The 125,600-nt window shown below is 31.6% G+C and overlaps 2 protein-coding genes and 1 long non-coding RNA gene across 8 annotated transcripts; 1 reads left to right on the forward strand and 2 right to left on the reverse strand.

Moving 5' to 3' along the window:
- Positions 1–19,841: 19,841 nt before the first annotated feature.
- On the reverse strand, positions 19,842–26,613 carry LOC143059649 (uncharacterized). The gene is made up of 2 exons (XM_076233172.1): positions 26,525–26,613; positions 19,842–20,792 (listed from the first exon to the last, which is right to left on the reverse strand). The coding sequence occupies exon 2, from the start codon at positions 20,790–20,792 to the stop codon at positions 19,860–19,862; it is 933 nt and encodes a 310-aa protein (XP_076089287.1). The 5' UTR covers positions 26,525–26,613; the 3' UTR covers positions 19,842–19,859.
- An 8-nt stretch (positions 26,614–26,621) lies between these two features.
- LOC143059650 (glycerol-3-phosphate dehydrogenase, mitochondrial-like) lies at positions 26,622–91,655 on the forward strand. 6 transcript variants are annotated; one of them, XM_076233176.1, is made up of 18 exons: positions 26,622–26,683; positions 46,786–46,935; positions 47,598–47,766; positions 48,599–48,723; positions 50,058–50,155; positions 51,780–51,943; positions 53,437–53,598; positions 63,761–63,905; positions 65,798–65,883; positions 66,814–66,921; positions 72,218–72,352; positions 73,422–73,600; positions 76,091–76,222; positions 77,914–78,072; positions 79,212–79,397; positions 81,117–81,215; positions 83,131–83,228; positions 88,715–91,655. In XM_076233176.1, exons 2-18 carry the CDS (start codon positions 46,816–46,818, stop codon positions 88,716–88,718), a joined length of 2,169 nt encoding a protein of 722 aa, XP_076089291.1. In that variant the 5' UTR covers positions 26,622–26,683; positions 46,786–46,815; the 3' UTR covers positions 88,719–91,655. The 6 variants fall into 6 exon arrangements, with proteins under 6 accessions (XP_076089291.1, XP_076089290.1, XP_076089289.1 ...); XM_076233175.1 differs by lacking the exon at positions 83,131–83,228 and adding an exon at positions 81,827–81,927 and having other exon boundaries at positions 88,715–88,828; XM_076233174.1 differs by lacking the exon at positions 83,131–83,228 and having other exon boundaries at positions 26,622–26,722.
- On the reverse strand, positions 59,984–61,632 carry LOC143058821 (uncharacterized). Its single transcript, XR_012973246.1, has 2 exons — positions 61,141–61,632; positions 59,984–60,830 (listed from the first exon to the last, which is right to left on the reverse strand). It is a non-coding gene; the product is annotated as an uncharacterized LOC143058821 (long non-coding RNA).
- Positions 91,656–125,600: the final 33,945 nt, after the last annotated feature.

Raw genomic sequence — 125,600 nt, forward strand, 5'->3', positions numbered from 1 at the left:
CTGTAGACCTTAAAGAACAAACAGGTGATTTTATCCTTGATTAGAACAAACAGGCCTTTTCATTGGTGATTTTATCCTTGATTAGAACAACAGGCCTTTTCATTGGTGATTTTATCCTGGCTTGATTAGAACAAACAGGCCTTTTCATTGGTGATTTTATCCTTGATTAGAACAAACAGGCCTTTTCATTGGTGATTTTATCCTTGATTAGAACAAACAGGCCTTTTCATTGCTAATTGTCTCCTTGATATCAAATTCAGTCTGAGTTTTTTTTTTGTTAAACAACTGCATGTCTCATTGCCGTTAACAACTTCACATCCTATAAATGAGGGAATGGATGTCCTTCATTTCTGTATTCTTTCATTTTTTCGCTCATTATTTTTAATCTTTAAAAATAATGGTTATTTGTAATTGCTTGATAACTCTTTTCTAATTTTTTTTTCTTTCTGTAAACGGTATATTTTTACCCAATTCTTTAATTATTGCAGTTATTCTTTATATTTAAGCACCCCATTATTCTCTATTCTTTATGTTTTGCCCATTATTCTGTATTCTGTAAACCCCATCCATACCCTTATAAATACGTGTATCTTTATTTATAGGTCACATGTAAAAATAGAAATATATTATCTAACAGAATTTTTATTTGCCAAATATGTTGATGTTGATACTGTATCAATTAAGCTCTTCCTGGAAACAATTGACCAGTTTGCCATTACAGTAGACAACTGCCATACACCCGCCACAATAGTTGTTGCTATATGAAAAATAAAATCACATTTATAGATTAATCTTTAATATATACTGAAGTCAGAAATGATAAGTATGGTCATAATGATAATAACCATATATATAAATGAGTAACATACTAAATATTAAAGCGTTATACCATTATTAAATTTGTTCTTTTTTATGTGTATTGTAGATTTTGTATCTCACTACTTGGAGCCTTTCAATTTGAATAGAATTACAAAACAAAATATCATATTGAGTACTTGGTAAAGGAACCGCCTCAGTAGTCTCGTAGTAGTCCGCTAGCCTCGAGCAGGACATATCAAAGACTTGCTACTTGCACCTTCTAATCCAAGCACATGGCATTTAGGAGTAGTCTCGAAATCAAAATGTGTCCGGATAGGGTGTCGTGTCTTTCTTTGAACTGCAACCCTTTGTACCAATACGTTAAAAACTCCGGATCAGCGTGTCAGTCCAGTATAAATGCAGGGTCTGTATTCATAATACCTTATCATGTTCTCGTTCTGAATATACATGTGATTTTCGCCTTGACGTTTAACAGCCAGCAATTTAATCCATCCTTCATCAGGGTTGTCTTTAATATCCTTGGCCGGTTGTTGTTTTATTTTAAGAATTACAATTTTATTATGGAACTCTTTTTTAATTGATTAGAAATAAATGGCTTTTACACGTTTGAGTATTATAAAACATTGGTGTAGAAATTACTCACTAAATATATGGTTACTTTTCATTTATTTTTAAATATACATTGTATCTGTAGTAAGGGTAAGCTGTCAAATTGACAGCAGATTGGGTTTTCTGTATTATGAAAGGCGCTTTCAGGCTTTTTTTACCTGTCACATTCTATGCTTATTTTCCAATCTTACAAAATAACATAAATAAAGGCAACAGTAGTATACCGCTGTTCAAACTCATAAATCCATGGGGAAAAACTAAATCGGGGTAACAAACTAAAACTGAGGGAAACGCATTAAATATAAGAGGAGAACAACGACACAACACTACAATGTAATAACCCTTGAACAGCATAACTGAAAACAACACTACAAGGTACACAACACTGCAATGTAATAAGTCTTGAACAGCATAACTGACTGAAAATCGTCAATATAAATCTTGACCAACATTTTGTTAAGAGCATCTAGAGCATTGGCTGAACAGTTCATAAGTAATTGCACGAAAACGACTTAAAGTGCAAATTTCTAATAGGTCATAACTCCTAAACGGCAAAAACAACTATTGCATATATCAAACTTGACCACCATTTTGTCATCAATAACAGAATATTAAACTTTTAAGTGCAAGGTTTTAATGCTCCATAAGTAATGATGGTAATTGTACAGAAGCGGCATAAAATGCCATTTTTCAATTGATGTAGAACCATCATTCATGGACTGCAAAAGGGAAAACTTTAAATATCGAACTTGACATCAATTCTTCATCAGTAACATCATAGTAATTTAAAAAAAAAATGGTTTATAAGTTACTGCACAGAAACAACTTAAAGTGTCATTTTCCAATTGATCAAGGACCATTACTACTAAACGGTAAAAGTCAAAATGATTACTATTAAAATTTACCTCCATTTTGACATCAGTCACAACATATTATAATTTGAAAACTATTGGATGAAGAGTTCATAAGTTATTGGACGGAAACGAGATAAAGTTCCATTTTCCAATATATCAAGGACCATTACTCATGAAAATAAAAGTGAAAACCATTCATATCGCACTTGACCTTCATTTTGTCATGAATATCAGTATGTTAAAATTTGCAAATCATTGGTTTAACGGTTCATTCGTTATTGCATTGAAACCCTCCGTACTTCGCCAATTTGATAACTCGATTTTTCCTTCGGAAAACCCAGTTAATTATCAGATATCTCAATCCGGGTTGCAACTGAAATTTACGTGATATACTTACCAACAAAAAGGACTATCGAACCTTTCCGGATCACATGTTTGAACCCCATCACATGGTATGGTAGTGCAATTATTATGAAAGTGTGTCTGGCATCCCGTTCGAAAATCTGGACATTTATCTGGATAAAAACTAAATTATGTTTAAAACGAAAATAATAAAGTATAATGTAAATACACGAGTCGAATCAGAATACCATTTTCTGAAAAGTGCAGATTTCATTTTATGTCAACAAATTTGAATGATGTCGTTTCTTAAACATGGTTTACAAACAAAACAATAATTTTCTTGTTAAAGTGATTACTTCATTAGAAGCCTGTTGTATTTTCACTATTGATTACTTACTAGAAGACAAACTTCCACTTTATGAACACTTTTTTATTTCCTTCCACTGTGATTATATTACAAGCATTAGCCTTTCAAAAAGGGCTAGTCGACTCTTAGCTGATGAAAATGGAAAGTGCTCTCGCATTGTAGATTAATTCATTTACTAGAATAGCCACGTGCATCAATCAACAAATTTTACCACACACGTGAGGTCATACGTTATGAAGTTATCGTTCAATGTTGTTGTTTAAGAAACTCCAGAAAATTCGACTATTTATAGATAAAAGTTACCTGTGTACCAATATCATAAATATGCATGATAAATGACCAAGCAAAATATAATTGCTACAATAGAGAGGACAAATCCGATACTTTACGGGATTGAAGGACATTTACTAGGTTTGGATTGTCCTAACCAATCAATAAACTTTGATTATTCACGTCTCGTAATATCTTCCAATCAGGTAGCAAGAAAAATTCACGCACTGATTGTCCATCGTTCAATTCTAATATCGACTCCTAGGAGTCGATAATAAAATTCTTTCTGAACTTTTGCACTGACATGATTAAAAACCATGAGATATTTGAAGAATTATTTTTTATGATTTCATATCATAAAATTATGAATTATGTTCTAAAGTTAAGGTTTAAACTCCCTCTGCAAAGTTGACTATTGACCATTTCGATTACTTTTTTTATTCAGTTTTTTTTTTTTCATGCTTTCAAACGTTTCCGATTGTTCTCTCTTAACTTTTGGTCATCGTGCGTATTTAATGAATTATTCCAAGAAACACGTGGTATGAGCACGTGCACCAAGTTCTCTGATTATACCCGATAATTGAACAGTTTGAATAGCAGTAGATCTAATACGTTGCAGTACCGTCGGTGTGAGGGTATTGCTCAATATGCAGAATAAAACATCTTACGTTTTATTGGGATAAAGAACACACACGTCTACAAATGTGTAAACAAAACGTATGTATTGGGGACGGGGTGTTCAAAATAGTTCTGAAAAAAGAAAGGAGTGCTGAATTATAACAGATTTTGACATACTTACAACCAGGGTCTTTTTCTAGTTTACATTCTTCTGAAAATATATATATATTAAAAAATAAAATCACAAGCGGGAAAAATTCAAAACGGAAAGTCCGGATCCCTAATACAATACATCAAACAAATGGACAACAACCGTCATATTCCTTACTATATTCAAAAGACAAACATAAACATAGTTATGATTCCGGGGCACCGAACTTGATATTTTGATTACAAACAGAAATGAAAAAAAATTATGAGAAAACCCACGACTGTAATAGTGAGACGGGAAATATCTTATCTGACATTTATCATGTGCAAAAATCTAAGGTCCAATAAGATAAAATATAAAAGTAGTCTTGCTCGTCGGACTTACTGGTTGATACTTTGCAGACTTACGAGGCCTTCTATGGGGATGTCCAAGTCATCACATAATCATAAATGTTTTGCCAATGTAATTACATCATCATGTACAGTTTGTTAAACAAGATAATCAGATAATCAAAATTACAATCCTAGACTACCAAATAATCATGAAATATTTGGTCTTGTATTCAGATAATCACTATAAATATTGCCAAGTAATTACACAATCAAAATCCCATAAGGAGGCTCACTTACCTATGTCTGCAACGGCACAGGCAATAACACACAAGGCGATAAATACTCTATAAAGAGATCGGGCATCCATACTTTGGTCTTTCTACTGTACAAATATAATACAAATCTCCAACATTTGCTGACTAAGTATAGTTATATGTTTACAGATGTGTATGCGTGGGGAACAGGTTTTATTCATAATCATTATGATGATAGCGAAAAGTATAAATCAATTATAACGTATTTTTATTAATATGTATAATATGCTTTATTTGTTTGTTTTCTCTACATTGTTATTTTTTTTAGTTTCTTACTTTACTGATACAAATGGTATTTTATTAATTTTATTATTATTACTAGGATCCTTATTTTGTACTTTGAATAACCTTCATAAAGCACCGACCATTTAACTTCGAAGTGCATGTTGTTTTATCTTTTTTGTTGTTGAATAAAATGTTTGAATTAAAATGTCTTGAAGTAAAAAAAACGGAAAACTAGAAGAAAAAAAAAATCGGTTTGTTTTCAATGAAAAATTGAAATAGATAAAATATAGAACATCGATTATGTGCCTTTTTGTCAAAGTTCGTAAAAATATGTTGTCGCGATATTACTGGACATTATAAGAAAGAGAGGAAGAAACCATACAAATTTAAGACAAAGATACTACACGCAGATGTGAGATGGATTTATGGATGTTAATGTCCGATGTCAAATTCAATGGATGTTCTACCCGTTTTTTGTATTAGACCGACACGCTGAGCCGGATTTGTACCGTTCTTGAATACAAACCGTGGTATCTGGTCTTACTGCTTAAAGCTGTGTGCTAAGTAGAAAGATGAAGAGATGTGGAATGTACGTACGTTAATGAGACAGAAAGTGAACGACTCGAATACTTTGGCCTATCTACTCTACAAATATAATACAAATCTCCTAACTTTGCTGACTAAGTATAGTTATATGTTTACAGATGTGCAGGCGTGGGGAACAGTTGTTGTTCATGGTGATGATAGCGAAAATTATAAATCAATTATACCGTATTTTTATTAATATGTATAATACGTTTTATTTGTTTGTTTTCTATTTATAATATATAGTTATCTTTGTGAATTTCTTTTGGGTGTTTATTAATCTGAACAAATACTAGGATCCTCAATTGTATTTAAATTTTTTTGTATAACCTTCATAAAACACCAACCATACAATTTTGAACTGCATATTTACAGAGCCCCTCAAGTGTCAAAGATGGAATTGAAATGATTTGTGTACTCGGCTTAACTTTGAAACTTAAAACTTGAGTGCACAACTTTGAAACTTGTGCGCATAACTTTTAATCTTGTGTACACAACGTTTAATCTTGTGTACACAACTTTAATCTTGTGTACACAACTTTAATCTTGTGTACACAACTTAAATCTTGAGCGCACAACTTTTGTACACTTTTGCGCACATTTTATGTAAACTTGTGCGCACAATATTTTATCTTGTGCACACAAATTCAAATCTTACATGGTTCAATTACACCTGAGTTATAATTATATTTGAAGAAGCAATTTTTGGTTAGGTATATCTAAATATCATGGATACTTGTTTAGTACAATACCAGTCTCCTGTGAGAATGGAGCTGTGGTATGTGCTTTAGAAAACTTTGCAAAAGTCGAATTGTTGGTTTTTGTTTAATTGCATGAATAAAATGTTTCGTCATATTTTAATTTAAATTTCTTTAAAAAATTCGAAGAGTAAAAAAAATAAAAGTTTGTTTTATAAAACCAGTTATCCACTTGATGTGTTTTGAATTTGCAATTGATGACGGACTCTCCGTTTTGAATTTTCCTCGAAGTTCAGCATTTTGGGATTTTACTTTTTTAATTAAATTTTAGAAAAAAATTAAATTTACAACATAGAATAAGTGTCAATTTTCAAAGTTTCAAATATGTTGTTGCGATATCACAGTACAGTATAAGGACCGAAAGCAAACGCAATATGCAATAAACAAATTCTAGAGACTTCACGCAGATGCAGAATGGATTTATGGACATTCATGTCCGATGTCAGAATCAATGCATTCTCCTCCCTGATAGTATTAGACCGACGAGCTCAGTCTGATTTTTACCTTTGTTGACTCGGAGGCGTGGTATTTGCTCTTAACTCCTTAATGTTTTGTGCTTCGTCGAACGATGTGGAATATACGAACGTTATGAGACGGCAAGTGGACAACTCATATACCCAAAAGACAATTTAAAGCTCATGTTAAACATATGTAATCGGGTGTAGTACGTAAATAGAAACTGGTGGATTAACTCTGGTTTTATAGCTAGCGAACCCTCTTAGTTATATGACAGTAGCATCAAATTCCATTGTATTTACAACGATTTGTGAACAAAAAGGTCATAATGTTTTGTCATTGACATTGTTTTTAATTATGTTACTTTGTTTAAATGTATATAGGTTCGAATCCCGGCGAGGGAAGAACCAAAAATTTGCGAAAGCAAATTTACAGATCTAACATTGTTGGATTGATGTTTAGACGAGTTGTATATACATTATGTACACAGCCATGTATCACCATCATTGATGGCGATCCGATGGATACATCTGTTGTAGGGTTGTCACTGACTCAGACGTACTTATAAATATAATTATTTTCTGTGACTGTATCTTACATTCATTTGTAGGATCCTTTACTATAGATAATTTAGCTGATCTGTAACAATAACATCTTCATGCCTTATATATCATGTACTGCAGTACGCCGCTAGATTAAAACTGACGTGGAAAGGTAACACACGGCCAGCGAAAGCCCTTTTTTGAGAGCCCAGGTGGTCGTGTGGTCTAGCGGGACGGCTGCAGTGCAGGCGATTTGGTGTCACGATATCACAGTAGCATGGGTTCGAATCCCGGCGAGGGAAGAACCAAATATTTGCGAAAGCAAGTTTACAGATCTAACATTGTTGGGTTGATGTTTAGACGAGTTTCCGGGATTCGAACCCATGCTACTGTGATATCGTGACACCAAATCGCCTGCACTGCAGCCGTCCCGCTAGACCACACGACCACCTGGGCTCTCAAAAAAGAGCTTTCGCTGGCCGTGTGTTACCTTTCCACGTCAGTTTTAATATAGGTCATAATGTTTTGTCATTGACATTGTTTAATATATATAATGTTCTTGTTTATATGTACTTTAAATCATTCTTATCATAAGTACTTTGCTTTATTTTGTAATTCGTTTGATTGTATAGCTCATTTTTTTGACACCATGATTTGTTAATTTAGATATCTTGTATTCAATATCTTGCATTCATGCAACCGGTGACATATTGCTATTTCAGGTGATTGAACTTTTTGCTGATATATTCAGATGATTATCGATGATGGTGTTTTTATATTGAAACAGCTGCAGTTAAAAGCTTTAACTATTGAAACATGTTCAAGACCTAACTTAATTCGGTTTACAGAATACACAATAAATGGCAAAATATACAGAAAATGGGCCAAACGGATAAAGAATAGAACATTAGTCTACAGTAAAAAATAGGGATAAGGAATTGTGCTAAAAGAATAAAGAATAGAAAACTATGTCAAACGGATAAAGAATAGAGAGGTGCTAAAATATAAAAATGTATAAAGAGTAGATTGATTGACTGCAGTAGTATTCGCTATTTCGCGGAGATCAGTTTTATTGGTGGTATAAAGCCAGAGTGTCCGGGGAGAACCATCGATATTCTATTTTTCTTTCGGTTTTTTTTTGGTATGTGTGTTTGGTTTTCTTCTTTTTATTGAGGAGGTAAATATCGAGCTCTATAAAAACGATTTAAAGATCTTAAAAAGTTACTTTTATCATTTAGAATGACTGAGTGTTCTAAATGTTTCATTTTCGTTCGATTGCTGTCTTTTATGTGCATCATATAATTTCTTTTTACTAACTGATTAATGTTTATCGAAATACATGAAACTTAGCTGAATGCCTTCAATGTATCTACTACGATAGTGTTTTACAACATGTATTATGTTATGCCATTTTCCATCTTCGCTAGACAAGAATTAAGATTCGTTCTTCTCTTTTTGTAATCCTAAGCTCGCTAAGATGCTCTTTCCGATGTACATATAGGTGATAGGTTTGACTCCACAAAACATAATGATCTGCTTTGAGACCGGAAATAAGAATATGTAATTCTGATAAAATATCCATTGTGTCTACCTTGAGGGAGAAGTTCGTTTTATTGTTTCAGGAATACATAATGTCATGTACATTTATGTAAAAACACAAGTGTCGACATATTTTCAATCACCTCATTAATCTATTAAAAGGAGCATGCATTAGTTATGTTTTTTTTTTACATGTATTGAAGTTTGTACTTTTTTTTGCATTTTATTGAATCTTTTAATATGTCTTCTTCTTTCACTGGAAACAATTAACAGGTCTGTTGTTACAGTAGATGACTGCCATACACCCACCACAATAATTATTGCTGTGGAAAAAATAAATCGTCTATTTATTAATTCATTTATTTATTCCTGTATAAGAAAACAGTGAAATCAATACATATTTTGTATTAAACAGATTTTTATGACCTTAGTCCTTTTGCTGTAGAATATGCATGTCTTTTATTATATGATCAAACACTACTTATCGCCATATTTTCACTATTCGTGACATGATCAAACACTACTTATCGCCATATTTACACTTTTCGTGACATGATCAAACATTACTTATCGCCATATTTCACACTACTGATCGCCATATTTTCACTTTTCGTGACATGATCAAACACTACTTATCGCCATATTTCCACTTTTCGTGACATGACCAAACACTACTTATCGCCATATTTCCACTTTTCGTGACATGATCAAACACTACTTATCGCCATATGTCCACTTATCGTGACATTATAAAACACTATTATCGCCATATTTCTACTTGACATAATGTCATGATATTATCGAATACTACTTATCGCCGTATATCAACTCGTATTTTAACTTGTAATGACATTGTCGAGTATATCGTGATATTGGGAATATAAGAGGATTTACATATGACGTGTTTGAATCGTTCGTTTCATTTTTCTTCATTTCGCCATGTCTATCGAACTCCCGGTATTTAAAGGACATAGCAGAGTTCCTACCGGATTTAAAGAATATGAAAATTGAAATTGTGCTTGTAGAATGTCTTCTACACTTAAGTTTGTTCAATGGTTTATTAAATACTAGATTAAGTATGCTTACCAACAAAACGGCCCGTCGAATTTTTCAGGGTTACAGTTTAAAACTTCATCACATGGTATAGTGATACAATTTTCATGAGTAAAAAAACTTCTATTACAATTAATCTGAAAATCCGGACATTGAACTGAAATAAAGAAATAACAAACAAGACATGTTGATGCTATTTACATTACATCCCAAAAAAAAATCAAAAAATGACGGGACGTTGGACTCAATTTTAATAGAGTGTTTATTTTCCCCAAATGTCTGTGGTTCTCTCCAGACACTGATCGCCATGACATAGCCAATAGGTTTATAAACACTAATCAATCATTCGATTTTTTGTTATTAGATTTTGTTGTAAGAACTGATAGTATGAGTCGAACCCGTTCCAAACAATTTTTTCTTAGTTTCTATATATATGCCCGCTATCCCAAGCCAGGATCATATATAAAGTTAAAGAGTATCGTTGGTTGCTGTTTCATAATTGTTTTAGTGGAGTGCTGTTTAAGAATAAAACAGTTCGTTGTTGTTTTCAATTGAATAGTTTCATATTTTATTTTTATCCTCATTGGGTATGTACAGTATGGGTTTGGCTCAGCTAAAGGCCGTACGGTGACCAAAAGTGATTTTTTTCTCCATTCTCCATTCTCTGTTCTCTGTTCTCTGTTACTCATTGAATGCATATGATCATGTGTATGTTTATTTTATGTTATACTGTGTATTTTGTTTCTGAAACAGTTTGTTTACACAACTTCTATGAAATTCTTATTCAAAGATCGCATATGTAGCTGTATTCTTCGATTATCCTAATTCATTTTGACAAAATCCGTTTTTATTTCACAAGGAACTTTTCTTCTATCTATTTGGAATTTGGTTTCTTTACATCAATAAACTGAGCTTTTGATGATGTTTCTAGATTTTCTGTTATGCCTTAGAAAAAAAATGTCCACGATCCATTTATGATACGCTTACTTGAAAAATAGCGATTTAGTGTCAAAGACAGTGCTATCTTAGGGAAGTTTGTGTAGTTAACACAACTATCGGTCTCTTGCGAACCTAAGGGGACGACCATTTGATATTCGGGGGAGGGGCAGCAGGATCAAGAGGGGACTTGATATCATTGATTTGACTATGTCAACTAAGATTATATAACACATTTTAATTATAACGTGATGTAGCTCCTAACTGGGATACATTTTAAAGTGGTTAAGTTGTAAAAATTAGCTAAAAGTCTTAAATAAAAAAACTCATGATCAAGTTTAAAACAAAATTACTAAATTACAAAAGGAATGCAACACTAAGAGAATACAGCAGGACAATCAATGAACAAAAGACAAACCCTGAAACAGATAACGACAGACAATACCACAAATAACACTGAAAACTAAAAATAAATAAGAAACTTGTACCCCGAAGAAACCGCGGCTACGTCCAAGAATAGGACTTGTTTCTTGCAAGACACTCACCGTGAAAACAATTTGATATGAAGACAAGCTATTAGTTTTGAAATTTCCTAAATTAGGCAACTTAATTAATTGCCTCAATGTAGTCAGTTACGGCTCTGTAATACAAGTGAGGTATGTGTTCCTGAGACAATATACCCCAAGTTAAATGAAACCCATTATCAAACATTTCAATATATTTAAATAAGATTTATTCTTTTATAATTAAAAGACTTGGAAAGTGTTTCCTGAATTTTTTTTAAAAGATGACTTTTATGAAAAATCTTGTGCAATCTCATACTTTTGAGTAGCATTTTTAAAATGGATTAAAAGACCTGCCGAGCTATTTATTTTAAATACATTGCAAGTCAGATTATTTATTTTCAAATAAACACAGAACAAACCATTTACTTTTGTGATTATCAAAGCGCTGAGTTATATATTTTCAAAATCTACCTGCCCCCCCTCCCCCTTTCCAGAGTATCAAATGGTCGTCCCCTAAGAAATCATCTGTCGGTTAAACGTACTTAATAATTACTGTATGCAACTGAATAGTAATACTCACAATCTTTCTGTTTCTCTGGAATGCATTCTTCTACAAATATGACATTCATATCATATTAAATTTGAATCCGAGATGAATACCGAAATCTCAATATGATAAATGTATTTAATAGACTGGTGATATGACCATCATAGTAAGGATTGTCCTAAGAGAGATTTGTTTTACATCATAAGACATGTCTCAGACACGTAATAAGACCATCCTAAATATAGTCACAAGACACATGTTAGGACATATCATAAAAAATTATGATATTTTCATAATATTGACATGGTCCCAGGCTTATTAACTCGTACTCATCAGTGATGCTCGAACCAAAAAAATATAAATGCAAAATAAATATAAAAAATTAAAAGCATGGAGAGCCGAAAATTTCGAATGGTTTTACTAATAAATACAGCTAAGTATAACAAAGAAGATTTGGTATGATTGCCAATGAGACAACTCTCCACAAAAGACCAAAATGACACAGAAACTAACTGACAATTTAAACGATTCAAATGAGAAAACTTACGGCCTTATTTATATAAACAAGAGGCTCTCAAGAGCCTGTATCGCTCACCTGACTCTACTTCGATTTTTGAAATCATATAAAAAAAATTCGCTACAAAGTAACAAAACTTGGCCAGCATCTCATTAGGAAAGGAACATTTATGCTATGTTTGGTTTCATCCAATTCAGTGGTTCTCTAGAAGAAGATTTGTGTATGCATTTCCCATATGGTCCTATTTTAAACTAAGTCACCATCTTGGATGTTGGATCGGCTACAAAGTAACAACACTTAGTCATCACCTCATAAGGAACATTCATGCTATGTTTGGTTTCATTCCATTCCGTGGTTCTCTACAAGAAGGCATTTGTATGTATTTCCCATAGGGTCCTATATGTTAAACTAAGTCCCCCACTGGCGCTCATCTTGAATGATGGATTGGCTACAAAGTAACAATACTTGGTAAGCACCTCATAGGGCATTCATGCCATGTTTGGTTTCATTCGTTTCAGTAGCTCTCTAAAAGAAGTAATTTGTATGCATTTCCCATAGGGTACTATGTTAAACTAAGTCCCCCGGTGGTAGCCATGTTGGATGATGGATCGGCTACAAAGTAACAACACTTGGTCAGCACCTCATAAGGAACATTCTTGCCATGCTTGGTTTCATTCCATTCAGTGGTTCTCTAGAAGAAGTTCAAAATGTAAAAAGTTAATGCCGACGACGACGGACGACAGACGCCAAGTGATGAGAAAGCTCGTTTGGCATTTCGGGCCAAGTTGAGCTAACAATGAACGAAAGACAACTATGTAACACATAAACTATTAAAAGTCAATCACTGAATTACAGGCTTCTGATGGTATTCTTTTCCTTGGGAAGAAAATCCTTATTACTCAACACATTTCAAGTTTTCAAACAGTTAGTTAATAAATATGACAATTTTGGCCAACCCAGAGGTGCTTTCCACTGGGCTGGTGATACTATCAGTGAGGAAACCTTAACCGAGCAATGGCATTTATCCAGTGGTTTGAAAAATATATCATGAAAGATACCAGGCTTATAATAGAGAAGTGTTTTGTTTGCCATTTATACATCATTCCTATATATATTTTCGTAAGTTTTTTTGTTTGATCTAATTCACTTAAGGATGTCTGCTGCTCAAAATCAAAATAACAAGAATCATTCAAACTATGCATTAATTGATAGGGCTGATATGTTAGTTAAAAAAAAATAATATAAAAAAAAAAATTTCGTGTCCAGTTTTTTTGCGGCAGCAACATCTTTAAGTCCACAATTACATGCATTGGAAAATCAGCAGTTTTTTCAGGAAGGGGTGGCCTTGTTTGAAATACAAAAAACATTTAATGTTACTACATAAATCAATTTTTATTCCAATGAGTTTAAAAATGTAGGAATTTTTTTTATAATACTGATAGTGATCTATTCTATTTTTGGCAATAAATAATGTAAATAAAAAGTACGGGAAAACATTGTTGAAAACATATTTTTGATTTTTTTAATAATAAGAAATAACAAGAAAATCTTATTTCTTTACAAAATTGATGCTCCATAGAGTCTTTTTCGTAAGTTTTTTTGTTTGATCTAATTCACATAACTGTTTAAAACTGTCATGATTTATCACACATTCTGCATCTAAACTTACCTATGCTGTTAACGACATGGAAAATGTATAACGTTACAGCTAATTTTCCAAACATGTTCAGGTTTGAAGACAACATTTTTGAGTGAATAAATAACTTGTCCATTTATTAACACCAGTCAAGTAGTTGATTAAAGCTGATTCAACAGATATTTGTATCCAGATGGCACTGGAAACATTCGTGTTTCATGGTGTCAAATTAACATATGTGAAGACATGATCTATTGATGTATAAACATCAAATGCAATGACTTGTTTTGTGACTCTTTGATCATGAGATATCTTACAAAATCTTTTAAAATTTAGTCGTTTGCAAGATATCTGACATGAGTAATGCATATCTTAATGCATAGATATGCATCTGTAGTAATACGGTTGCTTTAGTACTTCATTTCTACTTTTTGAGTTAATAAACCGTAAATTGTCTTCCCTTTAAGGGGATGCAGTTGAAGTTCGCCGAATGGAGCGAGGCGAAAAATTTTGTGGACCTTTTTATGCAGAAAATGCAATGTACTTCCCCAGAATTCACCTCTTGTTAAATTTATGTAATATTTCAATAAATAAGTGCCCGGAATATATTGGAAATATTTATTATCCAAAGTTAGATAACGTGTGTGGTGAAAGTAGATCTTTTTTTATCCTTTGTCCTGCTTTATGACTCTTCAAACGCTATTATTACTAAGTTTTAGGGAACCAATATGCGTACTTAAAATGAAATGCCCCCTGAAGTTGAATTTTTTTTTTTTTTATGGTTTATCAGGTTTTTTAACTGTCCAAAGGGAGCTATTTTACTTCATTTCAGACACACAATTTTCAAACCTTAAAACGCAAATGCATACTTAACAAAACTTTAATTATCAAATTCAAATTATTATAGCGTAACACAGTTTGTTTACACTGAAAGTTTTATTCAGTTAGGCTTTGTCAAATGCTAAAAGGGATTTTTCTGTGCCTGGTCGAATCCCATCTCTTTAGCACTTATATGCATTCAATATTGCAACATTATGACTTCTACATGTATGTAGAAGAGGGACGAAAGATACCAAAGGGACAGTCAAACTCATAAATCTAAAACAAACTGACAACGCCATGGCTAAAAATGAAAAAGACAAACAAACAACAGCACACACGACACAACATAGAAAACTAAAGAATAAACAACACGAACCCCACCACAAAACTAGGGGTGATCTCAGGTGCTCCGGAAGGGTAAGCAGTTCCTGCTCCACATGCGGCACCCGTCGTGTTGCTTACTAGTATGTGATAACAAATCCGGTAAAAAGTCTAATTCGGTAGGTCACATTCAGGAAAGGGAAGGGGATTGTAGTTACGACGTAAGGAACATATCCGATATCATTTGTGATACGGTTATTCCATAACGGTCAACCAACTCGTGATGGCGTCCGTAAAAGATGTATGTGTTGCATAGAGAGACGTACTACACAATCTGCTTTCCGTCATTTTTCACCTGTTCCATGTTTTAATAGCATGACATTGCGTTAATTTCAAGTGAATGCTTGCTCTATCGAATATTTTTACCCAACCTCCTTTATAGGCGGAAGAGTAACAACCAGTACTATTATATATATAATTAAAATAAAGCATGATTTTAACCATTTGTTTGGGGTTTTTTTCAGTGTTTTTTTCTTCATTTTTTCTCTTTTTTTTCTCGGTTTGCAATAGGAGAGGAGGCAACTGCCTACATGCCTCTATGTAATTTACGGCTCTGATAAAAGTTAAATTTCTTTTAAATTCAAATAGTACAAGGTATCTTTCCCAAAACTACATCTGGCATGTGATTTAACTTAAATATGACCATCTGTGAAAATTAATTATTGTATGCGTCTATTACCGAATTTTGAAAAATCTTCAAGAAAAAAGTATGACCCCCCTAATAAAAATTAAAATAAAATCCCCTCCCAAAAAAACAAAATAGAAATTTGAAAAAGTAATAATAAAAATATCAACTCCCTAAACAAATTTGAAAAATAAATCCCCCAACTTTTTTACCCCTAAATATTTTTTCACAATTTTTGAAGATTATTTTCTTGTAAGAAAAATGTACAATTTCAGAGATTTCCATCAACTTGAACACAAACCACTGTCTGTTAACTAGAAAAATGCTTGTTTTTGACCCTTTTGTGTCCCCAATCACTAAGCATTTTGGACAATTACCCTCCAAACTCAATCCAAGTTTTTCCTTTGTGAAATGAAACCTTTGGGTATTATTTCAGATAACCATACACTAACATACGAGTTATCGTCTGGAAACTACAAAATTGCTTGTTTTTGGCCCCTAATTACTACTGTTGGTACAATAAACCTCAGAATCAATCATCACTTTTCTTTTGCGGTACATTTGTATTGAACCTTCAGGTAACATTTCATAGAGATCCATTCAATTATTAGCTGCATCAGATAGAAATCAACATTACTCAATTGTACATACAATGTATACATGTATATATACGTACATGATGTAAAAAGCCCAAGATTGATTTTTGAAAACCCAAGAGCTAAATTTTTAAACAGTAAAAGACTTCCATTGAGAATTTTTTTTAATTCAAAGAGATTACAGATGTGTTTATATTCATTTGAAAAAGGTCGATTTCTATCTGGCACTGCTCATATTAAAAATAATCATTAGTGTTTAACAGGAATTAATTGAGGATATGATAAATTATTCATCTTTATATTGGGGTGGGAGGTGTCTGTTGTACATATCCTTTGTATTTGAGCTTTACTTTCATTGCCATCTATATCATGCACATGACCTATTTTTCAAGACCCCACCGCAAAAAAAAAATGCGTTCTTATAATGCTATCAATCATGCCAATGACATCAAAAGACACATTTTGTTTCCGGACAAGAACTTTAGTTTTATACATACAAATCATATTTTGGATGATAATGATGTATTAGTGTTTTTTAAAATGTCCAGTGGCTAAGGCAGCAACCATTTGATTTTCGGGGGGGGGGGGGGGGCTATGTTTTTTTTTGGAAAAAAAAGTTTTTTTCCAGTTTTTGGAGAAAAAAATAATTTGTTTTTGATTCTGAGAAAAAAAAATTGTTTGTTTCACCTTCAGCTGCCACTATATGTAATGCTGCAATTGAAAGAAAAAAAATTGTTTTCAACTTGTCGTGAAAAAAATAGATTGTTTTTCGCCGTAGGCGGAAAAAAAATTTGTCCAGAAAAAAAAAACCCTAGACCCCCGCCCCCCCCCCCAGAAAATAAAATGGTTGCTGCCTAATATCTATTACATTTGTACTATTCATATATGACATGATTATGAACCCTGCTTTGTTCTAGGAAGATATATTCAGAAGAGATATAGTTACGATACTGTTGTCAGGTCATAACTAAGGATTGCATATTTTGGTAATAATATTGATCACTGTTAGGGTCTTTGCATCAAAAATAAACACATTTATTCTTAAACCAGTTGTTGGCATGATACGGGTTATGTTCTTCTCATATATTTTATGATGGTATAATACTAAACCCCTTATGGGAGTGATTGTGTTTGATTTATATATAATGAAGACATAATCTTTCAATCAGTTTAATTAAAGTCTGGAGCTGGCATGTCAGTAACTGCTAGTAGTCCTTTGTTAATTTATTTATCATTGTCGTTTTTCAGTTTATTTTGTTACCCTTTCTGACATCATACTCTTCACTTCTTTTAAACTGGGTTTTACTATGTGTATTGCTGTGTATCACTTTATTCTATATTGGCTAGTCTCAGGTTTAAGAGGTGGTGTAGATCTCACAAAAGTTTACAGTATTTGTTGTTTGTTTATGTAGTTCATACATGTTTCTTGTTTTTCGTTTTTATATAGATTAGACCATTGGTTTGACCGTTTAAATGGTTTTACACTAATTTTTAGGGCCCTTTATAGCTTGCTGTTCGGTGTGAGCCAAGGCTCCGTGTTGAAGGGCGTACCTTGAGCATGCTGAGCTATAATTGTTTACTTTTATAAATTGTTACTTGGATGGAGAGTTGTCTAATTAGCACTCATACCACATCCTTCCTATATCTATATCTATTAACCCCACCACATTTTGTGCCTGTCCCAAGTCAGGAGCCTCGATCTGGCCTTTGTTTGTCTTGTACATGCATATATATGTTGTATGTTGTTTTTTTTAAAATTTAAGTTCATTTATGTTTTGAAGTTTAGTATGACATCAGGTGCGTAGCTACGTTTACGTCATAACGCCCGGGCGTACACTTGAATTTTGGTAAAAAAAATATTTTAATATCAATAAATTAAAAATATCTGATTTTAAAGCACATCAGTCTTGTAAATCTTTTTTCAATTGCATGCAATTGCGAATAAAAGTGACGAAATTTAATTTTCATCAAATGGAACCCTATTATATATTTCTTCATTTTCTGGCAGTCAGTCTGAATCTACTGGGAATTCTTCTTACCTTTCTTTTGTTTAAAGCAATGTATAATCATCTGAGATTCGATATTTGCTTTGAATTTAAGCTGAGCATGTGGCAATTATGACGCGTAGAAAAGAAATAGTGAATCTATATTTTGTCAGCGGCATCAACATTAAGGTTCAATATGTGGTTAATTTGTTTTTAATATCAGCAATTTTGTCAAACCTTCATGAAATTTTACGAAAGTTGGCAGAAGTTGTTTTATTCTCAAAAGAGTACCCAGAGCATAATGATGAGTTATTATTCTTAATTTCCGCGTATTTAGCTAAAAAGGAATTTATTTTTGCAGTTACCAAGTAGATATACAGTCTGTGGTTAAAGTTTGTCAATTTTATGAAACATTGGCAAAAGCTTTTTTGCGATTTATGTCTAAAGCAACATTTTGAGAGTATTTTTTATTCATTTTTCATTTGACAAACGGACTTATATTTTAGCAATTAACAGAACCCTTTTCGAATTTTCATAATGCACCTAAACATCTATGCAAATTAATCCTTTCATATCCATTAACGAAATTTGCATAACAAGGGGTTTTGGTCAAGTTATTGCGTTACCACACGGTTCCTTTTAAACATATGTCAAAGTTAGTGGTTTGAATATTTTCTCTTAACACCAATGACCAATATATTCCAGATCAACACAATGAATACATTAAACATAAAAGATTGAAAAAATAGTCTCTAAAGTATGTTCAACTCGCTACATGTATTGATAAGTTTTTAATGACAGAAATGGGCCTCCCCTCCTCGAACCGGCCGTGTTATCATCTTGACCAACTGAGGCCCCCCTCTGGATGTCTGGGCACGGGATTTCTCTCTATGTTAATGACCCATTGGTGGCCTTTGACTGTCATCATTGTCAGGTTGTTGTCTCTTTGACATATTACCCATTTCCATCCTCAGTTGAAAGTTGAGCGAGATTTTCGATGTGCTAACTCTCAATGTAATGTCATAAGAAGATATGCCACTGGCCTTCTTCTTTTCACAATCTTTTAGATTTTATTTTTAATGTGCCAGAAAATATAAATGATTGTTAAAAGTGACTGGTCTGGAATGTAAAAATGTAAGTTACAAGGATAATAGAAAAACACCATGGCCAGCTGCCTAACCATGCTAACCTCCAAAAAACAGTGTAATTCCATTGGAATTTCTACACACATATTTTTCATGATAAATGTTGTCAGAACAATTTCGGTCCTTATATAGTTGACTTTGCAGTTAGGGCTGTGCTAAATTGTTAAAGGCTGTACAGTGGCCTTTAGCTGTTACTTTCTGTGTCAGTTCATCTCTTGTGGAGAGTTGTCCTATTGGGAATCATACCAAATCTTCTTTTTATAAACATAAGTACCAGTAATCTGAATTAGAAGATATAGAAGAAGAATCAATTATGACCATTACAATATTTAATCAATATTAACAACATCAGAAAGACAGATAAATCTCTCCAGTTTAGGAGGAAGATGTAGCTGTGTTACACTTGTCCTGACAGGAATATTTGGATTGGCATTAAGTAATGTTGTCCTGATCACAACTCGGGCCATGTTTTGTAAACGTTTCGGTGTACGTGTCTCAATCTGGATAAACTGTAGAAAGCTTTTTTCTCCCTCTGTTACTTCTTCAGGACGATTTGCGATTTTATGTTTCATACTAGACACCCAGTGACGATATTCAAATTCAAATCCCGCACAGATAAGTTTCTGAACAAAACGACGACTTTCATCGCCAAAGTCTAGGATCATATAACAGAGAGAACTCTCTATTTTATACGGAACACAATTAGATGTCAAGATACACTCCGCTAGACTTGTATCCCCTTTAGCAAGTAAAACATATGTCAACATTTTCATCTCAATCCCATGAGAGTTTGGTCTCATCACATTAACATCGGCACCATGCTTACATAACAATTTAGCGATTTCTATATTATTATTTTCTATGGATGTCCACAATGGTGTGAATCCATACTGATTTTTAGCATTCATGTCTGCATCTTTATTGATTAACATCTCACATATGTTTTTATAACCATGTGACGCAGCCAGATATAACGGAGAACATAGCCACTTATCACAAACATTTACGTCTGCTCTTTGTGATATAAGTTCTTTAACTACTCGTTCGTAACCTTTACGACTTGCCTCACACAGTGGGTAACTTCCCTTGTGTTTATAATTTGGATCGGCATTAAATATGCGTAATAATCTCCTCTGTTCTTCTAGTATTAACGCCTCCTGATCAGGTTCAGAGTGATGATTTAATAAACCTTCCCCAGAACAGATATAGAAAAGTCTTTTACTGTAAGCTGTCGGAGACAGAATCCCTATGTTGTTATCCATCTGTTAAAATAAAAACAAAATATATCAAATTCAAATTTAGAATCGGGGATAATTCATTTTGTAATTACATGATTAATATACTTGATAATCAGTTTAATACTGTGGTAATACAAGATGTACCATTGTTTTAATTGACCTAGCAAAAAGGGCAAGTGAAAGCTATTGCCATCACCTGAATTGCTGTCCAGTGTCCATATTGCCCCCTGTTGTGAATTGACACCACCCCCCTTTTTTTTGCTTTTGTGCAATTCCCCCCTTTTTTTTAAACCCCCCTTATTCCTAAATTATTGGGACCAATACACCCAATCAATCCCAATCTTCCTGTTGTGATCATTAATGTTGTTTTCAAATTTCATAGATTTCTATTCACTTATACTAAAGTTATTGTCCTGAAATCAAATATGATTGGACGACGCTGATGCCAACGACCATATGACATGTCATATCAAAAAACAACTGCAATTTTTTTTTTTTAGGTCTTATAAAAAGGAATTAAGGATGTACTTAGGTGAGGTTTTGGAATTAGTGTCAATGTTCGGAATGCTTGGTGTTTTTCCGTACCATGCTAGGTAAAATATTTTGCCCCATCACACATATTTATTTTTTAACATGAGACTTAATAGCTTATAAAAGGTCATTTGACAAAATTTAAACATATTCTTAATTTTCTTTCTTTTGATTTGAGACCCAAATGATACCAATGCAAATTTAAGGTAAAAGTCCAAGTCAGCCTTTTCCCGCCATATTTTATAAATCAAATATCTTGAAAAGAAGCTCAATCATTTGTCAATGACCTATCATTATTTTTAGCTTATTTTTATCCTTAACTTATACTCTTCCAGCTTTAAGTATCAATTTTGATTTTTTTTTTCCTCAATCAGCATGATCAGTAATGAAATACAAATAGTGAAACATTAATTCCTTTTTAGTAGCCAATAAGGTTCAATTTTGTCAAAATAAGCAAAAAAATATTGCTTATGACTTATTCACTTGCAAGTGAATAATTCGACCTCATAGGATCCGTATTCATGTGAACTTTAATTTAACCTCTTAACCTCTTAGCTTGAGATGGGTAACACGTGAATTGTATGTGTAAAGTTATTTAATAGACAACTTTCGAGTTCGATGCATTTCCGTCAAAAACTCTGGTTTTAGTGAACGTCATTTGTGCGTTTAGGGGCGTCGTCACTTCCATTCCAATGTTGAGCGAGTGGTTGGAAAACTATAATTCTATATTGTACGAATTATTCAGCAAATTGAATTCTCAAAATTGACAATCAGCATTGATGTCATTAGGAAATTGTCATTAAGTATTTACAGAACAACCATTATTTCTAGTTTATCCTGCACAATGACGATCACTAAGACGCTTGATGAACGTAAATAGTGCAGGGATACAGGCGACCCCCTCTATCTGGTAAATGACGTCATAAAGGCGCGTATAATTGGCGAGTTTTTTCCGGTGACGGATGAACTCGAAAGTGGTCTATTGAAGAGAATGTCAACATTGAAAGTGAAACAAATGTAAGGGAGCTACCATTTGATTTTTATGGGGGGGCTAGGATGAAATTTGAAAAAATAGGCAGGACAGGAGATTTGAGTTAAAAAAAAAGGCAGGATGAGCATCTTGGCAAAAAAAAAAGGCAGGATGACAATTTGGTAAAAAAGGTCAGGATAAACTAGTAAAATAAAAAGGCAGGACAGACATCACAACCAAGAAAAAAAGCAGGACAAAATTGTTCATCCTAGCCCCCATAAAATCAAATGGTAGCTCCCTAAATTATTTGATTGACTGATTCGATCCACACATAAACATTCTAATACAGGTTAAAACGATGATAAACATTTATTTTTTATCTGTAATATGAAATAAAATAGACTTAGAATAATTCAACTGCACGTGGTTGCTTAATCTAATTATATCTATATTTATGTTTACGGTACATCGTTTATTATGTATATGGTCATCGGATGACTTTAGAGATCAACCTGATAAATAATTAGATGGCATCTGGACTCAAATACACACGAAACAAAGCTACCTATTTTCAAGCATGTGCCTTGTTTATTGTTTTACCATTTTATTTAGACTATTAATAGTTTGGATAAATGTTTTACATTGTTATAAATCAAATATGAGAATTTGATTAGAATCGGTAAACATGAATTTGACAGCTAGTGCCCCTTTAAGCAGAAGATTTAAGCATGATAATATCCACTAACAGTAATAATATTAATCAAATACATTATATCTGATATTGCAATAATTTTTAAAAATCTGGTGTCAGTAACATCTTGAAATTATTTGTTGTACTTTAAAACTATACACTGTAAACAGATTTACAAGTAGTTAGAGGTTTTGTTGACTCAGCAATGTTTCATTTCAAAAACTAACTGATCTGAATCAAGACACAAGATTATTTGTAGTACAAATTTTGTACAGTTGTATGTATGTGAAAGTAGAAAGAAACATTCTGATATGAATCTTTTGTTTAAGACTTAATCTTTTTACAAAAAAAACCTAAATAAGTTTAAAGAATATTTTGTCAGCGAGGGGTCCTGCTTGTATAAGTAATCGTTATTTACTTGAAGAAGTAAATAATAATCTATGTAAGTTAGTTATAATGTTTGAAAAATCTTCCCTTTATTTTCTCAAAATTTTACTACAAGTATAAGTAATTTATTTTACAATCTCACAAAAATGTTCAAGTTTTGAGATGTAAAAACACATGAAACATGCCTTTTAACATGTTTAACAATTTTTCTAAAGTTAGCTTATAACTTTTTATTAGAGTTCAATGTTTCAATTCATTAATTCAACAAAGAAACGTTAACTTAACTGATTCAGTGATTGCGCAAAGATTTTAAGTATTTGTGCAAGGTATAATTATAATAAAAATAAGATAACAAAAAACTGCAAAATTTCCTTAAAACTACCAATTAAATGGCATCTACCCAAGAATGGGTTGTTCAATTCTTCTGAAAACTTCAGGGCTGATAGATCTTGACCAGTTGACCAATGTTACACTTTGTCAGATTTGCTCTTAAAGCTAGGGTTTTTGAAACATAAGAATGGTACTTTTAGAACTAAATTTTTTAAAATTTCACCCGGTTGCGAAATTCCGTAATATGACGTTTTCTCAGTTGCCAGCCCCAATAAAACTTTTTATTTAGTAAATCTGATTGATTTTTTTACGAGATGGTGTATAACACGCCTACTTTTGTTTTGGGATCATCCGTAGCAATCCTACCCAAGTATGGCAATTGTAATTCTTTCGTCTGACCGACACCAATTTAAAAACAAACATCTCACAGTTAAAGGTACACAATGTATCTTCCCACTCTCAAGATCTAAATGTTTCTAGGAGTTAACTGATCTTATTTCATTTCATACTTTAAGTCAAGAGAGAGTCTGAATGATATCAATAGAATGGGAATATCTGAGTTCTTAAAATAGAAACTCCTGACACATTAGACCATTAGACAGACCTCAAATAACACTTATTTGAGGGTTTGTATATATCACATAATCTTTTACGCAATTACAATAAAGATAAGCATTACTATTTAAAGAAAAGCTGACAGTTTTTTTGTAAATATGTTTTATAATAAATCAATCACTGCGGACTAAGTGTTTCCAATATGGCGACGATATACAAAAAAAAATCACATTGACCTGCTTCTGACGCATGCTACGAATGATCCCGACAACAATGGTAGTCGTGTCATACACCATTGTGAATAAATCAATTTAGATTTACGGCATAAGTTTAAGTAGGTTTGGCAACCAAGAAATCAAAATAAAACGTAATTTCGCGACCGGGTGACATTTTTCAAAATTTTTAGTTAAGTACTGTGTGTATTTATTTTAAGGTTCATCATAACAAATGGACAAACATGGCCGTATTTTCACCTCTTAATCTACTCAGTGTACAGACTTACCTGTGAAGTTTGGAAAGTTTTAAGGCCTGGCATCCCTAGATATATATATAAAAGTTAAATGCATTTTGTGCTTCAAAAAGATATATATTAAAATCGTTATTGAATTTTGATGTGCATTTTTATTCCTTTCTACAAAAGATGTAAAAATAAACAAACACCTGAATTACTTTGATACTGTCCTCTCAGATAAACTCTTCTACTCACCTATAAATGTGTAGATATCTATACACCTTATTGCTATTTAGTCCAATAGGGGAAAAACAGTCATTTATACAACTTCTTGTTTGGGTCATGCCGCCAAAAATAGAGGTCATCAGTAGACAGCTGAGGGAGGAAAAACTTAGAAAGCGATCATCAAGAAACTTTAATAGAGTATGATCCACTTTTTTCGAAATTAAAATTGAAGTAAAAAAATATTTTGTTTGGAGTATTTACAGTAGTTTAAACAGGTCTCATTAAAATGTATCATGCATGGTGAATTGTTTAAACAGGGTACCAGATAGCTTCAACTGGATGTAAAAGTTGTGTAATTTTAGAACTTATTCGAAATGGAATGAATAGCGATTAGGTGTATTATCCATGCCAATCAAGGACAATCAATACAAGACAAACCAGTTCTTACCTGAGAGGGAGCATTTCAGAGTTATATCCCAACTTCGTTTATTTTTACACCTTCTACAGCCGTACAGGAACGAAACAAAATGCCCAATAAAATTCAAAAAAGATTTCATTTTTCTGATATATATATACTTTTAACTTTTATATATATCTAGCATTCTAGTGGATGCTAGGCCTTAAAACTTTCCAAACTGCAAAGGTAAGTCTGCACTCAGAGTAACTTTTAAGGTTCATGTGGACCCTATGGCTAAAATGGCCGTATTTTCACCTCAAAATTTACTCTGAGTACAGACAAACCTGTGCATCTGTAAAAATTTTCAGGCATAGCATGCCCTAGATAAATAAATTTCCAATATGTTTTGTGTTTTAGAAAAATAAAAACTTACCAGGATTTTGCAGTGCACTTTTTTTCATTCCTCCAGAAGGTGCCAAAATAAACTAAGTTGGGAAACAGGTTTGAGAACTTCCCCACAGGTAATTATTGAAGTGAGCTGTTTTGTTTGACATGGACATGAGATGGACAATAGATACCTGACAATAATTGGTTATTTAAACTGTGTACCTGAGTGGACCATATCAAGGTAAACTCAACTGTTTGTTAATTTTATCATCTTCTGCAGGGACGAAAAAAAGTGTACGGTAAAATTCAGTTAAGTTATGAATTTTCTAAATCATATAATGCATTTGAATTCTATTTATCTAGGGCATGCTATGCCTTAAAACTTCTCAAAATGCACAGGTTTGCCTGTACTCAGATAAAATTTTGAGGTGAAAATACGGCCATTTTAGCCATAGGGTCCACATGAACCTTAATAAAGGTATGCAGGGGAAAAAAATTCTAATCTTAGACAAGTGACTAGATGGTGAAGACTGCTCGTGTGCAAAAACTGGAAACAGAGTTTGTTGGGACACATGGATATTTATGACATGTGATAAAATGAGATAGCAAGTCCAAATGCAGCGGAATGAATTACATTTCAACAGAGGGGACGATTTTATAGTGGGGCGAGTTGTCTTGCTTCCGGAAATTAACCAATTATACTAATTTCTAGCCTTCTTTTTAATTTAGTGTGTAACTGTACCCTTTTGTTAGTTAAGTGTAGGTCTATTTTGGGTAAGAACTATAAAGTTAAAGAAGTTCAATACAAATTGAAGAATATCATACAACATACAATACAAAAGCAAACTGGAATTCTCACAACGCAGGTTTTTTGCACATTCTTGTTTTGTTCCGTCAAACGATTCCGGATTTTACACACAGTACCGGAAGTTATTCCAAGTCAAGGTCATGCAGAATGCAGCAGCCGACTAAATCCTTATAAGAGTTTGAGGTGTATTATGTCCTTCTAAAAAGTTTTTTTTAAACAAGGGTTAGTTTATTGTGTATGGTGTCGTTGAAAATATAGTTTAATTGAATAAATTCCGGTGTAAGATGAAGTGGCTGATGACAGATGTCGTGTCTGTCTGTCTTGTCCTGTTGTCTGTTGTCACTGACAGTGTCAGTGTTGAGGGCTGTCTGTATAGACATCAAATCGGGTTTTTTTTTGCTAAAAATGTTTAAACTATATAAAGCCATCAACGGTATCAGGTCCGTTCGCGCCCAATACACTTTCGCACCCTACAAGTTTGCACCTCACATGTCAAACCCTAAGTCCGTTCACACCCTTCTTCCCTTCATGTTTGCGCCCAATTTTTATCAAAACATGATATCGAATGGAAGCAGGACAAATCAACCCACTGGCAAAACGCCCCACTTTTTGAAAAGGATTAAATCCCGTTAATTTTTCACTGGTCAACTCGCCCCATTTATTGAAAGTAAAAAAGCAAAAGTAAAATCTACTTCAATATATAATTTAAAGGTGTTCCAACTAGCCCCACTTAAATGAAAACTAATTTACACAGAATACAATTTTTTTTTTTAAAGTTAAATAATGTTTAACATTCTAAAAATATAATTGCAAATACATTTTCGTATCATCATTGGAGAGTCTTAGTCTTTAGTATGCGTCATCTTGACACTGATTTTCTCATATGTACTTTGGTCACTTGCGCGTTTGAATACATTAATCACGTTTGTATTTTCTCTTTGTACTTTCACTTTAATTTAGGTAGGCGCTGTTGATACTGATTTATAAAAACAAATGATCAAATCTTCTAGTATCGTCTATAAACTCGGAAACTGCATATTGTATGTCTGCACTGGCTTCTGTGTTAAGTAATTCTTCTAGATCTAGATTAAGTGTTCCTGTTTTGAAATATATTGACTGGCGGAGTTTTTCTCTATCCAAACTGTAATTGTCACAAGATAATAAAAAATGTTCTACAGATTCTATTTCTCCACAAGTACATTTGTTGTCTTCTACATGTCTGTTAATGAAATGTTGATACCCCTTTAGTTTGGAGTATCCTGATCTGAGACTGTTTAATATATTGAAGTGTTTTTTTGATGGGAAGTCGAGTTTGATTCTTTTTGATGCATCTGGGTGATGATTAAAAAATCTTCTCCCAACCTCACTAGATTCCCATTGTGTCTTCCATTTTTTAATGACTGATGTTCTCGCCGCTTGTTTGATGTCTTGTTTTGTCGTGATTGAAGACATTTCCTCCCTATTATCTGCTTCTTTTGCTGCTGCTTTTGCTAGACGGTCAGCCTGTTCATTTCCCTCTATATCAGAGTGCCCCGGTGTCCAAATGATGTTGATACTAAAACCCTTTTGTTCCAATTTTATTTTCCTGTTTTTGATTTCTTGTATGGTTTTGTGATAGTTTTCTGATTTCCAATTTAAGGTTATAATGCCTATGGCGGATTGGCTGTCAGAGTATATGTTAAGTTGTTTAACATTGCGTCAATTATAATTGTCTATTTTTTCCAGCACAAGTTTAATGGCTACTAGCTCTGCTAGTAGTATTGATCCTCTGTTTGATACAGGGTACTGTATTGTTTCCTCCTCTTCATTATTGTATATAATGGCTCCTGCACCACAAGGCCCAGGATTTCCCATGCATGAGCCATCTGTGAATGCCACTGTTGTATTTGGAGGAAGTTCTTCTAATTGTTGTTTTATGAGTCTTTGTCCTTCAATGGCTTGTTCACTGGTTCTTGTTTTGGAACTTCCCAATGTGGTCCAGTACTCCGGTGCCCTTCTAATTGCACACATGCCACGACATTCATATTGCTGTTCAATATTATTTACTTCAATTGATGTTTCCTTCTTCATATCATCTGCCTGTAGTATCATTTTTCCAATTGGAGAGATGTAAGTTTCCGGATTAGATTCTGTTTTCCAGTTTTCTAGCTTTTTCTTAATTGGGACTGTTGTAAAAGATGATGTAATTTTTGCCAATTCTCTAATTGCTATTTCTTCTCTTCTTAGTTCTAAAGGTAAGACTCCACCAATTATCTGAAGAACTTCAAGGCTGGAAGTTGAAGGCATATTAAGGCATAAGGCAAGGCCATGTCTTTGAACCTCATCCAACTTGTGTAGGTTTGTTGAATTTCCAATCTGCCAAACACAGCTTGCATATGTGATGGTTGAACAAACAAGACTTTGGAGAATAACTTTATACTTGTAATCTATGTAGTTGTATAACAATTGAAAAGAAACCTGTTAATTGTTCAAGTAACAGCAATTTTATGTTATAGCACTGCACTAAGGTTTTCATAGGTATTGAAGCGGGGCAGGGACTTCAACGGGATTGCATCTTTTTTCCTAAGTGGGGCGAACTGGTAAACAAGAGTAGGGCGATTTTTTAGAAAGTGGGGCGATTAGGTGTGGGGCGAATTGCCAGTGGGGCGATTTGTCAGGGATTCATTACGAATTATTCAACACATAAAAAAACGTTGCCAGAAACCTAATTCCTTTTGAAACAATGAAAAAGAAATATGTATAGATAGCTATACACTAACCAAAACATGATTAAGATTTTATTGCTGACACATAAAAAAACCTTTTCAGATCTCACTTTTTTAGAAACAATGACAATTTTTTTTTAATATATATATATATATATATATATATATATATATATATATATATATATATATATATATTATGTACATGTATATGGACCATAATTTGCTATTGGGCTCGTTTCCTATAACGATAGAAAAGTGATAAAAATGTGTATTACTGTAAGAAAAGTTGTAACTACATCTAAAGATTCCTTTACTTTTATCAACATACAAGTGTATGCTACTCTTCCCTAGAAAAAAAATTGAAATTAACAAATTTCAAAGATTATACGACCGTATTTTTGTGGCGTTTCTCGCGTTACTTTTCGCTTCCTAAGAATGCTAAGTGCATAACGCTGACTGATTTATAGATAATCGTCACCGGCAAATTCGTAACTTTTGCTTTCAAATAATAAAGAACATCGACTAATAAGAATAGTCAGAAGAAAATGCTGAGAACTATAAGTATTTCTGTAGCAGGTGTAAGAACAGTAGCGTTACTTTGGTTTCCGATTTCGTAACGCAAATTTTAGATGATGTAATCTGCTTTGTTGTAATAGAATTCTTTATAACAATATGCAAATATGAACTCTCGCGAGATGTTCAAACAGGTAAATCAGAGAGGATTTACATTCTAGTTTTGTTCTTCGTAATAATTAAGTTAAAAAATGACGTTATCGTTATGCGTTACATTTCACACGAAACAGAAGTCCAGTTATTTCCTTTTTTTTTATTAAAATTGTTTTTGTCGTTAAGTTCTAATCATTTCCGGTCATACTTGAAACATGTGACTAACATGTGATCACACCCTTACGGCCGGATATACGAAATACTAGGTCTAAACATTGTTTTTGTTTCCAACGGGATGTTAGCAAACATAATCTGTAGACTTGTTTCGTCTTGTTTAAAAAAGGAAAATACAATTTTCAAAGAGATTGCGCCGGGGGTCTATTATTTTTCCTATGTGCATAATGTTACATACGATCTTGTGTGAAAATAAATGCCAAATGACTTGACAAAATCAATTTCAGATTTGACAGACGTTATAACACACTTCGTTTCAGGATAACGATGTAAAGGGCCCTTGGAAAATTCAATCGAAATTACGTCTCTTATCATTGTGCCGATGGTCGTTGGATTGATTTTGCTTCAGTAGTAAATATTACTGGATATTTTAGGTGAATAAAGATAATTTAATAAAAAATACATGTTAATATACCATTACACTTGGAATGTACAAAGCTGGTATCTTTGTCACAATTTTTAATTAATTTTTTAGCTCACTTGGCCTAAAAGGCCATGTGAGCTTTTCTCATCACTTGGTGTCCGTCGTCGTCGACGTCGTCGTCTGTCGTCGTTAACAATTTTTCAAACATCTTCTCCTCTGAAACTACTGAATGGATTTGAATGAAACTTAACATGATTGTTCCTTAGTATATCCTGCACAAAATGTGCGCTTCGATTTTTGATCCGTCAAAAAACATGGCCGCCGTTACTTAAAATAGAACATAGGGGTCAAATGCAGTTTTTGGCTTATATCTCAAAAACGAAAGCATTTAGAGCAAATCTGACATGGGGTAAAAATGTTCATTAGGTCAAGATCTATCAGCCCTGAAATTTTTAGATGAATCAAACAAACCATTGTTGGGTTGCTGCCACTTAATTGGTAATTTTAAGGAAATTTTGCAGTTTTTGGTCATTATCTTGAATATTATTATAGATAAAGATAAACTGTAAACAGCAAAGTAAGATCTACAAATAAGTTAATATGACCAAAATTGTCAATTGACCCCTTAAGGGGTTATTGTCCTTTAATGACAATTTTTCACAATTTGTTCATCATATTTGCTAACTTTAAAAAATCTTCTCCTCTGAAACTACTGAATGGATTTGGTTAAAACTTAGCATGGTTGTTCCTTAGATTATCCTGCACAAAGTGTGTGCTTTGATTTTTGATCCGTCAAAAAACATGGCCGCCGTTACTTAAAATAGAACATAGGGGTCAAATGCAGTTTTTGGCTTATATCTCAAAAACGAAAGCATTAAGAGCAAATCTGACATGGAGTAAAAATGTTCATTAGGTCAATATCTATCAGCCCTGAAATTTTCAGATGAATCAAACATCCAATTGTTGGGTTGCTGCCACTTAATTGGTAATTTTAAGGAAATTTTGCAGTTTTTGGTCATTATCTTGAATATTATTATAGATAAAGATAAACTGTAAACAGCAAAAAAGATCAGCAAAGTAAGATCTACAAATAAGTTAATATGACCAAAATTGTCAATTGACCCCTTAAGGGGTTATTGTCCTTTAATGACAATTTTTCACAATTTGTTCATCATATTTGCTAACTTTAAAAAATCTTCTCCTCTGAAACTACTGAATGGATTTGGTTAAAACTTAGCATGGTTGTTCCTTAGATTATCCTGCACAAAGTGTGTGCTTTGATTTTTGATCCGTCAAAAAACATGGCCGCTGTTACTTAAAATAGAACATAGGGGTCAAATGCAGTTTTTGGCTTATATCTCAAAAACGAAAGCATTAAGAGCAAATCTGACATGGAGTAAAAATGTTCATTAGGTCAATATCTATCAGCCCTGAAATTTTCAGATGAATCAAACATCCAATTGTTGGGTTGCTGCCACTTAATTGGTAATTTTAAGGAAATTTTGCAGTTTTTGGTCATTATCTTGAATATTATTATAGATAAAGATAAACTGTAAACAGCAAATATGATCAGCAAAGTAAGATCTACAAATAAGTCAATTTGACCAAAATTGTCAATTGACCTCTTTAGGAGTTATTGCCCTTTAAAGACTTTTTTCACAATTTGTTCATCATGTTGACTTACTTTAAAAAATCTTCTCTTATGAAACTGCTGTATCAATTTCAGCCAAACTTAGGCTAAATGAGTTTCAGAGTTTCAGAGTATCTTGTATAAATTTTATATTTCATTTCCTTGTATGTCAAGAAACATAGCTCCTATGGCTAAAATAGAACATAGGAGATAATGATTTTTTTTTGCTTTTGAAGAAAATAGGACGATTCAAAGAACATTTAAATAAATTGAAAAGCCAAAATAATCATTGATAAGAGATTAAACCAAAAAAATTCAGGTGAGCGATTCAGGCTCTTGAGAGCCTCTTGTTTTATTCATGTTCTGCAAACACTTTTCAGAAACGCAATAAACTTGTCAAAGGAGAAGTTAACTTTTACCATGCATGACTTGAAAGGAAGTACTTTATTGATTTTAGCCCACTAAAGTAGGTTAAAATGTGGAAACCATGTAGATCATGTAGAAGGTGTACAGGTCACAAATATCACATGGTGCCTATTTTAAAGATTTTAATTCCAAGATAAAAGTTTTTTTCTTTACTGGATTTAAAGAATTTTACATTGCCAATGATTTGGAATAAATTGTATATAACTGGAATTTCAAAACCAAATATAAATACATTTTTTTGGCTAAAACATCAAGATACAACGATTATGGTATCCTGTATCAATGAAGAAAATAGGGAAATTTCTGAATAAATTGTACTAATTGTTTTCAAAAATCACATATTTAGGAGGTTTATAATACTGTTACATTTAAGATGGATTTTAAGAAAAAGTATACTGTTCAGATTATTTTAAGCAGATTTTGCAATAAAATAAAACTAAAAAAATGCTTTCGGTTTCTTATGGTTTCCTGTCGCGTTTAAAAAAACCTTTAATTTAACATTGAAAATAGATTTTAAATATTAACATGAAGCAAGTAACACTAGTAATGGTGTTCATTTATGTCTTTTGAAATATATTGTGCAAAATAAAGAAAATAAAGATTGGTTTCCTGTTTGGTTTCCTGTCACGTAAACGGTAACTCAAAATGTATTAATTTTTTCTTGAAAAACTCAATTGTTCCATTAATACTATTCTAACACCAACACAACCCACAGAATAAAAGTTAAAGTTTTAGAACTTATAAAAAAGGATACAAAAAGAAACCAAAGGCCGAATACCAAATTATGGTCCATATCCCAAGGTGACACTTGTGACATGACTAATACCACGTGTCTGCAATCACCCATTTCGACATGGAAAAATGCAATCACAAAACAATTCGAAATCTATGTTTTGTATTAAGAAATTTCAAAGCTTGAAACGATTATTATTTTTTTTTAAAAAGATCGTTTATTTGTGCAACTCTCCAAAAATTACTTTCTTTCTCTTCCGGTAATACGAGAGCGAGAATTTTGGTTTACAGCTAAAATAAGTTTAATACTTCTTTAAAAAGTTATTATAATTGGCTTAAGTTTATGTTTAATCCATTTAATGTATTAAAGCGTCTTATTCATTCACAATCTCTTGTCAAACAATGTTTATTCTCGAACTCATTTTCGTAAATTTTTCTACGGCCGCCATTGCACATTTTTGTGTGAACTACGGATAGGAACCGGACGAGATATGACAAAAATCCGCATTTTCACGATAATGACAACAGATGGACAGTAGACAGAAAAAAATATACCTAGAGAGAAAACTACGCATTAACAGACTATTTGTTAGATAACTTTGTTAAAAATACATATCATTTTAATGTAAAGATAAGAAACTACTGGGACTAATTCATTGAGTGCCATGAAACAATGAATTTCATAAACATGATAAAAAAAAGTTTTTAAATTGATTTTTTTTTTGCTACTTTTGCTACTTTATCTTTACTTAATATAATATAAAAAATAATTAATTTTGTGTACTAGATATTTAGTTTTGTATATATACAGGTTGCACTATAAGTATAATGAACCATTCATTCATTTGACTTATTGTTGGGTAACTGAAACCACATATTTTATTTTTGTTTGGAACAAAAGGAAAAAAATAATTCTGTAACTATAAATGAATAAAGAAAACATAAACTGAAACAACTGTTTTTGTGGTTATAGTTTAATTGTATTCTCAGTTATGAATTGCATGAACAATATAAACTAAAACTGTTTAACATATAAAGGAAATAGAGTATCAACGCGACGCGTTAAATGACATTAAAAAAATACAGTTATTTTTGTTTACGCAAAATGTGATGCTATCCAAAATTTCTGGGGAGAACACTGTAATGAGGACTACAAAAATGTATTTGGTATATTTTATATTCAAATGTATTTTGTTAACAAATTTCATCAAATTAATATCTTAAAAATTTATTCTATTTTTTAATGACTTTTTTTCTGTTAAGTTAACAAATAGAACTTTTGGTTGTAAAAAACATTATTCTAAAACCATTTGACTGAATTGTTTCTTAATTTTTTTTTTAACTCAACAGTAGCAGATTCAAATAAGGGAAAAGGGGGGGGGGGGGGGGGGGGGGCTAAGATGAAGAAACCTAGTTTGATTGGATATTTTTTCTGTAAACTGACTTTAACAGGTCAAATCGTGTTCTGACTTGAAAAAGTCAGTCCCATCTAAACTTATTTCAACTTTTAAGTCTAGTTTTTTCATATTGATTTAAAAATGTATGGAAAAGCCAGATAAAAGACAGAGGAAATAAGGTCCCCATACAGCGCAATAATGAGGACTATAAAAAAGTTTATTTTGCATATTGATTATTCAATATTTAAATGTATTTTGTTTTAAACTGGTCAAATTATGTTCCGACTTGAAGTTATTTGGCCGGTTCAATCGTCATCAGTCAAAAAAAAAATAGATGTATATTTTACTTATACGACTATTCTATACGTCGTAACTTTATTATTATCTAGAGGTTTATTTACGTTTGAGAGTTCCGGTTTGTATTTCTATCGGAACACATGGCTGTTATCCATCGAAAGAGACTTATTAGAAAAATCCCGAGAGATATCGAGTATATATGAAAGTCATGCAATGTCAAGGTCGTTAAAAACTTTCATTTGTTGAACTGTTGACGATGAAACGTTCCATCACAGATTTTTCCCCGCTAAGCGACACAAAGGTGTGGATTCTTATGATTAAACAATTTATAACGTTTGCATGCATTATTTTTCAATTTGTTCTGTTGTGTTTTATTAATAGTCGCGAATGAATCGATGACATAATTGTCAATTTGGTTCAAATGCACTACGCTGGATCGAAGATTCGACAGCTAGTCAATATTCCCCGATCGGGAGACATCCTCCAGATCTAGAGATGTCTCTAAATTGGGAGACATGGAATACATTATTTGTCTCCTGATTTGATATGACCCAACAGGCCTGAATACTTCAAGCAAATACGGAATATTTACAAATCAAATTTGCTGTCAGACAGAATTAAAAATATAATTCAATTTTGAAAAATTAAGTCACACTTAACAAGAATACATGAAATCATGACACTAAGACTTAGTAGTTATAAAACATCAATTGAGGGGCATTAAATATAGATGTAAAATTAAAACCCTAATTTTGAAATAAAGCAAAACTATAAATGTTACTTCTTGTGATCATTAAAGACCTGACTTGACCTATAAAAATTACCAGGTGGTAAGCAATAAAACCTATATGGGGATGGGAGGAGCTTGTTGTTATCAACATCCTATTTATAAATACACATCATCTGTTTACAATAATAACACATGGCTGTATCTGAATGATAAATTTTATGTATCTTTGTAACAGAAATGTACACATGTAAGTATAATTAAAATTGCAATGAGTGATAAAAATTAATTAGTATGAATAATTTACAGTAAATGTCTAAATTATAATTACAGAAATAGAAAAACAAAAATTTACAGAAAATAGTACACAGTATTAAATTTCTTGTACTGTGCTTATTTCTAGTTAATTAAAAAAAACAAATGTCTTGAAAACTGCAGAATTTTATTTGAAATATCACATTTAAAACACTTTTTTTGTTCTACTGTCTACGATTTCTTTTTGAATAAATACTTTTCATAAATCTTGACCAAATATTGTCTCTAAATTTATATGTAGCTCTTTTGTAGTTTTTCTTCCCTTTTTTACTCCTTGGCATCCTGTGATTTTGATAATTTGACACTGAAGTAAAGTCTCTATCAACATTTTCATTCCAGTGAAGTACACTAAGGTTGGCTCGGGCATTGTATTGGCTATCACCGAACACAATTCTTTTGTTTTGATAAATATTTGTTACATTGTTAAAACTCTCAACATAAAATGTATCCCTTCCAAGAACATAATCCTTTGCATATTTGTATAGTGTTGAATTAAGTATTACACTTAAAAGAAGTTTTTCAGCAACTGGCGAGGTTATTAAAATTCGTGACAGTTCATATTTGTCATCAACCTTACACCTGGCACTCTCATGGCAGTCAGTGTGAATATTCTTATAGTGATCGAGGATATTTAATAAACTCTTCTTCAGTTTCTTTTCATCTTGGTTGCAGTTCTGAACAGCCCAATGCATGTGGGTAGCCACAGGTTCAAGCTTGTCTGATAATTGGAATGACCATGTTTTCCCCTCAGAAGATTTAGATCCAGTTGACACCTTCTTTAAAGCGGATTTTACAGACTTAACACAATGCCATACATCGTTCTGATTGATTGCTTCTGTATTTTCCCTTACATATTTGTTTATTGACAAATTCCTGTCATGGCAATGAACATTCACTGTTACATCGTTTTCATGTAAATAGTTGAAGATCTTCTCTGTCCCAAGTCTTTCATGTCGTTGAGATACAGGGTCCATTGTTTTCGTTACAAATTGTTCACAACTGATAACTTTATGTGTTTTTTCTCCAATGCAAACAACACTTGTATCTTTTGCATTCTTTCGCCAGCCGTGTCTTGCATCTGACATAATGTCTATCTTGCTATCAAGTTCTTCATAAGATGCTATCTCTTGTAAAAGTGCTATGTCAGTTGAATATTTATACTCCTCTTGTATGTGCTGACTGTGAACGTTGAAAAAGGATGCACGATTTTCATCACTTATAACCCCTATTCCTGATCCTTGTGCAAATCTCTTGTAGACTGCAGGCAATATTCCACTACATGTAATCCCATGATTTACTCTACTGTTCACTAAGTAATCCTTTGTGGGTAAATAAGGAGAGGAGGACCAAGAAAATACATGAGGTGTCTCTTTATCGTTACATTTTAGGCTTGTTTTGCAAACATGTCCTTTTTTCAACATTTTTGTAGGTTTAAGTTTTTCTTTACAACATCTTGCATGCCAATCAACAACCGATATAAGCCTTTTAAATGAATCTTCTGCAGTCAGAAAAATATGTTGGTTTGTGTCTCCTTTCTTTGATCTGATGAATGTGGATGGACAGGGTTTCTCTTGAAACTCTTCTGACTGGGTGTTACTGGTATCATTCTCTTCATTCCATTTTTGCAATAAAGCTTCAATAACCTGCAGGTTTCCCATAGGTTTGTTTGTTTTTTTTGTCAATTCTTGTCTAATTGAAGCAAATTTTCCAAAAATTTCATCCTTCTTTTCTTCAGTACCTGACACTTCAATCCGAAAACACGGAGTTCTTTTTCTAGCTTTTTTCTCACTTTCTGACATTTTCAACAAAGATCGTTTATAAAAATTACTATTAGAAATACTATAAGAAAGGCTGAGGAGGTAATGTTGTCTGACATATGGATCAATCTATTTAATTTAAGAAGGGGTATATAAGTACTCAAGTCAAATTTATTAATATATATGTACTATATTTTGTTAATAATTTTTGACAAATTTAGGAGATAAAAATGAATGAGATTTAAAAATAAAATTTATGATAAAGAATTTTACTATTTTTGTTTTGAACATTAATCTTTATTGTTCTTAAAAATTTCTCACACCCCTTTACTAATGTATCAGTTACAGTTTTAGTACTTGCAGATATGTCCATTCCCGCCAAATTAATGACACACAAACACAACATGTGTAAAATATCACTGTCATAGGGCATTTTTGAGGCCTTATTTGGGATAAAGAAAATAAAAAAAATGAAGATTCCTTTATCAAAAATATATCTGATATTTTTTTTTAATTGTGAACTATTATTTTACCCAAAAGAATGTTTATCAACATTTCCAAGTACTTTTATTAAATCTGTTCAAATCGAAATCCTCATTGTGCCTTGGGTTGCAGATTACACATCCTAGATTTTGGAAGTTCATTTCCATTTTATAAAACATGGAGGGAAACAATGAATGTAGTAATGTCACTTCTGTGTTAGCACTTGAAGTTACACAAGAGCAGAGAGATGCAATATATTACTTTTTTGCTCATAATGATTGGGATTTTAAAGAGGCTAATTATGACCAGAATAATGTGAACAATTCTGAAAGCAATGACCATTCAGAAAATTATCATATTGAACAGGACCAAGAGTCACCTGAATGTAGTTATTGTTTATGTCGCCCGTGTATAACAGATGAACGAAATAGACAAATGTGGTGGGAAAATGAAAATTGTGCACCTCATGAAAGAAATTCTTTCTTAAGAAAAGATGAATTCAAACGTTTTTGGACAAACCTTTTTCATAGAGGGGTGTGGAACGACCCAAGATATTTAAGGAGAAAGAGAGATGCACTTAAAAGGGACAGACCAAGGAGAAAATATACGTATCACAGGAGAGATTTAATACCAAAATGTGTCCTTGAACTGGTTAGGAAATGGTTCCCAAATCCATCATGTCAAGAATATATGGGTCACAAATGGGATTAGTGTTTTGATTATTACATTCTTCCCTATTCTAGTATACATTGGAGTTTCTACCAAATCTAAATGATTTTCATTAAAAGTAAATTACTCTATTTCATATTAATAAAATTAACGGCTTGACTAGTTATTATGAACAAATGGAATTTTTAAAAGTCATTACTGTGAAATGGAATAAAGTTTAGATTAAAGCTGAACACATGCAAAGGTAAAAAATTTTCACTTATCAGCATGTGCATGTGGTATTTATGTAAACAAAAACAGAAAACAGCTGATGCAAGCTCCGCCTTATCTGTCAGTCTGGGAAATTCAAATTTTGAAAATTTGACCACTTGAGTTTTTGAACAGTCAATATTTCTTATATTTATGAATTTTTTTCAACAAAAGTTTGTCAAAATGCAGATAATATATGTTCCTGCTTGGTTGCCCATTCCTAAAGGAAACAAAAAATTATTAGTTGAGATATCTGAAAAAATGGTCCTTACACTTGAAAACTGCAAAGAAAACCCAAGAAGCCATAATATTTCTCATTGGATTCTATTTATACCCCCAGTCCGGTCTTTAACATTCGGCTTCATACTTTTTTAAAATATTTTTTATCCTTTTTTATGGTAATTTTCATTATGAATTCTTGCCAATAGGGCCAATACTACATGTATCTTTGGAACCATTTCAATGCACTCAAAAACAATGTGTGATAGGAAGAGATGAAAAGTGTGACTTAATTTCAGATCCAATTTTGTTTGTTATAGTTATGCATCATCATGGATGACTTGAAAAAGTTTTTTGTTTCAACAGCATGTTTAGTTTGGGATTTGACCTTAAATATATTGCAAAATTATTTCAAAACAAAAGCTTAAAAAAGACATGATTATATAGAATAAAGTGTGCATCCTATCTATAATTAAAATTTCTAATAAATAAAATTGCTGTATCCAATACAGAATTTGAACAGTATGCTCAATTTTGTCAACGTTTAAATTATAGCAGTATTCAAACTCTTAAAATTGTGCAGACAAAATTTTTTAGAAAAAAAGTTCTTCTGGTAGTATGTCAATTTGACAAGCATAAAATATTGTCTTAAAATTCACCAGATGCCAGGATTTTGAATCTAGATTTCAAAATTTTTTCGGGGGGGCAAGCCCCCCCGGACCCCCCTTCTTTCCGGTGACCGCCTACTTATTCATTTTGGCCTGTTAGGCCAAAATGAATGGAAAACCCTGGACTTCAAAGAGTCAGTCAAAAACTTCACTTTAACTTATTATTAGAACTGTTAAGTCTGGCATTGTGATAAATATATGCATTTAAGAACGTATGGGAAAATCAGATAAAAGACCCCCAATAATAAAGCCACAATAATGAGAACTAATATTTTATATAATTCAAATATATTTTGATTACAAATTTCATCAAATCATCTTTAAATTTTATTATATTTCTGTATTTTCATGACCTTTCTTTTCTGTTAAGTTAACACATGGAACTTTAGGTTGTAAAATATATTATTTTAACCATTTGACTGAATTGTTTCTAATAAACTTATCAATTAATTAACTCAACATTGGCAGATTCAGATAAAAGGGAAAAGGGGGGGGGGGGCTTAGAAGAAGAAGACCTAGTTTTGATTGGATTTAATTTTCTCTGTAAACTGACTTTAACAGGTCAAATCATGTTCTGACTTCAAAGAGTCAGTCAAAACTAAACTTATGTCAACTTTTAAGTCACAATATTGAGGACTATAAAAAAAATGTATTTGGTATATTTTATATTCAAATGTATTTTTTAACAAATTTCATCAAATTTATATCTTAAAAATTTATTTTATTTCTGTATTTTCATGACTTTTTTGTCTGTAAAGTTAACATATATGGACCATAATTTGCTATTGGGCTCCGTTTCCTATAACTATAGAAAAGTGATAAAATTTGAATTACTGTAAGAAAAGTTGTAACTACATCTAAAGATGCCATTATTTTTATTAACATACAAGTGTATGCTACTCTTCCCTAGAAAAAAAATTGAAATATACGAATTTCAAAGATTCTACAACCGTATTTTTGTGTCGTTTCTCGCGTTACTTTTTGCTTCCGAAGAGCATAACGCTGACTGATTTATAGATAATCGTCACCGGCAAATTCGTAACTTTTGCTTTCAAATAACAAAGAACATCGACCAATAAGAATAGTTAGAAGAAAATGCCGAGAACTATAAGTATTTATGTAGCAGATGTAAGAACAGTGGCGTGATTTTTGTGTCCGATTTTAGATGATGTAATCTGCTTTGTTGTAATAGAATTCTTAAAAACAATATGCAAATATGAACTCTTGCGAGATGATCAAACAGGTAAATCAGAGATGATTTACATTCTTGTTTTGATCTTCGTAATAATTAAGTAAGAAAATGACGTTATCGTTATGCGTTACATTTCACACGAAACAGAAGTCCAGTTATTTATTAAAATTGTTTTTGTCCTTAAGTTCTAATCATTTCCGGTCATACGTGAAACATGTGACTAACATGTGATCACGCCTTTACAGCCGGACATACGATATACTAGTTCTAAACATTGTTTTTGTTTCCAACAGGATGTTAGCAAACATAATCTGTAGACTTGTTTCGACTTGTTTAAAAAAGGAAAATACAATTTTCAAAGAGATTGCGCCAGGGGTCTATTATTATTCCTATGTGCATAATGTTACATACGATCTTGTGCGAAAATAAATGCCCAATGACTTGACAAAATCGATTTCAAATTTGACCGAAGTTTAAACACACTACGTTTCCCAATAACGATGTAAAGGGTCCTTGGAAAATTCAATCCAAATTACGTCTCTTATCATGGTGCCGATGTTCGTTGGATTGATTTTGCTTCAGCAGTAAATATTACTGGATATTTTTAGGTGAATAAAGATAATTAAATGAAAAATGCATGTTAATATACCGTTACACTAGGAATGTACAAAGTTGGTAACTTTGTCACAATTTTTAATTATTTTTTTTTATTCATGTTCTGCAAACACTTTTCAGAAACGCAATAAACTTGTCAAAGGAAAAGTAAACTTTTACCAGGCATGACTTGAAAGGAAGTACTTTATTGATTTTAGCCCACTAAAGTAGGTTAAAATGTGGAAACCATGTAGATGGTGTACAGGTCACAAATATCACATGGTGCCTATTTTAAAGATTTTAATTCCAAGTTAAAAGTTTTTTTCTTTACTGGATTTAAAGAATTTTACATTGCCAATGATTTGGAATAAATTTTATATAACTGGAATTTCAAAACCAAATATAAATATATTTTTTTGGCCAAAACATCAAGATACAACGATTATGGTATCCTGTATCAATGAAGAAAATATGGAAAATTCTGAATAAATTGTACTAATTGTTTTCAAAACAAGCACATATTTAGGAGTTTTATAATACTGTTACATTTAAGATGGATTTTAAGAAAAAGTATACTGTTCAGATTATTTTAAGCAGATTTTGCAATAAAATAAAACTAAAAAAATGCTTTCGGTTTCTTATAATTATGGTTTCCAGACTATGTCACGTTTAAAAAAAACTTTAATATAACATTGAAAATAGATTTTAAATATTAACATGAAGCAAGTAACACTAGTAATGGTGTTTATTTATGCCTTTTGAATTATATTGTGCAAAATAAAGAAAATAAAGATTGGTTTCCTGTTTGGTTTCCTGTCACGTAAAAGGTGAATCAAAATGTATTAATTTTTTCTCGAAAAACTCAATTGTTCCATTCATACTATTCTAACACCAACACAACCCACAAAATAAAAATTAAAATTTTAGAACTTATAAAAAAGGATACAAAAAGAAACCAAAGGCCGAATACCAAATTATGGTCCATATAGAACTTTTGGTTGTAAAAAACATTATTCTAAAAACCATTTGACTGAATTGTTTCTTAAAAAAAATTAATCATCTCAACAGTAGCAGATTCAGATAAGGAGAAAAAGGGGGGACTAAGATGAAGAAACCTAGTTTGATCGGATTTTTTTTCTGTAAACTGACTTAAACAGGTCAAATCATGTTCTGTTAAAAAAATGTTGAGGAGAAAATTCTTAGAAAATCAGACTAAGTTTGGTGAATTTGTTGTCCTTCAAGAAGTGGTACATATAAATACATAATATTTTCACTACAACTATCTATTGGGTGTTTTTTAAATAGATTTTTTAGCAACATTTATAGCTTTGTAATTTATGTTCAATTGTACACTTGTTATTCTTAATATAGATTTTTTTGGGGAAAAAAAATGGTGTCAGGGTTTCTTATGGTACTAGCATGACAATTGCAAGAGCATTCATATTCTAAAATACTCTAAACATTAAAAACAAGTCATTATCTTCAGATCATTCGGAGTCTTTCTGGCCTTATTAAATTAAAGTCAGAACATTCAGACTTTCATAAGTCAGAACATTCAGATTTTTATAAGTCAGAACATACTGACTTCCAATGTTCTTCTCACTTCTGTAGAAACAAAGACTATCTATATTTCAAATAAAAGGTTAATGCTTTATCATTTGTTTATGTGGCTAAGCATCTGGGGTAAGAATTATAGATGTGTAACTTCATAGGAAAACATATATGCCATATAATTAGGGATTGACCCTGTATGTCATTCAAATCTTCTTGAAATGACGAACAGGAATATTATATGGTTTAGGGGTGGTGATCCAGACCATTTCAAAAAGGGGGATGGGGATGACCCCCATGGACTTTCCCTTTATTTCATTTGATTCCTTGTATTGTCCCATATATTTAATAATATATAGGCTTAAGGGGTGGGGATCATAACTGTTTACAAGTTTTCAAACATGAGGGGGTGGGGTGACCCCAAGGGACTTTATCTTTATTTCATTTGATTTGTCTTGTTGTCCCTTACAGGCCTCTACAATAACTTTTTTTTCAACTTGTCCTGTAGGACAAGTACATACCAAAATTTACTTGTCCGAATGAAATTGTTACTTGTCCAAAAAATTTCTATTAAATATTTTTGTGAAAAAATTACGGGTATGGTATTTACATTTGTATTAAAAGGAACAGAATAAGGTAGCAAAATGAGGTACTGATTTGTCTTGGTCCCGAAATGTCTCCTGCCTTGTCAAACTGTCTATCAATCATGTCTACTAATTATGTCTCCTACGGTGCCAAACTGTCTATTAAACTTGGAGCTGAATCTGTCGAGGTGACGAACTTACTGTCCTGTAAAGTTACCTTATCTACAAAGCGCATCATTGATTTGGATTAGTAAGACTGGTTTCCGAGAATAGTATACCTTTTACCTGTGAAAAAAGTACTTGACAAAGAACCAGTTAAAAATATCGATTGCAAGTAAACATGTCGAAGAAAAAGGTTTTGCACTTGAATAAACAGAATACAGAAACATGTCAAATTAATATTTGTTTTCTTGTTTTTTGTTTATAATTACTTTGTTCATCAAAATTGGATTAAAGTTATTTTCTGCAGAATAATTGCACTTGTCCCAACGGACAAGCTTGATACAGCTATTACTTGTCCGACCTTTTTTCCCTCTGGTACCGGGCAATCGGACAAGCGTTATTGTCGAGGCCTGCCTTACACTAATATATATGGTTCAGGGGTGGGGATCTTGACCATTTACATGTTTTCACATTTTCACACAGTAGGGGTGAAACCCCCTACCTTCCCCCCCACCCCCCCAATAATCCCCCCCTCCCCCCCAGAGACTAGCCCGGTATATTTCATTCAAATCAATTTGACATTATAAAAAGGAATATATATGGTTTACAGGTGGGGATCTCGACCATTTTCAAGATATAAGATCATTCTCAAATGACAAGGGGTGGGGCGACCCATAGAGACTAGCCTGGTATATTTCATTATACTTTACAGAGAGAACAAATTGAGTTTAGGGGGCAGGGATCTCGACTGTTCAACATTGTCAAATGACAGGGGTAGGGTACGTGATCCCTGGAGACTTACCCTACATTTCATTTGATTTGTTTTTAATATCATATTCCATGTTCATAATTGAAAAACCCGTTTTGTGAATCTCTTTATAATGTTCTCAAGTTAAAATGATTTTTAAAATATAAATAAAAAAATATTTCGGTTCTTTAGTTAAACCCTCCCTTCCCTTTTCCTTTATTAAAATTATTCCGATTTCATTTCATTTTCATTAATATCAATATTCAAAAGATCGTTTTTCTCATTGGGAGAAACGAAAAAACAAATATATTTATAAGCCGCAAACTCGGAAAGGTTAAAAAGTCAATTCATGATTGAGTTTAAAAATAGAAAAATCACGTGATGATGTTCAGCCCGAAGCAATAATTTTACTTTTAAAATTGCACCGACTCAGTGGTTATTAATGTTAATACTATTTAAGACAACACGAGTTGTCTCCCGAAAATAACAGTTCATTATCATAACAACATTTTCTGACCTGAACAAGTCAGAATTGTCAGACACCAGGTCATCTCAAAGGCCACGCGTCCGTATTTACAGGTCACGCGCCTTCATGAAACAGCAACAAAATCACTTGCAAAGACCTTCTTCACATGCAAAAAAATATTAAAAAGGCCATGAAAATACGGAGGTAATATGTATTACCTTCTGAAAATGACCACATTGACCTAGATTTTCACTAAAAAAACGTAAATAATCACTATATTTTCATTAACTTTTCGTTTGAGAAACTCCCAAAACAACGACTCTCAAACACATGATCTCTCCCAAAAAACCACGTGATCGTATGTGTCTTAGATCGGCGGCAAATTCAAAATATCTTCTGGTTTGACGGACTCGATGGAAAACTACGCAAAACAAAAATTGACCCGTACAGGTCAGAATTTCAAAACATTTTCTGACTTGAAGAAGTCATTTTATTCTGACTTGTTTATGTCAGAGCTCTGACTGATTAAATTATGATAAAAGGTGTTATTTACTGCAGATGAAATAAGTAAATATATATACTGTGACGAAAAAAGTTTAGTTTGCCGTTACGCAACATTAAACTAAAATGTGTATTCTTGTGGTTGTGTTGTGTTGTTGGGTGTATAAGTTTTACTGGTACATGGAAGACAAATGCCAAGTATATTCTTTAACAGGGTTTCCCTAAAAGTCTACTGGTAAATAATGTGATTAAAGGAATCCTGTTCACATTTATAGATAAATGGATCCTGGTGTAGTCTGAACAAAGTCTTGCAAGTTGAGATAATCACAAAGTCGATTAAAAGTTCAATACTGTATTATTCAAAATCCAAATTACATATAACAGTAATTTAAGTTTACAACATCTAAACTGCAGGCTCAACAATACGATGACATAATCCTAAATCTCCTACCGTTACACTCATCTGATACACAAAATCGTATCTCCATGTGTATAGTATATCCTCTCACTACCAATTTCTCTCTTTTATACTACTCTAGTAGCCTGATTACAATATATAGTTAAATAACTACATGTATGTATGATCAAAGAAATATTGTACAGGAGCTATATTACAGGATCCTGGAGCTAAGGTCAACGGAAGCTGAGGTCAACCAAGGCACTATAAACATAGCAATGGGCACCTGCTGATTAACTTGACATTAAACAAGTACAATCGATCAAAGGCAATAAAAATGAATTACTTTATAACAGTTAATAAGAATAAGTAATCTGATTACAATGATAATAAAAAACCCTATATAATAAACGAAATTTGTTACAATACTTAATATTGAACATACTCGTATGTATGACATATCATGATTACAAGAATGAAATACAAATAACATGAACATATTAAGATGAACATCATGAGGTTTTCTAACATTATTAATTATTTTTTCAGGTCAAAACAGTAGAGGTTAAATTGGGTACAATGAGGAACTTCCACACCATTCTGAAATCCTTTCAGAGGGTCTCAAAGAAAGGATTAGTGATTGGTGGAGGTGTTTGTGTGATTGCCTATGTCTACCCTAAACTTAAACGACAAAATCAGGTATACATAAAAATATATTATAAGTAAGCAAATTTTTTGTAATTCTAATAAGGGCTATTCCAGAAAAAAATGCAGGGGGGGTTGGAAGGCACATTGTATTAATAATACATGGGTGATGGGTATCAGAGCAATTTTTCACACTATAATGCACTATAATTCTCAATTACAATTGTCTGGGTGGCGGGTGCTGACAAAAACTGCCTTCCAACCCCCCTTTACATTTTTTTCTGGAATAGCCCTAAGACAACTTAGATTTGACCGTTTTACTGTTCAAATATGCTGTTTGAAAAGTGATTCCAATTATTTATATTTGAAGGAGACAGCAGTCTCACACCATTCAAGAAACTCAATTCAAATCGACTTAACAGAATAAAAGAAATTTATATGAAGTGGTTTGAGTCTAAATTATTATGAGATTGATAGATTGTTTGGTTGCTTAATATCCAGCATTAGTCCAGTGGCAATTGTTATGAGACAACTGTCCGCCAGAAAGTTTTTTTTAAACAATGGTATTTTAATTATTAAAGTATTTGTTTATAACTGAAACAGTTTTATTGTAAAAAATAATACAAAAACATCTATAATAGGACTAAGAATTAAAAAACAACAAAGAAAAACCCAGGTTGATACGCTTAAAAATTGCAACTGAACATAATTTACAGGTTGCAGTGGTTTCTGCAGCCACCATGGATGCTGACAAAAAATACGCTTGGTCACCACTGCCAACACGAGAGGATATGCTGAAGTCTCTAGAAACAGAAGAGTATGATGTACTTGTGATAGGGGGAGGGGCTACAGGGACAGGTGTGGCTTTAGATGCTACAAGTCGAGGTAATTGATTAAAATATATCCAATAGATACACATATATATATTAAACATTTATCTTACTTTATGTACTTTATCCTTACCTACTAAACAATTCTAGAAATATGATTGGTTAAAAACAACTGTGTGGAGACTATGTATATTTCATATGGGGTGAGTAGGCATGGTTTATTTCAATACACATTAGTAGTGGTGGTATATCCTTTGTAAAAACAACAAGGTGTTGAGGAAAAGTCTGAAAAGTTTCATCAGATGATAAACAATAGAAATAATAATAAAAAAAACATTATAAAGTTAGCAAACTGTAGTCTGTTATTGTTGGTATTTTTTTTGTAAAGACAAACGGTAGGTTCTTAATATTGTAACACTATAAGTGTTGAAGATTTGATAACTTTGTTAATAGGCCACTAGTCTTAAAACAACATGCATGTTTAGATAGTCAGTAATGAATTTTTTTTTATACAGTGTGCAAGTGACCTAACACTTCGCTCTCACACCATATAGAATTTACTGACCCCATATATATTGTATATCATAATATTGTATTAGGTCACTAGCACACTATGTAACTAATGATTTCCACTTTTATACTCACCCCTCAGTAATGATAGGGATATTGAACAAAGCTCATATAAAAAAGAAGATGTGGTGTTATTGCCAATGAGACAATCCTTTACAAGAGACCAAATGACACACAATTTAACAACTATAGCTCACCGTACGGTCATGTCCATCTTTCACACTTTCAGTTTCTGAATGAATAGAGTTCCCATTGATCAAATCTTCTTGAAATTTGAATTTCAAATGAACATATTTTTATTTTTGAAAATCTTTCAGGTTTGAAAACAGCAATGGTAGAAAAATATGACTTTTCAAGTGGAACTAGTAGTAGAAGTACCAAATTAATACATGGTGGAGTACGATATTTACAGAAAGCTGTATTTAATTTAGATTTAGAACAGGTATATGATAGCTTCTGCATATGCAAATAGTTTTTAAGTGTTGATATTTTCTATAAAACAAGAAAAACACCGACAACATATCAGATTGGTTGGGAAAAATATATATTCATATATACAACAGTACATTCCATACATCAGTTAAAATTCAAGGAAATATAGTTGTGTTCATAAGGTCATTCAATTATCCTGTTAAAAAAAATATGTTTGACCTGCTGAAAGCAAGACAATTATATTCTTATATTAATCATGTTAATTGCAGAAGAGGATTGAATTTGCTGACCACAACTTAGTAATTCTGTTTAGATGAGTAAAACAATAGACAACTTTCGAGTTCGATGCATTTCCGTCAAAAACTCTGGTTTTAGTGAACGTCATTTGTGCGTTTAGGGGTGTCGTCACTTCCATTCCAATGTTGAGCGAGTGGTTGGAAAACTATAATTCTATATTGTACGAATTATACGACAAATTGAATTCTCAAAATTGACAATCAGCATTGATGTCATTAGGGAATTGTCATTAAGTACCTACAGAACAATCATTATTTCTAGTTTATTCTGCACAATGACGATCACCAAGACGCTTGATGAACGTAAATAGTGCAGGGATACAGGTGACCCCCTCTATCTGGTAATTGACGTCATAAAGGCGCGTATAATTGACGAGTTTTTTCCGGTGACGGATGAACTCGAAAGTGGTCTATTAAGTGCACTCATTTTTACAAGTCTTATATAATTATTGTCAGAAGTGTAAATCTGACATGTCAACTACTTGATGAAAAAAATCTGGTAGCCTTCTCTAAACTAAACAGAGAAAGCAAATTAGATAGAGATGGATTCATGTTTAACTTGATTGATTTTTTAAACTGTATGTTGAAGGAAGTTCTTAAAGAGGGAGCCAACCTGACCACATAGAAGTTATATTTATATCTTTATTTTGTAGTACAGAATGGTTAAAGAAGCTCTGACAGAGAGATGTTATCTGACCACATAGAAGTTATATTTATATCTTTATTTTGTAGTACAGAATGGTTAAAGAGGCTCTGACAGAGAGATGTTATCTGACCACATAGAAGTTATATTTATATCTTTATTTTGTAGTACAGAATGGTTAAAGAGGCTCTGACAGAGAGATGTTATCTGACCACATAGAAGTTATATTTATATCTTTATTTTGTAGTACAGAATGGTTAAAGAAGCTCTGACAGAGAGATGTTATCTGACCACATAGAAGTTATATTTATATCTTTATTTTGTAGTACAGAATGGTTAAAGAAGCTCTGACAGAGAGATGTTATCTGACCACATAGAAGTTATATTTATATCTTTATTTTGTAGTACAGAATGGTTAAAGAAGCTCTGACAGAGAGAGCCAATCTTATAGAGATTGCTCCACATCTAGCTTATCCTTTTCCAATTATGTTACCTATATATAAGTAAGTGCTTCAGCATATAACTTAACTCAATGTGATTTAAGGTGGTCCCTAACACTTCAGGGAGATAACTCTGTAAAATTAGCTTAACGTTTTAATCACATTCTATTGTTATTAAGGAAATATTAAGATTCTCAATGATTAAAATTAGTGTTTATCAAACTTTATTAAATGAAATTTTTTTGTGAAAAAGATTGGTTCAATTTTTTGGAAATTTTTATTTTTTCCAAAGGGTCAAAGTAAATATTTTGTCAATATTTTATGAAACTTATAAGAGTCAAATTAATTAAAGGAAGTTTGCTACTCAGTCTCAAAATAACAAGCTTTTCATAACACTAGTATATGTTGAGAGGGGATTAATAAAGGAGCCAAAAGAGCCAAAATAAAATATAGGCCAATGTGCTTCTTTTTCAGATATTTATATATAAGCTGTTAAAATTTTGGTGGGAAAATGTTCTCTCTTGATTTTTCATAGATTTACCATTGACAAGTTTATGTTCTCAAAAACTATTAAAAAAGAACAACTATTTTAAAAGACTTTTACAGATGACTTATAGTGACACATGTTAAAGATTTATAAAAAGAAAAATGGGGGTCAATGGGCAAAAGTTTTTAAGGCATTCAAATGTATAAAACCAGAGTATTCCTAAAATCTGACAAAAATTTAAAAACATGACAAGCGAAAAAAAAGGTCGCAGTGATATATGATGTAAACAAATAATACATTATTTTGTAAAACTAATTTGATTTATCTCCCCTTGTAAAGAAAAAATAAAAATATTAAAATAAAATAAAGATAACTTGAATCTCTTCATTTGAAAAAATAATCACAGGCAAAATTAGTTTCAAAGATGAATAACCAAGGACTTTTTGGATTAACAATCTAATGTCTTTCATTTCATGATTTGGAAATGAAAATTCTGGTGTTACCAATGGATTAGAAGGTCTGTTATCTAAAATTGAAAGGTTTGGGACACCTGACCTATCTTTATTTCAACCTCTTTAAGATATAAATTAAATTTCTGCAATAGAAAACTTGACAGATCATTTGGGTAATTTGTTTTTGATGGAGAAAACTTCCATGCAATCTTTAATCTATGGGAAAGCAGAAATTCCGTGAAAAACAACAATGAATACATTTTAAAATCACCAACGGATCAAACACATGAAAACAAATTTGTATCATAATTATGACATGGTTCAGTGAAAGATGAAATAGTTAAAAAGTAAATAATAATCCAGCTATAAATGAACAGTGTGTCAAACCATTAACTTTAAAGATAATGAAAATTAACAAATTATTATACAATAGTTGAACAATGAACAAACATGCAAGTTTTGTTATTAGCAAGTTCTGGAAATGGCTCTGGCGAACTAAATTATAATCCTGGTACCTTTGATAACTATTGTAAGAATATGGTGTAATGTTTAAGGATTTTGATAAGATTGTTGATATTGTCTTCATAAAACTACTAGTAGAAGTGACGTCATGAACCATTATGAATTTACTAAACCCTACAAATCCATAGGGCGTCACCAAGTGACAGGGTTTAACCAATAACTATGTAATAATTTACCAGCTGTGCGATGAAATATTGATATAACATACTTTTAATTTCTGTTTTAGGTACTGGCAAATTCCTTATTTTTGGGCTGGTATAAAGATGTATGATTTTGTAGCCGGGAAACAAAAACTTAAATCAAGTTACTACCTCTCAAAGAAAAAGGCATTAGAAAAATTCCCTATGTTAAAGAAAGAGGCACTTAAAGGAGCATTAGTTTATTACGATGGTTTGTACTATGTTGATAAAAATTTGTTATCTGTGCTTTGAATGAGAGAGTTGGTAGCTTCTTTCTGTTGCTAACTAAAAATTGATTTATTAAATATTAAATCTATCGACAAAAGATAGAATGACTCAGAAATTGACAACTATAGCTATAGGTCACAGTATGGCCTTCAAAAATGAGTATAACTGATACAGCATAGTCAGCAATAAAAGACAAATGAGAAAAAAGTAATGGCCTGATTTTATGAACAAAATAATGAACGAAAAAAACATATGATATACAACAAAAAACAACAACCACTGAATTTAGACATGCACATACAAAATAGGGCAGGGTTAAATTAATTTGAAAGCACAACAACCTGAAACTGGACTGTAAAAATACAACATAAGAACAAACTATAAATATCATCTGCATGTTATTTTCAAATCCTTTCCAATGGAACATTTATATAAAATTATTTCCTGTCATTTTAAGTACTATAATATGATTAGGAACATATGTGATGTAAATCAATCATCCAAAGTATTGGTGAAGAATAAAACTTTTGTCACTCGATTTATAGATATAGGAAGATGTGGTGTGAGTGCCAATGAGACAACTCTCCATACAAATAACAATTTAAAAAGTAAACCATTATAGGTTAAAGTACGGCCTTCAACACGGAGCCTTAGCTCACACCGAACAACAAGCTATAAAGGGCCCCAAAATTACTAGTGTAAAACCATTCAAACGGGAAAACCAACGGTCTAATCTATATAAACAAAACGAGAAACGAGAAACACGTATATATTACATAAACAAACGACAACTACTGTACATCAGATTCCTGACTTAGGACAGGTGCAAACATTTGCAGCGGGATTAAACGTTTTAATGGATCCAAACCTTCTCCCTTTTTCTGAAACAATAGCATAACATCACAACAAAGAAAAACATACGATAAAATATCAATTGGCAGACTTAACTCAATCAAAAAACGTATGATTAAACAATGAACGAATAAATTTGATCTGCGATATCTGAATACAAATACACAGTTAATTAAATATTAGAGACAAACATTCATGACCAAAAAGCTAACAAACAAATTCAAAAACAGGACATGACTGAGAAATATTTAACCAATCAATGTTCACTTTAGAAAAAAACCGGTTTTTTTATAATCTTGAAGTTTATACAAATGTTGTAAGAATAACATGTATTATGTATTCTGGATCAGCCATTGATTGGACCAATACATCTTTTAACTATTCATGCTATTATAGCCAATGAATGAAAAACTGTCTTTATATTAGCAGAAATACTCAACAGTACTGCACATGATAGGATTGTTATCATTTCTTTAGTGATCATGATACAAAGTTTTGCATACATAAAATTAGCTCAATATCTGCAGTTTTTCAAATGTCAGCTAAATATGAATATATATATGTCATGTTACTGTAATACAATTGTCGTTGGTGAAGCATCTTATTTCTGCTCTATCTTTTTAGGACAACATGACGATGCTAGAATGAACATAGCTATAGCTATATCTACTGCCAGGATGGGAGGATCTGTGGCTAATTATATTGAGGTTCTAGAATTACATAAGTCAAAAGATGAAAATGGAAAGGAAGTAGTGTCAGGGGCTAGGGTGAAAGACAGAATTACAGGTAGGTAATTATACCCCACGCAACGAAGTTGCGGGGGGTATAATGTTTTTGACCCGTCCGTCCGTCAGTCCGTCCGTCCGTCAGTCTGTCCGTCAGTCCGTCCGTCCGTCAGTCCGTCCGTCCGTCAGTCCGTCAGTCCTGTTTCTTGTCATCGCTACTCCTCTCAAACCACACAACAGAATTTCACGAAACCTTTTCAGATAATAAGGACATACTATGTAGTTGTGCATATCGACGGGAAATTGCGATTCAATTTTTTTTCTAGGAGTTGCGCCCCTTTGAACTTATTTACTTTAATGTATTACTGCAACAGTTTGTCATCGCAACTCCTCTCAAACCACACAACAGAATTTCACGAAACCTTTTCAGATAATAAGGACATACTATGTAGTTGTGCATATCGACGGGAAATTGCGATTCAATTTTTTTTTGTAGGAGTAACGCCCCTTTGAACTTATTATACCCCACGCAACGGGTTGCGGAGGGTATAATGTTTTTGACCCGTCCGTCCGTCCGTCCGTCCGTCCGTCCGTCCGTCAGTCCGTCCGTCCGTCAGTCCGTCAGTCCTGTTTCTTGTCATCGCAACTCCTCTCAAACCACACAACAGAATTTCACGAAACCTTTTCAGATAATAAGGACATACTATGTAGTTGTGCATATCGACGGGAAATTGCGATTCAATTTTTTTTCTAGGAGTTACGCCCCTTTGAACTTATTTACTTTAATGTACTACTGCAACAGTTTGTCATCGCAACTCCTCTCAAACCACACAACAGAATTTCACGAAACCTTTTCAGATAATAAGGACATACTATGTAGTTGTGCATATCGACGGGAAATTGCGATTCAATTTTTATTCTAGGAGTTACGCCCCTTTGAACTTATTTACTTTAATGTACTACTGCAACAGTTTGTCATCGCAACTCGTCTCAAACCACACAACAGAATTTTACGAAACCTTTTCAGATAATAAGGACATACTGTGTAGTTGTGCATATCGACGGGAAATTGCGATTTAATTTTTTTTCTAGGAGTTACGGCCCTTTGAACTTATTTACTTTAATGTACTACTGCAACAGTTTGTCATCGCAACTCCTCTCAAACCACACAACAGAATTTCATGAAACCTTTTCAGATGATAAGGACATACTATGTAGTTGTGCATATCGACGGGAAATTGCGATTCAATTTTTTTTCTAGGAGTTACGCCCCTTTGAACTTATTTACTTTAATGTACTACTGCAACAGTTTGTCATCGCAACTCCTCTCAAACCACACAACAGAATTTCACGAAACCTTTTCAGATAATAAGGACATACTATGTAGTTGTACATATCGACGGGAAATTGCGATTCAATTTTTTTTCTAGGAGTTACGCCCCTTTGAAATTATTTACTTTAATGTATTACTGCAACAGTTTGTCATCGCAACTCCTCTCAAACCACACAACAGAATTTCACGAAACCTTTTCAGATAATAAGGACATACTATGTAGTTGTGCATATCGACGGGAAATTGCGATTCAATTTTTTTTCTAGGAGTTACGCCCCTTTGAACTTATTTACTTTAATGTACTACTGCAACAGTTTGTCATCCCAACTCCTCTCAAACCACACAACAGAATTTCATGAAACTTTGTAGATAATAAGGACATAGTATGTAGATGTGCATATCAACAGGAAATTACGGTTCAATTTTTTTTCTAGGAGCTATGCCCCTTTGAACTTATTTGCTTCAATGTACTTCTGCAACAGTTTGTCATCTCAACTCATCTGAAAACACACAACAGAATTTTGTAGATAATAAGGACATACTATGTATATTGGCAGAAAATTATTATTCAATATTTTTTCTTATACAATTTTTTTTTCTTATACTTATTTAATTTCTCCAATGACAATGTGGGGACGTGGGGTATGTGAGCGTGCTCACTAAGGTTCTTTAATTTACTTTAATGTACTACTGCAACAGTTTGTCATCGCAACTTCTCTCAAACCACACAACAGAATTTCATGAAACTTTGAAGATAATAAGGACATACTATGTAGATGTGCATATCAACGGGAAATTGCGGTTCAATTTTTTTTCTAGGAGTTATGCCCCTTTGAACTTATTTGCTTCAATGTACTTCTGCAACAGTTTGTCATCTCAACTCCTCTGAAAATACACAACAGAATTTCATGAAATTTTGTAGATAATAGGACATACTATGTATATTGACAGGAAATTATTATTCAATATTTTTTCTGATACAATTTTTTTTTCTTATACTTATTTAATTTCTCCAATGACAATGTGGGGACGTGGGGTATGTGAGCGTGCTCACTAAGGTTCTTTAATTCATTATAGGAAGTAGTGTCATGGGTGAGAGTGAGACAGCATCACAGGTAGGTATTATTTAGGAAGTAGTGTCAGGGGTGAGAGTGAAAGAGAATCACATAAAGGTACTATTCAGGAAGTAGTGTCAGGGGTGAGAGTGAGAGACAGACTCACAGGTAGGTATTATTTAGGAGGTAGTGTCAGGGGTGAGAGTGAGAGACAGAATCACAGGTAGGTATTATTTAGGAAGTAGTGTCAGGGGTGAGAGTGAGAGACAGAATCAAAGTTAGGTATTATTTAGGAGGCAGTGTCAGGGATGAGAGTTAGAGACAGAATCACAGGTTAATATTACCAAGGAGTAAGTGTCAGGGGCTAGAGTAAATAAAAACAGTTTTCCTGCATACAAATCATGATCAAATGCAAAATGATTACAGCTGCCTTAGTTAATACTGATTCATTGCATTAAAATCTTCTAAATAAATCCTTCTCTGTCTTCTCTCAGAAAATTTGTATTGGTTGTATCCTCAGATAAATCAGATTTACATGTCTCATCACCTTGTACTTGAAAAATTGATTTATGCACTCTCAAAGTTTTATGTTTTGATTTGTTGCTGTTTCATTGACTTATGCCTCACATTTCCATTCAAAGGACAGAGCACGATAAACATGAAAAGGCCTGTTTTTGGCCCCCCTATTTTCTCATTTTTGTCGAGCCTGCAACTTTTGTTGCAGAAAGCTCGACATAGGGATAGTGATCCGGCGGCAGCTACGGCGGCGGCGGCTTTAGCTAACTTCTTAAAAGGTTTATATTTTAGAAGGTGAAAGACCTGGATGCTTCAAACTTTGTATATAGATGCCTCATGTTACAAAGTTTCCGTCAGTCACATGTCCAATGTCCTTGACCTCATTTTCATGGTTCAGTGACCACTTGAAAAAAAAGTTCAGAATTTTTGTAATGTTGAATTCTCTCTTATTATAAGTAATAGGATAACTATATTTGGTATTTGTGTACCTTGCAAGGTCCTCATGCCCGTCAGACAGTTTTCACTTGACCTCGACCTCATTTCATGGATCAGTGAACAAGGTTAAGTTTTGGTGGTCAAGTCCATATCTCAGATACTATAAGCAACAGGGCTAGTATATTTGGTGTATGGAAGGACTGGAAGGGGTACATGTCCAACTGGCAGGTGTCATCTGACCTTGACCTCATTTGCATGGTTCAGTGGTTATAGTTAAGTTCTTGTGTTTTGGTCTGTTTTTCTCATACTTTATTCAATAGGTCTACTATATTTGTTGTATGGAATGATTGTAAGGTGTACATGTCTAGCGGGCAGATGTCATCTGACCTTGACCTCATTTTCATGGTTCAGTGGTCAAAGTTAAGTTTTAAAGTTTTGGTCTTTTTATCTAATATTATATGCCAAAGGTCAACTATATTTGGTGTATGGAAATATATTATGATCTATATGTCAGTCCCGCAGGTTTTATTTGACCATGACCTCAATTGCACGGTTCATTGCACAGTGTTAAGTTTTTGTGTTTCGGTCTATTTTTCTTAAGTAATAGGTCAACTTTATTTGTTGTATGGAAGCTTTGTTAGCTGTACATTTCTGCCTGGCATGGTTCATCTGACCTTGACCTCATTTTCATGGTTCATTGGTCTTTGTTTAGCTATCTTGGTTAATGTTAAGTTTATGTGACCGTTGTAATAAAGCTTTATACATAGGACTATCAACATAATATCAATAATTAGTAAAGAAGGCGAGACATTTCAGTGTGTGCACTCTTGTTTAAAATTTGTTTTCGAAACCTACTTATCACGTTAAAATATTCCCTTAGGTTTGAAGTTTGTTTGGATGAACTTCAAAACCATTACCTTCAGAAAATGGGTGAGGTGAGGAGGGTTAAAGGGCATTAAAAACACCAAAAGAAGGAAAAATTACGAGTTTTGGCAATTGTTTCTTAAAATTTAATAGGCTGCACCTACGTGACCCAGAAAAAATTATGGCGATTTAGACAGCAAATACTGCTCCCATGACATTGGAATAAAAAAATTCCTGCATCACCTTGGTGCAGGCCCTAAAAAATTAAAAAATTGTTGTATTGAACACCTGCAAATTGAATAATAATTACAATATTTGAATAATATCAAAAAGTTTAACCCCCTCCCCTCACCCATTTGTTAAAATTAATGGTTTTGAAGTTCATCCAAACAAACTTCAAACCTCAGAGAATATTTTAACATAATAAGTAGCTTTCCAAAGCATTTGAAAAATTAAAAAATAGGGGCCAAAAACAGGCCGTATCGTACCTTGTCCTTTATATTTGTTGGAGGTTTTGGCTTTGACTGTACATGTTACCCTGCATTTCCATTCATATTCATATTTATTGGATTTTTCGATAGGTTGCTGTCTCAATAACTTACCCCAAATAAATACCCCAATTGATATTCCTAGTCATGTTTGTTTTGTGTTTTGGTAGATTGCTGTCTCATCATGCTCATTGACTAATACCATGCATTTCTATTCATAGTCATATTTATGAATTTTTTGATAGGTTGCTGTCTGATTGACTTATACCCAAATTTTTATTCATAGTCATATTTATTTTGGTACGTTACATCTCAAAAAATATTTGAGAATTCCTTCTATATATAGTGAGACAACTCCTCTACTTTGTTTTGATTAATTTTAAAGGACCTCTCTTTGATATTTGTTTTATTTATTCTTCTCTATACATGTAATTTTGACAGATTAAATATATACAAATTAGTATCTAAAAAATATATGTATCATGCTTACTAAACATTTTATTGTCATTTACAGTTAATTTAAAATCACATCAGTTTATTAATGTAGTAATCATAACAGATGACTTCTGATCCCTTTTGATTACAAATTCTCAAAATTAAAAACAATACAAAATAACATCTAAATTGGCACTTCATTTTGAGATGACACTAAATTACCTAGATGAATATTATTCATATCAACAATGTTAAATAATTTTTTAGCATAGTCTGTATCACCCATTAACTGGTGAGCTGTGGCAGTCATAATAATTGTACTGATAGCAGGAAAACTGAAATGAATACTTCGGTTTGTCATTGTCGATATAAGTTTTAGTAAGTATTGTCTACATGATGGAACGTCCTGTAGATGATAGTAACATAAGAAACTGAGGAAATATGCATATGGTAAAGGATGATAAACAAAAAGTTGATCTGCCAAACTTAGTGGTAATTCTTGTGGAATTAGGGTCTCAAAGTCAAATTTAAGAACTTCAATCGTTAATGCCTTTATTACTGTATACAGTTTTTCTTTTTTCATCAGATTGAGCGCATGTTTTTGGATGAATGTGAATTCGGATGTGGTTGATCCAGTAAAAATTTTCTCATCTGTGTATTTCTGCATTGCATAATTTAAAACACTTAATGAGGCAAAATATTTTTTATGAACATAGAGGAAAGAAGCTAATGTTAGCCATCCGGAAACTGCATCTGAATTTACACCTATCAATAAATGGCTAAGATCATATTTGTACTTGCAGTATCGCTGTTTGTTTTCAGAGCTATATAGATATTTTGAAGCATCTGGAACAAAGCAACATGCTTTTGATAAATATAAAGCAAATAAACCTTTAGATACACCCGTTTTGGATCGATGTAGAAAATTATACAGTAAATGTATTTTCTCAAGAAATGAAATATTGACACTTGTTTGTATTTCTTTTCTGAAATTTACTCTAGTTAAATAATCAGTGATTTTATAGGATTGTCTTTTATAATCTTGCAGGGTTTCAGAAGACACAAAACAAAAGATTCCTTGCTCATATAAACTTTTCAGTACAGTCCTCAATTTTTCTTTGTTCAGAACATTAAATCGTGAAAAGAAAAAGTTATTTTCAGGAATAAAATAATGTGACAAGATTGAATATCTTACACAGTACATTAATCTTTGAAGGCATGCCATAAAACAAGGTATTATATTATCTGGTCGCCATACATTTGGATTAGTTTCTTCTGAAATCCAAAACATCAATGTTTTTAAGAAATAAGAACATAATAAATCTTTCAAATCTTCATGTTTTTCTACTATTTCCTTCAGTAAGATTTTTAACAGAGCATAACATAAAAATTGTGTATGACTAAATGAAAAGATAAGAAACTTTTCTGCTACAGAAAAAGAAATTCGCCATTCCAGATTTTCATTTCTGGATCCTTTGCTTCCAATTGGAACAAATAACACTCCACACGATATAATATTGGAGATGATTTCAGGTGCAGGCCATGTAGAACGTGGTCTTCTAATCCATGGCTGAACTTGAACTATCCATTGGTCACATTGAAGGCACATTGCTAAATCTAACTGGTTAGTTATTTCTGATATACATGGCCCATGAAGTTTAAAAAACATTTTTAATAATTTTCGAACTGATTTTTTTGCCTCGTTACCACATTTATCAGAATAGCTAGTTAAAAAAAAATGTTTATACTGATCACTTGAAAGCATACATCCAAGATGATTTGTTTGGCAAATGTCTTTTGATTGTTCACTCATTAAATTAGAATTAAGAAGACGCAGTTGTGTAAAACATGGAGGGGTCTCCTCAGTATTCATAATTAAAGGAATTATTTGATTATCAAATACAACTTCTGTTTCTGATTCATACACTTTAATCGTAGGAATGATAATCATTATATCCAGATCACTGCTTTTCAAAGAAAGCCCTTCACCTTTACTTCCACTAGTAATTGTTTTAAATTTATTAGAGTTTCCCATGTCCAATATAGTGCTAGCTAACCTCCTAGTCTTGACAACTTCTTCAGATCCGATATTTTGGCAAAGATATTTGTAATAATTCAATGATTCACATCTCTCTGTTGACATTCCCACCGTTTTCTGCCTGTAAGTCTACAAAATAAATTACCACCAAGTTACTTTAAGATGACAACAACTTCTTTATCTTACAATGCCAGAAAAAAAATTAGCAGTAGTTACTATTTTCTTTGTAAGTTTACTAATTAGGCAAGTGACAAAAGAGTTCCTCCATTAGCATTGTCATATATTCTCGTTTCCATAATGAAAGATGGCATGAAATATTTTAATGTAAAATATCTAAGGAAAGGTAAAACTTCTGTGTCATTTTGTCTTTTTTTTTTTTAAATTCATCTCATTGGCACTCATACCACATTTTCTTATTTATAAGAATTAAAATTCTTACCTTTAAGTATTTCTTTTCCATTTTCTTATTTATTATTGTCTTCTTCAGTTTTTGTTTTCAATTTTGAATAATGTCTTTGAACTTTAGACAACTACTCTGTGAATTTGATGTGATACATGTATATATTGTGTCAATGGTTTGGAAGTAATTGACTGAATGATATATTGTATACGTGACTTTATATAGTTTGTATTTTCTGTAGGGTCAGCAGGGTCAGGAAGAGGTTAAGTGCCATCTACTTTTAAACAATTGAAAATTACAATAAATGGAAACTTTGAAACTGAAACCAAAAATATCTGAAGGATATCAAGTAAAATATCACCACTTGATAAGGAAGTAAAAATTGTTTTGTTTATTTTCTCTATTTTAATACTTTTGGATGACTGTCTCCATTTCTCCGAAATTGCATTGCTTTTTGATGATGTAGATACTAATCTTACTTTGAAATCTTAATTATCTTTTTTTTTTATGATAATTTTACACTCATGTAGATATGAGTTAATGATTTTATATGGAAATATTCACTAATCATACCTTGAAATCTTCATTATTAATTTTTTTTTTAGATAATTTTGCAATAAGTAAAATGTATGTGGGCTAAGTTTGAATCAGATTCAAGTTTAATCAGCTTCAGAGTTTTTGTGTTAAGAATAAAGTAAAGAGTAAATCTAATATATAGGATATTTTACTATATAATATATGATCCAGTACAACTGTTTGTTTTAAAACAAATATTTAACTCTACAAAAGATCAATTGTAAGGGAGCAACACTTTTACTTCATGGGAAGGGTTATGTTGTTATGCCTCATTTTGGGCATTATGTTTTCTGATCTGTGCGTCGGTTTGTTTGTTCATCCTTCCGTCCGCCCTTCTGTCCTGCTTCAGGTTAAAGTTTTCAGGTTAAAGTTTTTGGTCAAGGTAGTTTTTGATGAAGTTGAAGTCCAATCAACTTGAAACTTAGTACACATGTTCCCTGTGATATAATGTTGCTAATTTTAATGCCAAAGTAGAGATTTTCTCCCATTTTCTTGGTTAACTTAATTGAACATAGAAAATGATAGTGCGGATGGGGCATTCATGTACTGGGGACACATTCTTGTTTTTTCTTAGTCAGAAATTTATTTAGTTTTTTGACGTGTGAAGTATGTGTATAACTGTGATATGATGCCTCAAATGGTATCTTCAGTACACAAACATGCACATTTTTAGATTTATAACTGACAATATTTTGTATGGCAAACATTGTTTTTTTCAATAAAAAAATAAATTATATTCCTTAATTAAGTCATTTCAAATTGGTATTTATAAGTAAAAAAAAATCAAAGTGGTACCTTAAACTACTATGAAGTACGTGTTAATTGTACTTTATCGCTATTTTGTGCATTTTTCTTTTGAACTTTTTTTGTGATAATTTTCATATCATGCTTCTCGCTTGAGATGGAAAAATTATCGCTAGAAACTAAGGAGGCCACGTGGCGTTGCTAACGAAATTGACATGAAATTGACAACGTCGTCATAGTTAAAATAGCGATAAACAGGTTATCATTGGTCATCTCAACTCGATTGCTTTTCTCACTTTCGCTGTACCAGCTCAAGCGAGAAAATCAATCTCGTTGAGATGATCAACGATAATCTATAAATACGTACAATGTATTGTGTCAATTCATATTTTAAAAATAATGACAATCACATATATATAGGTTCAAGATTGATGCTATCATTATCCAAGATATAATTTGTATGATGAGAAAATGTTACATGACAATCTATCCATTGGCATGTACTTTTATATAATTCGTTTCCTTTGAAATTGGGTTTAACTAGTATAACTAGTTCTGTTACTGGTTCTGCAACAGTATGTACTATTTATAAAGTTTGATGTTAGGTGCATAAATTAAGGCACAAGGAAAGTTTTGGTGGTTTCAACGGGTGGCGTTTAATGATAATATATAAAGTTTGGCATTTAAATGTATTAGTATCGAAGGTGCTCACAGTTACGTTGAATAGGTGAGTTGGTCATGTTAGTATCTATACAGTTGCTGCTATGTTTATAACATGTATTTATATGTTGTTTGAATCGAAGAAATCTGTACAATAAAGTAGAATAAAATATTGTATAGCAAGAGAATATGATATGTTTTTGCGAGCACCTAATCCTATTTCTATGTTTGTCTTGTTAATAGCCTATTGAATTTGAGATTAAATACTTTTAATTCGGCTGAGCAGTGCAAGGGAGAATTTAAGTCTTGATATATATAGACAAAATATAACTTTGGATCCTTTGAATAATACAAATTTTACTTATATCAATGCCATCTATGAAATATTTTCTATATTGGGACTAAAAGACACATTTTCATATTGAAATATGTTCTTCTCTGGACACGTACATTATTTCTTAGACAGGGATGAAATATAATCAGAAATTTTTTGTCCTTGTGGATACTATTTCATAAGACATTAATTTGCTTTTCATTTGTTTGAGCTTTTGATTTTGTAATTTCATAAAGGACTTTCTGTTTTGAATTTTCCTTAGTATTTTGGTATTTTTTTTATTTTGCTTTTTGCTTTAGATATTTATCCTTTACTTAATACACACATATATTTTATACTTTATAGATAAAGAGTTCAACATTAAAGCCAAATGTATAATCAATGCAACAGGACCCTACACAGACCACATACGACTGATGGGGAACAAAGATGACCAGAAAATCTGTCAACCAAGTCAAGGTGTCCATATAGTACTGCCAGATTATTATAGGTAAGGCTATTAGGAAATTCAGGTGATAGTAAAGCAGTTGTCATACTAAGAGACGTATATTTAGGCCAGATACCCTCATTTAGGCCAGAGACCTTCATTTAGGCCACAAACCTTTATTAGGCCACAGACCTATATTTAGCCCACAGACCTTTATTGAGGCCAGAGACCTTTATTTAGACCAGAGACCTTTATTTAGGATAGAGACCTTTATTCAGGTCTAAGCCCTAATTTAGGCCAGATACCTTTATTTAGGCCAGAGACCTTTATTTAGGCCAGAGACCTTTATTTAAGCCGCATACCTTTATTCAGGCCACAGACCCTTATTTAGGCCAGATTATGTAACCTTTATTTAGGCCAGAGACCTTTATTTATGTCAGAGACCTTTATTTATGCCAGAGACCTTTATTAAGGCAAGATACCTTTATTTATGCCAGAGACCTTTATTTAGGCCAGAGACCTTTATTAAGGCCAGAGACCTTTATTTAGGCCAGATACCTTTATTTAGGCCAGAGTCCTTTATTAAGACCAGAGAACTTTTTTTAAGGCCAGATACCTTTAATAAAGCAAGAGACTTTTAATAAGGCCAGAGACCTTTATTCAGGCCACAGACCCTTATTTAGGCCAGATACCTATATTAGGCCAGAGACCTTTATTAAGGCCAGAGATCTTTATTAAGGCCAGAGACCTTTATGAAGACCAGAGATCTTTATTTAGGCCAGAGACCATGTTGCCAGGCCATTCATTAGGAGGCGGTACCTGGTACTTTTACCATCCTATGCTATTGACAATTACCGCCTAAATGTAGGAATTTTTATATAAGATATTCATGGAATAAATTGAAAAGTACCACCTAGAAACGTGGAAAGTACCAGTCAACATGAAAGATAATGAAACCCCTGTGTTGCTGTTGCATTTTTCTCAGTATTTGCATGTCCCAATTTCTTAGTATTTAGCACAAACTTATTGGGTATATGTCATACTTTTATGATTGGTTTTCTACTACATCAATTTTCTTTTTCCTGTTTGCTTTAACGTTTATTTTTAGATTGTCATGCCCATATATATATATATGAAATTTACATCATTTTTAGTTTTCATAGAAATTACAAATCATAACTTTTTTTGTATATATACTAGCAAGTATATATTTGTATATACATGTATATACTAGCAAGTATATATAAGTAGTGAGTAATAAGATTAACTCACATTGCATCTATAAATTAAATCAATTTGTCAAACAATCTCACAAAAAACAACTTTTAAGGAAGAAAATTGACTTTGAGGGTTACTATATGGCATATATACGGTATGCTGTATAGAAATAAAAAGTTATGGTATCAGTGGCAATGAGACAACTAGTCACCAGAGATCAAATGATGTAGAAGCTAGCAACAATAGGTCTCTTTATAGCCTTCAACAATGTGCAAAACACATACCCCATAGCAAGCTATACAAGACCAATGCATGACAAATGTAAAACAAATAAACGAAAAAAATTGCAACATGATTTAGGTACAAAATAATTAACAAAAAACAAACACAGCACACTTCAACAAACACCAAACCTGTAATAGACACTGACCCAGACAGGCGCATATAGCAAAATTTCTAATTTACAAGATACTGTGGATTTATTTATTTTCCTTGGTACTATTTTTTTATGAATTAAGGAAAACTTGTATATTGATTGAAATTTAATTTAGTGGTTTTGGCAAAGTATTCATTCAAAATTTGTAAACCCCTGTACCCACATATAATGAAAACTAGTATTCCAACGAATATTTAATCCATAGCAGATTAACTCAGCTTTTGAATAAAAGATAAATAGATAAAATTGTTTTGGTTTTCAATGATAAAGTGCATGAAGTGGTGATATTTATTTGTTTCAGTCCAGAAGATATGGGTTTACTGGATCCTGATACCAGTGATGGACGAGTGATATTTTTTCTCCCTTGGCAAAAAGTGACGTTAGCAGGTTTGAATGATAACCAAAATAGTCATTAACTCCTCTTCTTGCTTATGAAAACATGAGGAGAAGTGGTATGATTGCTCTTTAGAAAAACTACCCGCCAGAGTGACAACATTATGTGGCCACAAAAAAAATGTTGCAGATTCTTACAAACAGAATGAAGAAAATTGTTTGAAATAGTTAAAAAATGATATTCATTCCGCCGAGATTATTCAAAACAACAAAACATATGAATGAAAATACAATTTTTTTACAATTCACTAAAATTGGCTCTGATTGAAAAACAGTATGCTCTGGCCACACCTTTTTAATTAGTCATTGCTGAAATTAAGATAAAGAAATAAAGAGCCAAATCTAAGACATCAAAGTCTTAACACATTTTACTGAAATAATTATCTAACATTACAGTTCATACTCTCCTGAGCATTTTTCATGCAATAACTTTCTCTGTATCTCTTATAATAAAAAAGATACAACAGTCTGGAAAGGAATGTACTGTTCTAATCAATGAACACAAAAAAATGCAGCAGCAGCAGCCATTTTTCTATTTTTTTGTGTAGCGTTGAAAGGGTTAAATAAGATAATGTCATTTTGGAGGATTAAATTGATAATGTATAATTATAGTTTAAAGATTAAGGTGGAACCCATACCTAAACTAAAATTAATTTGGCTCTTTTAATTTTCATAAATTTCTGACTTTTACCCTTTGACAAAAATAAAACAGTTTTTAAAAACTTGAACCACACACTTTATCTGAAAAAATTCATTAGATATATATTTAGCAGTATGACAAACACCAATTTTGATCATTGAGAAGCTTAACATTTCCTAAACAATACTCAATAGAACTTGATTAAACTTTTAGGTGATTTTGACAGAGTTATCTAACTGTAATGTTATTGTACCACCTTAAATGCCCTTCATTTATTTTTACAGGAACGACTGATGTTGCTTGTGAAGTGACAGACAAACCTTCTCCATCAGAAAATGAGATCCAGTTTATATTATCAGAAGTTAGAAATTATTTACATCAGGATGTGGATGGTAGGTTATATAGAAAGAGAAAATATCTTTGTGCATTTCCACTATCACACCCCTATCAACTTGGGATGCTAGTATACTGATCCTAAGAGCTCTGCTCTGCTCTGGAAAAGCCATGTTATATACATTTTATTATTGACCATGATGAATACATATTAAGATTGACAAAGCTTTTACTACTTATATCAAATACATGACAACAAACAGGGGTACTATAAATACCAAATATAATTTCGGCAGCATAAAATTAACAATTATAACTCTTTGCAGTCTCTCGCTATAGAAATAACTCATATAATGTGTTGAGCATACCAGCTGTAAATTAAAGGCTTGTCTGATGAGATATAATTCAGAGTTTCAGTAGCACACATTTGATCAGACATTTTAATTGAAGCCTGCCCAAAAATGTGCCAATGAAATTCTTTATTGTATGAAAAATAGCTGGTGATCTAGCCCAACAAATGCAAAATTCTTACTTTTGTGAAACAATTGAATTTAAGACATTTGAAAATCAGAATAAACAAATGTCACAAAGAAACTAGATATAGCTAGTTAGTATAAATATATTCAAGCACAAACCAGAACTTCAAATACTATAAACAACTAGATTTATAATTGAAAAATCAGACCAATCAAAATACATAATTTCAGTTTTGAATTGATGCTTGTTGTTTTTAGGGGCATTAAGTGTTACCCTTGTCTGTCTATAGGTCCAAAAATAAGTTGTTGTTATCTGAAAAAAGTTTGGCGCAACCAAATATTATGAAACTTAGACACAAACACTTATTATCGCAAAACTTGGATCAATTGCCAATTTGGTGGTGTCACTTTTACTTGTTCTTGAGTTATGTCCCTTTATAACAAAAATTGCAAACAGGGGCAATAACTGTTTCCTATGGACACATTCTCCATTTTCGTTTTCACCAAACATATCCTTAGTTGATTTATTAACAAACTGATTCAACACAGTATGGTGCAGACTATTTATATAAAGACTGCACACAAAATGTGTCAAGACATTTTGTTCTCTGCTTTCTTCATACTCTATAGTCGTCTGGTTATTTGTTTGTACAACCTACATGATAGACGTTTGAACAGCTTTTCAACTTCTGGTCTTTAGATGTTTCTCGTACATCATTGTTTTCATTATTGAAAGAAAAATATGAAAATATAACTACCAAATTTGAAAATTAAAACAGATCCCTTCTGAAAATAGTTGTACTTGAAACAACAGAGAAACAACTGATGTAAAGAAATAGAGTTAATGTCTGAATTGTCTTAATCTATAATATGCTATGAACTGTGGGTGAAACACTAGCCAGACAGCAATCTAACTGCAAACGTTAAGCAAAAATAGACATCGTCTGGCATTGTACAACCTTCAACATTCATTAAGCAATCCTCTAGAAAAAGAAGGCAAAGTTGTCTGGTAAAATTATAAATGAAATCTTGGCAACACCGAATTCCTTTAAAAAACATAAAATATTCCATGAAAATCACTGATGCTATAGATGATTTAACAAACTGAAATGGTTAAGCATGAATTAGCACAGACACTTCATTTCAAGCCTGTGCATAATGTGTGCCAATCCACCTCAGTTGTGGCCCTTCATTCTGAATTTATGAAATATCTGCTACTGGAAGTTAGTCAAACAATAAATCATCCTGAATATGTCGAAAATATTTACCAGTAAAACAAGTAAATCAAACAATTACCTTGCCAGGTCATCTTGAATATGTAGACAATATCTTTTAGGCTGATGTGCTGCAGATACTGTTTTACAGCAAAAATGGTATAAACGAATAATTACCTTTTAAAGTTTACGATGATTGATAAATAAATTATAATTTACTAAAAGCTACCTGTCCAATGATGGAATTGAAATAAATATGGTCAAACACAAAATAGCATTGGCAATTTCATTAAGCCCATGCATATATTGTGCCAAACCATATCTATCCATTCTGGGATAGCTCTCTGGCCTGATAAATAAGTTGTCAAAGGAGTAGTAGTTGTTTTTCTTAAAATATAGCTGATAGTTGAAGGATTGGTCACCATTTCACTAACACATATTCGCTCAGACATTGGAAATAAAGCCTGCACAAAGATGTGCCAATCAAATGCTGGCTTAGTTTTCATTTTAAGATTCACCCTGAGTCAAAGAATATAACATACTATGTTATACTAAAAAATAGAAGTCAATTGTACAGATATTTGTCAATTGGTCTTTATTATTTTAAGCTAAATCTCAAAACTTTAATTTATCTTTTACCAATAGTTTAAATGCGTTGTAGCGATATATTAATTTTAAAAGTTATTTATACTTTATTTTTAAAATTGATAAAAAGAAAAAGATATTTAATAAAAAGAAAAAGATATTTAATAAAAAGAAAAAGATATTTAATAAAAAGAAAAATGATTTTTAACCGGAGTGAATTCAAAAGAAAATAAATAAAATAATGACTTGATATTAAAATTAAGTGAAATTTAATGATAAAATTAATTACATTTATAATTTTTACACTAAAATTTTAAATATATTTTTTGATTGAATATGAAAAAAAGTATTTAAACTAGATAAAGAAAGAAAAAAGTAATTTTAAAAAGAATGAAATGAATAAAAATGACTATTAAAATTAATTTTACAATAAAATTTGAAATTAAACAATAATTTAAATAAGATATGCTACCTTGATGTGATTTCCTTTCGAATTCTTTGTATTGGAGCTGATGAACATTACAAGCCCATATGATGTATATATACCAAGTATAAGTTATGTTTGTCACTGATCAGTGTGTCAGGATCACTCATACATATTATCATAACTCTTTAATTACTGGAGTATTATCCTTGTCAGTCAAGTTTTCTTGAGACAAACTATCACAAACATGTAATTAATTTGTATACATTGTTGATTATATTTTAATGGAAGGATAATTAAAGTTTTAATTTCTGTAGGTTGTTTATTGTTTATAACAAAATTGGTTATTGAAAGTGTTTATTTTGGATGTCATAAAATGTTCATGATCAATCTGTTTGATAATATAGAAATCAATTTTTAAATGTTTTTTTTTAACTTCATGTAAATTATCATATTGTACAATTTTATATAATTATGTTATTGATGCTTTTTATATAGCATTTTCTTTTATGCTGTTAAACTTATTGTAATCCAATTTAATATTTTAACTTTCAAAATTTTAATTCAGGGTATTATTGAAAAATGTTTTAAAAAAGGAGATTATTTAGATAGTCAGCTTTTTGAATAAGTAATGACATGTATGAAGCTAATTTACTTCTGTGTTTTGTTATTAAATGTCCAGCTAATTTCATTTCAAAGAAAATGTATGAATTGAGACTCCAAATTCAAATTTTGTTTTAAATTTGTCCAATTATTCGATAATTTAGACTTGGATTTGTGTACTTCACAAACACAGCCACATTTGTTTCTGATATTTTTGTACTGCAAATACTGCTAGGAAAGAGATAACAGTGTTAAATTGTACACACTGTTGGTATAAGTTAACCCTGTTACAAGCTTTTCAATTCAATCCCAACATTTTATTGTTTAAATCAATTATATTTAAATCAAGGTATTGGATCAGGGATCAGTATATGTAAATCCTTGAGAATACAAGATGAATAGAATTATAATTGGTTTTCACACACAACACCAATTTAAACATCGTTTTTTGTCACAGTGAGTCAAGGGAAGCAATCCTCACTAATCTATCATTATATATTACTTCATGAAGAGTTTTATTTTTATTGAACCCTTAGCTGACAGTGTTCTCAATAACATAATAGAGGGTGGTAATGGGTGTACCTTCGTGAGGAATCTATAATACTAAAATTACGAGGTCCAATTTGTCAGCCGTCATCGGGTAAAAACGACAAATCAAAGAATTCAACTCTATATATAACTTATATAGGACAATGGTATAGATTAAAAATTACACCACTCCAGACCCTTTTGTTTTCCACATAATTAATAATGCCAATAATTAACAAGTTCCGGGTCGAATCCGATACCGATACCAATAGTATATTCACCTGTTAGCTATTACCTTATCTGTACATTCCGCATTTGACAGGCGCACCACCAAACGGTGTATTTAGGATTTTGCTATATACACGGGTCATAATCAAAGGGCTGACACTACTAAATTAAATCATTGTCAAATTGTTCCCTATTGTAGTTTTATTCAGCAATCAGCAAGACTTTCTAAGATAACTAATATAGGACAGTGCTGTTGATTAAAAAATACTCCATTCCTGGATAGCCAGGACCTTTTGTTTTCCAAATAATAAATATTACCAATAATTGATAAGTTCCAGGTCGACGGGTTCAAACAGAAAGATTTGAAAGCAGAGAAAACTGTGTATCTTATAATCGACATGACTTTAATATCAGATATATATTTAATATATCAGATGACAATACCAATTACTAAAATAAGGCTTAAGCATAGTTATATAATTCAATTCAGTCACGGACCCGCGATATCATGGGTGTGTACTTGTAACAGTAAAAATTCTTGCCAAAAGATGTTAACAGTAATTTTTGTTGCATGATGATAAAATATACACTTTCTTTCAGACGATAAAACAATTGAATGATTCTGACGAATTTTGTTAAATTTTTCCAAAAAAAACAATAACAATAATTATTTGAGACCTCTGGCGAATCATGATAAGGATAATTTGACAAATCATGTTGAAATTTTAAATCAATTTTTTTCTAATGGTAGCTGAAAATGTCCCTTTGACGTTAAAGGGCATTACTACCCTCATAATACAATGTTATCTAAAACTAAAGTGTAGCATTTTAAAGAGGAATGTAGAATAACTGTACCAAGATATAAAAAAAACCTCTGATATCAATAATTCTCTTAAAAGACTTATAAGCATATGAATCTCTACTTAATGCAGCAAACCTCTTTATTTTGATTTTTTTTTTAAAATAGAAGAAATTTTACTTTTGGAATTTACTTCCAATTGTCAGCAAAAGTTTTTATGAGTCTTTCTAGTGGTACATTCTTTTGGGCAAAAAAGAAGTTCCTATGTATATTGTTCAGTTACACAAGTACCTGTAATAAAGTTTTGTAGACCTGGAAATGTTTTATTCATGATTTATTTTCCCTTATTTATATAAGTGTTCATAAAATGACAAGATGTGCACATTTGTTTTTGATGCATAAATTTAACACCAGCACAAGTTTTTGCACTGAAAATGCGTAAAATAACAATCCTTGAAAATATAAAAGTTTGAAATATTGATATACTTTTTTTTCCAGTAAGAAGAGGTGATGTGCTGTCAGCTTGGTGCGGAATCAGACCTCTAGTGATGGACCCCAACAAGTCAGATACTCAATCTATAGCTCGCAATCATATCATAGAAATCTCAGATAATAACTTAATAACTATAGCAGGTAACCTTTAGTATGTGATGGGCCCTAACCAAACAGGCACCTAATCTATAGCTCGCAATCATATCAAAAAAATCTCAGATTATAATTTAATAACTATAGCAGGTAACCTTTACTATGTGATGGGCCCTAACCAAACAGGCACCCAATCTATAGCTCGCAATCATATAGAAATCTCAGATAATAATTTAATAACTATAGCAGGTAACCTTTAGTATGTGATGGGCCCTAACCAAACAGGCACCCAATCTATAGCTCGCAATCATATCATAGAAATCTCAGATAATAATTTAATAACTATAGCAGGTAAGCTTGGACCAAAGCAAATCCAATTCCTTTTGAATAGCTTGCAATTATATTATAGAACTCTCAGAACTGATAAATTGTAATGGGCCTACACAGATATCTGAGATGATATAATAAAAAAGAAGATGTGGTATGATTGTCAATGAGACAACTATCCACAAAAGACCAAAATGACAGACATTTTAAAACAACTATAGGTCACCGTACAGCCTTCAACAATGAGCAAAGCCCATACAGCATAGTCAGCTATAAAAGGCCCTGATAAGACAATGTAAAACAATTCAAACGAGAAAACTAACGGCCTTATTTATGTAAAAAAAAATGAATGAGACAACTATCCACCGGGGACCAAATGATGTTGCATAGCCGTCTCACATCAACATTTCTTGTAGGATATTTAAACGAAAAAAAACATGTACATAGGAAGAGAACATTATAACTGAACGCTGTTCATTTTTTTTTTTTTTCACACTAATTTTTAAAAATTGAGGAAAATTGTATTTGCAAAGATGCATTTTTTGTGGTTTTAAGAAATTCTGCATTCAAGTTGATGGGAAAATTGTAATTTGATAAAATCTTAAAGTAATGGTCAAAGTTACACGCAAAACCCTAAAAATTAGTACACCACAAAAATGATTAATTCTGAAAAATTTACTGAACCAAGATTGAGAGACTGCAAGAACTTTTAACTTCCTTTTAAGGTCCAAATGTGCATGAAAATTTGATGTTGTATTGGTCCTTGATTTTATATTGTTTTATTTGATAGGTGGTAAATGGACAACCTACAGACATATGGCTGAAGAAACAGTTGACAAAGCAATAGATGTTTGCAATCTAAAGACCACCTCAGGATGTCGGACTAAAGGTCTAATGTTAGATGGTGCTCATGGATGGTCCCCGACATTGTTCATCAGATTGGTGCAAGATTTTGGTCTGGAAAATGAGGTAATGGTGTCACCACACAATATTTTTGTTCATCCATCTGCTCTTTATTTGATTAACTGTAAAAATTAGGAAATGTGGTATGATTGTCAATGAGACCACATTTACAGGTATACCATACAGCTTTCAAAAATGATCAAATACAACTCTATAGTTAGCTCAATATTAAAAAGACAAACAACAACAAAAGGTGGAACAATTGAAAGAATCTGTTGTTCTTCTACAAGGCATGCAGTTGTGCACATGCTGTTAGTTTCTGTTGCCAAACATTGACTTTGTCATTTCTATTTATATTATTTGGAGATGACAGACAACACAGATCTTTTTTGATAGACTATATTTTTTAAACATATTCAGTAGTATTAAACTATAACAAAATGAATAGTGTTTTCTATTAGGAAATTCAAATTTGTACTTCAGTGTGGTTTATATGAATAAATGTTATCAATGCACGTTCGTGGTGCCAATCACTCTGTCTGTACTTTAAGTCAAGATTGTCTAAGCTAGTTTTTGTTGAGGCATTGACTTTAGTCGAAAAAGCGAGACTAAGCGATCCTACATTCCGTCATCGGCGGCGGCAGCGGTGTCCACAAATATTCACTCTGTGGTTAAAGTTTTTGAAGTTTTAATAACTTTCTTAAGTCATACTGGATTTCTACTAAACTTGGACAGAAGCTTGTTTGTGATCATAAGATAGTATTCAGAAGTAAATTTTGTAAAAATAAAATTCCATTTTTTCCATATTTTGCTTATAAATGGACTTAGTTTTTCTGCAGGAAAACATTACATTCACTCTGTGGTTAAAGTTTTTGAAATTTTAATAACTTTCTTAAACTATCCTTGGTTTGTACCAAACTTAGACAGAAGCTTGTTTATGATCATAAGATAGTATCCAGAAGTAAACTTTTTAAAACGATAAATCCATTTTTTCCGTATTTTACTTTAAATGGACTTAGATTTTTTGCCAGGAAACAACACATTCACTCTGTGGTTAAATTTTTTTTAAATTTTGATAACTTTCTTATACTATTTTTAATTTGTGTCAAACTTGGACAGAAGCTTGTTTATGATCAAAAGCTAGTATCTAGAAGGAAATTTTGTTAATATTTTGTACCTGTGTATCTGTATTTTACTTATGAATGGACTTAGCTTTTCTTCCAGTTAACATTTCATCCAGTCTGCAGTTAACGTTTTTAAAACATTTATTAGATTAATAAACTATCCTGGATTTTTACCAAACTTGGACAGAAGCTTCTTACAATCAAAAGATAATATCAAGCGGAATACTTTTATTGATTTTTTCCCTCATTTTTGTTGAGCCATCAATTTACAGCAAAAGTAGGCAAGACACTGGGTTCCGCGGAACCTTTACGAATTTTTTAACTATTTATTACCATTTTTCCAAAATGATTTGTATTTAAACAAGGTGAACCAACACCTGAAGTGGTAATACATGTACATGTAATAGTGCTTTGGGTATTGTGGGTGGATACTGAAAAGGTAATCACAGTTGTCTTTCACTTGATAAGTTAAAGTAAAATAAAATGATAATAAAGACAACAGCACCCATCAATTACCGCATGGTAAGAGTTTATTCTGGTTGACATGTTTCACCAACAAGCATGGCCTCTTCAGGACAATATTAAATGTGAAGTCGAACAGCGTAGTACAAATTTTGCGGTTCTGCGTTTTCGATGAAAATAATGTTACAATAAAGGTTGTTATGTCGACGTTATAGATATAAATAGAAAGTGAAAGTGAAAAAAGAATCTAGTTAAGTTAAAAGTGAAAGTTAGTCAATAACGTTATTATATGGTTAGCTGCTATATATACATATTCTCACACATCTATGTAGTTGTTCTCATGGAGGTTTCTAGTGGTATTATTGTTGAAATAATGAAATAGATCATAATGCCATACCATTTCAACTGGCTTCACTCCCAAAGAGGTACTGTTTCCAATTGGGATGGTAATAGGGTGATATGTATGATCGCTGCAAATTTTTGGAATTGTTAAACTTGGTAGCTACGTATACTTTGCTAATAAAGTGTCCGTGGATCAAGCTTTTCTTCTTTGTGATTCCTGTGGTTCATTTTGTTTCTAGTTTCTTCCTTTATTCTCTAAGTATGTTAATAAAGTGTCTGTTGATCAAGCTTTTCTAAGTAAAATGACTGGTATTCATAATCATGTTGACTTCGTGTACTTATATATGATTTGTGTAAAAAAGTACTGGTGGCACATCATTGACAAAAATGCCTAACACATATAGTGCTTGGAGTTGTAACATCATTTTTATTAAAGGGGAATACATTCTTGATTTATTGCTGGTGTCAAAATTATGAAAATTTGCATTCAACAAACATGAATTTCTTTGTATGAATCAATCTGTGCACCTCACACAAAAATGTGAAAGTGTCAGGTTTTTAGTGGAACTGCTAATAAAAACTTAACCAACATATGTACATATCATTTTGAAATTCCATTTTTTTTTAGGTAGCAAAGCATTTAGCCAGCACATATGGAGATAAAGCTTTCAAAGTTGCAAAGTTAGCTACGCTGACGGGTAAACGATGGCCAGTGTCTGGTAAAAGACTACACGAAGAATTCCCTTATTTAGAGGCTGAAGTAAGAATAAGAATAAGAATTTGCTACATTAAAATGTAGAAATTTAAAAAAAAAAAATGGTTTGATTGACTTTTATTGGTGCATGGGAATCATTCTCATCTCCCATTGTACAGTGGATTTCAGAAATTTTATAAGTTTTTAGCAAATGGTTCCAGATACATTCTGCACAGCATGTAGGAGTTTACTCTTCCAATATTTTATTATATTGATACTCATTGAAGCAAATAAATACCGACTGTTTACATATAGCAAGAGTCATTTATAATGTTTATTCTCTTATGGTTGGGGCCTGTTATCTAACTCCCACGTGAATAGATATTTTTCGTATCACACCGTACGGAGTGTGATATGAAAAAGTGATATCAAAATTACATTAATTTGATGATCCCTAGACGATTTTGGTAAATTTTACTTTAAAAAATTATAAAAATCTGTCATAAGTAAACAAGTATGCGTTGCAAAGAAAAATGGCCGTAGCAACACAACTCGCAACAAATAGGCCACACACATACAACTTTTTGCCATAAGAGAAATAGGTTTAACAACTTGTGAGAATTAGATATCGCTTGATATCAACTCTCGTTATTTAATTTCAATAGTAATAAACTCGCCATAGGCCCGTTTATTATTATTGAAATTAAATAACTCGAGTTAATATCAATCGATATCTAATTCTCACTCGTTATGTAACCTATAATTATTAAGTCAAATTCAGAGCTATTACTTCTTCAGGTCAGGTATCAATATTGTTGTCTTGATAGTTTAATATCAGTATATTTCAGGTTAGATATGCAGTTAGGGAGTATGCATGTAGGGCTGTAGATATTTTAGCCAGAAGAACCAGATTAGCTTTCTGTAATGTACATGTGTTAGTAAATTTCAGGTCAGATATGCAGTTAGGGAGTATGCATGTAGGACAGTAGATATTTTAGCCAGAAGAACCAGATTAGCTTTCTGTAATGTACATGTGTTAGTATATTTTAGGTCAGATATTCGGTTAAGGAGTATGCATGTAGAGCTGTAGATATTTTAGCCAGAAGAACCAGATTAGCTTTCTGTAATATACATGTGTAAGAAAATTTCAGGTCAGATATGCAGTTAGGGAGTATGCATGTAGGGCAGTAGATATTTTAGCCAGAAGAACCAGATTAGCTTTCTGTAATCTACATGTGTTAGTATATTTTAGGTCAGATACATAGTGAGAGAGAATGCATGTAGAGCTGTAGATATTTTAGCCAGAAGAACCAGATTAGCTTTCTGTAATCTACATGTGTTAGTATATTTTAGGTCAGATACGTAGTGAGAGAGAATGCATTTAGAGCTGTAGATATTTTAGCCAGAAGAACCAGATTAGCTTTCTGTAATGTACATGTGTTAGTATTTTTCAGGTTAGATATGCAGTTAGGGAGTATGCATGTAGGGCAGTAGATATTTTAGCCAGAAGAACCAGATTAGCTTTCTGTAATGTACTTGTGTAAGAAAATTTCAGGTCAGATATGCAGTTAGGGAGTATGCATGTAGGGCAGTAGATATTTTAGCCAGAAGAACCAGATTAGCTTTCTGTAATCTACATGTGTTAGTATATTTTAGGTCAGATACGTAGTGAGAGAGAATGCATGTAGAGCTGTAGATATTTTAGCCAGAAGAACCAGATTAGCTTTCTGTAATCTACATGTGTTAGTATTTTTCAGGTTAGATATGCAGTTAGGGAGTATGCATGTAGGGCAGTAGATATTTTAGCCAGAAGAACCAGATTAGCTTTCTGTAATGTACATGCTGCAGAAGAGGCCCTCCCAAGAATCATTGAGATAATGACAGAGGAATTAAAATGGAGTAAATCTAGACAACAGGTAAGGGGGCTGTTCTATTGAAATGAGAGTTTTGGAATAGAATTCCTTTCTTAATGCCCCACAACTAATTATATAACATACTTTGAGAAACTCTGCATAATTCAAATGAAAAACTGTAAACCAACTTATTTTTGTGTTTATACCTTTCTAGTCCATTTCGCGGCGATTTAATTTTGTGATTTTCTAATTTACTTGAGTTAGATAAATAAAGAAAGATCCAAGTTTTACATTTCCACAAAGATTTAAATTTCCGTTATTTTTCTACTCAGGAAAGTTATAAATCGCTCGCGAAAATAAGTTGGTTTACAGTACTAGAAAATTGACCTACAACAAATTTTACATCCTGTCTTCTTCATTTAGTTTTATGAAAAAGCCATAAGGGAATGAATGGTAAGGAATCAAAAACATTATTCAGAAACTGTTTTGCATCTCAAGAGCTTACATACTTGGTAGGAATGTTTGTTTCACATTGTCTTTACCATATTAAATTGTCAGTTTGAATTGATCAAATTTTTACTAAAGTTATGGGACTTTGACCGTTTCTTTTAGTATTTTAACAATCTCATCTTATGAATGCAATTTCTTTTGTCCAGTTTTACTGAAAAACTCTTATACTTGGTAGGATATAAATATATAGTTCATTATATGAAGTGTCAGCCATTTTGAATAACCTATTAAGGGAGTTGTGCAAATTTATGCAACATCTCTGAAACTATTTTAAAAAAAATAATACATGTACATGAGAAGAAATAAATTCAACTAATTAGCCATAATTTAAATTCATATTATATTTCAAGTTACCATACTTATTTGGTTAATTTCATAAGTTATGATTTAGAATAGAAAAATTGCTTTCTATTTCACATTTGTCACATACATGTACAAATCATAAAACACAACAAAGGAGATGGGTGAAATACCAGAGGAATTTTCACTCATAGATAACAAATAAAACCTGACAATGCCATGGTCACAAAAGAAAAAGATGAACAGATAAACAATAGCATACAAAACACATCATAGAAAAAAAAGACTAAGCAACACGAACCCTCCATTACAAAAAATCTAAAGATCTTTCGAAGTTACTGACATCATGTTTTCAGTGTGTTGTGTATATTTTATATTCTTAATGTTTCCAGGCAGAAATGGAGCATGCCAAACAATTTTTGAGGCGAGAAATGGGTTTAGATTTAGGTGCTGGTACCTCAAGTGTTCCTATCAACTTTACTAAGGATGAAATCAATATGTATGTAAAGAGATTTAAATCACTGGACTATGAAAACAAAGGTTTTATTACTGTTAATGATCTCAGGAGATATTTTAAGGTAAGGAGAAATTTAGAAAAGTACTTTTAAGGTGGTACCGAATACTACAGGGAGATAACTCTGAAAAATCTGCTAAACATTTAAATCATGTAAGCTTCTCAATTGCAATGATGAAAAGTCAAATTAAATCCAATGAAATTTTTCAGAGTAAGTGATAGGTCAAAGTATATGTTTTGTCTATATTTTAGGAAAATTAAACTAGTCAAATTAATTTTTGTCAAGGTGTTTGGTACCACCTTTACAGTAATGTGGATACACGTTATTAAACGAGGGAAAATGATTTATGTGGGTATTGATAAAAGTGTTTAACAAAGAACACATTTTATAAGGTGTTATGTGAAGATGAAGACATTATCTAAAAAACTAAAACCGAATATCTTTGAAAAAACAATTGTTTGTCAATATCCTTCAACTTTCCTGGTTTGATATTTACATCCAGATAAGTATTTCAATTTAGCATAAACTTTTAATTAAACAGAAAACATTGAGACTATAAAATAATCTGAAAATAATGCACTGTAATCTAGAGTGGTCATTATAGGATTAAACACATTTTTTCTAGAGGTTATTGATGTGTAAACCGGGGCGATTAACTCACAAACTGAATAAAAGTCTGAAGGACTTTTATGTTGAGTTTGTGAGTAAGAGCCCCGGTTTACACATCAATAACCTCTAGAAAAAATGTGTTTAATCCTTATAATTCTTCAGCCAAACATTTGTGATATCTAATAAACATTTTTTTTTATGATGGCTACTATATATATTACCATCAAAAGCACAATGGCAAGTCGTAACTAAGGAGTACACCGCCATCTTGACTTTCTAAAAACCATAAATGTCAGATAACTACAACGGAATCTTAAATAGAATAGCACCTACCTCAAAAACTTCATTTTAATTAAATGTTATTCCAATTTGAAGCGTACACATAACGAAATAATCTTTCCCTCGAAAATTTCTTTTCGTATGACGTCGTGTTTTGCCATGACGTAAATTCGCCAAATCCTTCATGAAATTTCGCAGAATTTTATTAAATTTTATTTTTATACATTTTGGAAGCTTAGTGAATTAAATTTATTTCTTTTTTTTTGTTATATATGCACTAGAATAGTCACAACTGTTATGCAATTGTTTTTAAATCTCAAATTGCTGAAAATCCTGGGATCACTGCAAGCTTGTGTATCGCGCATGAATAGATTACAAAAGTAATTTCTGAAACATGGTTTATCGAAGTGTAAACTTGGAGAAAAATTCTAATTGACCAATCCAATTCAAGTATTTATAGATATGCAAATCATATAAGAATTATAATACATTATAATGTATAATTTATTTAGAGTTATTTCCCTTATATCATAGACCTTAACATTAAGGCAAATTGTAAAGCAAAGACTAAACTATTTTTTGCATAATAAATGGTATACAAATAAAGACTCCTAATAATTATAATCTCTCTCTATTTTTTGCAAAAAGCAATTTCTGTTGAGGCCTCAGTTAATTTTTTATCCTTTTTCACAATTCGTCAGTAATTTGTGTTGAATATCACATTATTGGTTGAGAAATGATAAACTTGTAGATAGATATAGAACTTATTTATACTTGCAAGGAACCAGGAAAAGAATGGGGAAAAACGGTAAAAATTTGATTGTCTTCCTGCTTCTAAAGCTGATACACATATATTTTATATTTTCTTACTATGTAATGTATATTTGATTTCAGAAAATTGGTGAGCGTGTGACAGAAGATCAGCTGCATGATATCCTTAATGAAGTAGATCTCAACAAAAATGCTCAAGTAGATATAGGAGAATTTCTCCAGGTTAGTATTTACCTGTACCACATGTGTACAGTGACAATTGTGTAATGTGTGTACAGTGTTGACTACTTTTATTTGTGTACAGTATTTTTTTAGTGTGTGTCAGTGTGAAACATAGTGCTCAGATTTTAAGAGCATATACCATTACATACATTTCATATTTTTTTACCATCAGGGCCACCCTTAATTTCTGTGTGTGATGTGCTTACCAATGTCTGTTTGTAGGGCTTCGTAGGTAGGGATTTGTTTTTTTTTTTTTTTTAATTTGGGGGGGGGGGGGGGGGGGAGGCAACATAAGTTGCATTTTTGATACAAGAAAACTACATTTGAGCACAAATAAAAAAAATAAAAAAAATAGGTGGGTAGGGGGATAACATCAAATAATTTTAATTTTGTTTTTGTCCTGTAGTATTATATCTATTAACTTTACATGACAGGTCTTAACTACTTGGTCTAAGGATTGGTGGTATTGTGACTGTCTTTATCTGTCTATCATATGACTTTGTTTTCATACTCCAGTGGTCACACTCCCAAAAACTTTGAAATGATTTTGGCTTAGACATAACTGAATGAAGTTTGATTTCTGAATTCATTCTGATTTAATCTCTCTGCAGCTTATGCAACTTGTGATTGCATTGGAATCTCACTGTGAGGGTCTAGACCATGCATTAAAGCCATTTGTTTACAGGATAAGATCCCTGCATTCTGACCAATAGTAAGGAGTTGTTGTTGTGTCACTCACATCCACAGAATTTATTGTTTGCACTGATTGATACCTCACAAAAGATCTCACACATTCCTCTTGGCTATATATAGCTTGAACAAAAATTGTGTGGGTATAATTGTACCATGCTTTTAATAATATATAAGGTTATGTTGTGAATATATCAATGATTCTATAGATATCTATAACTCTATTTATTTTTTTTATCCAAGCTTTTAGCTTTTTAGGACTACTGTTGTATGATAAAAAAAAAAGTAAAAAAAAATTATAAAGGTATTCTTATCATAAACATATGAAAGCATTTGTTTTTCTTTATTTATCGTAACACACACACTTTTGTAGATTTGAACCACAAATGTTAAGCTCAATGAACAACATATTTTCCAACATGTTGTTTGTAGACTTAGGCAATACCAGGAATTGAAAATCCATGACAAATTCATGTTTCTTTAATCCATAAAAATTGGCACCCTTCAAAAGTTAAACTAATCCACAGTATGTGCGTAATTAGTATCATCAGTTCATGATTGAAGTGAATAGATACATGTTTTATTTGCAGTTTTGGTATTTTGTTGTTGTGTGGTCACTTAAGCAGTGTTATATAATTGTGTGCCCTAATTCACCATTTAAGAATCTAAAGGACCATGGGTTATCTAATTGTTAAAGGACCATGGGTTATCTAATTGTTTGTGTTGAAAACAACCACTATTCGTTGATGTTATTTCACTTATTTTGGACATCGTAAGCCAATGACAGCCATTCGGTGCAAACTACGCTTTTGAAAATATTACCCATAATTCAATAGATTCTGAAATGGCAAATCGATGACATTTTTTCACACACTGTGGATTCATTTTTTAATAGTACTAATTATAATATAACTTAAATGGATTGACGGAAAATTGTATTTTTATTTACTTTTTTTTCAAGGTTTTTATAGCCTATATTATCATTATATTATAGAAAATTTATAATTTGGTGACAAATTTGATTTGTAGTTCACTTGTACCCATGCATTGAAATCAATGGAAATAAGTAGAATTGAGAGTACCCCACAAATAGAAATGAATCTACAGTAACTTATGCTTCTTTTTTTTCTCCTACAGCTGTTGACTACACTGGAATCTCTTTATTTACCTACAGCTGTTGATTGCACTGAAATCTTACAAAAAAATGTTTTTTATTTACCTACAGCTGTTGAGTTCTCTGAAATCTCACAAGAATAATCCTGTTTATGGCATTAAATCGTCTGTGTACAAGATGAAATCACTACTCAGTGATTCCGACCATGAGTAAGGCATTGGTTTGGCTTTTCCAAGTCTATAACTGTGAAGTCATTCGCTTATTTTTATAGCTGTAGTCAAAACCTGGTCATGCAGTCTGTTTTACATTGTTTGTGTGCTATAATGGTTTCTTAAAATGCTGCAATATTGTCATTTTTTAAGCTGACATAATTTTGTGCATTTTTAAGCATGTTTTTGAATGATTAAAAAATAATATATTTTTATATATATGTTCTTCATATCATCTATTTAAAGGCAATTAGAACCTGAAAGCAGTTTGTTTAAGAAACAACAATCGATCTTGTTAAGACACAAATGTAAGAGTATAGGAAAGATAAGACTCAGAATATAAGTTCATTTGGACTGAAGGATATATTTTTTTTATTCTATATTATTTATCAAAGGAACAGCTCTTAACTTATAATGTAAAACAGCATGCAGGCTGTGCACAGTTAGCATTATATAGTGAGAAATAAGTTATAAAATATTAGTTAAGACTTGATAAATTACACAAAGGGTAATTTTGTTTAAAATGGACATTTTAAAATATTCCCTTTCACAGTATTTCATATTTGATGAAATATTGTTTCAAAATTTTTTATTCATTTCAATCGCTTTTTAAAAAGTTAAATGCAGTAGAAATTCTCACTTTAAAGGCATTAATTGAGTGGGTGTTTTTCTTTTATTGTATAGTATACATATATTTTATGCTTCATGACACAATATTCAAGGTGTTAACCTGTTGCTTTTAGATCTGCCTTTAAAATTTTTGAAATTTTAAAAAATAATTTTTGAAATATATGCTTACATGCTTAAAACAATGTTATTTGCAAAAATATACCTGTTTGTTTAGAATGGTTAAATGATTATTGAATGATATTGTCAGTATTTTGCCTCCATTTGGATTTTTGGCTTACCTACATAAATTTGTGCAAAAATATGAATCGTACATGTACAGCTTACTAGCAAAACAAATTATAATTGCAGATTAAAAAAAATTTGCATTTTTTTTTATGAATGATAAAGATATGGAATGAATTCACAGTTGGGCTGTTAACATGTTCTTTATTGAATTGTTGTTGATAAACCAAGTTTTGTCCTGCAAGTCTTTACTGTTGAGTTGATTAATGATGTTTATTTCATATCGGTTGAGAATAAGATTCTCTTATTGGATAAAAAGGGGTCACATGACATTCATTATTCTTCAGTAATAAATTCCATCGGTCATTAACAGATAAAAAACGGACCAGAAAACTTTTACATGATAATGATCGATGGGGCGTGGTTTCCGTCTGATAATGACCGTTGGGGCATGGTTTCCGTCTGGTAATGACCGTTGGGGTGTAATTTCTCTGTTAATGACCGGTGGGGCATGGTTTCTCTGTTTAGAGAGATGTATCTTTTATAAAACATGTTCCTGTTTTTAATATTGTATTTAAGTTGTTGAATTGTTTATTATATGTTTTCGTTAATTATAAAATTAAAGATAACTTGATTAAGTATTTATATACTGAAAAATTGCACTAAAATGAATGGCAGTATTAATACGACTGGTCTTCACTCTTTGCCATAGAAATCATGCAACTACTGGAGTTGCTTTAGGCATTTTGAATTTATGAGAATTTTCCAAAACATGGTTTCTCAATGAAATAAACATAATAGTTCTTGAAAAAATAGTCATTATCATGATACATGAACTGCCCGTAGGACAGTGGTATTGACTGCGACAGCAATAACGACCTCGCCTTCGGCTCAGTCATTATCACTATATTAGTCAATACCACTGTCCTGTGGGCAGTCCATATATCACGATAATGACCAGTTTTTCAAGAACTATTATATTAAATATACTAACTTTCATTATAAATTAGTTTGTAAGTTTTCTTAATTGAATTGTTTCAAGTTACTCAGTTTTGGGCCCTTTATAGCAGACTATAGTGTTTTTGACATTGTTAAAGGCGGTACAGTTGCTTATAATTGCTTACATCCACTTCAACTGTTGGAAAGTTGTCTCATTCATTGTCATTAGTGGTCATACAACATCTCATTTTTTTTCAACTTTATGATATTAATGAATTATTGTTTTAATGGAAAAACCAGAGAAGAGCAAGTAAATTTGATATTTAAATTCGATTTTGATCAAAAGTTAACACAGGAAAACTGTTAATAATTTGTCAAAAGATAGAAATGAATAAATTACCTAAGAATCTGGAAAAAATACTTCCTCTAATGAAGGACTGAAATAATTAAGCCATGATCAATTCAGCATATACAGGCTGTTCCATTTATTAAAAAACAACAATTTACCTTGGAAAGGCAATTTTTAATGTATACAGGTGTCTTAAATTACTTCGTTTGATGTATATTTTAATGGAACAGCCAAAACTGGTTTTACTGTTTTCCTTATTTGCAATATTCTGTTCTTTGTAATTCATTATTTCTTTTATGTTTTTGTTTTAATTCAGGTTGAGCGATGTTGATCAATTTTATTTTTTATCATAACAGATAAATTATTAACTGTAAATGTGACCTTGTTTCAGGGTTCTAACATAGGTTGGCAGGCTTGAGAGTTCTTTTACAGGATGTGCTTACAATTACAGTTCTAGCAAGGGTTCAAAATATTTTGCTTTCTTTTAATCCACTACAACTCTTTGTATGTTAATTATCCTCCATAAAAGTCTTGGAATCATTTTCAGAAAATATCATACTTCAAATAAAATCAAGCTGAATGTTTGAAAGATCTGTCAAGTTCTGAATGTAAACTTATTAAAGACCTTATGGGCTATTCCATTAAAATGTATGTGGGAGGTTAGAAATGGAAGTTAAATTATTGGATGTGGGTCATGGGTCTTTTTTCAGAATGCATCAATTACCATTTTGCGAAATTATCTAAAAAATATGGTTCTCGGTTGTCCCTTCTACTTTCCCACATAACATTGTAATGGTATAGCCCTCACACATTCAGAATACCTTAGACTCACAACTTCTGAACCCTTGTTATACACTCTTGAAGCATTAATTGAAAATTGGCAAGATTTTATGCCAAGTTTTGAATGTTTTAGTTGATGTATTGTGCAAATGTTTGTGAGGAACTCGAGAAATTGTCTAAGGAAGAGGGAGGATTATCACGTCATCGTGAACTTTCGTTTACGGTATTGAACGCACCTTCGTGTGATTACTTCTTTTGAACAATCCATCAAACTATTACAGCTTATAAATTAAGTATAATGTGAGTCATATGGGATAGGAATTGATTGGGTTTTTTTTTAACTTCTTTGGAAATCAACATTATTCATTGGGTAGCAATGTTTGTGTATTTTGTGGTTATAGATAACTACCGTGAATACAAATGATTATCGAAATATTTACTTGTATGACGAATTTTCTCAAAACCACAAAATAAAATATCCATAAAAATACAATGTTTCCTTAATACATGAAAAAAACTCACATCAATAAAAATACATGAATTCACAGTGTTTAAATATTTTAAATTCATTTTGTCTTGAGCTATATAAGGTTTTGCTAAAAACCAATGTAATTTTTTTCGTGGCATAGAAAAACTATTAATTCTAAAATTTAAAAGTTTTGTAAACAGTAAAGAATTATTGGCATTTAGACTTGGTTTGGTTCATGAAAATAAAATGTTTGATAGCTATTTCAAATTGGTACATAATCTTTAATGGGGTGAATTCAAATAGTAAATAGATCATTTCCTATATGGCTCATCTTTATACATAATAAAGTATATAATGATATTTTAGTATTTTTATGCATAATAAATTTAGAATGTATTACAACTATAAATGAATTGCATTTGAATATTTATGATTTGAATTTCAGTTTAACCAGTGTGTACCTTTGTTTTGTTATATATTACATTAGAATGTCTTTAAACATGATACTGATTGATCCTTTTCCTATTTATGTTTTTTTCTTCTTTTTTTTTTTATGTTTTTGTTCAAATGTTTTAAATCATGTAAATTAAGAAATTCTAGAAACGATATACAAATATGCAAGATAAATTATTGCTATTTAATAAAAGGCTACATACAGATTATTCTATCAAAATAAAAGTGCATACTAGTCTGGTATTTATATCATCAAGATTTTGACATCAATATAAACATCACAAATAATCCTGAATTTACAGTACATAATTATTTTTTTGGTGGCTCAAGCTAAAGTTACATAAATTAATTATTGAACTAAGCTGCTATGCATACTTTTACAGTAAAGATCCTAGTTGTATACAATGATGCTTAGGGTATTGTCCAATTAATTTTAATCAATTTAATTATCGTTAAATATCATCTATATTTCATTCAGACATAAATTTTCAAAGATATTGAGTATACTTTTATCAGAAATGTTGTTAAGATAAAGCTTTTTGTTTATTTTTATGCCCCATCAATGATTGTATAGGGGCATTGTGTTTTTTGGTCCGTATGTTTGTCTGTCTATCTGTTTTTTTGTCTGTCCTTCTTCAGGTTTAAAATTTTGGTCAAGGTAGTTTTTAATGAAGTTGAAGTCCAACCAACTTGAAACCTAGTAGACATGTTTCTTATGATATGATCTTTTTAATTTTAATACCATATTAGAGTTTTGACCCAGATTTCATGGTTCACTGAACATAGCAAATGATAGTTCGAGTGGGGCATCCTTGTACTTAGGACACATTCTTGTTTCATATAAGGTACAGCAGAGAGCCGTTTCTATGAAGATAGATTAATATTTAAATGGAAATGAATTGTATTCACAGGAACATAATATACTTGTCTATTTTATAACTATATTACTTTCAAAAAGAATATAAAGACCGCATTCATGAATTTATTTGTGTATATACATGTATATTTATAGTATAATTGCAGTCAAGCTTTATATTGCAAGCTCTTACAATTGCAATACATATTCCTTGAGGCATAATATTCACAAAATTGACACATATTTTATTCCAAAAACACAAGCTAATTTATGTTATGATCTTTTATAATTTTTTATTATTGATTAAGAATAAGAAGAATAATTCATTACTTCTCTGGTAAAATATAAATTGCACTAGTGAGCTTTTGCTTTGTAGTATTCCATTTACAATAGTATAGTGCAATATTTAGAATTTATAGTTACTTGGTTTTTTTTTAGTATTTTTTTTTATTTTTTAATTGCCTGATTTAAATTTGTAGAAAGGAGAAATCATTTCAAAAGTTCCAATTGACTTTTTTTTTTTAATTATTGACAGAAAAGTATGCTGGCTATTTCATGTATTTGGTCTGCTACATTTTTTTTTTAAAACATGATGATTTTATAGTTTTGATAGGTACACATTATCATGCTATCAAGCAATGATAAATTATTATGTTTTTACAATCTTTTTTTTTTATATCTTATCTGTTTTATCTATGAAATACTCTTTACATTTTCAGAATGATGGTAAAATTTTCACATAATCATAGCATTTGTATTCACATATTACTATATTTTGTATTTTACAGTTAATGAGTGCTTTGAAAAGTGGTAACGTCTCTAATTCAAGATTTGCTAAGGCTGTTTTGAAGAGTTCCGAGTTGGACCGTATTCCTGTAGAGAGAAGTGGGGGAGGAGTGTAGCCAACATAATAATTTAAAGATCTGTCCTTGACCTTGTAGTTGTATTATTGTCATCTTATTTATTATACTTCATCAGTTTTATGTCTCACAGGAAAAGTACACAATAATCTATAGATATGCTAAAAAAGACCTTCTGTTTGATAACCCCGGGAAATAAATAAAAGTTATTTAGTCTAATGTAAAAAAAATTCATTTGGGTTATAAATATATGTATATCAATGAAAAGATTAGTTGGGAAGGTCAAAGATAATTAATTTAATAAGGCGACAAGCCAGAAAGAAATGTGTAATGTTTTATATCAAACTCTTTATTCACTACTGAACTCTGCATCAAATGCATGAAATTTAGTACCCTTTAAATTATAATAAATCTACAATGTTGTTTGTTCTTATTGCTTCTGAAATATTTGTACTGTATATGTATTTTAAAACTCTTGTGTTCTTATTGTTACAAATGTTGATGTAGGTATATTTGTTATGCTTAAATAGATACACTGGAATACAAATGCAGTTTAAAATCCATTGAATAAGCATCATCAGAAAATGCAACTATGTATGCATGCTCATTCCTTGTTTGAAATGAAGAACTTGTAAAACAAAACCACTGATTGGTAGACGAAACCAATAAAAAGATAGCAGAAATAATTCCTGAACTTTTTAAGATTTGAGTATCACTGATGACTCTTTTATAAACTCAAACACACGTCTGGAGTACAAAATTATACACATTTGAGCATCACCAATGACTCTTTTGTACGTTAAACACTGATATAGAGTTCACAATGATAAGCCTAATATTATTGGTGAATTTTGGTTAAAAAAAAAAAAAAGAATGAACTGGAAGTAGAATATTATTTTTTATCAGTTTTATCTTTTGTTTATTGTTGTATGTGTTAATGTTTTATTTGTATGTGAATAAACAAGGTGTAATGCATAAAATGTATACTTATATATATATACTGCAGAGTATATTTCATGTCTTTTTTTTCTTTCTTATGGCCATTTAATAAGGGTCTTTCCAATTTGACATTTTTTGTCTATTTTTGCTTCGATCTGTCTAAATTTAACTAATAAGTGTAAGCCTTATTTTTGTTTATATATAGGTCAAAATAGATATTCTATCAATTTGTGTGAATGTATTTCCTATTTAGAATCTTTGCTGTTTGAAATTACTCCAAAAACACACATTAATCTACTAATAAATTGTTGGCCCTGAGTTAGGTTATTCTTTAAAATGTTTGATTATTCAGGATTCAAATTATTATTATATTTGAAAACTATATCTAATGTTTGATGCATTAAGACTATTTGGTGCTTGAAATATACAAGATAAACTTTTAACTAGCATTGATATAGATAATGGTAATGAAATTTCTTTTGTGTAATTTATGATTCAGACAACTGTCAATTCAATAAAATGAATCGGATGAAAATTTAAACATTCATCAATTCAAACTTTTTGCAAGGATTTCAGTGAAACAAATTCTCAAAAACACAAAGAATTACATGTATATATATATGTTTATGCCCACTAATGTTTAAAACATGATACTAGACAACAATAAGAGAGTAATAAGTTATACTCATTTTATGGATTAGTGATCAATGTTAAGTTTTTCTTGTTAGGTCTGTTATCAATATGTTGACTCTTTTAGTGAATGGAATGAGTGTAATGTGTCTGTATTTGCAGGTTTCTTTTGACGTTAACCTCATTTTCATTAATCCTCGATAATTTTATGTCTATGTTATACCTTAACCAGTAAAGATCTTTTAAAACACAAAATTCAAATACAGTCAGTAATGCTGACAAAACATTTCAGTGTTTTCACCCTTGTTTTGATGAGTAATGTAGTCCCAGCACTATAAGAGTTTAAATACATGAATGATCATTGTGTGTGTGTGTGCAGAGTTATTGTTTTTTTTTCTCTTTTACTTTATGTGTTTATGAGAGTATTCTGCATAATGTTATTGTCTGTTCTTCATTTAACAAAAAACTTATAAACCATTTATTGAAACCAGTATAACTGAACTACCATATGTTCCATTGTTTTTGTGTGAGCCAATTTTAAATTATTAAGGATACATTGTATTTTCATGCTTTGAGCAAATTATGTATACAAGCCTATAAGAAATTTGTTTTTTATAACGTGTTTAATTTGATTGTTCATCTTTTACCCACAAACCCTCAGAAATGTTATTTCAATAATGAACCCACATTTAGGAAAGATTTATATTTATGTTTTAACTTCCTGTGCATTGTGGGGACCTCAGTGGTCAAGTGGTCTGAGTAGTAGAACTACTGTTTCACTAGCCTGTCAACACTCAGGTTGTCAGTTTGAATCCTGTACTTCCTTCCTCCACCAAAAAATCCTAACAGCATCAACATAGCAACAACAGTAGTGTGGAAAGTGGCGTTTAACACCTATCTATAAATCAAATATTTAGTTTTGTGATTTCAGAAACTGCATCTTTGCATTAAATTCTTAAGGTATCATAAATTTTCAGCCAAACACAGTGTTTTCCTTAAACTTTGTGTCAAGAGAATCTATGTCGTGCACATGCTTAAACATTTAGAACTTCAACACTTCAACTCATAACTTATACCATTATTATATACTGTAAGATATTAATCAAAAGTTGGATAATTTGAACTGTTGGTTGGTTTGAAAGACAATTTTTTTTTCCTAAACTGATCACACTATCTTTATAAAATGACTGCAAACTTTAAATGATATCCATCATATTTGTTATTTATGATATGTTGATGTAGTTTACTGTTCTTTTTATACACACATTTTATGTTAATAAATTATTATTTTAGTAGACAATGTTTCTGTTTTATTAACTATCTATACAAGAAAATGGCTCTTCAAAAAGTTTAACAAAGCTTGTCAACTGAACCTCTGTTTTGTGGACTAAGAAGGAAATTTCTGTCTCTATGTACAGGTTTTTTTTACAATAATACTTTTTACATTGAAGATAAGAATTTAAACTATGTTTCTCCTAAAAAGACATTTTCATTCATCTTTCATTGTAGTCGAGAAAATAACAGCCTTTTTGTCATGTTATTTAATTATTTGATGTGAATATTTTGTTTCATTTCCTCTCAGAAGGGAGTTACCAATGTCGGTGAGATGAAAGTTTACATGTCGGTCGGGGATGTTTAAATATAATTTGTCAAGAGGCAGTTTGTTGGTCAGAATGGAGTTTCGATGTTGATCTAGGGGATGTTTCAATGTCGGTCAGGAGGCAGTTTCCATGTCGGTCAGAGGGATGTTTCAATATAATTTATTAAACTTCACGTTAAAATGCTTCGCCGCGGTTGATAATGTTTTCTCGGGGTAACAATCTGCTCTATCACCCTCTCAACTATGTGTTATTTATATATTGCCAAGTGGCAGTTTTCATGTCAGTCAGAAGAGAGTTTCCATTTCAGTCAGGGGAATGTTTCAATGTCGGTCACATGGCAGTTTACATGTCGGCCAGAAGGGAGTTTCCATGTCGGTCAGCAGGGAATTTCCTTGACAGTCGGGGTTGTTTAAATGTTTATCAGGCGGCATTACATAGTCATTTGATGTTAGAAAAATCTCTATCACCATATTTCGTTTCTGTTTGTTGGTCTTTTATTGCCGTGATTCTTGTATGAGGAATACAAAACCTTCAAAGAAAACAGGAAAGAAAAACTTTCTGAACGGATAAAGAAATCTTATTTTGTATTTGAATTTGTCTATCTAGATTGACAGTAAACTACATATCGTGGTGACACAGAACATAAACTGCAAAAACATATATATGAAATTATTTATTAAGAATTAGAAAGAAAAAAAACAGAACATTTGTGAACGAACAAAATTAGATGGAAAGGCAGACAATCAATTTGTGCTATTTTTTGGCCCAGAAAAAAAGGATGGATTTGCAAACACTACAAAGAAAATTCTAAGGTTAATCGGGTTACACCAAAGACCTGAAAGTGGACCCGAGAAGACCTGAAAATATACGACGAAAATTATTCAAATTGCAATAACTTTTTTTTTTATTGGATGGAATTTCTTCAAGTTAGAATTTGACTAATTGCAAATATCCATATTTCATTTAAATTTAAACATTTTAAATTAAAAACAAATTTTTGATGCCAAAAGTTGGACCTGAAGGGAGAAATGAAAAGACCTGAAGGGACCTGAAAATCTATGGTCTGACTAATTCTAACTTCAATAACTTTTTTAATACTCAGTGGATATCTTTCAACTTCTGATTTTGTGAAACAAAAAGTTCAATATAATGATAATATAAAAAAATATGTATGAAAAATATCGTTGGGCATTCAAAATTTGGACCTAAACGGAAAATTAAAAATCTGAATGAGCCTAAAATTCTGCTTATATTTTTTTAAAACAAAAATAATAAACATAGACGAAAAATATGGTTGTTAACTTTTCATGTTCCAGGTCATTTGGTCTCTTGTGGAGATCTGTCTCATTGGGATCACACCACATCTTCTTTTTTATTTTTATTGACGGAAGAAAGTCAACTAATGAGATACGCAGAACTGATACAAGTAAAGACGGGAGATACCAAAGAATAATCAAAACTCGAAAAAAACAAGACATTTATTTATTTTGATAAATTTAAATGGAAAACAAATTGAGAAAAAGAGTTAATGTAATTTTGAAAATTAACTTCTATTATAGGGATTGAGAGTTTGGTTTTAAAAAATAAATTATGTATTGTGTCCCTTGTTTGTGTTTATTTTTATTATTAAGTCTCCCAAACAAAGTTTGGAGACTTATTGTTTTTGCTCAGTTCTTATTATTTTTATTATTCTTCTTCTTCTTTTTCTTCTTCTTTTTCTTCCGCCACTTTTAAAAATGAACTTGTCTGCAGCGTTTCTCCAAAACCGCTTGTCAGATTTACTTATGGGTTCATAGAATGTTAGACTAATATGTCTAGGTGAGCCATCAATCTTTCGTTTGTGCATTTGGGTCTATTAAGGGGAATTTTGGGGGCAGAAAGAAGGGAGGGGTTTACTATAGAACCCTATGGGATTTTTTTTTTAAATATTTCAAATGAATATAACTTGAAAACTGTAAGTGATAAACACACGCAATCTTCAGAAATGATCATAGGACAATAAAACAAATCACATGAAATATAGGGTGAGTCCCTGGGGGGTCATCCCCACGCCCTTCAATTTGAGAATATGCTATTATCTTGTAAACAGTCCAGATTCCCACCCCTAAACCATATATATTTTTGAATAGGACGACAAAACAAATCAAACGTAATTAAAGGGAAGTCCCTAGGGGTCACCCCCACCCTGTTCAATTTGAGAATGTACTATTATCTTGTAAACGGTCCAGATCCCCACCCCTAAACCATATATATTCTTGAATGGGACGATAAAACAAATCAAATGAAATTAAATGGAAGTCCCTGGGGGTCATCCCCACCCCGTTCAATTTTAGAATGTGCTATTATCTTGTAAACGGTCAGCATCCCCACCCCTAAACTATATATATTCTTGTAAGGGACAATAAAACTAATCAAATGAAATTAAATGGAAGTTCCTGGGGGTCACCCCCACCCCGATAAATTTGAGAGTGTACTATTATCTTGTAAACGGTCAACATCCCCACCCCTAAACCATATATATTCTTGTAGGGGACAATAAAACAAATGAAATGAGATAAAAGGGAAGTCCCTAGGGGTCACCCCCATCCCGTTCAATTTGAGAATGTACTATTATCTTGTAAACGGTCCAGATCCCCACCCCTAAACTATATATATTCTTGTAAGGGACAATAAAACTAATCAAATGAAATTAAATGGAAGTTCCTGGGGGTCACCCCACCCTGATAAATTTGAGAGTGTACTATTATCTTGTAAACGGTCAACATCCCCACCCCTAAACCATATATATTCTTGTAGGGGACAATAAAACAAATAAAATGAAATAAAAGGGAAGTCCCTAGGGGGTCACCCCACCCCACTCTTGTATGAAAACTTGTTAATGGTCAACATCCCCACCCCTAAACCATATACATTCTTGTATGGGACAATAAAACAAATCAAATGAAATGTAGGTAAAGTCCCTGGGGGTCACCACCACTCCCTCCTGTTTGAATACTTGTAAATGGTGGAGATCCCCACCAGTAAGCCATATATATTCTTGTATGGGACAAAAAATCAAATCAAATGAACATGAGACCATATGAATGGCGAGTTATGGGAGCTTTGTTTGGGAGACTTTGTAACAGCATCCTGTTACAATTACTTCTTGTGACAATTAGTTCCAGCTGACTAAAAACGATTCAAAGTTGACTATTTATAAAAAGTTAGAGCGTTGATCTGAATTCACTTATTATTTGATGCATGCTTATATTTTTTATTTGTAAGGTTTATATTTGTAAGGTTTTTATTAAATTTGTGACCGAGCAATATTTTATAGTTCGTGTAACAAGATATAGTGATAATTCAATTAAAAGATTAAAGTGAAATGTTTATTTAAACTAATGATCCAATTATCAAGGTGTGAATTACAACCGGCACACGTTCGTGTAATTAAAACTGTGCACACATTCGACGAACACGCATTTTAAAATTACATATGCCAGTTTATGGGGAAGCAATACTATTATTTTCATTTTATGAATAAAACAGTTTAAGACCTGCTTTAATATATATTAATGCAGTTTAAGCAAGTTGAAATAGTTTGAATAATTTCAACGGGCAATCTTCTTTTTTTTAGGTCCAGAATTCATCATCAACAAGGTATTTTGTATTCAAATATGTTCCTGTAGAAATATAGTCATTCATTCTCTTCAATAGACTTTTGACTAAAATAAAAACAAATAGAAAAAACAATGTTTTTACCAATTTACCAATAATAAGGAATACCAAGAAAGTTCTGTCATATAAATACCTAATTTAATACTAGATACATATGGGGTGAATATCAACAATAAAACTATACAATCAGAGCTAGATAAAAATTCCCTGTACAGATCTATGGAGAATAATCTTGAAATTCATACAAATGGAGTACAAAGAAGTGAAAATTAGTAGATATTGCAAATAATCAAAGCTGTTATATAGACAAGATCCATATTAATATAAAATAACAAAAAAGTATTTCAAATACAAAATGTAGTATCAACAGGTCAAATTAACAAGAAAGTACGAAAAGCCATTATATAACATTTATCAATTTAACATACAACATTTCTGAAGTAAACTTTATAAACAACTAAGATTGGCAATTTTGTAACATGTCTTTAAAAAGACAAGATTTGTCCCAACATGTAAAGATTGAAACACCATTACAAAAATAATTTGATTATACTCTTTTCGCATTTTTGAAGAGAAAAAAAACTATATTAACAACGTATGAGAAATGTATGAACATTCTATTATTTTTTTGTTTATTCCCATATCCTCTCCAGAAAGGCTTTTGACAACATTGTAGTACCATGTTTATTATGGAAAACGTCATATATTATTTCTGTAAGACATTTCTTTTCACAAGCATTAACAGTTTAATGTCTAACCTTTATCTTAAGGATGTCCGCTACTTTGTTATAAATTAAAAGTATGCAAAAAAAAAAAAAAAAAAAAAAAAGCAGAAACAAATGTAGGGTCCCCGTGCTAGTTTTTGAAATATAAACCATTAAAAATTTGGCGGAAAATAATTCTTTCTAGATTTTTCGTATTCTTAAAAAAAAAATGAAAACAACACGTTTAATAATTTCTTGGGTCCCAAGCGCTTTTCTGGATTTACCTTCATCAGGAACGCTCAAAGCCAAACATTTGAAATCCGAAGATGTATAAGTACCGAAACCGTTGAAGACAATGGCGCCTTTTCTTTCAAAACCGATATATAAGTATAAACGATTTTATAAGATTATCAAAGATGACATCTCAAACTATATGTGATCAAATTAAAAACCAAAAAAGGAAAGTTTAGTGAGCATATTTTTTAATGGTACTACAATGACAAAACCAGAGGACTCCACATATCTTGCAAACATTATAAAATAAGAATGTTGAACATCCATAATGACTATTTAATGAAAATATGAAATCTAACTTAGCAGAATGTGAATCACGAGGTTGTATTTTTTCATAAGAAACTGACATGGACAATATTTTGAATAGAAGTCGAGCACAGCCAAGTAGCTTTGCCTTTGTCTATATATCCCTGTAACATAAATTAATAAGTTTTCATGATGATAATCATGTTACCATCATCTTTATTTAAACTGTGTCTAAATTGTTTTATTTTGTTGTATACAGAGATTAAAAGTTCAACATCGATTCAATAACAAAAAAAAAGTGAAAAAATTATACAAATTGTCTTCCCAAAATACCAGTTTTTACCATGTTTTGAACATTTGTTCGTATTTGCACAAATTGTAGTCAACCACTTTCCTCTTAGATTCTTCACATCTCTTTTGTCTCCCTGTATTTCAAAGAATAATAAAAACAAGGACAATTATGGCTATGTTTCAATACTATTGATGTCATATCAAGACAAAACAATACTGAGTTTTTAAAATCAATGGTGTTAGAAGTAACTTTTTCGTAATGGCTCTTAAAACATTAGTGACAAAAAATGTTTTTTTTTTGCTATCACATGTCCTTATAATTATCATTAGTCTGTTTTATATTTGAAAATAAACATTTGCACACCTGTAAAATATCCTATATGTACAATTTTACTCTTTACTTTATTTTAAACAGAAAAACGATGAAGCTGATCAATTCGAATAAGAAATTTTACTTCACGTCAGCCCACATTTTACTGTACTTAATGCACAGTTATCTTAAACAATTTGTTATGATGATTACCAGAGAATGTAAAATTTCAATACAAAACTATTCATATGAAGTAGAAATGTTATTTCAAGGATAGGCACTAGAAAAAGAAGGAGGAAATTAAAAAAGAAAAATCTTTCTTCCCTGAAAACGTGTTGACATTTTCCCTGTTCCTCGTAATTTTATTAACACTGCTAATGAAATTAAGAGATTCCATAGTTTTAGTTTCAGTTTTAAAAATAATCTAAAATATCATCTTCATCAAACTTTTCAGGAACTTACACTTAACCTCTTCCTCCCGAAAGGACATACGAGACAAAATAAAGTAAAAACAGTGATATCATATATATGTATTACTATCATAGAATAGTTGTCTACAGCTCAACTACATATTTAATATCGAAAACATTAACCGAAGAAGACTATTACAAAAAATAAATTGGAAAATAAATACTTTAAGGTAAGTATTTTAGAACATTGTGACCTATTTTGTTCTTACATCTTTCCTGATGACGAGAGAATATTTGTCCATAGGACACATTTCTTCGCTCACACTATCACTTTTTCATGTGACGTGATCTGTGAAATCTGGACCAAAACCTTAATTTTATGTATATTAAAGATCACAAAAAAGTGAAATTCAAATTCATGTTAAACTACATTAAACCAAAACTAAACCTTATATAAATGAACAGGCAGACTGGAAAACTTAATGCCCCCTCAACTAATAAAATTCCACGTCTAAAACTTTGGATGTTCCAAGAATCAAAACACGACAATGCCCTTTCGGCAATTACTTACTAGTAATTTAACATATTAAATATAAAAGCTACTGTTATTTGTTTTTGATATTGTAAGATATAGAGGTTTTGTTACCTTTATCTTAATTAAGTGGTCATTTATTTTGTAGACTGACATTCAGAATATGGAAGGAATATCCACAGATGCTTCGAAGTGTGAATCGTTGAAATTTTACTCATATCTATGCGAAAAAGTTGGATCTGAGGAAGTAGTGAAAATTCGGAGGCTGGCTTTCATTATTAATGATATGGGACAAGGATTTGGTTATGGAACAATAACCAGTGGAAGTAAAGGTGAAGGCCTTGATTTAAAAGGCAGTGATTTAGATATAATGGTTATCTATAATATATTTAAGGTGTATGAATCAGAAAAAGAAGTTGTTTATGATAGTCTGCCATTTCCCTTAGTTATGAATACAGAGGAGACCCAATCATGTTTTACACTGTTGTGTAATCTTTATGGTCATTTTTGGCCATTTGGCTTTAACGCCATATCTTATTGTCAAACCCATCCTCTTGTATGTATGCTTTCAAGTGAACAGTATAGACAGTTCAATATGCAAATTTCTAATCTCAGACTTGCTGAACTCAAACTTCCAAGTATAGCGAAAATACATGGCCCATGTCTATCAAGTTTCGATGACCAATTAGATACTGTACTGTGCCTTAAATGTGACCAATGGATATGTCAAGTACAGCCATGGGTTAGAAGACCGCGTACTGCATGGCCTTCACCTGAAATCATTTCAAAAATAATATCTTGTGGAGTGTTATTTGTTCCAATTGGATGCAAAGGATCAGTAAATGAAGATCTGGAATGGCGAATTTCATTTTCTGTTGCGGAAAAGTTTCTTGTTTATTCTTTCAGTCATGCACAATTCTTATGTTATGGTCTGTTAAAAATCTTGCTGAAGGAAATAATAGAGAAACATGAAGATTTGAAAGGTTTATTGTGTTCATATTTTTTAAAAACATTGATGTTTTGGATTTCAGAAGAAACAGATCCGAATTTATGGCGACCAGATAATATAATACCGTGTTTCATGGCATGTGTACAAAGATTGCTGTACTGTGTCAGATATTCAATCTTATTACACTATTTTATTCCTGACAATAACTTTTTCTACTCACGGTTTACTGTTACGAACAAACAAACATTAGAAACCATACTTTCAAATTTATATGAGCGAGGGATTGATTGTTTTGCTTCTTCTGAGACCCTGAAAGATTTTCAAAGAAAACACTACATGCCCACTCATCCTTTTACACAAGTATGTTTTAACACATTAGTCAAATTTGTTGATTTTCGAAAAATGAAGACAAAACATCTATTATATCATTGTCTACATCATTCTACAACTGCTTTGTGTACAAGTTTATTTGCTTTTAATCTATCAAAATCCTGTTGGTTTGCTTCAAATACTTTATATAGCTCAGATAACAAACACCAATACTACCAGTACAAACATAATCTTAGTCATTTACTGATAGGTTTAAATACAGATGCAATGACTGGATGGCTGAAATTGGCTTCATTTTTTTACGTTCAAAAAAATTACTCTGCCTCGTTAAGTTTAATAATCTATGCATTGCAGAAATATACAGATGAGAAAATCTTTACTGGATCTGTTTTTACCAAACATGAGTTCACATTTATCCAAAAACATGTTCTAAATCTGATGAAAACAGAAAATTTTTATACAGTATTAAGATCATTAAAAATTGAAACTCTTATGTTTGGCCCTAAGTCAGCAATAATTCCAGAAGAATTACAACTTGATAATACATGGACGGATACTTCTTATCATCCTTTACCATTTGCATATTTTCTTGGCTTCTTATGTAACTACCATTTAAATAACATCCCATCATGTATCTGTTTCATAAAACAGCTTTTATTGACAATGATAACAGATAGTGTTCATGTAAATTTTCTAACAGTGAATACACGTATTATGTGTGGCATAGCTCATCAGTTAATGGGTCAGACATCTATGGCTAAAATATTTTTTCGGGAAGCTGCAAGCGTAGATAAGTACAATTTTACCAGTGCAGCAACACGGTTGTCTAGAGTCATTTGATGCTGACAATGTCAACTAAGATGTTATGTGTGTTTTTTTTACAAATTGCATTTTACATTATAAATGCTATATTTCTATGTTCTAATTACATTTATTTATGTGACATTATTTTCATAATTATTGGAAAGACTTGTTTTTTGTTAAACATATTTATTGTTTTAAGACAAAATCAACTCACATTGTTGAATAAATGCTTTTTATATGTTTCTCAGTATTATTTAGAATTATAATGAGAATACTGACAAAAGTCTACAGAAAGACGAGAAAAAACAATCAAATGCGTTAAACTTGAATAATTTAGAGGAAGTCAACAAGAGAGCAACCTACCCCAGACAACTCTGAACAAAATATGGGGCACAGGTCAGTGAGACAGCAACCTACCAAACCTCGTACAATTATGAAAATTGATGAAAATGTTGGGTTGAAACTTTTAGGATTTTTTTGTCCTCAATGCTCTTAAACTTCGTACTTTAAATTTCTTTTGATTTGAGCATCACTGATGAATCTTTTGTTAAAAAAATGCGCGTACTAAAGTACTAAATTTCAATCTTGATATATATGATAAAACAGGAACTATGAAATCATTCAATACATATGGCTATCAAATGCAGTGTTTAGTATACCTATTTAGAAAGTAGTTTATAGAAACTTTCAACAAAACATACTTGAATAGAAGTGGGGTACAAGTCAATGGAACAGAAACTTTTAGGACCCTCCAAAACTTATGAATGTAAATTGAAGTGTAGGTATAAATCAATTATAAAGGCAACAGTAGTATACCGCTGTTTGAAATTTATAAAGCTATAAAGAAAAAAACAAATCCGAGTTACAAACTAAAACTGAGAGAAAAGCATCAAATATAAGAGAACTATGACACAACAGAAACACAACATTAAAATGTAACTCGCACAGAAATATACAATATACAAGAACCTCCAATCAGTATAATAATGCTTTGAAAATGTAGAGTTCAAGTCTCGTTGAGACAGCAACCTACCAACACTTCCACCAACTATGACGATACATAGAAATGTTGGTATAATTCAATGAGACAGCAACCTGCTAAAATCTCGAACACATAGAACTTTGAATGCAAATGTTTGTCTTGGTCAATAAGACAGCAGTCTCGAAAAAATATGACCATGAAGGATTTTAGTCAATGGAACATGAACGTAAGAAACATCCAACAAATTGAATTATGAACGGAAATGTTAACAATTAATTTATATCAAAACAACTTACAAAACTTGACTATATAGGTGTCATGTACTTAGCAACCTTCTAAAATCTACAAAATACTACTTGCAATGGAATGTAAGGTACATCATTTACTTATAACATATAACAAAAATATTTCTAAAACTTAAATTGATGAGTTTGCTCAATTCTTAGTCGATGCATATCCTAAAACTCATTGTTTAAATATTTTCTAGCAACCTTGTATTATACTTGCTCTAAAATCTCTATTGGAAGATATTCAATTATTACATTAAATTTTCCAAAGTATTTTAGTTTTACAAATATGAAGGTATTGTAAAGACAAGCGCATAGTTTATCGTGTATACCTATGGATATAGGAAGATGTGGTATGATTGCCTATGAGACAACTCTTCATCCAAGTAATTATTTATATACATCAATAGAAAGAAATGCTATCGTCTGTTGTACCCTATTTCTGCACAACTAACAGTTCCATTCTAAATGTTTAAGTGCTTTATTATACTAGACCCAATGATAGAGTGTATGTTTATCACTTAAAATACCACTTTTATTCTTTTAATAGTACAAATGTATATTCAAAATAACTCTAAAAACAAAATAAGCTCTACCAGGAAGAAGGCAATTTCCTGATATAGTACAGATAAAAGAGGGACAAAAGATACCAGAGGGACAGTCAAACAAATAGATTTAAAATAAACTGACAAAGCCATGGATAAAAATAAAAAGACAAATAAAAGTGCAGAAGACACAACCTAGAAAACTAAAGACTAAGCAACACGGACCCCACCAAATAATGTTTATAATGTTTATAAAATTTAAAATGAGTCTTTATTAATAAATCCCTTCGTTAATTTTTTAGCAATACAAAAAGTGCACAAATTTTCAAACCTATTTCATATGTATTTACACATAGTTTTCAAATTATATGAAGTTAAGGAAAATTTTAATTCAGAATAATCAGATATTTAAAATGATATCGGGCTGTTATGATGTGACAATAGTTATTGGGATGTTTAGAGAGGGGATAGTTACTACATAAAATATTCTAAATAAGACATATTGATTGATTTTCTAATTGCATTTTGGACCAGATAGTCAATATAAGATGGAACGTTTGGATTATAGCTCTACATCTTTTATATAAGCTTTGGATTTTACATATTTTAGCCACGAGCATCACTGAAAAGACATTATTTGTCGAAATGCGCATCTGGTGCGGAAAAATTGGTACCGTTAATGCTATTACTACCACCTGGTCGATGCCTCTGCTGGTGGACTGTTAGTCCCCGAGGGTATCACCAGCCCAGTAGCCAGTACTCCGGTACTGGCATGAAAATACGGATTTTTTGTGTTATTGAATTTGCTGTTACAAAATGTTAAAAATTATTATAAATTAGGGAATGTATCTCCCTCATGCAAAGCTCTGATTCCTTTCACGGATTTGGTTATACTTTTTGGAACGTTTGAATTATAGCTCTACATCTTTTATATAAGCTTTGGATTTTATATATTTTGGCCACGAGCATCACTGAAGAGACATTTTTTGTCGAAATGCACATCTGGTGCAGAAAAATTGGTACCGTTAATGTTATCATTAGTACAAGTTTAGAGAGAAGCACAATTTGAAGAACAAATATTCAATTAATTATAAAACAGACACTATAGGTTGGGTTCATATCTAAAAAAAAACCAAACAGTATTTTATACATCTCAGTATCAATTAAACCTTGTCTGTTCACGCAAAAATAATCAAATAAAACATACATCAATACAGAAACAGTGCAATGGATAACATATATATATTCATATTCCCATAACAAAATTATTGTTTCAAAATAGAACTCCCTTATGATATCAAGCTTATAATTTACTGCTTTAGATGCGTGTCTCGTCTGAAATGTGTTTTGTCTACAAAAGGCTCATGAGTGACGATCGAATAAAAAAATGTTAAAAAGTCCAAATTAAGTACGAAGTAAAATAGCATTGAGGACCAAACATTACCAAATTACATAATCAACTGTTAACTAATTAAACAAGTTTTTACCATTATAAGTTTGGGTGCATTGCTAGTATGTACTTCCGCAAGGACATTTGAACTTCAAAACCTTTCTTTTCTTAAACATAAAATAAAAATAGTTTAATTTCAAATAAAGGATGCATTTACATACAATACCTTTACCATAAATTCATCAGTTAGAAAATGTGTTGTTTATTATCTAGGTTCTATGAAATGTCAAAAAGAGAGTTGGGTTGTGATTTTTGAAATATTTATTCCATTTTTTAATTGAATTATTATCAGTCTTATGTCTTTTGTTATAAGGATTGATGTTACATACGTTAACATGTTTAACTCTGTGTCTTCTTGTTTATTAAATTATTCTGCTTTTTAAACAAGAATTTCACAGTAGTAAGAAGTAAAATCACAAAGATACTGAACTCCGAAGAAATTTCAGTCGGAAAGTCCCTAATCAAATGGCAAAATCAAATGACAAAACACAGCAAACGAATGGACAACAATTGTCATATTCTTGACTTGGTACAGGCATTTTAAAATGTAAAAAAATGCTGGATTGAACCTGGTTTATAGACCTCTCTTACATATATAAAACATACTATATAATTATTTCTCCTTACATCAAAGACTTGGAATTGAAAAAAAGCTTAAATAAAGGCAACAGTAGTATACCTCTGTTCGAAATTCATAGAATTTAACTACGACACAACAGAAACACAACATTAAAATGTAACACACACAGAAACGAATTATAATATAACAATGGCCATTTTCCTGACTTGGTACAGGACATTTTTTGACAAAATGGTGGGTTGAACCTTGTTTTGTGGCATGCCAATCCTCCCCCAAACATGACAACAGTACATGATAGGACTACAAAACAAATAAATGGGAGAACATATAGGACAGAGAAACATACAAATTATAGCTAACAAAATATACCAGGTTTAACATTTAAGGTAGCGCAATACAAAGATTTTATAACTCCAACTCTCAAGTTTTAAAATGCTGTAACTTTCTTAATAATGCTTGAAAATTTATAAAAGTGGTAGTTTTGGATAGCTAACAGATTACTCTTTCAAATAAATGCCATATTAGTATTATGCAACAATTATGTAACCAATTATAATGTTAACCGAGTCTAAAATATTTTTCTCCAAATTTCCACTTTCAAATGAAATTAGCTTCTGCATATGTATCCCTAGAGGGTTGACTTTATTATATGTTGTTCCTATGGCCATTATCTACAAAAGTGTGTCTCAGATTTCAGATAGAATATATAGAACAAATTTTACATCTAATTAAACATTATCTTCTTTTATGTGTTTAGGATGTTTACGCTAATTGGAGATTTATGAGAGAATGGAACACCATAGAGACAATCTGAGACACTCTTCTGAAGCCCATGATATGTTGATTAAAATTTCGTTAAAATTTTTTGTATAGTTAGAGAGATGATAGAGCTAAATTCATTCAAGTGAACTTACCCAGATTTTGCCACTTATTACATAATAATTGATTACATAATGATTGCATAATAAAAATATTGCATTCATTTAAAAGATTGATCTTTTATCTATCTATATATACCTCTTTTATTATTTTCTATGCATTCATAAGAAAGTTACAGCATTTCAAAGGTTAGTGATTGGAAGTAAAAAAATCTTTGTATTGTGCTACCTTTTAAATACGCCAGACGTGCTTAATCCGACAAAACCTTGTTGTTATTACATAGAATCTATCACAGAAGACTGTTGTAAGACTCGTATGATTTCTTATATATGGGAACTCTGCATGAACACCATTTTCCATTGTTCTGGCAAATGCTGTTTCAAATCACAAATCATAACAGTCACTTACCTATGCCTGTATAATGTGATAACAAATGTTTAGATATCCTCAAAATAAAAGATGACAAGTATGACAACTTGGTGAAAAAGTGGGACGATTTATCTTCCGAAACCCAACCTGCATTAATGTACATTTCTTTAGATTTACTAATATAATTTAGATAGATGAAAATGTAATACAAGTTGACTAGTTATTACAAATGTATAAGTATTTGTAATAATAATTTATATATTATAACAATTAACACAAAAAATACTAATACTCATCTTTCCTAATATTAGTCATTTGTTCCTTTTGGAATTGATTTAACAGAAGATTTAAGTATTAAAAGTGTTTTAAGTAAAATGTATATACTTAAATTTTCATACAAAATTCCTAGCACTTGTTCTGTTTTCTAAACCAATGCCTATCATAGATATTACTTTATGGTTTTATAAGCTATCTTTTACTCTATGTATTAGATTGAAATACAAGAACAAGAACAAAAAACATTGATTTAACTTACAATTATGGAAGAATAAATTATATATAATCTATCCTGATTCTCAATTTTTTAAGATACAAGAGTTAGATTCTTTTAAATTGTTGAAAAAAATCATTTCTTTTCCGCGTTAAAAATGTCCAAAAACAAGAGCAAAAAACATAACAGCCTTATTACAAATTCAATTTTACTGATTACGTACCATGTGAATGATTTGTATTTTGAAATACCGAAACAATATATTTTATATCTTCCTTCGGGCATTTTATTTATATTTATTTGATATTTATTTGAGTTTTATTACACCTTTTACTAAGCCGTGTGGTGTTATAGCTAAACAATTGAAAAAATGAACAACCTTCTTTAATGTGATAGGTCAAATGGGATATCATATCCCCCATATACTTCCATAAATGTAAGGATTTTCGACGGTATAAATTGTATGTGTCAGATAGATCATATATTAAGTTTTTTTAATGTCATCTTAATGTGTCGGGTATGGTGATATATCTTCTTGCTGACGTTTACATTGTGAACTAGTGTTTTAAAACACCCAGCTAAGCTTTTGTTTTAAGAACAGAGAAGGGTTCATAATTATAACGCACGAATATGCGTTCGGTCTATATGTACATTTAGCTTGCCACTTGGAGTATAAAAAGTCTTCCTTCGTCGTCATCGTCGTCATGAACTCGTTGTACATCAGACCTTATTTAATACTTTTATGCTGGTGTTAATATGATATACATGATGATCACATTATATATCTGTTTAATGTAAAATTCCAAAGGCCCTCCAAAATATTCTTTCATCAAATTGATCAGTTGTCGTGCTAAATATTATTTTTATTAAAAGCTGTACATTCGAAACACATCCTACTTTTAATTTTTTTTCTTGACTTAAGTATGAATCTAGATAATATGAAATTGGTAAAACTGAAACTGAAATCGGATTTGAAGTCAGCCCACATGTTCTTGTACTCAAAGCCAAATTATCTATAAAACAGTTGACAATGAATATTTCAAAGAAAACGTAATGATCATCTAAATATCTACTTATTCGTATTAAGAAGTAATGTTAATTCTAGAAATTAGAAAGTTAAAGGAGGAAATTAATCAACAACAAACATCTTTATTTCCTTATCAAAAGTTGCTATATTCCCTCCTCTTCATCTATTTCCAAATCCCATAGACATGATAGTTGTGGTTTCAATTTAACTTTATCTACATCGATCTTTTCATTGTTTAAAACACGTACACTTATCCTCTTCCTGTCGAAAGGGAATTCAATACCATATTAAGTCACATATATAAATCATTTGGTCATTTACTTTTATTACACGTCTTATGTTCATTGACATTATTGATACTGAAAACAAAAAAGTGAAGATTATAACAATAAATTAGAAAAGAGAAAAGCTAGACTTTAAGGTAGGAAATTTATACCATTGTCAGTCTTGTTGGTGTTACCTTTAACGAAATATTTTATAGTAAATTATTTCTTTACATCTTGCATATTGAAAAGATATGAGTTCTCCAAAGAGTATCATGTCTCGTATAGCGCTATGTCATTTATATGCTCAGTGTACTATCAAATATGTGTAAAACCATAAATCAGTATATAATTCTAATATGACGTCCTTATTACGCTTTGTAAACAAAGCCGTGTTCTAATGAGCACAAAATATGTTTGACACATGCTCACAAACTTACTGTTTATATTAACGTTATTTTCCATCGTTATCCTTTAAAATATATACATTTAGGCAGCTAACATAAACTTTTATTATATATTTTTATGAAACAACATATATTTACCCTGCTCGTAGTTTTTAAACTTATCAAATATGAAATGCAATGCACAGGAGGAAACGGGAACAGCCAAACATTTTTACCGTAATTTCGTATGCTTCGACCTATAAAAATACTATATTTGTCCTATTAGAATCGAAATAATTCCTTCATGTCATGCTCTATGCTCATTTTAACATGGGTAGGCATTATATTTGACCACATTTTACACCTCGCTAACGCTCAGTGTAAAATATCGACAAATATAATGCCTACCCATGTTAAAATGAGCATAGAGCATGACATGAAGGAATTATTTCTTAATTTTAAAACATCATATCATACTACATTGTAAGTAACATCTGTACCACGCTTCAAATTGACATGACTCGAACTCCGTAATAAACTGTAGTAATTCAAAACTAAAATTCATACAGGTATGGACAGACGGGAAAACTTTACCTCTCCTACAGTCTAAGAAGGTAAATAAAAAAAAAAAAAGTTTGGTAACAATCGATATTACTTATGAACCTTAATATATTTTCATTAAAGTATTAACATACTATCGGAAGCCTAGATTAGTTTGTATGATTTTGACTTTATATTTTGACCTAAAATCAACAATCAATTAAAAATAGATACAGTGACAGATATATTCCTTTCATAAGTTATAAACACACATATATTCACATATGTTCATCAATTAATATCAGTCCACATTGAAAAGTCTCAAGAGACTAATATATAACATAAACATATTTTTTTATATAAACAATCATTTGTACATAGTACAAGGATGCCAATCTCGCACTATCTTTTTTCTATGTTCAGTGAACTGTAAAATGAGCGTCAAAACTCTAATTTGGCATTAAAATTAGAATATCATATCATAGGAAACACTTGTACTAAATTTCAAGTTGAGTTAACTAAAACTACATCAGAATGTTTGACCTGAAGCGGGACTGATCGGCAGACGAAAAACGAACGAACGGACGGACGGACACACATACCAGAAAACATAATGCCATAAATGGGGCATAAAAATAAGCAGTATTCTTGGCTGAAGGAGCAATGAGCACAATTCCGTCAAATTCAACCAAATTCAACGACTATTAAACTTTCGAAAATCTAATTTTCTGAGCAAATTGCACTAGTTTTACACTTACATAATTCTTCAGATTTGATTACACGTGTTATATCATATGTTTTATTTTTGGTAAGTAAAATAAAAAATCAATCTATTTGACACCTGATAAGACGACCAATGGAAATACATCCAATTAAAATATCTTCATGCAACATTATCAGAGACAAAAGTCCTGACGATCAGGCTTTCTTGCTAGTATTACGTTACCATCAAACCGTTCAGATGGTTTTTAATATAGTGTAGTAAAGGAGTTTGTTATCAATTCCATAGATTACAGCTCAAAGACAATAACAATCAAAACAAAGGAGTAAACAAAGACTTACAAAACCAAAGGACATTTACATCAACAGTTATAAATAACAAATAAGAAACAACACGAACTCCACTAAAAACCGGGAGTGAAAGCAGGTGCTCCGGAAGGGTAAGCACTTCCAGCACCATATACGGCATCCGTCGTGTTATTTCTTTGTTCAGTTCGGTAATGATGGAAGGTTATTATGACTGAAAAGGAATATCAGATATGATTTCTGACACACTTTTGTCATAATGGCCAATCAGCTCATGATGGCGACCGTAAAATTTCTTGAGTGATGACCTTAATTTGATTCAGTCATAGCCCTGATTTAGCAACTTTTGAGAAAGCAGTATTCCTCGTTCAACAAAATTAACGTACTTTGAGCTAGCTCTGGAGTAACGTATCAATTGAGGCACATATACTCCATATGCTGGTGCCGCTGGGATGTTGCTACACAGACATGGAAAGTTGACTATAGGAAAATTAAAATTATCGTGTTTGTCATAAATTTTGGTATTTAACCTACCATCAGTAGTCATTTCGAGAAAAAGGTCTAAATATGAAGCAGATTTATCTGTGTCGGTAGTATTTTTAATTTCAAGTTCATTTGGATATATTAAATGTAAGTGATCACTAAATCTATTATTATTAAGAGACAGTACATCATCAATATATCGAAAGGTGAAATTAAAAGACTGGGCTATTTCCTTTCTCCTTTCTGTACAAGCCCTTGGATAAATTCTGCTTTATAGGAATAAAAAAACCAAATCTGCAAGTAGAGGAGCGCAATTGGTACCCATTGGGATTCCAATAGTCTGTTGGAAGACCAAACCTCCAAATTCAACAAATATGTTGTCAATTAAAAAGTCAAGCATGGCAGTGATATCTTCTTCAAACTATGGATAATTCCTAGATGAAATATGCTCATTTGTAACTCATTTATTAGTTCCTTAAGACTCAATTTATCAATTAAATACAAACTACTAATTTACTGTTTATTTTTTCTGGTTATAATTGTTATCTTCGATTAATGGTACCTTCTTGTTTTGTAGAAAAGAACGGCTAAAATGTCCTCAGAAAAACAGAAATCATTATTTTTTTATAATTATCTATGCCAAAAGATTGGATCTGAGGAAATTGTGAGAATAAGGAGATTGAGTCCAACTATTATTGACATTGGACAAACAGGATTTGGTGTTCCTAAAGTTATACACAGTGGAAGTAAAGGCGAAGGACTTGATTTAAAAGGCAGTGATTTGGATCTTATATGTATCAATGCTGACTTCAAGGTATATGAATCAGAAACAGAAATTGTTCATGGTGGTCTGACCATTCCTTTAATTATGAATACCGTTGAGACTCAACCATGTTTTACGCAATTGTGTTTCTTAAATAATGATCATCCGTTTTCACAAATTTTGAGCCAAAAAACTCATCTTGGATATATGCTTTCAAATGAAGATTATAAGCAGCTTTGTATGCATTTTTTTAATCTCATATTAGCAAATAATTATATGAAAATTCATGGTCCATGTCTATCAGATATTTCCGACCAAATTGATTTGGCATATTGTCTTCAATGTAACAAATGGATATGTCAAGCGCAGCCATGGGTTAGAAGACCACGTACTGCGTGGCCTTCACCTGAAATCATATCTAAAATGACATCTTGTGGAGTGTTATTTGTTCCAATTGGATGCAAAGGATCCGTAAATGAAAATCTGGAATGGCGAATCTCCTTTTCGGTAGCAGAAAAATTTCTTATATTTTCATTTAGTCATACACAATTCCTATGTTATGCTCTAATGAAAATCTTACTGAAGGAAATAATAGAGCAAAATGCAGATTTGAAAGGTTTACTATGTTCATATTTCTTGAAGACATTGATGTTTTGGATTTCAGAAGAATTAGAACCAAATGTATGGCGACCAGATAATATTATACCTTGTTTCATGGCATGTATACAAAGACTGCTGTATTGTGTAAGATATTCCAACTTGCCACATTATTTCATTCCTGAAAATAACCTTTTCTACTCACGGTTTAATGCTATGAGCAAAGCAAAATTGAGCACCATACTTCAAAATGTATATGACCAAGGAATTAATTGTTTTGCTTCGTCAGAGACCCTGCAAGATTATCAAACACAAATCTACCACATCACTAATCCTTTGATAAGAGCAAATTTCAGAACAAACCAGCAAAAAAATTTGGATCTTATAAATATCAAAAAAGTTCATCTTCTTTATAATTTTCTACACCATTCAAGAACTGGTTTATCTAGAGGTTTATTTGCTTTTTATATATCAAAGGCATGTTGGTTTTCTCCGGTTGTTTCAACATATTCACATAGCTCTGAAAACAAACAACAATACTCAAAGTACAAATATGATCTTGGCCATTTATTGATAGGTTTACATTCAGATGCATTATCGGGATGGATGGCATTGGCTTCTTTCTTCTATGTTCATAAAAATTATTTTGCCTCATTAAATGTCATACATTATGCAATGCAGAAATACACAGATGAGAAAATTTTCACTGGATCAACCACATCCGAATTCACATTCATCCAAAAACATGTGCTGCATCTGATGAAAAATGAAAATCTTTATACAGTGTTAAAGGCCGTTACAATAGATCCTCTTATATTTCACTGGAAGTCTTCGATAATTCCACAAGAATTACAACTAGTGGTAAAATACAACCATATCATGTATCATCCCGCAACATTTGCATATTTCCTAATCTTCTTATGTTACTACCATCTAAGTGACACTAGGTCATGTAAACATTATTTAATACAACTCTTATATTCAACTGCAAACACCAGTATTCAGGCAAACTGTTCTAACTTCAGTTCTGTTATCATGTGTGGTATAGCTTACCAGTTAATGGGTGAGACAAACATTGCTAGAATGTTGTTTCAATTAGTGGATACACATAATATTTATAAAACAACCAAATGTGCAGCATCAAATTTTCTAAATTTATTCCAACTTTGAATAGTAATGGTTTTTTTAAAACTATAAGTATCAAAAAGATATCATTAATCATCATTTCCTGTTCTCATGCATTACAGGAACTGTCAAGATTTTGTTAATCTTGTATATATATATCATGGGAAAGACTATTTATTTGTATAATATTTTTCTTGTTAAGAGTTCATATACTGATACTATTAAATGAAGGCTAGAAATAACACCCTGTATGATAGCTGTAGATAATTAGACTGTGTAACTCGAGCTACTGCTAACAAGTTGTATAATAACACTAGTGCTTTGAAGGTTTTTTCCAAGACATATTTTATTGAACCTAAAACTCCAGCGCATTTTTGCCAATTTTTTTTCATACTGTATACATATATACCCATATGTATGTTTAATGTTATTTAAAAACAAATCAATTGTCAAGGCATTTTTACCAGAAATAGAATTGCTCTGAGTATCTTTAAGTTTTGAATAATTAAATCAAAAGATTATGTCATGATGATACAGAAGTTCAAATGAAACATGTTCAGATCCTTGTAAATAAAGTGGAGGGGAGAACCAGTATTTTAGTAAGATTGTCGTTAATATGTTTACTTTCATAATTTCAATAAACATTATTTGATAAAATGTTAAGGTTGCGGTATAAATGGCATTTATATCTATGTTATTCGCCGCACAAAATATTTGAAATAGGTGGTTTTATTGACTTTTTTCTTTCTAATTTTTTGAATAAACTGTAAATGAAAAAAGTAAGGATGATATTGATATTGTGTACATAGTATTTGTATATTTAAATTGTCTATTAATAAATTTAAAAATTGTTACAAAAACTTTTTTTATTATTGAAAACAAGAAGAGGTTACAAGTTGTCAATCCAGTTGACATTGCATATATATACAATACTTGCGTCAATTAGACATTTCAAAATGATCCAAACCAAACTTAGTTTAGAATACACAAAACTTCAATGAATGGCAATGTGGAGGAACTATTGAACGAGAAAGTTAACTGCCCAAATCTTCAACAAATATGACAATGCTAGAATATGCAAGGAATAAGTCAAAAGATCGAAACCTACAAAACACCCACCCGATATATATAACTTTGAATAGATATGTATGGAATAGGTCAATGAGACAGAAATCTACCCAAATATCGAACAAATATGACTATGAAAACCTCAAATAAATAAAATTATGAATGGAAATGTTGGGTATAAGCTAACGAAACAAACTACCAAAATCTGCACCCTGTAGATTTTGTATAGATATTTGGGTATAAGTCAATGAGCAACCTACGAAACCCGCAAACAAATATGACAACGAATCAAAATGTAGAATATTTTATGTTAACAGGAAATTTTTATCCGTGAGGAAATAATTTTTCATTTAACTTCTTCATACAATGTACGTTCATAATTTTCAAACACTTGTAGTAAAAACTTAAGCTTTGACACTTGATTGATGCAAAAAGGTAAGAAATCCCCATTACAGGAAAAAAAATCAAATCACGAGATTGTATACTTTATAGACGGACATGGTATAAGTATATCTCTTGATGATCGAAAAAAAAAATCAGTATAGTCTCATCTTAAAGTTTTTAGTAAAGATAGTTTACCATAAAGTCTTCTTAGTTGAAAGGTGATTTTTTTTAAATATATGACAAATTACAATTCTGACACAGAATAAAGGTATGCAAAATATTTTCCAACGAAGTATGAAGTCATGATCTTGGCTTTTTTTCTTCTCTCAAAATGAATTGTTTTTCATTAAGATTCGTTTTTAAAGTTGCTTCAATCAAGGATTTGTACTATACAAATCTTTGCTCCCATTAAGTTAAATATGACTACATACTTAAATATGACGACAGCAGTCACTATCATGAAATGTCCATACATCTAGTTTAAGAGTTTTAAACACCAATTTCAGTATGTTTCAATGCATTATATTTGATTTACAGGACGACATAAACCGTACTAGGATTGTTGTGAACATAAAAAATACAGGCAAAACCTTAGCATATATTCACTTTGCGTTACACTCCCTATGTTCACATTCAAGGCACATGCGAATATGTGTCCATCAGACACCATGCCCGCTAGTTCGTCCATATATCAAATTTCCAGTGAACCTTGCAATTGGGTTCGAAACTGTTAACTGGTTATATTTGTATATAAATTAAATGTCCAATCAGGTTTTAAACCACTAATTCATGGTAATGTCGCCGATTCTGCGCATTCGGGGCATTTTTGTCTTAGATTTGAGTAAAGCGACAATCGTTTCATGTCAAAACAGTATCTTAGCTAGGCTTGTGTTGTAAACATACTTTTCTTTGCAGTAGCCTCAGAAGTCTGGAAATAAAAAAAATACAAATACTTCAGATCCAAGAAACAGGCTTAGTGTGCTGTTAGATTTTAATTTCGCACAGTCTATTTATTCAAAATAATTAATAATCAACGATTTAACAGTGATCTCAGGTCCTTAACAAATCGGTTTATACCAAAAGTACTCAATTAGTAAACATAATTAGAAAAATAAAGCTATGCACTTAAGATGTTACATCTACCATCTTATTCAGAGACACAGAGGTTGTGAAATGTCTGAAGTTTCTACGACAAATATGTTGCTGTACCAGCAGACAAAGCTTCAAAAACTATTGTTTTTGTCTGTAAATCCTATTACTACAAGTGTCCTATCTAAGAAATAGGAATAAATTAACACTCGGATAATCTCACCTACACAAGGATGAGATCTTTGCAAACCACATGTCCTTCATAGTCACATTTTATGTTTCAATGAGCAAACAATTTATGAGTTACCTTGCTTGTATTGGATACCTTAATTTTACAAGTCTAGGTACAAACAACTATACATTGTCGCCTCATCTGTAGGTTCTACCAACATAATTTCAGATTAACCAAAATATTGTCCGCAAAAAAAAATGAATTACAGAAATATCGTTTACTGGTTCATGTGGTTAACCGCGTACTAGCATAAACAATATGTGCGTTCCTAAGAACTCAAAACAACTTTTGGAAAATTTAATACCTCAGTCATTTCTAAAATTAATTCTATCAAAACCTTCTATTGTTCTACCTTTTGCACCACAATATCACTCGAAAAAAACCCAAAAAAAACCCGTCTTATAGAAATAATATACGAATTAAATTTTCCACAATAAAAATAGTACCAAATTGTTGTCAAAAGCCTTTTTAAAGGGAGTATGGGAATAAAAACCAAAAATAATAGAATGTTCATTCTTTTCGTACACGTAGTTTATATAGTTTTTGTTCTTAAAAAAATGCGAAAAAGAGTATAGTTGAGTGATCTTTTTTATGCTGTTTCGTGCTATATATGTTAGGACACATATATTACGCGAATCACATAGTGATAGGGATGATAGGCTCGAGGATTATAAGGTCCATAGCTTTATCAATACTAAAGATTCAAAGCTCTGTCAGTACTTTAGTTCTAAAGCTCGTCAGTACTACGTTATCAATAATATACTTAAATTTCTTTCAGAACTTAAGCTATAAAGTTTAAAGATAACAAGTTCAAGCATAAAGTTCCAGGCGAGCAATTATATGTTAGAATTTCTTGCGGACCTATAGCTTCAAAGCTTCCGCCATTACCAATGATAAAAAACTATCCGTACCTATCGTTCAAAGCTATGTGTCTACTTAAGATCCAAAGTTCTGTTAGTATTTAAGTTCGAAAGATGCCAAACTTTAAGGCTCAAAGCTGTAAGCATTTAAGGTCCAGAGCTGTCAGTATTCATAGTCCAAGGCTCTATCAGTACGTCAGATCTCTAGCTCTGTCAGTATTAAACACTAGTAACTGTTTTTTATTTCTGAAACGGTCATTTTAAAATGAACAACTCTTAAATGCCTGAAATTACAGCAAGGAAAAACCTCAAGATCTGTTGCAGTTATTCAGTACATGTTCAGTACACCAACTATCGCGGTCAATTAAGTACCAGTCAGTGCTGGCTAAGGTAATTAAGAACAAAAACGCCTTGTGTTAAATCTAGTTCTGTTATGAACATTTTAGTACACGTCAGTTCATCGATAGAATCGATGTCCAGTACTTTTAAGTGTATCAAAACAACACGAGGATTGCTTCCCTTTGATGAGCATAGGAAACGATATCTTAAAAAAGTGAATTTTTTTTTTAATAGGCACTGGCTATGTTTACATGGAAATGTAGCAGTAATAAACATATTATTATTGCATTGGAGACTAATTGCTGGAATGCAATGTTGGGTAAGGAACCGATTAATTACGAATGTAACAATAATTATTGAGTCTACGGTTACATTGCGTTATTGTTACATTTATTCACTTCAATGTACGCTGGGACTAGTAATATGTGAGAAAATAAAACTTGAAAACTTTTGTTTGAATTTTACAAAATTACATACAATTTTTAAATGTTTATGTGCAATTTTACCGTTTCTTCAAATCCAATATGTTGTTTTTGGGTCCAAGGGAGCATGTTTTAGTCCAACGAATCCTGGTGAAACCAAGCAGCCATCACAAAGGAGTGATGCAGCATTATGCACGTCTGTATTTCATACTGTTAATTCCATTCTGTACTATACTTTTTTGGAGTTAAAGAAACTTTCAATATTTTTTTACTCTTGCAATAAAGGATGTGCATATAAAAATCCTTTTTGCGATGATTATATTTTCGTCCAATTTTTTGTGTTGGAAGCATATATATGTGTGAGGTTGTTATATGATTCCATTTCCGTCCATTACTGATTTTGTGTTCTGCTCCGATTTCCATATCCAACTTATATTAGCATAGCTTAAAACCCCGATAAATCATAAAAATTCAGGTCAATTGTAAAAGCAATTGCTGTTAACATTTGCTGACATGTTGGAACTGGTGGAATCGGTGTTTTCCATTGTCAAGAATCAGTCCGATTTGTAAGTACCATGCGTCACTGGACCGATGTTTCATCTCAAAATCAACCATGACGCTTGATATGCAATTACGTGCTAAAAAGGAAATCAATTGGAGAGAGTTGTGCCTTCGAACAGATATTTGCTTTAAAAGTTCTGGAGTAATATATTAAGAGGCTGTGCTCGACTACTATGTAAAATATTGTCCATGCAAGTTTCTTATGAAAAAATACAACCTCGTGATCTACATTCTGCTAAGCTATATATCATCTTTTGATAACATGGTCATTAAGGATGTTCATTCCTATTTGTTTTTAAATTTTTGCAAATCATGCGGAGTCCTCTGGTTTTATCATTTTAGTGCTATTAAAAAAAATGCCCACTAACCCTTACTTTTCTTTTTTTGATTTGATCACATATAGTTTGAAATGTCATCTTTGAAAATCTTATGTATACAATCGTTGCTACTTACTCATCGTTTTTGGAAGAAAAAGGCGACAATGTAAATAGTACGAAAGATCTAAAAAGAACTATTTCCTGCCAAGTTTTCAATGACTTATGTTTTAAAAACAAGCACACATTTTTTTCTGCTATTTGCATACTATTTATTTATAACGGTTTTACAAAGCTTGTTTTTAAATAGAGTAGCGAACATCCTTACGATAAAGGTAAGACATTAAACTGTTAATGTTTAAGAGTAATACTGTATTTTTGTTGGTTTGCAAGTATTTGTGTTAGATCAATAACAAAAATACAAATATAATATTATTTTCGAGAGTCACTCTTCCGTTGTATTAACTTTTAGAATGTAAAATAGTTATGAAGTGTGTAAATATACTTTCAAAGTATACTGCCTTATGTCTGTCCGTTTGTAAAAAACGTTGTTTTTTTCTTCAGAAGCAAGAATCCCTGAATACTTTATATATCGTGTATACAGATGCCGTATCGGCGTATGTTCTGAAGACTTTGGTAGGTACATTTCCTTTGTCATTAAACTCATTTAAATAATTCAGCAACTGTTTAACAATATAGTTTTTCATTGTGTATTTTTGCACTCATTGTGAGTAAAAACTGAATTTTGTATAAGCATTGCGATGTATAAATGTCAGATGACCTTGACTCAATTTAATGGATCAATGATCAATGTTCAGATTTTGTGATTACGTCTGTTACTTGGATACTCTAAGCAATAATTCTACTATATAAAGTGTCGTTTTTTTGTTGTTTTGTTTTTCCATTTTCACCTGGCATTGTCCTCCTTTCGTGAATCGTCACACAATTTGGAGTTAAAATGATATATATATATATATATATATATATATATATATATATATATATATATATATATACCAGATGTAAACCATTAAAGTAACGTTTTAAACACAATATACAAATACTAGACATGTAATTTAATTAAGCGAGTCATTTCAGTATGTGCACCTTGTAAATTTTAATGCGCAGAATTACCTTTACACTATAAAAACCTTTGAAAACACGAAATATCTTTTTAGGAATGTATGTTAGTGTGCATATGGCATCATGTGCGTTCTGTGATATTACTTGATTTCATAAAACATTCACTTCATTACAAATATTATTGTTTAAAAACTAGACTAAGTGTTATTGAAATACCATCATTTCTATTGATTGTGTACAAGCACATGTTTCACAGATTTATATGTAGTATTAATTATGTTCCGGCTTGTAATGGTATGGAACAGTTTACTTTGCTGCCTTTTAAAGAACCAAAATTATAAGACAAGTGAATTGAGTATGTCCTGATCTTTTCATACAAGCTCTGTGACCTACACTTTTTTTAACAGCACAAAAAACACATTTTGAAAATGTGTTAAAACAATGCGAATATATGTTTGCTTATATCCCAAAAGCTACCAAAAGTAAGCTTCATTTACCTCCGGTGTTGTACAACAGACTGAATGTTAATAAATCAATTTTAAGATCTCTTCTTAGTTGATTTGGCTTATATGTATTTACTAATGTCAACAGACTGGAAGAATGAAAAGGCCCCAACACATTTTACTAACTGAAAAATAAACTCATTTTTACATATTTCTTTCACATTTATTCAAATGTTCTGAGTGTTTGGAAGTGTACTTATTTGAGTGTTCCGGTAACAAAATTACGCGAACGTTATATTGACACCTAAATAATACATAAAGAGTCCTCCTACGTCATGATTGTCAATTTCCGACATGTGTTCTATTTTAAAACCGCACTTAAAAGACCAATCCGACGGGAAATCACGTATAAATATTCATTTAAATATCTCAATTTCTTTTGATATCTTTTATCTGATAAAGACATTTAGTACTTAAAGCTTTACACTTAATGTATGCAGTGTTTTGAACCATAGTACTGGTAGAGCTTTGGACAGTAAGTGCTCGTAAAAAATTCGAATGAACACTGTTGTTTTGAACTTTTGTAAAGTACTAAAGACCCTAAGGCCTGACATTTTTTTTATTATCTACACTTATAGACGGCTTTCATGGACAAAACCAAGTTATAAAAAGCTTTTTATTTGACTATTTGTATTATATACATGCCTTAGAAGGACATGTTCATTGTTTCCATAGTAGGTTTTATATCGAGTTGAATAGTGCAGCAATACTTGTTCAGACCACAATGTTGAGGTAGAATTTCCTGCAACACGACAATTTAATTTATTTGTTGTGGGTGTATACACATTGACAATTAACATGCTGTTCTTCATTTCAACTGTTTAGTGAAGCTAGATATCCTGTTTCACTATCTATCAGGAGGGAGTGTCTGTAGTGACTTGGTTTTCAACATCGTCTCTGTCTATCACCATATTAGGCGGGATTTTTGTTTCTATTTGTTGGTCTGTTAATTGATGAGCTTTTTAACAAAAAAAAGTGCAAACTGACAATGAATAGCAATAAGGATATCTTTGGTAAAAACTCGTGATGGCGTCCGTAAAATTTACGACGAGATGATTTCAACTTCACTATTTGGAACTTTTGGTTTAATAGCTTCCTTGTGAGCAGCAACCCTCTATCAAGGAAATCATGATAGGATACTGGTACAGATAAAATTCAATTCTAATCTCGCTTGCCACAAAAGTGGACTTAAAATGTATGATCGTTAGTTGTCAATATATTGATAATTATCAAACGGAAACGGTAAATTTCACATACGAATAGAGATAATGTAGGGTATACGTTAATGTTGCTGCAACTCAACAATAAAACAATCAAAAGAATAGAGTCAATATATAAAACGAGAATCGAAAGTATTCCATTAATAGAGAATATTTCAAACAATGAAAAAATATTAAGATATAACATGCTCCATCTACTGATGAGGCTCCTGCTTTGGGACGGGCGCCATATGTGGCACGATAGGATTTTTTTTTTAATCTCAACCCTTTCTATTGTAATCACCTCTAGTAATGTTATAATTGGAACATATATGTCAAGTTGTCCTGCACGTGTGGAAATTAACGGAAGTTGATCTTTTGACATTAAGATGCTTTTATATATAAATGTTTCTGAAATTTATCCTTTAAAAATGTTTGTGGTAGATGTGAGCAGCTATTTCACCCAGTACTCAACCTTTTTCATATATATTTTAGATATCCAAAATACATGCCCAATTATATATTTATCCCTAAAATCGGTTCTTATAACTATCATGTATTACGCTCATTCATGGAGAGATAAAAAATAAGTTTGACAATTATCTGATACATTTACAACTGTTACAGTGAGATTAATCACAAGTGTGATAAAATCGACAACTTATTAGTTTCAGATACTTATGATTTAATGAGCAACCTTGTCATCACTGGTGGTAAGCGGATGGTCGTAACTTAAAGTTACGACCATCCGAAAATGGGAAACAAGTCTGGAGGTCAGTTTTTCTTTTCCAATTTTCGGGCAGTAAAAGCTCGATTTCAACCAAACCGCTTGTCTCATACATACTAATCGTCAGTGCTTTGATAATGAAATAAAATTTGATACATAAAATCATTCGAGTTTTTGTAAAGTATATATTCAAAATTTCGAGCAAGATGGTCGTAACTAAAACAATATGAATGTTGAAGATGGTCGTAAGTTAAATCTGTGATGGTCGTAACTTATTTATTATAAATAGTTCCGAATGAGGCAATTCAAGAGTTTTAAACGTGTCTTTTATTATATAAATAGTGTTTTTATGATATGTTTATGTTGTTGGTTTTTTTTTTTTACATACAACGTATAATAAAGTAATTATTTCGTCTACAGACAAGTGAAAGTCACTTAAAGCGAGACTGTGAATTAATTGTCACAGTGCGATCGTTTACACACTATTTCTTGCAGATATAGACGACATGGAAGCCAATAAGGAAAATGACCACGACGGTCAGGTCTCATTAGTAGAAGTTTTATTAAACTAAATATCTTATCTGTATATTTGATGTGATTGGTAGCACGTGTACATCTGTTGTGTACATTTTATGGAAATGTTGAGTATTATGTATGTACACTTGTGTTGTTTCAATGCTAAACATATTGAAATTTTATAGAAAATATACAGCCTTTCCCCTTGTACCCTAATATTTGGCAATTATGTACTTGATATAAAAAGAATGATCGCATGCATTGCTAGCAATGATTTCCTAAATACATGTTAATAAATTTATATATTGGTTTAAATAAATAAAGATATGGACCAAATCAAGTACATTTTGTGTACACCTTCTAAGCTGCGCTCGAATATATATAGATACAGAACAGTTGGGAAAAAGAATAGAGAAAATGGAAAATGAATGTTAAAATGCTTCTTTTTGTTAATCGTTTGTATACATGTATGTCAATGTTTGCTTATTATTTTTGTTTAAGTATAAATTATTGAACACCACGAACGATAAGAATTATCAATTTGTTAATTTCAGAGTTATAATATTATATTAATTTAGTATAATATGTATAAAAAAAGAAGATGTGGTATGATTGTCAATGAGACAACTCTCCATAAGAGACCAAAATAACTCAATTAACAACTATAGGTCATCGTACGGCCTTCATCAATGAGCAAAGCCCATACCGCATAGTCAGCTATAAAAGACTTTGAAATGACAATATTGTTGATTTATATTTGGTTTTTGTTTAATTTGTTTTTATTTTTGTTTATTTTTTCAGTATTGGGAAGAGGGTTTAAAATAATGAATACTTTAGTAAAGTTCTTCCTAAGGACCATGCAAATTTTAAAAGATATGATACAAGATGATCTGTAACTTTATTCTAATTATACATTTTTGGGAAGAAGAAATATAAAAAATAATATATTCAAATTTTTACTGCAATAAAAATGTATAACATCTACTTTATTACACGAGATTTCTTCATGGCATTTCAGCCATTTTTCCATAGGATTGTACAGTGAAACTCGAAAATATAAATTATGAAGTAACACAAATTATGTTAAGTTTTGAAACTACGGAATTTTTAATAGTTTTTGCAATAAACCAAACATGGAAATAAACATAGAATGGAATTAAATATCAAAAGACAAGTTTTAAACGGGGATTGCACCCGTAGACGACAGACCCAGCCGGGAGGGGGTGTTGGAGTTTTAATACACAACTTATATTTCATAACTGTATGTCCACAAAAGATGGATATATCATATGAATAGCAATCATTATTTTTCTGGAGTGATGGATTTCTTTTTAAATTATGATGTTTTGCTTTCGGCCTTTCATATGACAACTTCAGTTGATTTAATAGAACAAAGCGGAATCAGCATGTTTGTGCTCATTTTTCAATGCACAAAAAAAAGTGGATGAAAATGAATTCTGGATGAGGGTGGTAATGCCCTTTACCGTCAGGCTTCAAACGGTCATTTTCGGCTACCGTTAGCGTCAAATTAGTTAAAATGTTACCGATATTCGTGAAAATATCCTTATCGTGATTCGGCAGATGTCTCAAATAATTATCGTTACCGTTATTTTTGGAAAAAAATATAGCGTGATTCGTCAAATTCAGCTGATTTATTTATCGTCAAAAAGAAAGTGTACATTTTATCGCCATGCACCAAAATTTACCGTTAACGTCATTTGGCAAGAATTTTTACCGTTATACGTCATGAAGGTAGCCCATTACTACCCTCCTGGATGGGTCTATTGTGACATTCCGACAATCCGAGGTAACTGCTAAAAGCCCGCCAATGTACAAGGATAAATTGAAAGGTACAAAAACGGACTTCTGGTTCATAAAGAAAGATAAAAAAGGACCCTTACTTTTAGACTTCTGGTTCATAAAGAAAGATAAAAAAGGACCCTTACTTATAGACTTCTGGTTCATGAATTTTAAACGGCCCTTTAACATCGATATCGATTTGACATTTTATTCTACAAACTTTATAAGTGTGGACACAGATCAATGTCATTTATTCAAATAGTATCATTTCAAGCTCACGTTAAAAAGGGATTGCATAGTGTTTCCTTAATTTTTGAACTTTTATATTCTTAAAGTTTTATGTTGAAACGGAACATTGTTACAACTTATCAATAAAGTGTTATGGCAATTATCTTAATCATGTAATATACTATTACAGAACTTAACCAATGTGAGACTTGTGGCAAAATACACGAATCTAAGCCCGGCTTTCTTTCTCACATAGCTATGAAACACACACAGCCAAAATATGTGTGCAACATATGCAACCAAGGATTTCAATCAAAAACCTTACTTAAGGCACATACATGTAATTGTTAACAAGTCGATGTTTGTTTGTTATGTTTTGTTATGTTGCCAGGGATCAACTTGTACACATGATCATCATCAGTTTCGTTGGCCTTTTCATCATTGTTAATCTTGGCATTTGAATTTTTTTAATGTAATGCGTTTCTCGAGGATGTCAATGCAACATGTATGTCCGGTCTGCTTATATCCGCCAATATCCAGGAAAGAGATATTGAATTGCAGAGATTGGTACGATCTATCCCCAGTTGTGTCGTTTAGAATTTTTCGGCGTATCTCAAAATTGTCAGATGTGTTGTGATTCTGTAAACTATGGTCTAGGATGTCAGAAGGGTTATCAGACATATAGGTACATACCAAATCGGTGCACACAAATGCCACTGAAAGTGAAAATATAAAGTTGATGTACATATTGTTCTCTTATTTTAAGGATTATCTTCAACATCTAATTGGGGAAAAAATAAGTTATTAGAACAATCTTCATTTCCGAATGTCTTAAAATTACCACTACGACGACAAAATTATGCGACAGTTTATGATTCCTAGATAATTAATCCACAAGAAATGGCATCATTAGTGCGACTAGTTAAAGAAATAATTGGCCCTTAAGTTTTTTTTTACTAAACCCGAATACATCAGAACTGCGTATGTTGTATTCATTCTTTAACTTAATTTATGCATACTATAATCAAAGTAACCAAATATAAATATTGTTTTCAGTAAACCTTATATGACATCTGAGTTTTAATAACATGGTTTTATGCACAGTACTTTTAAAATACTTTTTATGAAAGCTGGTCTCAATACTCGAGATATGATCATCTTTTAAAGTTACGATCATCTTTCAAAAGGTACGATCTCTTTCAAAAGTTACGATCATCTTTCAAAAGTTACGATAATCTTTCAAAAGTTACGACCATCTTGTGTTAGTTACGACCATCATCCAAAACATTATAGGTGAAGTTACGATCATCACACATATAAGTTACGACCATCATGCTCGAAATTTTGAATTGCTATTTCACAAAATTTCAAATGATTGTATGTATCAAATTTTATTTCAGTATCAACTCGCTCACGATAAGTGTGTATGAGACAAGCAGTTTGGTTCAACTGAACCTTTTACTGCCCAAAAATCGGAAAAGAAAAACTGACCTCCAGAGTGGTCTCCCATTTTCGGATGGTCGTAACTTTAAGTTACGACCATCCGCTTACCACCAGTGGTCATGTATTTTAACTGAATTCCTCAACCTTTTTATCTATAATGATGCTGAAAATAATAATATATTTAAGCCTCTGGTCTCTATCACAATTACATTCGAGTATTATATGTGTAAGATAATCTTAAAATCTGTATAACCTGAACTGAATTCAAAAGCTCACTGAATTCTACTTTTTACTTTTGAAAAAAGGATAATATCAACAACGTTTTCGCAAAGTATGAACATTCTATATCTTTTTATCCCAATACTTCTTCCTTCCGAATGGTGTCTGACAATAGATTGGACAACAAAAATTAAAAGTTAATATATGGCTATGAATAAGTGATCTGATTTAAAAGTAATAACTGATGTGGACAGACTTGTAGAAGAAGTAGGTACCCATGCATTGTTTTAACATAAAATACAACTTCCTTAAACATATTTTTGTGCATTTTTGCGACT

This window comes from Mytilus galloprovincialis, chromosome 14 (genome assembly GCF_965363235.1).
Source record: "Mytilus galloprovincialis chromosome 14, xbMytGall1.hap1.1, whole genome shotgun sequence".
Classification (NCBI taxonomy): Eukaryota; Metazoa; Mollusca; class Bivalvia; order Mytilida; family Mytilidae; genus Mytilus; species Mytilus galloprovincialis.

Coding starts and splice junctions, on each gene's coding strand:
- LOC143059649 (XM_076233172.1), bottom strand. CDS start 20,792: ATGGATAACAACATAGGGATTCTGTCTCCGACAGCTTACAGTAAAAGA.
- LOC143059650 (XM_076233174.1), top strand. CDS start 46,816: ATGAGGAACTTCCACACCATTCTGAAATCCTTTCAGAGGGTCTCAAAG. Junction 72,353..73,421: donor TAACTTAATAACTATAGCAG/GTAACCTTTAGT, acceptor TTTATTTGATAG/GTGGTAAATGGACAACCTAC. Junction 73,601..76,090: donor ATTTTGGTCTGGAAAATGAG/GTAATGGTGTCA, acceptor ATTTTTTTTTAG/GTAGCAAAGCATTTAGCCAG.